This window comes from Anolis sagrei, chromosome 6, assembly GCF_037176765.1.
Source record: "Anolis sagrei isolate rAnoSag1 chromosome 6, rAnoSag1.mat, whole genome shotgun sequence".
NCBI lineage: Eukaryota > Metazoa > Chordata > Lepidosauria > Squamata > Dactyloidae > Anolis > Anolis sagrei.
Genome location: NC_090026.1, coordinates 24,146,378 through 24,290,556, shown reverse-complemented (window position 1 = coordinate 24,290,556; position 144,179 = coordinate 24,146,378). Strand labels below are relative to the sequence as shown.

General features: G+C 40.9%; 7 protein-coding genes across 7 annotated transcripts in view; 1 reads left to right on the top strand and 6 right to left on the bottom strand.

Annotated features, from left to right (window-relative positions):
- The window catches only part of LOC132779511 (vomeronasal type-2 receptor 26-like), an 8,892-nt gene extending 1,172 nt beyond the window's left edge, over positions 1-7,720 (bottom strand). The window contains exons 1-3 of the mRNA XM_060783196.2: positions 6,941-7,720; positions 2,866-3,093; positions 2,079-2,205 (exon numbers count right to left, since the gene is read on the bottom strand). Coding sequence (XP_060639179.2) covers positions 2,079-2,205; positions 2,866-3,093; positions 6,941-7,720 — 1,135 coding nt within the window. The remainder of the gene's footprint in view (positions 1-2,078; positions 2,206-2,865; positions 3,094-6,940) is intronic.
- A 10,604-nt stretch (positions 7,721-18,324) lies between these two features.
- LOC132779510 (vomeronasal type-2 receptor 26-like) lies at positions 18,325-26,322 on the bottom strand. The gene is made up of 4 exons (XM_060783195.2): positions 26,059-26,322; positions 22,323-22,550; positions 20,468-20,594; positions 18,325-19,226 (listed from the first exon to the last, which is right to left on the bottom strand). The coding sequence occupies exons 1-4, from the start codon at positions 26,320-26,322 to the stop codon at positions 18,325-18,327; spliced, it is 1,521 nt and encodes a 506-aa protein (XP_060639178.2).
- Positions 26,323-30,492: 4,170 nt separating this feature from the next.
- LOC132779509 (vomeronasal type-2 receptor 26-like) lies at positions 30,493-36,448 on the bottom strand. Its single transcript, XM_067470505.1, has 4 exons — positions 35,618-36,448; positions 33,868-34,095; positions 32,259-32,385; positions 30,493-31,394 (listed from the first exon to the last, which is right to left on the bottom strand). Exons 1-4 carry the CDS (start codon positions 36,446-36,448, stop codon positions 30,493-30,495), a joined length of 2,088 nt encoding a protein of 695 aa, XP_067326606.1.
- A 7,991-nt stretch (positions 36,449-44,439) lies between these two features.
- On the top strand, positions 44,440-69,631 carry RNF112 (ring finger protein 112). The gene is made up of 14 exons (XM_060780585.2): positions 44,440-44,595; positions 53,229-53,303; positions 54,228-54,549; positions 55,056-55,271; positions 55,764-55,901; positions 57,391-57,495; positions 57,616-57,666; positions 58,072-58,128; positions 58,765-58,851; positions 60,171-60,297; positions 63,131-63,261; positions 65,990-66,043; positions 66,952-67,026; positions 68,119-69,631. Exons 2-14 carry the CDS (start codon positions 53,281-53,283, stop codon positions 68,662-68,664), a joined length of 1,932 nt encoding a protein of 643 aa, XP_060636568.2. The 5' UTR covers positions 44,440-44,595; positions 53,229-53,280; the 3' UTR covers positions 68,665-69,631.
- A 1,487-nt stretch (positions 69,632-71,118) lies between these two features.
- On the bottom strand, positions 71,119-82,761 carry MFAP4 (microfibril associated protein 4). Its single transcript, XM_060780595.2, has 6 exons — positions 82,509-82,761; positions 79,428-79,521; positions 78,364-78,524; positions 76,203-76,299; positions 74,886-75,068; positions 71,119-73,626 (listed from the first exon to the last, which is right to left on the bottom strand). Exons 1-6 carry the CDS (start codon positions 82,512-82,514, stop codon positions 73,379-73,381), a joined length of 789 nt encoding a protein of 262 aa, XP_060636578.2. The 5' UTR covers positions 82,515-82,761; the 3' UTR covers positions 71,119-73,378.
- Positions 82,762-93,084: 10,323 nt separating this feature from the next.
- Positions 93,085-115,292, bottom strand: LOC132778000 (serine protease 27-like). Its single transcript, XM_060780587.2, has 6 exons — positions 114,934-115,292; positions 99,426-99,452; positions 98,308-98,473; positions 96,336-96,607; positions 96,002-96,171; positions 93,085-93,730 (listed from the first exon to the last, which is right to left on the bottom strand). The coding sequence occupies exons 1-6, from the start codon at positions 115,016-115,018 to the stop codon at positions 93,419-93,421; spliced, it is 1,032 nt and encodes a 343-aa protein (XP_060636570.2). The 5' UTR covers positions 115,019-115,292; the 3' UTR covers positions 93,085-93,418.
- Positions 115,293-138,841: 23,549 nt separating this feature from the next.
- The window catches only part of LOC132777998 (serine protease 27-like), a 20,023-nt gene continuing 14,685 nt past the window's right edge, over positions 138,842-144,179 (bottom strand). Inside the window, exons 4-7 of the mRNA XM_060780586.2 lie at positions 143,164-143,326; positions 142,794-143,065; positions 140,625-140,794; positions 138,842-139,725 (exon numbers count right to left, since the gene is read on the bottom strand). Of these exons, the coding sequence (XP_060636569.2) occupies positions 139,423-139,725; positions 140,625-140,794; positions 142,794-143,065; positions 143,164-143,326 (908 nt within the window). The 3' untranslated portion in view covers positions 138,842-139,422. The remainder of the gene's footprint in view (positions 139,726-140,624; positions 140,795-142,793; positions 143,066-143,163; positions 143,327-144,179) is intronic.

The window sequence follows — 144,179 nt, the reverse complement described above, 5'->3', positions numbered from 1 at the left end:
AGACAAAATCCAAAGTCCACTAAAAAGGCTATATCTTTGATGGTTAACAAAGTATTTTGTCATCAGATATTACCAACTGCTGACTTCCCATTCTCATAGAATAGTCTTTGAAATCATTTCAAGAACTGTTGAACTGCACAATTACAAATATCTCTTTCAAGTGGAAAGTCAGCTGAAATGATAACGCTCCACTATATTTGTCTAGTGCCTCATCACTGTGAACTTGTGAAGAAGCATTCATGTTGCATATAAACATAAATTAGTAACAAAACCTTGTAATATTTAGATCCTAGGCTAAATGATCATTTTGGGAGGATAGTTTTTGAATGACTAGATTAAGTTTATCACCTTTCCCATGTTTACTTCATAGGAAAGGTGATAAACGAAGCCATTTAAAAACTACCCTTCCGCAAATTGTTCCAAAATGGATTTCTTATGTCCAGTCTGTTCAAGTCAAATTATTGTGATTGTTTTGGGAAAATATTTGCCAATAATATTTTTAAAGGAATCGTGCAAAAAGGGTCAGTTTTGCATTAAATATTCATCCAACAGTATCATTGTGATTAATAAAAAAAAGTTATGAAAGTGATCTGTCGTGCCCCATGAAGACCCTCACTGCTTATCCCTAGTTAAGCCCTCTTTAGTTAGAGGGATTAATATTTTATGTCCAGTTTCTGGGGGGGTCAGTCTAGACAGCCACTTTGCACTTGAAGTATTCATTGCCCTGCTCCTTTAAGAATTGCCTCAGGGTGGAGCCTCATGCAAGGCACTGCTGGTTCTTGGAAGACAGCCTTTTTCGTGACTGGAAAGTGAAGAAAGAGGAAGGCTGGAAGATCTAAAAAATAGCAGATCCAGTTGGAGCTGTATTCAAGTCCAGTCAGAGTTAAATATGGAGACCATCTTACAGACAGTTGAACACCATTCAAGAAAGAGACAATAAGAAGAAATAAAGATTCAAGAGCTTCAGTTCAGCCAGAACTGTGTCTATCTCTCAAAGACTTTACCTCTCCTCATAAAGACTTTGTAGTGAGACGCAGAAGAAGAGAAAGTCTAATATTCTTGTCAGTTAATAAATTCTTGTTTGATTAAACTATATAGTTTCCAATCTGTTCCCTGCACAGCCAGTTCACCTTCCAAGTAATTAAGATAGTGTGGGGACAGAACATTTCCTGTCCTGGTGCTAAACACCTTTTCTTTGAAATTGTATTGCTAACTGACATCAAGTCAACTTTGTCTTATGTTAACTCTTCAAATGAGAGGCCACCAAATCACCCCATAATCAGTACTGCTTAGGTTGGGACTGTGATTTCTAGGGAATTGTGTATTTTCATGATCTTGCCAATGTACAGCAATTTCAATTTAGCTGTCTTAGTTTCTAGGGAGGGTTGGATTTGATTTGCTCTAGGGTCAATTTTTGTTTGGCAGTCCGGAATATTCATAGAAGCCATTTCTAACACACTCAAAATGTATTGATGTTCTTCCTATCAGTTTTCCTCTCTTTTAGCTTTCACAACCATAGATAGAAATGAGACAGACAATGGCATAGGTAGTCCTAACTGCATTCAATGATATATCATTACACCTCAAGATCTTTTCTAGTTCTTTCACAGCTGCTATTCCAAGTTTTCATCTGATTCTTGAATGTGGTCTCCATTCAGATTAATAACCTACCAATAATAATAACAGTGGTAGTGATAAAATAATAATAATAAGCAGTATGAAATAACATTGTAGTAAACAGTATTAGTCCAGAGAGTCATACATATTCACCTCTAGATTTTGTAGACATACCTAAACATATATTTCACCTAATTCTCATGTCCCCAACAGACTATGAAGAAGGAATCAAATCAAGACATGGCTTTTCCTTCCGAATGGAAAGTGACTATCTTTAGCAAGTGGGGTGGAGAGAAGCAAAGTTGCAAAATTACACAAAATTTGTTTAGAATGGCAAAAAGTGGCTTTTAGTCAATTTTAATTTACATTTCAGGTTCTCTGAACTAATAATAAAATGTTTTTCATTAATATGTGAATAGCACTAGTAACTGTAGGTTTCTCTTAACACTCTTGTTTCTTACCCTTCTCGCTGGAAATCTTTCCCTCTGGACATGGCATGCAATCATAGCAACAGAATTGTTCTCCCTCTTTTATTTTCTTGCTATATCCAGGATAGCAATTGCCATTACACTGAGAAAGGGGTTGAACCTGGTAAAAAATATTAAAAATGCATTGACAATGTGACATTATCGAACTATGAATGCTGTTGCTGAGGGAAAGGAGAAATCAGGGTGTTGGGGTGGGTGGGTTGCACTTTTTGAGGTTCACTGGAAGAAATAAATCCAATTTTGGAATTCACACATTTGGGGAGCATACACAGTCTTTCTGAGAGGACAAGGTGAAGAAATTTCCCTTCATTTTTAACAATGCAAAAACACACACAAACAAAATTGCATAACATGCAAACTGGGATATGAGATTTGTGAAGCTGGAACGTGGCAACCGTGCCTCTATATGTATTGAATAAGAACTTTAAATATAACAGATACCATGCTTTTTTTATTAATATCAGATTTAGCCTGATTGGAGCAGGTTGAATAATCAAAAATCTCAAGTGTAGTTTTCAATACTAAATAAAATACTTTTTCAAAATCTATTCAAAATGCCGTCTTCTATGTTTACAGATATTATAACTAACAGCAAAGAAAAAGGGAAGGTACTTCATTTGTGTAATCAAATTACACATGGTCTAGTTTCTAATAATAATCAATAGTTTATATCAGATTCAAATGATGCATGACATGTCAAGACTGCCATTGCTACATCAACACTGAGACACTCCCTGGATTATTATAAATCATAGAGTACCTGGTTAAACCAGTTGTGCCAAATTATGGCAGTACTATTTATAGCAAAGACTTGATCTGGAGGAGCTTCAGGGTCCATCTTCCCAATTTTCACCCTATGAAAGGATTGGTTGGAAGAAATGATCCAGTTGATAACATCAAACACAGATATTAATATCCCATTGTGGTCAAAGAAAATTTTGTCCCCGACACTGTTGTTAAATGAGACACTCTTCAGAAACTGATGGAGCTAGAAAAAAAAGGGGAATAGCAAGAATTTAGAAAAAAATTGATACAAATGGACTGAAATATTCAACTGGACATGCATTAATTAACTAAGTAATGCTTTACATCTATATATTAAAAAAGTATCTTCTTCCAGCTTTTCAGTATATTTTGTTCTTGTTTATTCATTCAGTTACTTCTGATTCTTCATGATCTCATGGACCATGCCAGAGCTCCCTGTGGGCCGTCACCACCCCCAGCTCCTTCAAGGTCAAGCCAGTCACTTCAAGGATACCATCCATCCATCTTGCCCTTGGTTGGCCCCTTTTTCCTTCCATTTTCCCCAGCATCAGGCATGTAGCCGGGGGGGGGGGGGGGGGACTTGAGGGGCTTCAGCCCCCCCCCCAAAAAAAATTCTCATGGTAGTCCGCAAGAAGACCTTACTGATACACCATTTAAACTGTTATGTTTATTCATATCATGACCTGATCACCATGCTCAATATATCCCATATGCATTGGGGTAACGATACAAAAGGTTTGCTAGGGTAGACCCTCTCACTCAGACTCACCCCCCCCCCCCCCCGAATCAAACTCAGCTCCCCTCAAATCAAAATCCTGGCTACGGGCCTGCCCAGCACCCAGCATCATTATCTTCTCCAAGCTTTCCTGTCTTCTCATTATGTGGCCAAAGTAATTCATCTTTGCTTCTAATATCCTTCCCTCCGGTAAGCAATTAGGCATTATTTCCTGAAGTATAGATTGCTTTGATCTTCTTGTGGTCCAAGGCACTCTCAGAATTTTCCTCCAACACATGTCAAAAGCGTCTATCTTCCTTCGCTCAGCCTTCCTTATGGTCCAGCTCTCGCATCCATAGGTTACTACAGGAATACCATTGCTTTGACTATGCGGATCTTTGTTGCCAATGTGATGTCTCTACTCTTAACTATTTTATCAAGGTTATTCAGTATATGCTCTCAGTTAATGTTAAACTAAGTTTCTTGGACTATATAAATAAACCAAATTTTAAAAATATTGAACTATTTTATTTTTATGCCACCATTTCTCTTGACATGGGACCCAAGAAGCATTTATTAGAATGAAAGAGGAAGTTTACTATACAAATAAAACAAAATAAACTTTATATATACCCTGCTACCATCTCCCTGAAAGGGCTCGGGGTGGCTCACAAAAGCACCCCAGAGTGCTGCATATAAAATAAACAACATATAAAACATAACAACAATACCAACATAAAATTATGACAGCAACCACAATGAACACACATAAGATAAGAATAAAAGTGTTAAAATTTATAAAACACAGTAATACCTGTAGATAAAACTGGCTGTCATCAATTAATGAATTAGAGTGCCAGAATGAATCCTTAGTCCTCACATGGATCATTTCTATCTACTCAAGATCAAAGACCTGTTTAAAAAGCCATGTTTTTAGGTTAGACCAGGGATCCTCAAACTAAGGCCCGAGGGCCGGATACAGCCTTCTAAGGCAGGGGTCCCCAAACTAAGGCTCAGGGGCAAGATACAGCCCTCCAAGGTCATTTACCCGGCCCTCGTTCAGGGTCAACCTAAGTCTGAAACAACTTGAAAGCACACAATAACAACAACAACAACTCTATCTCATCAGCCAAAAGCTGGCCCACACTTCCCACTGAAATATTAAGTTTATATTTGTTAAAATTGTTCTTTATTTTATTTATGGTATTGTTTTTAAGTGGGTTTTTTTGTACTACAAATAAGATATGTGCAGTGTGCATAGGAATTCAAATTATTTTTTCAAATTATAATCCGGTCCTCCTGTGGGGATGTGACCTAGTCCTCTGTTTATTTATTTATTTCGAGGTTTTATATACCGACCCTCTCACCTTCAAAGAGGGATTCAGACTGGTTCACAACATGTGTTAACATACAAAGAATATACAATAACAACACAATGCCACTTCATAACATGATTAAAATATCAGCACTATACACATGTTTAAAACGTTTGAAGACCCCTGGTTTAGATCAAAAGGCTTGGAGAATCGGGGCTAATCTAATCTTTCTAGGGAGGCCATTCCAGAGCTGGGGAGCCACCACTGAGAAGGCCCTCTCTCACTTCCCACCAACCATGATTGAAATGGTGATATGACCGAGAGAAGGGCCTCCCTGGCAGATCTCAGAGCCTGCGCTGGTTCTTAGAATGAGGTGTGGTCTCAAAGATAGGTTGGACCCGAAGTGTATAGGGCTTTATAGGTAATCTTCTGCACTTTGAATTGGGCCTGGAAACTTGTCGGAAGTCAGTGGAGCTGCTTTAACAGGGGTGTGGTATGTTCCGTATAGCTACGTAGCCCCAGTTGGTAATCTGGCTGCCAACCAACTGTACTAACTGCAGTTTTTGAGCCATCTTCAGAAGCAGCCCCATGTAGACTGCGTTACAGTAGTCTATTTTGGGTGTAACTAAGGCATGGACCACCACCTTAATTACACTGAGAAATGTTTCTGCTATCTTTTTATTTCCACCAGAATTTGAGAGCCGGTGTAGCATAGCTTTTGAGTGTTGCCTTAGGATTCTGGAAGACCAGGGTTCAAATTTCTGCTCCCAGACATAAATCTATCTTGGACAAGTTATAACTTTCCAGCCCCAGAGGAAGGCAATGATAAGCTTCTGTGGGTAAAATAAATCTTGCAGTAAGTAAGAGTTCACTTGAAGCCACATAACAAAATCACCTAAGGAAACACATCAGTGCAGGCAGTCCCCAAGTTACATGCCTACGACTTGCATATGATGGATAGTTAAAAATGAAGGTGAGACAACAGGAAGTGAGGGCAATCTACCCCTAGGAAGGGAAATTCAATGGCTATGTCTTTGTGTGATATGTGATGTTATTTTATGTGATGTATTTAATAATGTTTAATGTTTTATCAGGGATCAATTTTGATGTTTTATATTGTTTTTTTATCGATGGCATCGAATTGTTGCCAACATCGTGAACTGCCCTGAGTCCCCTTTGGGGTTGAGAAGGGCAGTATATAAATACTGTAAATAATGAATAATAAGAAATAAGATATTCACTCCTTGAAGAGTTATCATGGGGAAAAGGTGTTTCTACAGAAGCTTTGTCACCAACCCTTGTTTCTACTACAAGGCATTTTTTTCAAAATCCAATGATCACAGGGACAGATTGAGGTGAAATCTTCTCAGTAGGAGCACAGATAGCAAAACAAATGTCACAGGAGTGTTAATCCTTCCTTATGTTGGCCAAAATGTGTCCAGAGGAGGGTGAATAAAATGATCAAGGGTCTGGAGAACAAGCCCTATGAGGAGCAGCTTAAAGAGCTGGGCATGTTTAGCCTGCAGAAGAGAAGACAGAGAGGAAACACGACGAGAGCCATGTATAAATATGTGAGAGAAAGTCGTAGGGAGGCAGGAGCAAACTTGTTTTCTGCTACCCTGGAGACTAGGACGTAGAGCAATGGCTTCAAACTACAGGAAAGGAGATTCCTTGTGAACATTAGGAAGAACTTCCTAACTATGAGAACTGTTCAGCAGTGGAACTCTCTACCCCGAAGTGTGGTGGAAGCTCCTTTTATAGGCTTTGAATGCGATTGTCCTGCTTCTTGGCAGGAGGTTGGACTGGGTGGCCCACGAAGTCTCCTCTAACTCTATGATTCTATGAAAATTTGTGTGTGTATTTATTTGGTTGGAGTTACAGTTAAAAATGTACACGTTCTGACTTTCATATAAATTCAACTTAAGAATAAACCTACAGAACCTATCTTGTCTGTAAATTGAGGGCTTCCTGCATATGAGCAAAATTACAATTTTTTTTAAAAAAATTACCATTAGCACAGCATGTAATCTGCGCATTACCTGCCAAAATTTAAGAGATGTCAGTCTTCCTCCTCCCATCTTTGCTTTGTGCTTGGATCCAGAGGAAAACATGGCATTTAAAGCATGGGCCACTGCATAAACAGCATTATAGATGCTGTAGCTGTGGCCAGTCATGCTCATTTCAAAAAGAGATCCCGGAAGGCTGTCCACCTTCTCTTTCCCTGTGCAAATATCTTCATCCCCTTCATGCATAGCCTCGCTTGGAAATGTACAGCCGAAGGCATGCTCCCAGAAGTCCCTGATGTAACCATTTTCTTTATCATTGTGATATTTTGTGCTTTGAATAAACTGTTGAAATGCTGGTATATTGTTAGAATGAATTGTGACACTAATGGCACCATGGAACATATCTGCATCCCAAGTCCTTTGATAAGCTGTTGCCATGAGCTCCATCTGGGCTGTTATTATCCATACTTTGGCTTTTGATTTTATTCCGGAAATATATGCCAGCCATCTCAATGACACCATGGAATCCGATTCTCCATAAACCAGCATGGCATTGGCTTTGCTAGACATAATTTTATCATGTATTCTTACGCCCTGGGTCAGAACTTGATCAATAGCTGTCATAACATGCAATCTGGTTGCTTTCTCTACAAAATCAAAACAGACACCATTTTCATAAAATACTGGGAGTACATTTTTCACAAATCTTTCTCCATTGTCGTCATCCGTAGTCAGAACTCCAATCCATGTCCAACTGAAATGGAGAAGTAAAGAGAGAATCCCTGTATACTGAGCAGTTTCTCCAGGTACCATCTGATAGAAAGAAATCCCTGAGGTCTTCTCATCCATCACTGGAGCAGAGCCATATATAAGCTACAGAGAAATATGAAGACAAGCAGGGAAAGAGGATGATTAAATTACAATTGTTTCAGTACACACATAGTTAAACACAACATAGTACACAAAATTAATATTTTAATGCATTGTTGAATGTTTTTATGATGTTGGCATCGTATAGTGCGTCTGTGAGGCCACCTTGGGTCCCCTCTCGGGGGTGAGAAGGGCGGGGTATAAATATAGGAAATAAATAAATAAATAAATGAAATGAAACATTTTGTGACATAGAACTTCCAATATTTTTATGTCTCTGTTTTGATTTTGTAGTATGTAATAATAATAATGATAATAATAATCTTTATTTATATCCCACTGCCACCAGGGACTTGGGGTGGCTTACAAGGCACTCCAGGGTGCACATATTTATTATTTATTTATTTATTTATTTTTTGCATTTATTGACCGCCCCTCTCAGCCCGAGGGCGACTCGGGGCGGTGAACAACAAAAAAGGACAGTGTACAATAAATCAAGACAATACTAACCAGACAATACACACATAACATATACTTATACTAAAAATCCGCTTCGTCAAGTCCTGGGGTCATAGCCAAAATTCATAGTCCTAGTCCGTTCCAGTGTCGTTCCAGATACACTCAGTTGAAGGCCTGCTCGAAGAGCCATGTCTTCAGGCCCCTACGAAAGGCCATCAAGGAGGGCGCCTGTCTAACTTCAACAGGGAGGGTGTTCCACAGCCGGGGGGCCACCACCGAGAAGGCACGCTCTCTCGTCCCCGCCAGACGTGCCTGTGAGGCAGGCGGGACCGAGAGAAGGGCCCCCCCGGACGATCTCAAGGCCCTCGTGGGCTCATAGGCCAAGATGCGGTCTGCAAGGTATTTTGGGCCGGAACCGTTTAGGGCTTTGTAGGATAACACCAGCACCTTAAATTGGGCCCGGTAGCGAATCGGCAGCCAGTGGAGCTGGGACAGCAGGGGCGTTGTATGCTCTCTGCGTCCTGCTCCCGTTAACAACATGGCTGCCGCGCGTTGGACTAGCTGAAGCTTCCGGGCCGTCTTCAAGGGCAGCCCCACGTAGAGAGCGTTGCAGTAGTCGAGGCGGGATGTGACCAAAGCGTGGACCACCATGGCCAAGTCAGACTTCCCAAGATACGGGCGCAGCTGGCGCACGAGCCTAAGCTGTGCAAATGCTCCCCTGGTCACCGCTGAAACCTGAGGCTCCAGGCTCAGCGATGAGTCCAGGGTCACACCCAAGCTGCGAACCTGCGCCTTCAAGGGGAGTGCGACCCCGTCCAGCACAGGCTGTAACCCTATACCCTGTTCGGCCTTGCGACTGACCAGGAGTACCTCTGTCTTGTCTGGATTTAATTTCAGTTTGTTCGCCCTCATCCAGACCATTACAGCGGCCAGGCACCGGTTCAGGACTTCGACGGCCTCCTTAGTAGCAGGTGGGAAGGAGTGACAGAGTTGGACATCATCTGCGTACAGGTGACACCGCACCCCGAAACTCCGGATGATCTCACCCAGCGGCTTCATGTAGATGTTAAACAGCAAGGGGGACAAGATGGAACCCTGAGGAACGCCACAGATCAACGGCTGTGGCGCTGAACAGGAGTCCCCCAGCAACACCTTCTGAGTACGACCCTCCAGAAATGACTGGAGCCACTGCAAAGCAGTGCCCCCGAGACCCATCTCTGCAAGGCGCCCCAGAAGAATACCGTGGTCGACGGTATCGAAGGCCGCTGAGAGGTCCAGAAGCACCAACAGGGACACACTCCCCCTGTCTAGCTCCCGGCGCAGATCATCCACTAAGGCGACCAAGACCGTCTCGGTACCATGTCCCGGTCTGAAACCAGACTGTGCCGGATCCAGATTATCCGTGTCTCTCAAGAATACCTGGAGTTGTGAGGCCACCACGCTTTCCATGACTTTGCCCAAGAAGGGAAGATTGGAAACAGGCCGAAAGTTGTCCAATTTAGTGGGGTCGAGTGATGGTTTCTTCAACAGCGGCTTTACAACAGCCTGTTTTAGGCTCGCTGGAATCTTGCCTTCCCGAAGGGAGGCATTAACCACCACCGTTACCCACTCGGCCAATCCCCCTCTGGCCTCCTTCAGAAGCCAGGATGGGCAGGGGTCTAGGATGGACGTGGTGGGTCTCATTCCTCCAAGTATCTTGTCCACATCCTCGGGTTTCACAAACTGAAAAGAATCCAACAAAATCGGACAAGCAGGTGCTTGTGTCACATCCACAGAGACTGCATCTAATGTGGCATCCAGCCCAGCGCGGATCAAAGCGACTTTGTCTGCAAAGAACCGAGCAAATGCTTCACAGCGCGCTGCCGAGTTGTCAGGGCTCCCACCTGAAGTAGGGGGAGTTAAAAGACCTCTGACAACCCGAAACAACTCCGCCGGACGGTTTTTTGCAGACGCAATAGTGGCCGCAAAGAAAGTTTTCTTTGCGGCTTTTATTGCCGCGGCATATGCCCTTAAAAAGGACACAAACCATGTTCGGTTTGACTCGCTTGGGTCTGAGCGCCACACGCTCTCTAGAACCCTCTTCTTTCGCTTCATCGCTGCCAGCTCCTCAGTAAACCAAGGGGCTGGTTTAGCTCGGTTACTCGAGAGGGGACGTTCCGGAGCGATCTTGTCAATAGCCCTGGTCATCTCCCCATTCCAGAGAGCGACCAAGGCCTCGACATGATCACCTACCGCGGTGGCGGGAAACTCCCCAAGAGCCGTCAGGAATCCACTCGGATCCATTAGCCTCCTGGGGCGGACCATCCTAATGGGTCCTCCACCCTTGCGGAGGTTAGGGGGCGCAGTGAGCCTAAATCTAATCAGGAAGTGGTCGGACCATGGCAACGGAGAGATGGACAACTCCTCCACACCGCCACCCTGCTCCCATCCCTGACAGAAAACCAAGTCCAATGTGTGTCCAGCACAGTGGGTGGGGCCAGTTATTCGTTGGGACAGCCCCATGGTTGCCATGGCGGACATGAAGTCCTGAGCCGCACCTGTGAGGGTTGTCTCGGCGTGGATGTTGAAGTCCCCCAGCACAAGAAGCCGTTGGGACTCCACCGCCAGGCTCGAGACCACCCCCGCTAGCTCAGGTAGGGAGACTGTAGTGCAGCGAGGTGGACGGTACACTAGCAGAATCCCTATTCTGTCCCGGTCACCCACCCTCAGGTGGACGCATTCAAAATTTGTGGTCTGCGGGATGGGGCTCCTGGTTAGATGGATGGAATCTCTATAGACCACTGCGACACCGCCTCCCCGTCCTCCGGCTCTTGGTTGGTGTTGCACGGAGAAACCTGGAGGACAGAGCTGGGAGAGGTTTACGCCCCCCGCTTCATCCAACCAGGTCTCCGTGATGCACGCCAGATCTGCCCGCTCCTCCAGGATTAAGTCCTGGATCCAAGATGTCTTACCGTTGACAGATCTGGCGTTCAACAACACCACCTTCAAGCCAGAGGGCCCGCTCACCTGGTTACACCAATTTACCTTCGGAGACCGATTGGGGATAGTTAATTTAGATAAACGGTCCGAATTGAGCCGAATTCGAGGTCTCCTTCTCCCGCATCTCCTCCTTCCCACCACGACCTCTATGGGGGCCCCTCGGCTAGTGGAACACCTCCCCCCCTCCATGCCGCAGTTCTGAACCATGTGATCCCTTTCTCCTACAATTGTTGTTAAGCTTATAGGTTCTTGCCAGCATCCCCTCTCCCCCTCCTCCCCCCTCCCCACCGCATCTTCAATCATAGGCTCCAGAGCACCACCCCTTCTGCCCCCCCCGCTACAAAGCAGCGACAGGAACAATACACAAATGGGGGCAGGGGACCACATGGGTAGCAGCAATACAGATGGTCACTGATGTTCCAACTACTACAATAGGGCAGTTCATAAAGTGCTTAGGATTGGGAGCAATTCATCAGTAATCGTAATGATCGTAATTGGTTAGCAGCAGCACACATTCATAAAGGCACATTAACAAAGTGCAAGGTCTAAAGGCACATTAATAAAGTGCAGATCTCAATAAAGTGCTAGGCCTAAAGGCACATAAATAAAGTGCAGATCTCAATAAAGTGCTAGGCCTAAAGTGCTCTACTAATGATAATAAAGTGCGGCACAGAGGGACGGGGAAGGGGCGTAAGTGCTGGTGCGATCCGGCAGTCGATGGCAGGCGCCTAAGTGCTCTATCCTATTACCGATGGCAGATGACAGCAATGACTACCAGGAAAGGACTAGTTGATGTTATACAACTCCCTATTAAGGGTGATAGTGGTGGTAAATTAATTGAATTGCTATGACCCCAGAGTATCTAGACGGATTGTAAGCCAGCGGATGGGCTTCCGGAGCTGGTGACTCGGAGGTGGGGCAGCACAGATAGACAGTCAACACTCTTGCTCAGCGAAAAAGCTGGTCTACCTATAGGTGGTTCTACACAATGGACAGGCCCCTGTAGGAGTCACGATGAGGCCAGTCAACAATGGGCCGAGAGTCACGATGAGGCCAGTCAACATTGGGCCAGGCACCTCACGTTGGTCTCTACCGGGGTGGTTCCCCAGGGTCCCGGTCTCTGTATCTCCGTGCCTGCAGAATGGAAGACTCGCCTGAAGCTGGCAGGGAGAGGGCAGGAGGAGGGCAGGGGCGGGTCCGCCTGAAGATGGGGAGCAGAGGCGGACTCGCTCGAAGGTGGAAACTCTCCGTGCCTGCAGAATGGAGGACTCGCCTGACTCGCCTGAATTTGGCAGGGAGGGAGAGGGAGAGGGCAGGAGGCGGGCAGGGGCGGGTCAGTAGCGGCTGTGGAGGCCAGGTAAAAAAGGCACAAAAGTATAAAACAAGTCACATAAAATTATAACAATCACCACCAACTCATGTAGCATAAAATCCAAATAATACAATTTTAAAACAACCGTAGATAAAACTAACTGCCGTCAGTTCACAAGGTGCCAAGTGACAACTTCATATGGGCCCATTCAGCCTACTCAAGGCCAATGGCCTGTCTGAACATCTGTGTTTTCTGGTTGGAAAGGAAGGATTGAGGGGTGGGGGCTAATCTAATCTCTTTTGGAAGAGTATTCCAGAGTTGGGTGACCACCACAGAGAAGGCCCTCTCTCTCATCGCACCAACCGCACTTGAGATGGTGGTGGGACCAAGAGAAGGGCCTCCCCTACCGATCTCAAAGCCCATACTGGTTCATAGAAAGAGATGCAGTCTCGAAGACAGGTTGGACCCGAAGCATAGAAAGCAATATTATTCCACATTCATTTACAGAGAACTAATCCTGCATTCAATTACATTGATAAAATGAATATTATTATATATTTATGGGAATGTTGAATATGTCATTTGAAATCTTGATGCTAATGGTTTCATGTATTTTATTCTTTATTTAGTTTATAACCCAGTTTTCTTTTTGCACAGGGCTTGTCATTCTCTTCCCTCCCTCTTCATTAAGAGACTGATTCTTTTGAATTAGGTCCTACTAAAGGTCCTTATAGAAAATATGAGATCCAGATCTATTCATATCTACTGTAGCTTGAGTTCTCAATTGAGATTGTCATAGTGCTACTTTTTCTTTTCCCCTCTTTAGATTTCATTGGATTATATGGGTCTTAATACTGTATAGTGGTCCATTAGCAGGTTGCAGAGTTTTCAGCACCATTTCCCACTGATGCTTATTTCTCCCTTTCAGGTACAAATTATTTTGAATCTGAAATATTTTGCTAATAAATCAGAATTAAAATTTACTTGTATTACAACTCTGCTTATGTAGTCAGTATGCATACAGCAGTACAAAATCACATTTGGAAGGCAAAGGAAAAGGACAAGACAGAGGCATATTTACATTGTTTACACATACATCCTACCTGAGGGACCTTGTAGATATCCAAGATAGTTGCCACATGAAGTGAGGTTCGGGAGTCCAGTCCCCCAATTACTGCTACTAAGCTGTTATCTAGTTTACATTTGTAATTGGGGACACATATTCCAGACAGAGATATAAACATGATTGCACTATAGAAGGCCCACTTTATGTTGAAATAGCTGTCATAAATGTGGAAGCCCAGAGTGACATTGGGTAGGATCTGAAGGTTCTCATTTATCTCCTTTATTGCAAATTCCAAAGCCAGAATATGTTGGTAATTCTTTGGTACCATACTAGAAGAGAAGTAAAATGAGAATAATCATGGAATGGCCCATACTCTTTATCATTTAATTTAGAATGAGTGACTTTCATCTCCTATGACCTCTTCACACTAGACCAAATCCCAACCCTACTTTAATAGCTGGATGCTACTCTGAATAATCGAACCTCAGAAAGTTGAATTAATATAAATTGATATGAAAGAAAGAAAAGTAAAAAAGGTAAAAGTTTCCCATTGACATCAAGTCTAGTCATGTCCGACTCTGTGGGTGGGGAGGGGTGCTCATCTCCATTTCTAAGCTGAAGAGTCGGTGTTGTCCATTGACACTTCCAAGATCATGTAGCCAGCATGACTGCATGGAGCATCATTACCTTCCTAATGATCTACTCACATATGCATGTTTTCAAGTTGCTGAGTTGGCAGAAGCTGGGGGCTAACAATGGGTGCTCATCCTACTCCCTGGATTCAAACCGCCGACTTTTCAGTCAACAAGTTCAGCAGCTATGCGACCGGAGGATCCAAAGAAAGTTAGAATGGTGTAAAAAGCAGAAGGAGAACTTTAAAAATATTAAATACACCCATTGTTAGCAATCCCTTTGATTTTGTTTCCTTTTCACAACTTTGCTGAGTCTGCCATAGCCAGATTTGATTATGGAGATGTCAAAACCAAGAAAAGGTACAAAATGGTAAACTGTCAGATCCTGATAATAAAACATAACTGGGAGGAAGGTGTCAATTTAATAATGCTGGGGAAGGAGCTGAAATATGAATGTTGGCATTAATGGCAGTGAGCATTAGGTGTGAAATCAAAAGAAAATTATTTTAGGATCTTACAATGTGTGTTTTTTATACTTCCACAATGTTATTCATTATATTTTCTCTGACTTAAAATTATCATTGATTTATTTTTTAAAAAATATACATAGTTTATCTATATAAATAAAAATGTAATGTTCATTTGTGGGATTAACAGAACTCAAAAACCACTGGACGAATTGACACCAAATTTGGACACAATACACCTATCAGGCCAATGAGTGACCACCACTCATAAACACTGAAAAACACAGCAGAAGTGTGGCCAAAAAAGCCAAAAAAAAACCAAAAAAATGCATTAAAGCGCATGCGCAAAACCACATATATACACAAACACACATATATACACAAGTATATATACACACATATACACACACAAAACACATATACACAGACTGGGCCATAGCAACACATGGCAGGGGACAGCTAATAACTTACAAATTATCATTGATAGTAAATTACAGCTACAAGAATATGGTTGAAGTTTAGTGAAAATTAGATTCCTGCTGATACTAAAATATATGCTTGTTGCAGCTCACATTATAATAGCTGGAAGATTCCAGAGGCATCACCAGTTGTAGAATGGGAACAAAAGTGATAGACATATAGGTTACTGCACAAAATATCCAATCATGTGGCATTGTGGAATAGCCAGATCTTGAGAAATAAAGCAGTCTGTAACCAATTTTAGTCCCAATTAGACTAACATTAAATTGGTAAATCAAAATTGACAATATGTTCCATTCATCTAATGCTGTGATTCTCAACCTGTGGGTCCCCAGGTGTTTTGGCATACAACTCCTAGAAATCCCAGCCAGTTTACTAGCTTTAGGATTTCTGGGAGGTGAAGGCCAAAACATCTGGGGACCCACAGTTTGAGAACCACTGATCTCATGAATCTATTCTAGTTAGAATTAGGTCTCCCACAGATTCCTAACTGGAGCACATATGAAGGTTCATGGAGATGCAGGCACAAATACATCACTTTTTTTTAGAAAAATACACATACACATCAACATATACAGTTGCCATAGAAAAGGGTGAAGAAACAGAAAATTAACATCTTACATATTCTCTTCAATCAATGATTGCGGCCTTTCTGTGTAGGTGATTTCATTGGAAACAATTATAGCCTGTGATGCAACAAAACCGAGAAGGAGCTTGCCTGGGTGAAGATACTTATGAGGTGGAGGGTAAGGATAACGAATCACGCACTGAATTTTCTGTGCCTTACTCTTTAAGTGAGGAAGTACGGCAGGTATCAAAATAATTAATATCACCATTCTTAGAAATCTTTCCTCGATGGACATTTCATCAATGATATTTTCCTCTATAACATCTCAGTTAGGATTTCCAAATTTCAGCTTTAACTGAAATGACTGCTCAGACAATGTTTTTATCCTGAAGGATGGAATAGCTGTATTATAGATACAGTCTTCTTTGTTTCTAGTACTCAGATTTGGTAAAATATGGTAATATGGTATATTTATAAATGCACCACTGATTTGAGCATTATTGTTTCTTTCTTAGTCCATATGAAGCAGATTTAATTACAGGTCTCTTGACAATTCAATTTGAAAGTCAACACTAATTCTAAGTCAGGGATCCCAGGGGAGTTGGAACAAAAATGTGTTTGTCATATTTGAAAAAAAAAAAGTTGAATGATATGGGTGCTCTGGGAATTGCAAAAAAAAAGTGTGTTTTTCAGGTACGAAGACAAGATTATCTTCCATTCCAGCTGTGTTCCAGTATATGGGAAAAGAACTTCAATTCAACACAAACATTTTTTTCTAATTGTACTGTAATAGAGAGTAACATTAGATATATTTGTGGATGAAATGAAATACCAAAAATGATTCAAAGTCCAATACTTTTGTCCCAAGAAAATGGGGAAATAATGATGTTACTTCATAAGATACTGTGTAGTATGAGAAGATATTGCCTGTAGTATGGGAAGATATTGTGTGATAAGATATTGTGTATAGTATGAGAAAGAAAAATAAACATTGATATTGTTGCATGCATGCCTTCTTGGCTGGCACCCTGTTCGTGACACATGAATTTCTAAGTCCAACACAATCTCTAAGCCTTTTCTCTCTGTGTGATTATGTATTCATTGCAAAGGCTGCCAGTCTGCTATCGAGCACAATTCCAAGTGCTGGCTTTAGCCTATAAAGCCCTAAGTGGTTCCAGCACAGCTTACCAGTCTGAACATATCTCCCTTGCTTTGTCTACATGAGCAATAAGCACATGCTCTTTTTTTCATCATGCCGGCCGCATGACCTTGGAGGTGTCTACAGACAACGCTGGCTCTTCGGCTTAGAAATGGAGATGAGCACCACACCCCAGAGTCAGACATGACTGGCCTTAATGTCAGGGGACTACCTTTACCTTTTTTTTGCCTTCTTTTCATTATCACTTTTCAAATATACTTTCTGATTTTGTCAATTTTCTTTGTAAAATACGAATTGCCTAAATAGTGTTTAGTACTGGTTTTAATCTATAAAGCTCTAAATGGTTCCAGCCCAGCTTACCTGTTTGAATATATCTCCCTCTATGATCCACCTCAGAGGTTAAGATTGTCGGGGAGGCCCTGCTCTCGGTCTGACCTCCCTTGCAAATGCTGTTGATGGGAACAAGAGACAGGGTCTTCTCTGTGGTGACCCCTCATCTACGAAACTCCCTCTTCAGCCCCCTCCCTCCTGACCTTCAGGAAAAAAAAACTAAAAATGTGGCTTTGGGACCAAGCCTTTAGTCAGTAACTTTTGAGCAGTGCAATAAGTGATTACGAAATAATATAAGGATGAAGGGTATGGCCTTGGATTATGATTTGGATTGCATGACTATAATGAAGGTTTTAATGTTGATGTTTTCATAGTTGGATTTTAATATATTTGTTCACTCTAATTGTTTTAAATGTGTGGCATCTAATTGTTGCCTTTGTAAGGCCGCTCTGAGTCTTCTTTGGGGTGAGAGGACGGGGTACTAATGTGATAAATAAATAAATAAATAAATAAAATGTTCTTTTTCATCCCCTGGCAAGGGAACACGTTTTTATGCAGAAAGACAAATGGTCCCGCCCCCCGCTCCCCACTGCCATGGGGATAACACTTCCCAAAGTAACAGCAACATGGAAAGCTTCCCACGTTGCATAGGGAACAATGGAGGGAAGCCGAATGGCAGACGTTTCCCCCTATGGGATGGAGTATGTGGGAAGCCACAATGCGTGGTGAATCCCATAGGTAATGTGATGAGAGCCACCATGATAGAATCATGAAATTGGTTTATCAAGTGTGGAGACAAATTTGGGTACTGTTCCAAATGAAGCAACTGAAACCAAATAATGTTGCTTTATTTCTGCTACATAATAATAATAAATCTTACCCACCTCGAGGCCGTTCACAGCAACAATTCTTTAATAGCTACATAGTTATTTTATGTGCATTATTTCTGATTTTATACAATGTTTATATCAGGCAACATTGCAAATCGCTTTTAAGAACCACATAGTGGTTCTCACATAAGGAAAAAGTTGTTGAAATTATTCATTGCTACTTTTATGAAGAAGTTACATCGCCAGACACAGATACAAAAATCCATCAACATGTTCTCTTTATTAGTTGTGTCCTGTTGTTCACATCAGGTCTTAACAAAATAATATAACATTTAGGAGAAAAAATGCAACCCAGAAGTCCGGCGCTTGAGGCTAACAGGGAAAACATCTCTATAGCTACCATATATTTTCCTTTCACACTCAGATGGATTGGAACAAAGGATACCCAAACACTACAAAAAATAAACATGCTGAAAGTTATAAACTTGGCTTCATTGAAACTTCCAGGTAGCTTCCTAGCAAGGAAAGCTACAGTGAAACAAATGGTGGCCAGAAAGCCCAGGTAGCCTAAAACACAATAAAACAAAAGTATAGATCCCTCATTGCATTCTAATATGATTTCTTCAGTTATGGAATGTGTGTCAACATCTGGAAATGGAGAAAAGCTTGCCATCCACACAGTACAAATGATTGCTTGGATAACGGAACCAACAAAAACAATAGTTTTGGGCAATCTCTTCCCCACCCACTTCTTCATCCGAGAGCCTGGCTTTACGGCCATGAAAGCCAGCACCACTGTGATAGTTTTTGCCAGCACACAAGAAATAGCCACTGAGAAGATAATGCCAAAAGCAGTTTGACGAAGGAGACAAGTCACCTTTTGAGGCCTGCCAATGAATAACAGTGTGCAAAGAAAGCAGAGTAGCAATGAGATGAGGAGACTGTATGAAAGATCCCGGTTGTTGGCTATGACAATAGGAGTATTGTGATGCTTCAGAAAAATCCCTAGCACACAACCTGTAATCAAAGTAAAGAAAAGGGCAAAACATGCTAAACAGAGTCCCAATGGTTCTTCAAAGGACAAGACATTTATAGATTTCGGTATGCATAAATCACGTTTTTTATTTGGAAACTTTTCATCTGTGCATTTATAACAATCATTCATGTCTGAAAAAGAAGAAAAGGTGTTTCAATCTATGCCTACATACTGTAAACCTGATCAATGTACTATAGCTTTGTAGGGGGAATCTCATATCCCAGATGATGATCTCACCATTGACCAGGCTGACTACGGCTTAGATCCTACTAGTACAGGTATGGGCAAACTAAGGCCTCGGGGCTGGATGTGGCCCCTTCAGCTCTTTTCTCAGGATCTCCTTTCTCTCACCATCCTATTTTTCCTTCTTTCTCTCTTTCCTTCCTCTTTCCCTCCCTCTTTCTCCTTCTCTTCCACCCTTTTGTCCTTCCTTCCTTCTCTCTTTCCTTCCTCCTTCCTTCCCTCCTTCTCCCTCCTTGCTTCCTTCCCTTCCATCTTTTCAGCCTTCCTTCCTTCCCCTTTTTTACTCTTTCTCCTACCTTCCTTTTTATCTTTCCTCCCTCCCTCTTTCTCCCTCCCTCCACTCCCTTCCACTCTTTTGTCCTTCTATCCCCTCCATTTTGCATCGCCTTCCTTATCTCTTTCATTCCTCCTTAACCTCCCTTCCCTCCCTCCCTCTTTCTCCTTCCTTCCTTCCTTCCTTCCTTCCTTCCTTGCTTCCCTTTTGGCTTTCCTTTCCCCTCCCTCCCTTCCCTTTTGTCTTTCCTCCCTTCCCTCTTTTCCCTCTCCTTCCCTCTTTCCATCTTTCTCTTTCCATTCTTCCCTTCCTCCCTTTCATCCTTCCTTCTTTTTTTCTTTTCTTCCTCCTTCTCTTCCTTCCTTCCATCACTGGGCAGCCAGTCCTCCTTGCAGAGAATGTTAGCATGCAGCCCCCAAGTTAGAAAGTTTGTCCATGCCTGTGCTAGTAGGTCCCAATTATAACAGATTAACTGAATTAATTGTTGAATGGTGGGTCAATAGGTTGTTATATTCCACTGATTCATTTTGTCTACTTTAGTTGAAACGTTCAGTGACATTTAAGCCTAGAGTTGATAAAATATTGGGATTCAACCCATTTCTGAAGGACCCCCTGTTTCCCACCTTTTTATATGTCAGAATGAATGTTATGATTCAAAATAGGAGTTTTGTACAGTTCTATTCTTACAAAATATGACAGCAGTGGATAATGGAGGTTTCTTTAAATGTCTTGGGTGGTTTCAACCTTTGCTCCTGAAGTCAGAACATCTGATCTTGGAGCACCAAACTCACAAGCCTCATTCTTTTGGATTTCAAGTGATCTGTTTGATCAATATGGACATATTTAATTTTTTACCTGACTGATTTGACATCTTCCCTTCTGGACATGAGATGCAATCATAGCAGCAAAATGGTTTGCCTTCACTTTTTTTCTTACTAGAGCCAGGATGACAGCTCTGAGTACATAGAGAAGATGGCCGAGTCTACACCATAAAGGAAAGAGAAGGATTTTAATTGTGTGAACAGTTTCTTTTGAACCTTAGAGATTCTGGAGCAATTTGAAAGTTAACATCAGAGAAACTGATTTTTCATGGAATTTTCTTATTCCAATAAACAAATACTAGATATGGTGGGCCAATGTTGAAATTTTGAACTGAAAGCATCTTTCAAAAAGTGGACATGATCGTTGAAATTGTAATAGTGCCTTATTCAAGCACATGGTTTTCCTACAGTAAAAGATTGACGTTTTAGTGCAATGAGGACAATCTACACTCAATTGAAGTTGTAGAAGTGAGGTTGTGCATTTACTGCTGTTAGACATGCATTTGCAATTTGGGTTCTGCATGGTTGCTATTCAAAAGCATAGCACAAACAATGTGTAATGTATCATGTTTCACAGTTGATGGTGGTTGGTGGTGTCAGGCCAAGCAGTTGATGATGGAAGGGGTTAATGTAAGTCTTAGTTCTAAAGGGCAGGGTAATCTGGAAGTAAGAATTTACAAGCAAAAGCAATTAAGGGTGGAGGCATACAAGAGATACGATGCAGCTGGGTTTAACTGAATTTAAGAGCTAGCTTGGAAACTGATCTTTGGGAGAAAAGTATTTGTCCTATTTTGGTGGTAGATGCTGCTGGTTTTCCTTCAGATTTGTGGATTTTTGGTATCCTGACCTGTCTCCTCAATTCTAGGAATCTTGAATCTCTGGACTGGATGTTGACTATGGCATAGACTCTTGATACTTGGATTTTACTCATTGAACTCTTGGTGTTTGACCACTGGACTGGACCCTTTGATTACGATGTTCTCTTGAACCTGCATCAGCATTTGATATCAGTTTTTGTTTTATATTCTGTGGCTGAGTACTATCTTTATATTTTACATTTGGACTATGAACACAGCCAGAAAGTAAATAGATTTACACAAGCGGGCAGGCCCATAGCCAGGATTTTGATTTCGGGGGGGGGGGGGGGGGGGGGCTGAATCTCAGTGAGAGAGGATCTATCCTAGCAAACCTTTTGTATTGTTATCCCAATGCATATGGGATATATAGAGCATGGTGATCAGATTATGATATGAATAAACATAACTGTTTCAAAAATGTACCAGTAAGGCCTTCTTGCTGACCACCCTGAGAATTTCGAGGGGGGGGGGGCTGAAGCCCTTCAAGGCCCCCCCCCCCCAAGCTACATGCCTGCAAGTGGAGTGTTTGTTTTGGTTCACTTCTGCCTGTGTACATACTTTTCTCCCAATCATCATTCTCCAAGCTAGTGCCTTAAATCCAGTTAAACCCAGCTACATCCTTTCTCTTGCATGCCTCCACCCTTAATTGCTTTTGCCTGTGAATTCTTACTTTAGAAATTTTGCCCTTTAGAACTAAGACTTACATGAATCCCTTCCATCACCAACCGCTAGGCCTGACACTATCAACAACCATCAACTGCAGAAAATGATTCATGACACAATGCATGACTCCACTATATACAGAGTAAAGAGTATGCAACTCAGTGCAGGATCATTATCAATATATTTTGTTAAGCAGTCATACTGAAGTAGAAACAATATAATTAAGACATTTCAATCATAATTCAGCTGTAATGTGACTGCAGGAGAGCCACAGTGTCATAAGCCCTTCCAAAGATGCTCTTATCCTTCCCAAATTACACTTTATTAGCCTTGTGTGATAAAATGCATAGTCTCCCAACTGAACTCTACCTGATTAAACCAGCTATGCCAAGTTATCATGTTCTCATTTATGGTGAAGACTTGGTCTGAATCAGCTCTGGGATCCACCCTTCCTACTTTCACTTTATGAAATGATTGGTTGGAAGAAATGATCCAGTTGATAACATCAAATCCAGCTATTAACTTCCTGCTGTGATCAAAGGAAATTTGGTCTCCAGAACTGTTGTTAAATGAGACACACTTCAGAAAATGGTGGAGCTAGATGGGGAGAAATGTGGGAGCACGTGGGGAGGGGGTGAGAGAGAGATTGGAAAAACATTTTAAATCTATAGCAATCTTTTTAAACTCTCGAGTGGAGATCCAAGTCTCATTCACTCATTCAAAACTCTAGTTGAATCAACATATTAGGAGGTGGGTGCCCCAAAACAAGAATGACAAAATTGGAGCTCTTTCCTTACATATAGATACTCTTCAGTTAGTAATTTTTAAAACATTATTTTAACTATTTATGTAGATGGTTGGTATACAGGATTTCTAAAAGCTGACTTGAATCTTGACTGAAAACTCTGATTTTGCCAGAATTTGAATAGAAGCTTTAAGAAGTATGTCTGGTTTCCTCTCCTCCCACAAGTTTGGAAAAATTAGAGTTATTAACAATTTCCCCATCTATATTCCATATTTCTAGAAACAGTTTATTAAACTCGGAAGATGGTTTAGTATGCATTCTGCCCTACTAAAAGTACAAGCTATTTATAATTTTAATTAAAATGTGAGTTTGCACCTATTTTATTCATATATCTTATGTATCAAGTTCTGTTTCATAGATCTTGTGAAGGTTATATAAAAGAAAACAGGCTCTACTAAGTTGTGTTGAACACATACCCATTTGCATTCAATGTCTTCTGAAGATTATGTGGAAGAGATAAGAAGAAATGGGCCTGAATGCAAATTGCAAGCAAGAGAAAATGCAAGAGGGGACTTCTCATCATCATTCTCCAGGCCCGTAGCTAGGATTTTGATTTGGGGGGGGGGGGGGGCTGAGTTTGTTTCGGGGGGGGGGGGTAAGTCTAAGTGAAAGAGGGTCTACCCTAGCAAACCTTTTGTATCGTTACCCCAATACCCCCATGCATATGGAATATATTGAGTATGGTGATCAGATCATGATATGAATAAACATAACAGTTTAAATAGTGCACCAGTGAGGCCTTTTCGTGAACCACCATGAGAATTTCGGGGGGGGGGGGGGCGGGCTCAAGCCCCCCCCCCCCCCCCCCCCGGCTACATGCCTGTCATTCTCCATTCCATCTCAAACTTCAGAATAAAACTGACACTACCCCAAATATATCTTGAAAATTAAGGACAATGTGGACATTTAGAGATAGTTAAATATAAAATTAGAGCCTACTTATATGATGATATATGAGAAAAGAAAGCCACTACCTTCCATTGCTGTTTATTTTTGAGTTGCAGTCCACCTCTGTCCACTTTGCTTTTGTATTTTAGCCTTGATGATAGCATAGTATGTAAGGCATGAGCCAGTGCATAGATGGAATTGTAGATGCTGTAGCTGTGTCCAGTCATGCTCATTTCAAAAACAGATCCAAGAACACTGTCCAGATTCTCCTCTCCTGAGCAAATAGTTCCAACTATCTCATCCTCAGATATATCTGGAAATGTGCAGCCAAAAACCTGTTGCCAGAAATCCCTGATAAAATCATCTGATTTTGCAATGAGGGGATTTCTATTCCCAGCAAATTGCTGAAATCCTGGTATATCACGAGTCTGGACTGTAAAAGATATACTTCCATGGAATATTTGTGCATCCCAAATCTTTTGAAAAACAAATGACATGAACTCTATTGGTGAAGATATTATGAAGACCTTACCATTTGATTCATCTATCTGTTCTCCTCCTGATACATATGGCAACCATCGCAATAACCCAAGGAAATAAGATTCTCCATATACCACCAAAACATTGACATTGCTTCTTGTGACTCTACTATGCGTTCTCGCCATGTGTTGTATTGAATCATATATGTCAGCAACAGACCTCATTATGGGCAGTTGTTCTATGAAAGCAAAACAGACACCACCCTTGGAAAATTTTGGAGACACAGTTTTCACAAATCTTTCTCCACTGTCATTATTCATGGTAATGATACCAATCCATGTCCACCCAAAATGCAAAAGCAACGAGAGAATCCCGTCATACTGAAGATGTACTGAAGGGACCATTTGATAGAAGGAATATCTTGAGGTTTTATCATTTGTTTCTGGGGCAAATCCGTATATGAGCTGAAGGTACAGATGAGGAGGGGGAGAGAGAAAGAATATATCCACATTAATATGTCACATTCATGTTTTCAAATTGTATCCCATGTTTGCAAGATTAAGAAATTAGTACTTATCTTAATTGCATATGTAGTCAAACACAATGTTTTTCAAAGTAAAGCATGTTTCCAGGTATACACAAGCAAAACAAGTATTGACTTCCTCTTTGTAAATAATGCATGAAACAAAAAAACAGTTTGCTAAGTAATTCTGGATAGATGATAAGAATAGAAATCTAATCCTTTCTAGATACTACAGAGATAAATCTTATTTACTACCTTATCGCCTAGAACAATAGTTTCCAACTTCTGGTCATCTAGGTGTTTTGAACTTCAACACCCTGACTTCCTGATAGTTGGGCAAGGTGGTGAAGGCTTCTGGGAGTTAAAGTCCAAAACATCTGGAGAACCACTGGTCAAGAATCTACGTCTTAAATAAAGAGACTGCAACCAAAAGTTTTTTTTTTCAGTTCAGTTTTTCATCTGATAACAAAGTTTTTCTTTCTTTCATACACATGTGCAAACATACAAAAGCATAATGATGACTGAATATATTCAGTAACCAGTCCAGGAAGGTGGCCCCAATATCATAGAATGGGGATTTTTCTCCAGGCTTTAGCCTGAATGTTAAAGATGATGTCCAAGGTGCTAAACCATATTTTCAAAACAGGGTCACCATCTCAAATGGTTTTGTTAAATGGGAAAAAAGATATCTCACTCTGTGGTATTGAATCTGGCAGTCCACTAATGGTAACTATGGAAAGTGTCTTTCTATGGGATAGGGGAAAAAAAGGTTTCCTCTTGACATTAAGTCTAGTCGTGTCTGACTCGGGGAGTTGATGCTAATCTCCATTTCTAAGCTAAAGAGCTGGCATTGTCTGTAGACACCTCCAAGGTCATGTAGCTGGCATGCCTGCATGAAGCGCCGTTACCTCCCCTCTGGAGCGCTATCTATTGATCTATTCACATTTGCATATTTTTGAACTGCTAGGTTGGCAGAAGCCAGGTCTAACAGAGGGAGCTCACCCCACTCCCCGGATTCAAACCACCAATCTTTTGGTCAGCAAGTTTAGCAGTTCAGCAGTTTAACATGCTGCACCACCAGGGGATAATAATAATTGTTGTTGTTATTATTGTTATTGTTATTGTTATTATTATCATTATCATTAGCTTGATAAAATATGCCTAAGAATGACCTAAACCTCAACAGGAGCACTTATGTTAGGGAATGAGAATGTTTACCACTTTTTGTTGTCCCTTTATCCCTTATGCCCATCTTGTGTGCAGTAATTTGGCTTTAATATTAATATTAAGTTCCTTTTACTTTATTTCATATATCAGTGACTTGAATGAACAAAATAAAAGTGAACATAATGTTCAAAATTTCTTCTCTTTCATTCATACTCAAATCTCTTTCTCTGACAAACGCACACCTGTGGAATCTTGTAAATATCCAAAACACTTGCCACTTGAAGTGAGATGTCAGAGTCTAGTCCCCCAACAACAGCTACCAGATTATTCTGCTGATGACATACATAGTTGGGGACAAAATGCTCCATGGTTGATGTTAGGCATATTGTTGAATGGTAAGTTCTCTGTGCATTGAAATAGCTGTCATAGATGTGGAAACCCAAGGTCTGGTTCGGTAAGAGCTGAGGGTTTTCATTTATTTCCTTCACTGCAAATGCCAAAGCCATAATGTGCTGGTAATTCTTAAGTACCACACTACAACAAAAAGAACTGTTATAATAATTTGTGCAAAGAAATTGATGAAAGTAACACAAAAGATAGCTGAGCCCTCAGTCTGGGCTCTTGGAGGACTTATGATGGTCAGCATAGATCAAAGCTAATAGCGCACTACAACCTTCTATATTAGAGGAGCATTTCATGTTTACTTACATAACTGCTACTATAGATAGGCTGCATTGTTGCTAGAATCTTGTGTCCAGATGTGTGCATATATCTAGGCTTCAGAAAGGTAAGAACTCCATTCACCTACCAGGATATTCTTCTAGAAAATCTTATACTGATTAACAGACCCATGCACAGGTAGACACTCCTGTAGGTAATATTATTTATTGAATATAGAATTGTCATTCTACTGCACACAGAGAGAAATACCTGAGAAATGGCAATAACTTTGAATAAAATAACTGAAAAACCTGTACAAGACAGCAATGAAGTTCATCCACTAAAGACCACAACGCAAACCTGGATGCAGTGAATAATTTCTCAGTCGTATGTGTTGTGTTTGCATGAATGCCCCCAAACAGCCCTTCTGGCTACCAGAAAAATGCTACACAGAAATATAAGGACCCTATTAATGGACTGAGGAAGAATTTATTTATTTTTTCATGTCAGAAGTGACTTGAGAAACTGCAAATCGCTTCTGATGTGAGAGAATTGCCTGTCTTCAAGGATGTGGCCAGGGGATGCCCAGATGTTTTATCATCCTGTGGGAGGCTTCTCTCACATCCCTGCATGAGAAGCTGGAGCTGATAGACAGGAGCTCACCCCATCTTGTGGATTCAAACCACCGACCTTTAGGTCAGCAGTTCAGCCAGCACAAGGGTTTAACCCATTGTGCCACTGCAATTGGGAAAAGAAGCTATTCTCAGACGATTCATAAAACAGACCATGGATCCAACAGTTCATATTGTACTTCACAGTTCAAATAGCTTCATTAAAAAATGAGTGTGAGGAGATCAATTTGAAATAACTACAGAACAATGTAGTATGACACAGACATTGACAGAGAAAATATTTAAAATCCTACATAAAAAAACTTCATAAAATAAAGATATTTTAAAAGCCTAAATATTTACATGTTTTTCTCCACTCCTTACTATGAAAAAGAGAGCCTTTAAAAGTCACGAATTCCCTAAATTTTGCCAACTTTCTTCTATAGCTCTAATTAATATAAATTTCTTCTGAGATGCAGCTTTGTTCCCTCTATGGATACATCAGATGCACATCCAGACAAATCACCATAACATCAAAAGCTCATCCTTACAGAATCTGGTCAAGCGAAGCTGGCAAAGGTTCTTCACTAAAGGCCATTGGATCAGAGACAATGAAAGCTTGAGAAGCAATGCCACCAGCAAGGAAGTCTCCTGACTGATGATACCTGTGAAGAGGAGCATGTACATAATGCATCCTGCATTTGACAGAACATCTGTTACCTAAAGCATTAGGAATAAGTACCAACAATATTGCCATGACAAAAAGGATCATTCTGAAAGCAACCCAAAATCTTCTCTGTATTTCAAGGTTCTCCTGTGCAAATCTACCTGCCTTTCAATAAAATAATTTTGATTTGCATTTTCTTGACTTACAACCCTTTTAACCCTGAAGTAAAAGATAGCACATTTGTGAAAGCTTCCATATTCTTCCTCCTCTATCTCTTAATACAGCTACTGTACCTGCATTTATAACATCCATCATATTATTTGCTAATATTTTTCCTAAAGGCTGGTGAATTCTATGGACATTTTTACAAAAACAAGAATGAGAACTAATTACAGTCCTCTTCTTAATTACTCTTGCAAATAAAAGCCCTGGAAATTCCCTACAGAATAGCTGTTTGTCACATGGAAAACATGGCTTGAACAAGGAGGAAACTTGGGCCTGAAACAATCTTAGCCAGAAAATAATAATAATAATATAAAGAAATGAATGCAGATCATCTTGTAACCATTGTTGTTATCTGCCTTCAAGTAATTTCCTTATGACCATGAAAGAGTGAACCCCTATTACAGGGTTTTATGTGGTTGAAATCATATAACTCAACCAATATCAGCCAGTGATTTCCATGTCCAAGTGAAGAATTGAACCCCAATTTCCAAATTCATAGTCCAAACCCAAACCACTAAACTAGTGGTTCCCAACCTTTTTTGATCAGGAACCACTTGACCAAGGACCACTTTGACCAAGGATCACTCTCCAATATCAGTACCAAAAGGGTTATGAACCAGTTTTTGGTCAACTTTAGATTCAGTTTGGTTATTTGGGGTGCTGATTCAGAAAATTGCATTGGATAGACCTCATCAGTTCTAGTTTCTGATACAGAACATATGCCATCCAGTACTCGCCATCTACTTGGCCACAGAAAACCATATTTAATAAGCCTTGGCACTATAAGAGGGTTTCACAAGACCAGTCACTCTCATTGCAACAGTATAGTAATGGTGAGGCCGCAGACCATATTTTAGTTCTGGTGATCTATGGACCACAGGTTGGGAACCATTGCACTAAACTCTCTGGGATATTTTTTATGGGCTTTATGCAGACCTAGGAGAGGATTGTCTCTTGATATGAAAAAAAACTAGATAATCTTTGCTTTAGGAGATTGCAACTCTTATCATTCAATTCCCTGCACCATTATAATCTGCAGCTATTCATATCTTTGTACATGTGAGTGTATATATGTAACTTGGAAAAAAATCACTTTTCATATGTACAAAGAAAAGACTACCCAAATTTGCAAGGTATAACAATTACAACCAAATGTCTGACTTACACTGAACTTCTTGGGCAAGTTATGGATTCTGTGTGAGGAGCCTCTTATATCTCCACTGTACCCCTCAAGAAAATTAATTATGATCTATGGCTTCAAAAGATTCATTTTGCTGTGGAATCCATAAAAAACATCCACATTATCAAAAATGTATATGGGTTCAAAATTACTGATTTTCTCTTAATAATACAAGCTCACAGAATGAATTAAATGAGAGTTAGCTAATGGAAAATACCCGATATACTCGAGTATAAGCTGACCTGATTATAACCCGAGACACCTAATTTTACCACAAAAAAAAAAACTGGGAAAACTTATTGACTTGAGTATAAGCCAAGGCTGGGAAATGCAGAAGCTTCTGGTAAATTTCAAATTAAAAATAGATGCCAATAAAATTACATTAATTGAAGCATCAGTAGGTTAAAGGTTTTTGAATATTTACCTAAAACTGTAATTAAGATAAGACTGTCCAACTCTGATTAAATCATTCTTCTAACCTTCTTCAATGTAAATGTGCTTACGTATCCTGCCAATAATCATCACAGTTTATTTTAACTATACATTTAGGGGGGAATGTATAGTTCCCCCCTAAATGTATAAGGAAAAGTGGGAAAGAAAGACTGGTGCTGAGAGAGGAGGAGAGGAAAGTGCGTGCTGTAATGAGAGAGGATAAGAGGACGGTGTGCACTGCACCAAGAGAGGTGGAGAGGAAGGAGAGCTGGGTTGCTGTGCTGAGAGGTGAGGGTCCTGGCAGGAAGGCGTGGGGCTGAAAGCAGCAACCATTGAAGCAGGATGGGAGGATCATTGGTTTGTTCTTCAGATATTTTGGGCAACAACCATCACAATCCATGATCATGGTTCATCCTAATTGGGTTTGATGGGAAATGTAGGTCAGAACAACTCAAGAGCCAAAACTTCTTCAGGCCTGCAGCAGAGAACAACACAATGAGTTTAATGATAAGCTAAAATGACAAATCAAGTGCTGAAAGGGAAAAGGTTTTGTAACATGATTTCATATATCCAAGATGAATTCCAGCTTTGCAAATTCTTTTAATGTAATTTTTATTCAAGAAAAAACAAAATACACAAGTGATTTTTTTTAGATATATATAAGTAAAAAATGCACAACCACATACTATCTGCTGATATGGGGCTACAACTAAGTGAATATTAAAAATAATAAAACAGAAAGACAAGAAATATACATATAAAATAAAAATAAGCAATTATTTATTGCTCATTTGACAAAGCTCTATGCAAAGCAGCTTTGAAGAAGGGAAATAGAGAAATGTGTCTGAAAATGTATATATAGAGAGTGCATATGTAGAAATTATAGAAAATACATAGGCATTTAGGTTTTCCTTCTAATCAGTTGTTTTCTGTTGTTTAGTTGTGGCCTCAATATGATGATGTAACATTTGGGAGAAAAGATACAACCCAAAAGTCCAGCACTGGAGGCTAAAATAGAAAAGATCTCCACAGCTACCATGTATTTCCCTTTAGAGCTCATGTAAGTTGGAACAAAAGATAACCAAACACTGCAAAAGATCAGCATGCTGAAAGTGATGAATTTGGCTTCGTTGAAACTGTCAGGCAATTTCCTGGCAAAGAAAGCCACTGTGAAGCAGACAATGGCAAGGAAGCCCATATAGCCCAGAACACAGTAAAACATAGTTATGGACCCCTCGTTGCATTTCAGCACAATTTTTCCAGTTATTGAGTGCATGTCCGTATCTGGAAATGGAGGAGAGCTTACCAGCCAGGCAGTACAAATAGCTACCTGGATAAGAGAACAGGAAATAACAATGGAGTTACTTAGCCTTTTCCCCATCCACTTTCTTGTGCTGGATCCCGGCTTAGTTGCCATAAAGGCCAGAATCACAGTGATGGTTTTGGCCAGCACAGAAGAAATAGCTGTTGAGAAGATAATACCAAAAGCAGTTTGCTGGAGGAGACATGTCAGCTTCTGTGGTCTACCAATGAACAGAAATGCAGAAAGGAAGCAGAGAAGAAGGAAGATGAGGAGAGTGTAGGTGAGGGTCCTGTTATTGGCTTGGACAATGGGAGTCCTGTGGTTCTTCATAAATGTTCCTAGCACCAGTGCTGTGACCACAGAACAGAAAAGAGCCCAAATGGCTAAAGAGAGGCCTAATGGTTCTTCATAGGACAAGAAACTTATATCCTTGGGAATACACATGTCTTGTTTCTTCCTTGGATAGCTTTCATCTGTGCATTTATAACAGTCATTCATATCTGAAAAAGAAAAGATGCATCTTAAATCTTCAAACCATGCCATCTACTGCCATGTAACCATTAAATCACAAAATGCATTCAGTGCTCCTCCACTGAAATTTGATGTAGGACCATATTTTTCATCAACTTTAGATTTGGTTTGGTTATTTGGGGTGCTGATTCAGAAAATTGCATTGGATGGACCACATCAGTTATAGTTTTTGATACAGAACATATGGCATCCAGTAGTCACATCTGCTCGCCCACAGAAAACCATATTTAATAATCTAGAGTTGATGTGGTCTCTCCAATGCAATTTTCTGAATCAGCACCCCAAATAACCTCAGGAACGGGCCTAAAAACTAAGAGACCAAAGTGTCTCTGCTTTCAGGTGCCACATGGAAAGGCTCCACTCAGGGAGAGGGAAGAGGAGGAGAAGCAGCATACAGGGGGTTTGTTGTTACACTTTTCATGGGTAGTCAACCTCTCTTCTCCCAACATCCCTGCTGCTTTGGCACTATAAGAAGGTTTTGCGAGACCAGTTGTTCGAGTTACAACGGTAAGGCCATGGACCATATTTTAGTTTTTGGGGACCACTGGTGGTTCATGGACCACAGGTTTGGAACCATTTCTTTAGTGCAAAATTGGAGAAGAATTGTATGCCTAATATGAGAGGATTTGTTTGAAAGCATATTTTAAATATCTGTATTGTACAGCATCGATACACTTGAATAGCTGTTGGCAAAGCATGTGTGCCCAATTATTATGGAAAATTTTTCAGTTAAAACAATATATGTTCACTTTGAAAGTGCAGAATAAGTGTGGTAACCTTTCAACTATATGTCTGGCAATGTCTTTAAAGAAGGTATACCATCTATTGCCTACCTTTCAAGTCTGAAATCTTCCCTTCAGGACATGGGATGCAAGCATAGCAACAAAATGGCTCCCCTTCCTTCACTTTTTTGCGAGAACCAGGAAGGCAACTTTCCGAGCAGACAGAAATAGGCTGGGTCTAAACCATAAAAAAGAAAGGAACACTACTTTGGAATAAGGAGTGTGCTTTTTTGAGGAGGTTTTACCCATCTAGTCATGAAGTAGCCCTGAAAAAATAACAGTATTCCTTCTTGGTTCTATCATAAAAACATGGAAACTTTTTATTAAACTGAAAAAACTTTGTTTTTGCGGGACATCCTGCAGCACATATTCCTATAGTTTTTCAATGAATATCTCCTAGGATCTCAACCAATTCAATATAGTTTGTGGCAGTCACAAAAATGAAGTTTCCGGAGTATGACAACTACTTTCAAAGTAAGTACTACACAATTCAGCATGAAATAAAACTTTCAAACCAGGTACAGAAATGTTTTTCAAATTTTGTTACATAGTGTAAGTGTTGGAAAATGTGAGCTATACTAGTTCATCTCATGAGGAGAATAACCTACAACTTCATCACATGGATGGTTTTCTCCATCTCTGCACATTATTGGCATGTTGCCAGCACAGAGTCTGGCGGACCCCAGCAGATGATGCGGGGCCACTTCTGCCAGGGCTTCATTGGGCTCCATCCCAGCAGTGTACTGGCGGTGCAGAGATACTGAACCCTGAGGGGTTGGGTGCCTACCCGACGTCTCATAGAAGAAACTGTGGAAATCACAGGAGGAAGCCGGGAACAACACAGAAACATTGTGGGATGGTAGCCCACAACCAAATACAGTAATGGGATGAAGTGGTATGCTCTCCCATGGTTTTCCCTGCTGTCCCCCAGCTTCTCGGCCTCCATGTGATGAGGTCCTGAAACACAAACACAATGTATGCAATAGCCAGTCCCACACAGGATATAAGGGAGGACTGAAGTGGACTCATCTTGGTTAGGGTTGTTTTTTTAAAAATCTCATTTTATTGTACATACTTATTCACATATAGTCTAGAAATTTTAGCCAAAAAATAGACTCAAAAACCCTGGGTCAACTTATCCAAATGTCAGTGTAAATGCTGTAAGTAATGTACCTTAACTTTTACCAAAAAAAGAAAAAAAAAGAAAAAAAAGAAAAGAAAAAGGAAACCATCCCCTTCCTTGAGTAGAGAGGTGAAAGGTGAGAGCTTGATCTCTCTTTTTCTATTCTCTCAGCCATAATGCTTCTTCTGGTCTTTTTGAATACCTGGGCAAGAAAATGTGGTCAGTAGTGGCCAAGAGTGGCCACTTAAACATGGAAACCCATTGGATGATCTTAGGCAAGCCATGTTCTTAACTCCCCAGAAGAGGGCAAAGGGAAACATCACTTCTGAATAAATGTTGCTAAGAAAACCCATTGATAATTTCACCTTAGGTTCATCAAAAGTTGGAAGTGTATTGAAAGCGCACAACAACAAGAACTTTCCCATTTTATACATTACTAAAATTGTTGGCACAGTGATTTCCTTGCACATGGGAGTTCCACTATTTGACTTTTCTTAAGTTACATACAGACCTTATGGAGCCTGACTTGCATTATACCTGATTAAACCAATGTGGCCACATTATTGTATGCTCATCAACAAGGAATGATCCAGATGAAGAATCCTGGTGATCTATCCTTCCAACTTTCACTCTATGAAAAGATTGGTTAGGCAAAATAATCCAATTGACAATATCAAATCCAGCCAGTAGTTCTCCATTACGGTGAAAGGAAACCTTGTCACCAGCACTGTTGTTAAAGGAGACTCTTTTCAGATATTGATGAACCTAAAAGGAAAATGAAGCAATGTATGGCTCATACAGGTTGAGAGATACAGACCTCATTCCCCTACAGGTAGAAAAATGATAGATATTCATTTTTCTAATGCATAGCCATATCATAGATGCAATCACTTTTTTATAGTCTGAATTTCTAATTCAAAGCAAGTATTGGGTTTGTCAGTAGGTAATAATAATAATGATGATGATAATAACAATAACTTTATTTTTATACCCCCACCTCCATATCCCAAAAGGGACTCGGGGAGGCTTACATGAGGCCAAGTCCAGCAGAACAATTAAAGCATAACACATTAAAATGCATATCAACAAAATGATAACAAAAAACAGTATTACGAAATAAAACAACAACATTAAACATTATATAAAACTAACATCAAACCAACAACCAATAGTAAAGTTCAATGTCTCATCGTGGGTGGACTCATGCCACAACATTAGAGGATAGTGTTAATGAGTAAAGTGCAAATATCATATAGCAGCAATGAGAATAAGAAGGATTTGGATATAATAATCATAAAGTGCTTGAGGACAAGATTTTTGAGTCCTAACTGAGGCCACCTATCCAGGAAATTGCTTAGTCAAAAGCACAGCAAAACATCCACGTCTTTAAGCCCCTGTGTAAGGTGGACAGGAAGGATGCTAGCCTGATCTCCCTGGGGAGGGAATTCCAGGGCAAGGGGGGCACAACTGAGAAGGCCCCCTCTCTCATCCCCACCAGCCATGCCTGACATGGTGGTGGAAGTGAGAGAAGAGCCTCCCCAGAGGATCTTAAGGAGTATGTGGGTTCGTAGGGGAAGATGCGGTCGCGAAGATAGGCAGGTCCCAAACTATTTAGAGCACCTTGAATTAGGACCGGAAACTTATCGTCAGCCAGTGGAGCTGTTTAAACAGGGGAATTGACCACTCCATGTAGTTTGCTAATTAAAACAATTAGGTAAGGTAAAGGTTCTCCCCTGACATTAAGTCCAGATGTGTCCAACTCTGGAGGTTGATGCTCATCTCCATTTCTAAGCCGAAGAGCCGCGTTGTCCGTAGACAATTCCAACATCATGTGGCCAGCATGACTACATGGAGTGCAGTTACCTTCCTGTTGGAGTAGTATCTATTGATCTACTCACATTTGCATGTTTTTGAATTGCTAGGTTGGCAGAAGCTGGGGCTGACAGCGAAAGCTCACACTGCTCCCCGGATTCGAACCTGTGACCTTTCGGTCAACAAGTTTAGTAGCTCGGCCATTTAACCCACTGCGCCACCGGGGGCTCCGATTAAAACAATTACATAACACTAATTCCATTACTTTTGTATAGGGACAAAGCACAATGTTTTTTTTTAAAAAAAATAGCAAAGATAATTCGCATTAAAAATATTTTTCCAAGAGTAAGCTGTAACATGTTGAAGGAAAATTAAAGTAAAGAAAGTTGGAGAGAAATTTCCTTATATAGATTTGAACCTGTTGTTATATCTATATATACGATGACTTCTGAGAAGAGGATGTTTACCCCATTACCTGCCAAGGATGCTGATTCTCAAGCTTAAAATCCCTTCCATCTGCCATTGATTTGTGCTTGAACCTATAAGAGGACATGGCATGTAAAGCATAAGCCACAGCATAGACAGCATTGTAGACGCTGTAGCTATGTCCAGTCATACTTATTTCATACAAAACACCAGGAAGGCTATCTAGCTTTTCTTGTCCTGTGCAAGTATCTCCGGTCACCCCACCACAAACCCGATATGGAAAGACACATCCAAAGACCTGTTGCCAGAAGTCCACAATGAAACCATCTCTTTTTGTGTTGGAAGGGTTTCTCTTCTCCGCAAACAACTTGAATCCTGGCAAATCATTAGAGTGAATAGTGAAGGCCAGAGCACCATGAATTATGTCTGTAGTCCAGTTTTTTTGGTACACCATTGAATTGAGCTCCATCTGGGCTGGTATGATCCACAGTTTACCTTTCTTTGTCATGTGTTCGTGATCCGAGAGGTATGGAAACCATCTCAGGAAATCAATGACAAAAGTTTCCCCATAAATCACCACTACATTGGCCTTGCTCTCTATGATTTTATCATGTGTTTTGGCCCCGTTTTTTAAGCGATCACCCATCTCAGCCACAACTGTAAGTGTGTCAATCCTTTCTATGAATGCAAAACAAATACCTCCCCTAGAAAAAACTGGCAAGACAGTTTTCACAAATCTTTCTCCATATTCATCATTGGAAACAAGAACCCCGATCCATGTCCACTCAAAATGGAGAAGTAAAGACAGAATCCCTTGATATTGAAGGTTTTCCTGAGGTTTCACCTGATAGAATAAGAGGCCAGGAGTTTTATCATTCATGACCGGAGCAGAGCCATATGTAACCTAAAGAGTAGTTTCAGGTAGAAAGATATTAATCTTTGCAGCACTAGTAGTAATCCTAGTAATAAAGAGGGCATGGAAGGAAGATCATAAAATTGGCAATTCTATTCCTAACATATTTATTTAAAAAGACTTATTAGTGGGAAAGACTTGGTTGTTTTTTTATCACAGTTGCTAAGACACTGTGATGTAGAGTGGGGATTTGTCTACAGAGATTTTTCATTGACTCCCGAACATTATTGAAGGATCATGAAGAGATCAATTGACTAAACAAGCTCTGGATGTAGCCAACTTGGCCTCCTGAAAATATGTTTCACATTTCTCTAAAGCAGTGGTTCCCAACCTTTTTTGACCAGGGAGCATTTGACCAGGGATCATTTTGATCAGGGACTACTCTCCAACATTAGTACCAAAAGGGTTAGAAATCAGTTTTTGGTCAACTTTAAATTCAGTTTGGTTATTTGGGGTGCTTATTCAGAAAATTGCATTGGATAGATCACATCAGCTTTAGTTTTTGATACCGAACATATGCCATCCAGTAGTTGCCATCTGCTCGCCCACAGAAAATCATATTTAATAATCTGAAGCTGATGTGGTTGTAGTAATCTATTGTGGGTAGTCAGTCTCTCCCCCCCCCCCCCTTCACCAACATCCCCTTTTCCTTGGGTTTCACAAGGCCAGACACACTCATTACCACATGGTTTCGAGGCGACAGTGTAGTAATTGTGAAAATGCCACCCATATTTTTATTCTTGCAGACCACTGGTTGTCCCCAGACCACAGGTTGGGAACCATTGCTCTAAAGGCAATATTGATGCAGGCTTAGGGTTGATGCAGACTTGAAGTTGGAAGTATGGAGAGGCACCATCACTCTTTGGCAGAGAAGGATAAAAAACTTTGTGGATATCTACAACTCCTAGGATTCCATGCCATTAGCTGTATTATTCTAAAATGTAGGTGCATCCTTAGAAGCCATGACCAGAGCTTGTATTTTTCTTTTTTAAAATAAGAGTAATAATTATAATTAACCAATTAATTACTTATTAGAACAGAAATGAGAAAATGTATTGTTGAAAGCTTTCATGGCCAGAATCACTGGGTTGTTGTAGGTTTTTCAGGCTGTGTGGTCATGTTCTAGAAGCATTCTCTCCTGACATTTCATCTGCATCTATAGCAGACATCCTCAGAGGTTGTGAGGTTTCACAACCTCACAACTTCTGAGAATGCTTCTAAAACACAGCCACACAGCCCGAAAAACCTACAGCAACCCAGAAATGAGAAACATATTACTCAAAAGTGATAAATCAAGCATCATACTGTACACCAATATTTCCGTACTCTGAAAATAGAAATAGCAATAAAATATCTAGATTACATTTCGCATTCAAACAACCAAATAACATGATCTCATTTAGGGCCCTTCCACGCAGCCCTATATCCTAAAATATCAAGCCAGAAAATCCCACAATGTTTTGAACAGGAATATATGGCAGTATGGGCTCTGAGTACCCAGTTCAAAGCAGATATTTTGGGATTTTCTGCCTTGATATTCTGTGATATAGGCTGTGTGGAAGGGTCCTCAGAGTGAGGAAGCATTTTAAATATTTTCCTATTCCACTCTCAGAGGCATCCACGCAATTCAGCTTACCTGTGGAATCTTGTAGATATCCAAAAGACTTGCCACATGAAGAGAAGTCAGAGGTTCAATTCCACTAAGGATTGCAATCATATTTTGATGGACATCACTTCTGTAGTTGGGAATTAATCTCCCCAAGGTGTACATGAGTAGCATTGTAGCGTGGTATGTCTGCTGAGCATTGAAATAATTGTCATAGATGTGGAAACCGAGGGTGATATTGGGTAAGATCCCAGGGTTCTCATTGATCTCCTTTACTGCAAATGCCAAGGCCATAATATGCTGATAATATTTAGGCACAACTCTGAAAGAAATATGACACTCTCTATCAGAAGCCTTCTGGATATACTCATGGATAAATCAGCCTAACATGGAAGTTGAGGACAGGATTTGGGCCAAAATCTGCCAGAAGTAGCAGCCAATAATGAAAGAAGAGATCATAAAATTACAGTTTCCATAACTCTATAGAATTAGCAATGACAATTCAAGTTGTATTAAACTGCACCCCATTAAATTTTTATCTCAGCAATAATTCCTTTACTAAGTGGTTCAGCACTTTCTCCAAGATCTTTGAGAAGTTCATTTAAAAATCATGTCTATGCAAGCTTTCCCTCAGTATAGCATTCAAAACAGAGATTAAAATAAAATATCTGCAATTTAAAACAAAAGAAAGCTATTGTAACAGCTATCAAAAAGTGGTAATTTCCTACACCCTTCACGAAATAATACACATACTCCCTCCAGATTGGCACTTGACAATAATCGGACACAGATGGAAAAGGAACATTTACTGTCTTGCCTAAAACAAAGGTTTTTTAAAAAAAAAATCATAGTGTCTTACAGAAGCTCTTCGAACAATACTTGTGGAGGTTCTTCAATGAAGGCTACTGAATTGGAAATAACGAAGCTCAGGGAAACTATGGCACCAATGGTGAAGTCTCCTGGCTGATGATACTCCTGAAGTGGTGGGTGCGGATCTGTTACTGTGCATTTAGAGATGCCAGACTTGCATATCATAGGCGGAAGCAATATCAGAATCAAGATTATTGAACCCATAATCATCTTAAAATCTTCTTTCCCTTTCTATACATCCTCTCATTGCCTATATTGTTTATATCATACTTCACAGACTGTGTCATTTGTTTGGTCCAAGAGCAGTTCCAACGTCAGCAAAAAGAGTGGCAGAGCAGTTGAATTAATTATAGCAATTCAATAATTAAGGGGAGTAACTATCAATTTTGTGGCGGTTTCCATTGAGAGCTGCTGAAAAAATATGTTTATCACATCTGGCCAGAAATTTTCTTTTTAACACAGTTATATCGAAAGAAGCCTTTGGTTGTGGAATGACCCACTGCAGAAAAGGAAAATGGAAAATCCAAGACTTTTGTCCACAGTGTTCCATCATTAAGGCTTGACTTTTTAAAACTGTTGTCTAGACAGATTAGACATGAATCAGTAACAAGACTCACTGCATTTCCACATCTCCACAAAGCATAGAGAAGTACTGCCTGATTTATTTTCTTGTCCTCTCTCTTGAAAAATAAAGCTAAGGATCTGAAAGGTCAATCAGTTTCCCTCTCTTTTAAAAAGTCACTCCCATCTAAACCAGCCTATTTCAACAAGCATAGCTCTTCCTAGGACTGAATTGCACTTGTCTGTTGTACCGCTGTTAACTATTAACTCTTTCTGACAATGGAAAATGTAGCAACCATTATTCACCACCACAAACATGGTTGAACAACAGAAGGCCACAACCCTTCTGGTCACAACCTTTCCCCAACCACAGAGCCACATGTGCTGTTGAGTTGCAATCACTTGTTGCACAGCAATAGTGCAACAATTGATATCTCAGTGCAATAATGAACAATTACAGATGACAATTGCAATGTCTCCTGACTTATGCTCCTGGACTGTGTGATTTTAAATAACAATTTTAATTGATATATGTTTTAATGATGCAATTTTAATGTATATGTTGTTTTATGCTGATATGTATAATATGGTTGAGGTTCTTAATTTATAGTATATGTTATTGTCTAGAAATTATGTTTTGGTTTTCACATGTATGTATGGCATTGTTGTGGGTTAGACCTATGGCATAGTCAAAGCAATTTTATTCGCTGTAGTAACCTATGGATGTGAGAGCTGGACCATAAGGAAGGCTGAGCGAAGAAAGATAAACGCTTTTGAACTGTGGTGCTGGAGGAAACTTCTGAGAGTGCCTTGGACCATGAGAAGATCCAACCAGTCCATGCTTCAGGACTGTTCATTGGAGGGAAGGATATTAGAGGCAAAGATGAAGAGCTTTGACCACATAATGAGAAGACAGGAAAGCTCAGAAAAGACAATCATGCTGGGGAAAATGGAAGGAAAAAGGAAGAGAGGCCGACCAAGGGCAAGATGGATGCATGGTATCCTTGAAGTGACTGGCTTGACTCTGAAGGAGCTGGGGGTGGTGACGGCCAACAGTGAGCTCTAGCATGGGCTGGTCCATGAGGTACAGAGACTGAACAAATAAACAACAGACCTGTGGCACATGTGTCAATCTCAAGGCATGCAAGCTGAATTCAGCCTGCCATGTCATTGCATGTAGCCCTCCAGATGTTGGACTACAATTCCTGTATTCATCATTAGACATCATGACTAGAGCTGATAGGAACTGTTATACAGTAACATCTGGAAAGCTACCATTTGTTCTGTCTTGCCAGAATAGTGGGGTTTGAATTTAGCTACATGACTTGTGGATATGTCTATCAATGTCCTTTAACATTCCCCAATCATAGCCACACATACTGCTGAGTTGCGATTCCCATGATCCCCAATCTGCATGATGAATAAGCAAAAGTGATGCGAGTGGTGGTTCAATAACATATGGGAACAAAAGAGAATCAACCACTATGAGTTGCCATTCCCATGATTCCCGGTCTGCATTATGCATAATCAAAAGTGATGGGGTGGTGGTTCAATAATATCTGGAAACTAAAGAGAACCAACCACTATGGCCCTCTGTATCCACAGATTCTTTGTCTGTGGATTCAATGGTTCTTGAAACTTCTGAATCCTCCAGTGTGACTCGATGGTCAATTTCCTTCAATCATTCTGCAGGACCTAAAGATTACAATACTGAGTATCTATTTTTTTTAGGAATCTCTAGGTCTTCCATCGCGATTCTATAGCCAGCTTTCAGTAGAAGCTGACCATAGACTCATGTTGGAGGACACAGACATTTTAGAAAGGTATTTTCTCTGGTTAAAATAAATTGTGATTTTTCACTTTCATGGGGTTCCTGTGCCCCTAATCCCAGTGAATGTAGAGGGCTAGCTGTACATAAATGGAAGTTGTTGCTGTCTCCCTTCCAGAGACTGAGGCCAAGTACATTCCCCTGGTCTCAAAAGACCAATAGTCTAAATCTAAACTCATATGATTTAACTTAGTGTCCTGCAGTCAATAAACAGTGTATACACAGGAAAAACAACAGCAAAACAATTACTGGAAGTTCCTCCAGCTCTCTTCAGGCTTCTGCAAATTTGTTTTGCTTTTCATTTGGTACAATGGCCCAATTTATTCCAAGCTTAACTTGTTTTTGGATGAATCATGAGAATTTACCAGACCAAGTTAGTCTTAAAGGGGAAGCACCTAAGTTTGTTTGTTTTTTTTGTTTGTTTTTTTGTCATGTCAGGAGTGACTTGAGAAACTGCAAGTTGCTTCTGGTATAAGATAATTGTTCATCTGCAAGGATGTTGCCCAGGGGACGCTCCCTGGATGTTTTGATGTTTTATCATCCTTGTGCGAGGGTTCTCTCATGTCCCCACATAAGGAGCTGGAGCTGATAGAGGGAGCTCATCTGTGCTCTCCTCAGACTTGAACTTGCAACCTGTCGGCTCTCAGACCTTCCGGCACAGGGGTTTAACCCACTGCGCCCCTGGGGGCTCACAGCACCTAAGTAACATGAAGGAAATAAGGAATCACCCTCTCCAACCTGGTGCCTTTTGTGTAATTTGGGCTATTAAGTACCTTTGTTCCACTGCGGAAGCATTGGGAAGGTCACAGTCTCTCCATTCCTGTTGTAGGATTTTGTTGGCTATTTTATACCTTTTATTTTATTCTTTTGCATTTGTTAATTACTATTTCTCAGAGCTAATTTATAGCTAACATGGATTTCAACTATCCCTTTTCCAATTTTGAGATCATGTGAATTAATATGTGACTTTACCACACTGATTTTAGTGAGATCAGCATTCAAGTAACTAGACTGACTCCTTATCCAAATATCTGGAAACTGCAACCAAATAGTGTACTGTGAATTGTTTCTGTAGTCACTTGCCATTCCATGTAACTTCTGTCTGCAGGGTGGGACTGATATTTGTGTCTTATGCCTCAGCCAATGATTCATTAACAGTCATAATAGGCCTATTTTTAACCGCCCCCTTATTAGTGTTTATCTTCCCCTTTGTTTTCTAAATTACTTTTGCATATCTGGAAACTTTGGGGCTCCTCAAGACATGCAACTGCTTTCCGCTTGTCCACTAATAAGATAGCTTTGTCTACATCAATGTTTCTCAAACTGTGCTCCTCTAGGTGTTTTGGACTTCAGCTCCCAGAAATCCCAGCCAACTTACCAGCTGTTAGGAAATATGGAAGTTGAAGCCCAAAACATCTGGAGAAGCAGAGTTTGAGAAACTCTGGTCTACATAAAATTAAGCCCTTGAAAAATCAGTTGACTATTGGCATGACTGACTGACATTTGTGCTATTAGTAGGTATGATTCATTAAGTATATAGTCAATTCTTAAGTTATGGACAAGATATTTATTTATTTATTTCGCGCCCTTCTACCCCGCCCTTCTCAACCCCCGAGGGGGGACTCAGGGCAGCTTACAAAAAAAGCACAATTCGATGCCAACAAACCAATAATAAAATAAACATGTATCAACAGCTAGGTTACAGATAGGTTCCGTATGTCTGTTCTTAAGCTGAATTTGTATATAAGCTGGAACAGGGCCGGGTTTTAGCACAGCAGGTTAACCACCAGCTGCAGCAAATCTTGCCAATTGAAAGGTTGACTGTTCGAAGCCCGAGTCAGGGTGAGCTCCTGGCCTTTAGCCTAGCCTACCTAGCACTTCGAAAGCAAAATGTGAGTAGATAATGGCCACCAAACCCTTCCAGTATTTTCTGTTGGTCATGGGAGTTCTCTCTGTCAAGTTTGGTTCAATTGGTGGAGTTCAGAATGGTCTTTGATTGCAGGTGAACTATAAATCCCAGCAACTACAACTCCCAAATGCCAAGGTCTATTTTCCCCCAAACTCCACCAGTGTTCACATTTGGGCATATTTAATGTTCGTTTGGTCCACATCTATCCTTGTTTGAGTCCACAGTGCTCTCTGGATGTAGGTGAACTACAACACCCAAACTCAAGGTACATGCCCACTAAACTCTTCCAGTTTTTTCTGTTGGTCATGGGAGTTCTGTGTGCCAAGTTTGGCTCAATTTTATTGTTGGTGTAGTTCAGAATGCTCTTTGATTGTAGGTGAACTATAAAAATCCCAGCAACTACAACTCCCAAATGCCAAGGTCTATTTTCCCCCAAACTCCACCAGTGTTCACATTTGGGCATATTGAGTATTCGTGCCAAGTTTGGTCCAGATCCATCCTTGTTTGAGTCCACAGTGCTCTCTGGATGTAGGTGAACTACAACTCCCAAAATCAAGGTCAATGTCCACCAAACCCTTCCAGTATTTTCTGTTGGTCATGGGAGAACTGTGTGCCAAGTTTGGTTCAATCCCATTGTGGTGGAGTTCAGGATCCTCTTTGATTTTAGGTGAACTATAAATCCCAGCAAGTACAACTCCCAAATGTCAAGGTCTATTTTCCCCAAACTCTACCAGTGTTCACATTTGGGCATATTATTTCTGACAAGTTTGGTCCAGATCCATCCTTGTTTGAGTCCACAGTGCTCTCTGGGTGGAGGTGAACTACAACTCCCAAAATCAAGGTCAATGCCTACCAAACCATTCCAGTATTTTCTGTTAGTCATGGGAGTTCTGTGTGCCAAGTTTGGTTCAATTCTACCGTTGGTGGAGTTCAGAATGCTCTTTGATTGTAGAACTATAAATCCAAGCAACTACAAGTCCCAAATGACAAAATCAACGTCCCCTGTCCCAACCCCACCAGTATTCATTATGTGTGCCAAATTTGGTCCAGTGAATGAAAATGAGGAACATGAGGAACTGTATTAAGGGGTGGCAGCATTAGGAAGGTTGAGAACCACTGGTCTACTAGCTTGACCTCCTCCTCCTCCTCCTCCTCCTCTCTCTCTCCAGTGTCACCTTCCCAGCCTTCTCTACCGGCCAATGGGCTCCCTCCTTGCCCAGCCAGCACCAGAATGAGGAAGTCGCTGAGCATTTGGTCCCCTCGGAGCAAAATGTTTTTACTTTCGCTTCCTCTTCTTCCTTCTTCGCCTCCAGGAGCCGGAGAACCTGGTCTGAGAACAGGTAAGGGTCGGGGGAACTCATTTGGCTTCCTTCCCTTCCCTACCCTCCACCTGAAAGGCTGATCTGGGCGCTTCGCTTTCCGCCTGGGCTCTGTTGCTGAAAGCTGAATTGTACCTTCTCCTCCTCCTCTGCTTGGAACTTGGGACTCACACTAGAGAATGGATCCACTTTAATCCAGTTTCTACCTTCTGCAGAATTCTGGGCCTTGTAGTTTAGGGATGGGTCTTTAAACTGCTCAGCTAGACAGGTCCTGGCCCTCACTAAACTACAAACCCCAGAATCCATATTGTCTAGATCTAGGGAAGTAATGCCACCCCTCTATTCTGCTCTGGTTAGACCACACCTGGAATATTGTGTCCAATTCTGGGCACCACAATTCAAGAGAGATATTGACAAGCTGGAATGTGTCCAGAGGAGGGCGACTAAAATGATCAAGGGTCTGGAGAACAAGCCCTATGAGGAGCGGCTTAGGGAACTGGGCATGTTTAGCCTGAAGAAGAGAAGGCTGAGAGGAGATATGATAGCCATGTATAAATATGTGAGAGGAAGCCACAGGGAGGAAGGAGCAAGCTTGTTTACTGCTTCCCTGGAGACTAGGACGCGGAACAATGGCTTCAAACTGCAAGAGAGGAGATTCCATCTGAACACACGGAAGAACTTCCTGACTGTGAGAGCCGTTCAGCAGTGGAACTCTCTGCCCCGGAGTGTGGTGGAGGCTCCTTCTTTGGAAGCTTTTAAACAGAGGCTGGATGGCCATCTGTCAGGGGTGATTTGAATGCAACATTCCTGCTTCTTGGCAGGGGGTTGGACTGGATGGCCCATGAGGTCTCTTCCAACTCTTTGATTCTATGATTCTATGATTCTGTAGGAGGCAGGAACTGGATTTAAAGAGGATCCATGCTCTAGTGCAGTGTTTCTCAACCTGGGGGTCGGAACCCCTAAGCGGGTCGTGAAGGGGTGTCAGAGAGGTCGCCAAAGACCATCAGAAAACACAGTATTTTCTGGTGGTCATGGGGATTCCATGTGGGAAGTTTGAGCCAATTCTATCGTTGGTGGAGTTCAGTATGTTCTTTGATTGTAATGAACTATAAATCCCAGCAACTACAACTTCCAAAAGTTAAGGTCTATTTTCCCCAGGCGCCACCAGTGTCCACATTTGCGCATATTGAGTATTTGTGCCCAAGTTTGGTCCAGATCCACCATAGCATGAGTCCATAGTGCTCTCTGGATATAGATGAACTACAACTCCCAAAATCAAGGTCAATACCCACCAAACCCTTCCGGTGTTTTCTGTTGGTCATGGGAGTTCTGTGTGGCAAATTAGGTTCAAATCCATCGCTGGTAGAGTTCAAAATGCTCTTTGATTATAGGTGAACTATAAATCCCAGCAACTACAGCTCCCAAATTACAAAATCTATCCTCCCCCATCCCCACTAGCATTTACATGTGGGTGCATTGGATATTTGTGCCCAGTTTGGTCCAGTGAATGAAAATACATCTTGCAAATCTGATATTTACATTATGATTTATAACAGTAGTAGAATGACTGTTATGAAGTAGCAACAAAAACAATGTTATGGTTGGGGGTCACCAGAACATGAGGGACTGTATTAAGGGGTCACGGCATTAGGAAGGTCGAGAACCACAGGCTCCTTGTCTCAGAACTGGATTAGATTGGTTCTACCTCCTTGCATTCTTTCTTTTCTTGAGTAGACACCAGAACTTGGAGATAGTCAAACACTCATAGCCACAGGGGAATCAAAAAATCATAGAGTTGGAAGAGACCTCGTGTGCCACCCAAGAAGCAGGAAAATCACATTAAAAGCACCCCTGACAGATGGTCATCCAACTTCTGTTTCAAAGCCTCCAAATAAGGAGCCTCCACTACACTCCAGGGCAGAGAGTTCCACTGCTGAACAGCTCTCACAGTCAATAAGTTCTTCCTAGTGTTCAGGTGGAATCTCCTTTCCTGTAGTTTGAAGCCATTGCTCAGTAATAGTATGATACCTGGGTCCAGATGCTACGAGCGTTATACTGTTTGCGCTTTGCTCCTTCGGGAGCGCTGTTTGCGCAATGCAGAAGGGAACACAGATATTACAGAAGGAATGTAAGAGTTCTTTAATGGTAAAACCCTAAACCTTACTCTAATCTTAATCCTAACTCTAACCCCAAACCTTACCCTAAACCTTATCCTAACCCTCCCCTCCTTTCTATCCTTCCACCTCAGTGTGCCACTCTTCCCACTTTCACTCCACACCCTCTCTGGACCACGTGGTCCCTTCCCTTATTTACAGCCGCTGTTGCAGAATGTGAGTAACACTTGTAGCTTCCGGACCCAGCTATCATACTATCACCTATTGCTCCATTGCGTCCTAGTCTCTCCAAGGAAGCAGAAAATAATCTTGCTCCCTCCTCCCTATGACTTCTCCCTATGACTTCATATTTATACATGGTCCTCATCATGTATCCTCTTAGCCTTCTCTTCTGCAGGCTAAACATGCCCAGCTCTTTAAGCCACTCCTCATAGGGCTTGTTCTCCAGATCCTGTAGTTTGAAGCCATTGCTCCATTGTGTCCTAGTCTCCAGGGCAGTGGAAAGCAAGCTTGCTCCGTTCTCCCTATGACTTCATCTCACATCTGATCATGAGGTCAAGAGTATTTTGCTCCAAAACTCTATATTATTATTATTATTATTATTATTATTATTATTATTATTATTATTTATACCCCTCTGTATCTTCCCTGAAGGGGACTCAAAGTGGCTCAACATAAAAACATCAGCATAACAATGTAAAATATACAAATGTGAAAACATTAAAATGGGATGAAATATATACAGTATTTTTAAAAATCCCAGTTAAAAACCATTAAAACACCTAATAATAACACCTAATAAGCAAATGAAGTTTTAAGCTTTATTAAACATACTTTATTAAACATGCATATCTGTCCAGATCTGGCAGAGCTGTCCCTGGCCCCTTCTATGATGCCATGTTGTTTATTCGTTCGGTCCATGCCAGAGCTCCCTGTTGGCCATCGCCACCCCCAGCTTCTTCAAAGTCAAAATAGTCACTTTAAGAATAACATCCATCCACCTTGACCTTGGTCAGCCCCTTTTTCTTCCATTTTCGTCATCATCATTGCCTTCTCTAAGCTTTCCTGTCTTCTCATTATGTGGCCAAAATACTTCATCTTTTCTCTCCAGTGAGCAGCTGGGCTTTATTTCCTGGAGTATGGACTGGTTGGATCTTCTCATGGTCCAAGGCACTCTCAGAATTTTCCTCCAACACCACAGTTCAAAAGTGTCTCTCTTCCTTCGCTCAGCCTTCCTGATGGTCCAGCTCTCACATCCATAGGTTACTACAGGGAATACCATTGCTTTAACTATGCAGACCTTCGTTGCCAGTGTGTTGTCTGTACTCTGCCATATCCACATTATATCCTTTAACTGAATTATATGAGTCTACACTGTCATATAATCCAGTTCAAATTAGATAATCTGGATGTCATATCGCAGTGTAGAAGGAGTCCATGTCTACTCTGTTATCCCACTTATTTAGTTCTTTTTCCAGTGTCCCCGTTTCTGTTTCCTCTTCTAGCCCTGCAAACCGAGTTCAAAATGCAAAAGAGTTTTTCACTCCACTCTACAGGGGGGAGGAAGCAAGGAAATAACAAATTAGAGAGTTGTGTTAAGACTAACAAAATGGATTTCAACAAGAAATGTAAAGTACTACACTTGGGCAAAACAGCAACAACTCCAAAATGCAGAAATACAAGTTGGATGACAACTGGTTTGACAGCAATAGCTATAAAAGGGATCTTGCAGTTTTAAAAGGTAAAGGTTTCCCCTTGACATTCAGTCTAGTCATGCCCGACTCTGGGGGGTGGAGAGGGTTTCCCAACCTTCCTAATGCTGTGACATGTTGTGGTGACCCTCAACCATAAAATTATTTTCATTGCTACTTCAAAACTGTCATTTTGCTACTGCTATGAATTGTCATATAAATATCTGATATGCAGGATGTATTTTCATTCACTGGATCAAATTTGGAACAAATATCTGATATGCCCAAATTTGAATACTGGTGGGGTTGGGCTGGGATTGATATTGTCATTTGGGATTTGTAGTTGCTAGGATTTATAGTTCACCTAAAACTAAAGAGCATTCTGAACTCCACTAATGATGGAATTAAACCATACTTGGTGCACAGAACTCCCATGACCAGCAGAAGTTACTGGAAGGGTTTGGTGGGCATTGACCTTGAGTTTTGGAATTGTAGTTCACCTAAATCCAGAGAGCACTGTGGACTCAAACAATGATGGATCTGGACCAAACTTGGCACGAATACCCAATATGCTCAAATGTGAACACTGGTGGAGTTTGGGGAAAATAGACCTTGACATCTGAGAGTTGTAGTTGCTGTGATTTATAGTTCACCTACAATTAAAAAGCATTCTGAACCCTACCAGCGATAGAATTCGGCTAAACTTCCCACACAGAACCCTCATGACCAAAAGAAAATACTGTGTTTTCTGATGGTCTTTGGTGATCCCTCTGACACCCCCTTGTGAACCCCCCCCCCCCAGCGTTGAGAAACACTGCCATAAACTGAACATGGATCAGCAGTGTGATACATTAGCTAAAAATCCAATGTGATTCTAGGCAGTAGCAATAGAAGCATTGCATCTAGATCAAGGGAAGTAATAGCACCAGTCTATTCTGCCATGGTCAGACCTCTCCTGGGAATACTGGTTCCAGCTCTGGACACCACAATTCAAGAAGGATATTAATGAAATAGAATGTGTCCAGAGAAGGGCAACCAAAATGGACAAAGGTCTGGAAGCTAAAGCCTTTGAAAAACACTGAGTTGTTGTAGATTTTTCAGGCTGAATGGCCATATTCTAGAAGCATTATCTCCTGAGGTTTCACCTGCATCTCCTGACATTTCACCTGCATCAGAGGTTGTGAGGTTTGTTGGAATAAGAAAAATTGGGTTTATATATCTGTGGAAGGTCCAGGGTTGGAGGAAAAACTCTTGTTTGTTGGAACTAGGTGTGAATCTTTCAATTGGCCACCTTGCTTAGCATTTGATGGCCAGACAGTTTTTAAGATGTAGCTTGTTATCGCCTGGGAAAATCTTTTGTTGGGAGGTGATTAGGTGTTCCTAATTGTTTCTTGTCTGGAGTTCCCCTGTGTTTGAGTTTTTTATTTACTGTTATAATTTTAGAGTTTTTTAGTACTGGTAGCCAGCCAAGAGTTCTTTCTCCCTCCCTGGACCTTCCACAGATATATAAACACAATGTTCCTAGTTTCCAACAAACCTCACAACCTCTGAGGATGCCTGCCACAAATGCAGGCAAAACGTCAGAAGATAATGCTTCTAGAACATGGCCAAACCTACAACAACCCAATGATTCCGGCCATGAAAACCTTCGACAATACCTGTGAAAACAGTTTAGGGAGCTGGGTATGTTATTTAGCCTGAATAAAAGAAGGTTAAAAATTGGTTTAAATATTTTAAAGGACCCCCATTTCTGTCTTCTCAATTCAGATGTGTATTTACCTTCGAAGTCTGCATGTCTCCTCATCCTAGCTCAGTCTTGCACTTGGCAAAAGCCAGCCCTGCCATTAGGTAAAAGGAAGGTGATGTCCTTATTCAGCGGATACCAAATGTAGGGAGTGAAGGGGAGACATTCTGAGGTCAGAGCCGTTCATGCTACATAGAATACTTGTGCCCAGAACAAGTGGCACACACTGTCCTAATGCCAATGCTGGATCAATTGCCAGTCAGTTTAGCTTGTAAACGTAGAAGTGGGACGGGGGGGAGGGGGTGGGGGGGGTGGGGAGGGAATATTGTTCTCCTTACTTTAAGAAGCAAATGCTCCTGACTTGAGCCTGTAACGGGCAGCAGCGCAGTAGAAAAGTATACCAGTGCTATCACTGACATAGAAATTCCTCATCTTTTTTTAATTCAAAGGATCCTGTGACTGTCCTGGCAGGTCAAGGACTTTGCAAACAGACTATTTGCCTGTGTTGCTTGGTTGATTTATTGATCTTCCCATTCTGTTATCAAAAAGACTGCATTTCTCTTTTATTTGGATGACCAGTGACCTGAACTTTTGGGTGGATGCATGGGTGTGCTTCACCTTGCCATGGCAGAATAAGTCAGGCAGGCACGCACACACATACACACACCCTTGCATGGCCACAGTTTGTTGGCATTCCTGTACTGAATGCAGAGTCAGCTATTTGTTATTTTCCTGAACATTTGGGCTAAAATAAAGAAACACGTCCTTTCTTCCTCTTGTTCATTGGTGCTGTCAACATACAAGGGAGAAATAAGAATATTATTTCTTTTCTTTCTTTTTTTTAACTTAGAGCTACAGATAGCTTTCAAAATGTTTGTGCTTTGTTTCAGGCCTCATCTACACTGCCATATAAAATCCAGATTATCTGCTTTGAGCCGGATTATATGGCAGTGTAGACTCATACAATCCAGTTCAAAAATGATTTGGATTATCCAATTTGAGAATCTGGATTATGTGGCAGTGTAGAAAGGGTTTATGTGTTTCTTTAGGCACCAATGAGATAGCTGTGGAAATCCTGCAGCAAGGAGGACATGAAAACAACAGCTTCTGCCAGGGCCAGCTTTACTAGTCCTGACAGAATGAAGCAGTTACTCTAGGCCAGGGGTCCTCAAACTTTTCAAACAGTCCCTCAAACTGTTAGAGGGCCGGATTATAATTTGAAAAATGCATTAATGAATTCCTATGCACATTGCACATATCTTATTTATAGTACAAAAAACATTTAAAAACAATATAATGATTAAAACGATGAACAATTTTAACAAATATAAACTAATTAGTATGTCAATGGGAAGTGTGGGCTTGCTTTTGGCTGATGAGATAGGGTTGCTGTTGTTGTGTGCTTTCAAGTCATTTCAGACTTAATGAGGGCCGTATCTGGCCCTCAGGCCTTAATTTGAGGACCCCTGTTCTAGACAGTCATTTCTGAGTTGTTATGAAAAGTAAGAAAATTGATCATTATTCAATTTGTTATTATATGCTCTGCTCAACTTACTGGATGGAAGTGTTGCAGCGGCAGGCGCCCCCCTGCCCACCATGGCATCTTTGGGGGGCTTCTCCTTCCCAGAATCCCCCTGCATGGTGGGAAGGTTTCTGTCACTCGCTACTGGCCAATCAGTAGCGAGCTCCGGCCCGCCCTAACTCGGAGGCACCCTATTTAAAGCTGCCAAAGACCGTTCACCAGTAGCATTCCTTCTAATGTCCCATCCCACTTACCCTCAGCATGGGCTCTACTGTTTGAAAGTGCTTTGTTCCTTTGTCACAACTTGAAGGCATGTAGTGTGGGCCTTCGATCTGGCTTGCTTAGTTGTCCTCCCCACCCATTGGAAGGGGAGAGCATCTGGTGGTTTCCAGGGTGTGTGGTGGTAATGGTGTCCCATTATTGTGCTAGTCAGTATCAGCAGCAGACCCTATCATGGTTAAGTGGTATAAGTCTACATCGGCCTGCCTGATCCCTGATCCAGGACCCATGTGTGGCGGCCAACCCTGTTTCTCAGCTGTAATCAATAAATAAGTTGTGGCCTTTTGTTATCCCAACACTGTGTGTGTGTTGTCTTTTGGTCACTGAGGGAAGTATTAGTTGCCAATACCCACGCAATGGGTTTCTATAGCATTGATTCAATGGCACTGGTAGTTAAAGTGATGCCAAATACAGTGTGGATGCACCCCAACTCTGTATTTGTTTTGGTATCTAGTTCTTAGGGGGCAATGGGAATTTAGGGGGAAGGTTTAGGGACCTTTTTGTCCAAATATTTTGGGCTTCATTTCCCAGAATGAGACAATTATAAGGAGTTGTGATAAAAGACATCTGGAGAAATAAAGTTAGTAAGTTCTGACATGGGAGGAAATGGTGAGGATTACCCCAACCACTCCTAATGCATTCACAAGCACTCTAATCTCCAGGCATCACTTTTCCCATACTGGTAACCTCTGAACATGTCTTCTGATTTTTCCTTAACTACAGGGTAATGTAAAATAAATAAAATAAATCACTCCAGGTTATTTTGGAAGCAAGCTTTTTAAACACGAACACATTCAGAACCCATTTGATTTCCTACTAGTCTACCTCTCATACCGAGAATTCAGCCCTACCCTCTGTGACCTTTGGTTATCTAAGGCCAAAACAAAAAGTGAAATAGAAAGATAAGAAGTTGAGTCAGGCAGTTAGTCCACAACCACAAAATGGGAGGAGCAGTTTGTGCTGTGGAGTGATTTGTGGTGTGGTTTTGTAGAGCTGAGTCCTACTCACATTTTGAATTCTAAGCTAGTGAGCAGAGAGAGAAAGAAAAGAGAAAGAAAGAAAAAACAATGTATTACAGAATAATTCTGAAAATTTAACAGTAACCATAGGGTAGCCATTAGATTCGTCACCCCAAAAATTCCAATTTCTTTTGCTTCCCAAATATAACAGAAACCACCTTTCTATTTTTAGGACAATTTCTCACTTTTCTCCACCTCTTTACCATCACTCCTTGTATCACACAGGATATTGAGAAAGGATGGGGGAAACAAAGCTCAATTCGCAATGGTATTTTTGTCTTCTAGGAGGTGCTAAATTTGTCTTGTCAGAGGCCATCAGCATCAGGCTTGACACAGGATGGGAAGCAAAAATACTAAACCGTAAGTTAACCAATTGATTTTAGATTATAAAAGAGACGAATCTTACAGCAGAGTAACCAGATTTGACCAAAAAGCAAACCCTTGTCGTATTCTGATGTCAGTTGGCCACAGGCATTCTGGTTTTCATCTGTGAGATGTTAAGAGGGTATGTGAAGTGATGAGTATTAGAACAATTGATTGGGAGGTCTGAGTTTAGTGGTTGGGTTGATATAATTGCACTGTAAATCCCATCAGGCCTAACAAGAGTTAAGGATTGTAGAACAACAACCTCTGGAGAGCCACAAGGATATCATCCATGTCGTTGTGACTTCTTCTCTTCTTCCCCCATGTAAGCCACTCTGGGGAGATGGTGGCGGGGTAGAAATAAAGTTTATTATTATTATTATTATTATTATTATTATTATTTTCCTGTCATAGAGTGAGAAAGTAAATGGAGGTTAGGATCCAAAAGAGTAATTCAGTTGTAGTAGTAATTTTATTGATTAGCCCTTAGGCTAATATCACAGCATCAAACAAAACAACAAGGCTTGATAAGACTTGATTGCACTCTATGCAGTAAGTTAAAATAAGACACTTAAAACAATACAGTAAATAAATATGATAAGATATGATAAAACTGATGAAACTGAGTATATACATCATATTTCCTTATCACCCCTACAATTCAATTGGAATTGCAACTGAATAAACCTCTTGCATACAGTTGGATTGTAATTTGAATTGTGATCTATAGCCACATATGAAATTCTCTGTTGCTTTGCCTATTTCAGAGATGTTGAATGGTGGGTCCTTTGGATGGTGGTGGGCTCCAGCTCCCATCACCTGAATCATTGCTTGGGGTTTCTGAAGTCGATGGGGAATAGAATCCATCAACATCTGGAGGCTTTCCTTTTTCTAACTTGGTTTTCTCTGTATTCTTTGCAGACCAGACACACCAGTCATCCCTGCAAAGACATCTTCAGGAAGTATGATCCAGAAATTGAAGGATGATATCATGTGTTCCATCTGTATGGAAACCTTTGAAGACCCTGTCTCCATTGACTGCGGACACAATTTCTGCAGAGGATGTTTGTCTGCCTACTGGAGTGGATATTCTTGCCACGGATACCCTTGTCCCGAATGTCGTTATCCCTGCAGTCCTGAGAGAATAAAATCTGACATACGGATGAAGAGCTTGGTGGAAAAAATTGGACAGATACCTTTACTGAAGCTGGTTGACAAAGAATCAGGGAGAGCAGATGTGGCGGTACAGAACCCACCACACGCAGTGTCCAAATGGGAGAGCAATAGAATCTTTTAATGCACTGCTTGGAAACACATTGTATTGGATCCACGCATGGCCATACTTTTGCTGTTTAATTATAACTAGGTCTGCCTAAATAAACAACCAGCAGTTATTTTGTTTACTTCTTCTCTGTGTTGACTATCCTCAGATTTAAAACTTACAAAACTGGCTCAGACTTTATAAACATTAACATTTTGCACTACGACTACCAGATTCCCTTAGCCATGCACCTGTAATCCAAAAAAAGCATTTTTTTAGGATTGACTGACTCTATCTTAGACAGTGGTTCTCAACCTGTGGGTCCCCAGGTGTTTTGGCCTACAGCTCCTAGAAATCCCAACCAGTTTACCAGCTGTTAGGATTTCTGGGAGTTCAAGGCCAAAACATCTGGGGACCCAAAGGTTGAGAACCATTTACCTAGGTGGTATAGGACTGGTTCTAATCAAACAGAGTTCTTTCTTTTCCAGGAGGTTCCAACAACTCCATTCCAGTTGAGGCAACCAGTGCAGCTTGTGGGTTTGGATGAGAATGGAGACATTTGCCTGGATGAAGAGGCCTTGAGCCATTGCTTGGAGCAGGAGCAGGTGAAGGATGCTCATGTTTGCCTGGTTTCCATCCTGGGAGAGCAGCGCCGTGGCAAATCCTTCCTGCTGAATTTTCTCCTCAGACGCTTCCAAAACCTGGTGGGTATCATAACATAAATGTGTAGTTCATTAGAGTTTGCCTTCATTAACTGAACACTATTGGATTTACATTTGAAAAGAGGCCAGACTCTAAACTGTGTGCCTACCAGATGGGCCTATGCATACTTGGTCGTAGTTTGAAAGATGTATCTTTGTAAGGATGGGTAAGAATCTGAGAGGCAGAATAGATGATCTGGGCAGGAAACAAATATGGGAAATGCAAGTCTCTGAAATGATAATGATAGAGTTTAAACTTCTAAGGAATTCTCCAAGGTGCTGAGTTTATGAGAATTTCACATCTTTTGTTGGCACTAATTACTACACCCACAACTTACTCGGCTGCAAAGTATAGCAAAACTGGAATTAACTTCTGTAAACAGAAATAATTTTTCCTTATGGTTATCATGCCTTGTCCAAACATCTCCCCTATCCTGGCCTGTAAAGTTGTTCTTGCTTTCACACTGGGTCTTTGTCCTCTACACTTGTTGGCAGGTGACTGAAGATGATTCATGGATGGGTCAAGAAAATGAGCCACTAACTGGATTTGATTGGCGCCCTGGAGCTGCCAGCACAACTAAAGGGGTGTGGATATGGAATCAGCCATTTTGGGTGCCCAGCGAACATGGAAAGGTAACGACTTTGGAACTGAGGTGCTCACCTTATTTGGAAGTGGGAAGAAGGTAGCTTAGATTCACTGATAGATCTCACTGAAGTAAATCAGCAAGAATTTCTGGTGGCCAGTGCTGACTGACTGGAACAATAAAATGGCTCACCTTCCTCATAATATTGATCAAAACTGCAGGAGATCAAGACATGGTTGTTGTTAACTGCCATCAAGTTGACTTTGACTTGAGGGTAACTAATCAAACCCAATAAATGACAAATCTCCAAGAGATGCTAATATTAAGAGCCCTGCTCTGGTTTTTGTAAATTCAGGGCTGTGGCTTCATAGATTGTAATCAATCCACTTATAATGTGGTCTTCCTCTTTCTCTACCTTCCTTCAACTTCCCACCTTTTACCATGGTATATCAAGCTTTATTGCACTTTAGTTTAAACTTCTAAGGAATTCTCCAAAGTGCTGAACTTTATTTGGATCTATTTCACTGCAGCACTGACATGGAAGCTGCCAACAAGCTCCATTCTCTTCAAGGACTCATAACGGATGTTTGATCTCCAAATTCTTTAATTCAGCATTGATATCATTTGCAGCTGGTTTTAGTCAGCAAATCTTGAGATTTTTATTAAACCCTTTTCGGGTCCAACCTATATTTGAGACTGCATCTCTTCTATGAACCGGCACATGCACTAAGGGAGGCTCTCCTTTCAGTCTGATCTCCATCTCAAGTGCGGTTGGTGGGGACGAGAGAGAGGACCTTCTCAGTGGTGGCCCCCTGACTTTAAAATGTCCTCCTGAGAGATTAGGCTAGCCCCCACTCTACAAGCCTTCCTTATACAACTGAAGAGATAGCTGTTTCAACAAGCCTTTGACCATGTTTAGAATCTCTTAATGAACATATTTGAGGAACTAGAGACTTTATGATTGCAGTTGTTTTATACCTGCAGTTATTGCTGCATTTTATTGATCTTAACCAGGGGGGTTGTGATGTTTAGGTTGATTCTTATTGCTTTTGTGGTATTATTTATTATTTTTTTATTTATTTATTAACTTTATTTGTACCCTGCTACCATCTCCGCAAGGGACTCGGTGCGGCTTACATGAGGCCGAGCCCAAACACAACAACAAAAGCAATAAAACATCAATACAAGCAATTAAAAACATAGACAATAAAATACACAACATTATCAAAAAAAAGCAAAAAAAGTATTGTCTTTGCACTTTTTGCATTTTGCTTGTTTGCACCTTGAATGCTTTGTGAGCCTCCCCAAGTCCCTCCCCGATGGTGGGAGGGGGGGGGGTTATAAAATAATAATAATAATAATAATTATTATTATTATTATTATTATTATTATTATTATTCACTGAAACCAGGCAAGTTTTCCCTAGCCAGAAATAGATGAATTGTACCCTCTTTGCCAAAGACATCCTTTTGTCTGTTAGACAATTTTGGAATTCATGACATTTCTCCTTCTCCATCCACTCCTCAACTCCCTCCAAGGTAGCTGTGTTCTTGATAGACACTGAGGGTTCCATGGATTTGGAGAGAAGCAAGGAAGCTGGTGTCAAGCTCTCAGCTTTCTCCATGCTGCTCAGCTCATACCAGGTGGGTTCTTGACAAACTCCATTTGGCTTTATTCTTCTTTATACTACATCGAAACACACACTACGCCTCTATATATTTTACTTCTAATACCTTTCTTGTCTGTTCTGTATTATTTCCTAGATATTGAATTTGGTCACCATGATGAAGGATACAGACTTGGAATACCTGGACGTAAGTTGTTACGGTTAGGACAAGAGTGCTGAACACTTGGGGCTCTAAAGTTTTTGGATTTTGAGTCTCATAATCCCAAAATTGGAATTTAGCTCCTGTAATTGAGGGCGCTTAGTTGGGCAGATTGGAGTTGAAGTCCTAAATATTTGCCTCCTGACTTTTCTCCTGTGTATTTGAGGTAGAAGAAATTGCTCTCTTCAATATTTTTCCTCACAACAACTTTGTGAGGATGGTTTGACTGAGAGAGAGTTTGTGAGTGGACCATACAATAGCAAGTATCATAAGATAAAAGTGTCACTGTGTCTGAATGGGGAGAAGTTTTCAAGGATCAGACCAAGGTTTAGGCTCAGTGAAACAATTCCCCTCACTTCCCAGACTTACTTTCCACCTCTTTTGCCCACCCAGATGTTCGTGTATGTAGCCAAGGAAGTGGGACGTACTTTCAAGTTAAACCCTACTCAGGTAACAAGCGACAACTGTTCGGCTTCCTTCTCTTTCCAGTCACGTTACGTTCTGCTTTTCTCCTCCCACGATCACCATCCTCTTCAGGCCTTCCGTCTTGCCAAGCCATCAAAAAGCCCTTTTGTTTCCTGAACCCCAGTCTCTGCTCTCTGGCTGACTTCTCCAGCTCTTTACTCCTCTGCCTGGCACCCACATTGCTCTTTCTTCATTCTCCTTCCATCTCTTTCCTTCTCTTGCACAGATGTCAATAAAGTTACTCTACACCCTCTGTTTGTTCTTGCATTATTGATCTCTCTACATGCATCTTTAATTGCTAGGAAAGGATTATAAGCCCTGGATGCTCCATTTTATGAGAAAAGCAAGGGGAGAGTGCCAAAGTGGTTGTGTGCTGCACTCACAGGTTATCTAGCCTGTCTGGGAAATTGAACTCTGAAAGAGAGCCAAATATTACCTAGTTCCACTAAGCAAGCAAAATAGCTGTTGGCTGTACATGTCCAGCTTTTTATGTTGTCAGGTATAATTGGCAATTATGTAAATGGGCCCTAAGACCAAAGAGGCATATGGAGAATCAGGGCAAAACGAAAACAACTTACAGTTTCTTGGAATCCTGCAGAGTGTCTTGTCTCCTTGTTGCAGCAACTCGATGTCCTGGTGCGTGATTGGTTCTTTCCACCCAAATATGGACTGCAAGAGGGCCATAAATACCTTCAAGAGGTCAGAGAGGTAAGATACATAACTGGAACATTGGTCAGAATCCTATTGCAGATGTGTATCTTTGAAATCAGGCTTACAATTGCAGGAATTAGAACTGGCCAGTTCCAGTAAAGGGCTATTTTTACACTACTATGTAGATGAGTTGTCAAAATATCCAACGTAAAGATGAAATGAAATACTGTGGGAGCAACGTGCTAGATTGTCTGAACATTGAGAGACTAGAAGAACAATGGTTCTAATGTTTGCTTACCCTCCAACTATCATCAGTCCTGACAGTCCTAATGAATTCTCTGTAATCTAAATAGTCCAGTTTCTCTCCCTCCTTCTAATGTTACCCTTTTGTCCACAGCTTACTTCAGTTGTTTCAGACTTACTTCAAGGTGCCCAAGTAGTTTGAACTGAATTGACTCAGCAGACAGAAGAGAAAAGGACAAGGCATAGGCAAGCCCAGGCCTGCGGGCTGGACAAGTCCTCTTGTTCTCTTCCCTCTGGCTCTCGTCTGCCTTGGACCTCCTCTCAGTATGCAGATGCAGCAGCCCAACCTGTAACCAGACTGAGAGGAGGGCCAAGGGCTGCTTTCTTTCATACAAGGGTTGAATAAAAAGTAATGCTTCCACCTTCATAACCTCAACAGATGGCAATACTGGTATGCAGCAGGTACTGGCTTGTTCAGTAGATTCTCCTCTACAGTTCCATTTTGGCGGGGAGCCTTAGCATTGAACTTGTATTGTTAAAGTGCGAAGTATGGAACCCTGCGCAGACGGTCATTCAATACAACTTAAGCAATGTGCAATCATTGAATTCTTGACAGCAGAAGGTGTCACCCCAAAGGAGATTAATCAGAGAATGCAAGCTGTTTATGGTGATTGTGTTGATATGAGTACTGTGCATTGTTGGGCGAGTACGTTTAAAGATATTGGGGTGACACCTTCTGCTGTCAAGAATTCAATGACTGCATGTTGCTTAAGTAGCATTGACCAACCGTATGCACAGGGTTCCATACTTTGCACTTTAACAACACAACCGTTCAATGCTAAGGCTTCCTACCAAAATGGAACTGTAGAGGAGAGTCTACTGAACAAGCCAGTACCTGCCGCATACCAGTACTGCCATCTGTTGAGGAGTTACGAAAGTGGAGGCATTACTTTTCATTCAACCCTTGTATCTTGTGTGTCTTTCCTCATTCATATCTTCTGTCATCTTGCCCAGACAGCAATGTTCATTACTTAGTCACATGTGCCCTGTTTTTCATCTGAGAAATGTTGAGTATGTAGTGGTTCTAAAATGGCTGGATCTAATTCTTTCTCTTTATACCCCTTGAACAACAGAAGCTGCAATGTCAGCTAGGCAAGCACCCACATGCCTTGGAGGCCCTTGTGAATGTCGGTACACGCTGTTACCTGATGCCCTTCCCAGGCAAAAAATCAGTGACAGGATCTGGGGGCACTCTTGCAGGTTAGAACCGTTCCATAATTCCTTCTCAATGCCCCTCTCCCTTGTGTGGATATATAGGGTGGTATGCCTTTGAATCAACTGTAATCTATGGCAACCTTATGAATTAGGTTATTGTAGGTTTTTCGGGCTGTATGGCCATGTTCTAGAAGCATTATCTCCTGACATTTCACCTGCATCTGTGGCAAGCATCTTCACATCTTCTGAGGATGCTTGCCATAGATGCAGGTGAAATGTCAGGAGAGAATGCTTCTAGAACATGGCCATATAGCCTGAAAAACCTACAACAACCCAGTGATTTCGACAATACTTAACCTTATGAATTCTTCAGGTTTTCTTGAGCAAGGGGTATTGGTTGTGCCTATTGCAACTGATATTCATTGTCTGTCTCCTTTCTAAGTACTAGCCAGGGCTCTACTTATCTTCCAAGATTAGACAGGAGCTTGTGCTTTTAGGATATGTAGTTCTTGCACATTATTTCTTATGTGGGAGACCACCAATGAATACTGGGTGCCAGGTTAAACTTTTCATAGGACAGACCTGGCAAAACCACTTCTGAGTATTAATTGCCTAAGAAAACCCTATGAAATGTATGGCATTACCACAGTTTCAACAAGTGACTCCAAGGGACATATATAAACACATATTATTTAGGCATGGGCAATCCATGGTTCTAAATGCTTCTAAAGTACTTACAAAACTAGGGGTGCTGGTGCTTTGCTTCTACAGTGTTGCTAAAGTTGTGGTGGTGAAAATTTCTGAACTCTAATAAAACTTTAATATTTAATATTTGCTATTTATAACAAAATTTTGAAAATTATTATGGTGTCCCTACTTTGCGGATTTTCACTTATTGCGGGTGGTCCTGGAACAGAATCCCCGCTATAAGTGAGGGAACACTGTACTTTAAAACCATTTAGAACAGTGTTTCTCAACCTGTGGGTCCCCTGGTGTTTTGGCCTACAACTCCCAGAAATCCCAGCCAGTTTACCAGCTGTTAGGATTTCTGAAGGCCAAAGCATCTGGGGATCCACAAGTTGAGAACCACTGATTTAGAACCATGGATTGCCCATGCCTATATGCATCTACAGAGGCTTTTGCTTCATTCTTCCACTAGATGGAGCTTTGGTTCCATAAAAGTCATGGAAGGCTTTATCTTAATTATTTCTTAAGTGCAGGTTTCAAAAATGCCTAGAGTTGGATTAATCCATTTGAATTGAGACCATACCTCCTAGAGCTTTTTACCCTTTGGGGGTCTAGGGTATGGAGTTCCCACTTCAAGAAATATTAAGACATTCATCTTTTCTTCTGGGTCAGGTGTTCTGCCTTGTTAAGAAGAAAATGTAGTGGGCTTTGAGTCAGTTGTTAATATACTCACATTACAAGTACATATGTGCAGAAAACGCTGATATAAAAATGGGTCTATACTACACGCCAGTGGTTATGAAGCTAAGAGAGCAGTAGTTTAATTTGGTAGTTTAATCTGCTTTCATAGAATCAAAGAATCAAAGAGTTGGAAGAGACCTCATGGGCCATCCAGTCCAACCCCCTGCCAAGAAGCAGGAATATTGCATTCAAATCACCCCTGACAGATGGCCATCCAGCCTCTGTTTAAAAGCTTCCAAAGAAGGAGCCTTCACCACGCTCCGGGGTTCCACTGCTGAACGGCTCTCGTAGTCAGGAAGTTCTTCCTTATGTTCAGATGAAATCTCCTGTCTTGTAGTTTGAAGCTATTGTTCCGTGTCATAGTCTCCAAGGAAGCAGAAAACAAGCTTGCTCCCTCCTCCCTGTGGCTTCCTCTCACATATTTATACATGGCTGTCATATCTCCTCTCAGCCTCCCTTCTTCAGGCTAAACATGCCCAGCTGCTTAAGCCGCTCCTCTATGATCTCACCCCCCCCCCCCCCCCGGAATGTATCAGGTTAAAAAAAAACCTGATTTAGTCATTAATTGGTTAACCAGTTTTTTTCTAACCTGACACATTGGGGGGAGGGGGGGTCAAAAGCATTAAAATAAAATAAAATTTACTGGGTCGCAATGAGAAAGCACCCCCCCCCCCCCCCCGGGTCATTTTTACACATCAGGAGGGCTGTCAAAAGTGTTTATTTTATTTTAATGCTTTTTGGAGTGAGGCAGGGGGTTTAGTGTCCCCATGCCATCCTGAAAGTTTTTGGGATGGTATGTGGACACCCACTGGGAAAGTTCAAGTTTTGGGGAAGGTGTGGTGACTTAAACCCACTTCAGAGTGGGTTTCTTTAACCCACTCCAAAGCAGATTTAAGTCTAGCCTGGAAGTGCCCTAACAATCCGGGGCACAGTCAGAGCACACAAGACATGTTACAGATTTCACATGTTTCTTTTAAATACCCATGCTGACTACTTTATTGTAAAGCTGGTGTGGGAGTCCCATGTTGATCAGAGGTTCTGCAGAGGACATGTTTAACTCACTTCCCTAAGCTTTTCCTAGACTTATTGCCCCTCCCTTGAGTATGTTACTAGCTGCAGATGTAATGCAGATGTAAGCATTTTTCAACTAGCACAAAGAGAGTGATTAAGATCTAGAAATGAATTTAAGGAGACCAGCCAAGCATAGAGGAAAACATTACCAGTCTATTTGTATTTCGATAATTAATTCTTTTCCAATTTGCAACATTATTTTTTAATCTGTTTCTCTTAACGAAATGAGCGATTTTCAGACCTCTGTAAAGAGGACCCCCATCACTCAGATTAGTTGCATTATTGCCAGTGGCCATCAAGGGGAGCAGCTGTACAGGTGATGTTACCTACAGTATACCATTCCTTTGCCTCAACTTTTTGACTATCATATTTTTTCCAGACATGGATGATGATTTTAGGGAATGCCTAAAGGATTATGGGAATGATGTAGCCAGATCAGCAGGAATGCATGTCAAGAGAAACGAAGAAGGGACAGCCCTCACAGGTGCAGAGCTTGCATCCAAGATTAAGGTGAGAGGTCCAGAATGAAAGCAGTGACTCAAGGGGAAAAGCCTGGATGTTAACACTTGTTGAATTTCTATCTGTGTTAGTGCTCCTTCAAAACAAAGAGATGACAGAGAAAGAGAAAAGCAGTGGAATTATAAGACATGTTTTGGCAAATACACAGAAAAGTTTGGAAAAACAGGTTGCTGGTTGTCTTCTGCGCATGATCTGGTCGGCTCCTGTGTCTTTGGCAGTTTCGGTCCCATTAAACAGTCAGGTGAGGCTTTGTGGACCTTGATCTGCCAGATTGGAACAACCATCTTCTGAAGGCACACACCTATAGGGTCTTCTTGATAAACTGGCAGCTCTTTCTAGTTCAATTTTGCCAGATTGTATGCAGAGCAAAGGAAGTCCAGTGGAAAGATTTGTTGTTTTGTGTGTTTTTTGATTATTCAAAAAAGGGTAGTCTAGAGAAGGGCTACTACACAAACTAAAGCAGCCTCACTCTGTGCACAAAGTAGTGGTAAGATGTTGTGTGCTGTGAATTGTACAGTTTGCAGTGTACCCACTAATTCAGATCCTTTTCACATTATAGTCCGTCCTCCACATTTGTAGGTTTATAATTTTCGCAGATTTATTTCATATGGTATCTCTAGAAATTTGTGGGTCCTCCAGTGCAACTCTATGGTCAAATATTTGCATGAAGTTGGCCATAGAGTTATGATGGAAGACTAGAGAGAATACCTCTCTGTAAATCCCAGGTCCTCCATCACAATTATATGGTCAACTTTCAGCTGAAGGACCTACAACTTCCATAAAAGAGTGGCATCTTTTATCTGCAGTTTCCTCACTTTTGCAAGGATTCCATGCTCTAGTCTGTAAAATCCTGCCATTTGTACAGTCATCTCTCCACACTTTGGACTTTTGTGAATTTGATTATTCATGGATTTAATTTAAAATGTTCTTCCTTGGAATCTCTAGATCCTCCAGTGCAACTCTATGCTCAGCTTCCTCCAACCATGCTGGAGGACCTAGAGATTTCTAGAGAGGACACATCTTTAGAAATCTTTTGATCCTTCAAAGAAATTCTGTGGCCAATTGACCATGGAATCATGTTAGAAGACCTAGAAAGGCATTTTCTCATGCAAAAAAAAAAGAAACAAATTCTATGTTCACAGTTTTTGAATTTCACAGTGGTCATATACTCCCAGTCCCAGTGAATGTGAAGGGTTGACTGCAGTTTCATGAAATCTTCAGAATGCTCTTTCCAAGGACTGCTGTGCTATAGGATTCCATAGGATGTAGCCACAGCAGTGAACATGGTTGTTGAACAGATGTATAGCATGTAAAAGACCTCTTGCCTGATTTGATGGGTTCAGCCCTGTTACCAGTGGTGAAACAACTGCAGATCGTACTAGGTCACCTTCGGTAATAATACGCATGGCTTGTACAAAAACTTGTTGATTTCCATCTGAAAAGTTGGACCTGCCAGATATTTGCTGGGTGGCTGCAAAAATTTGGGAAACCAGCAGATTATTTGCATCTACTCTCTTCATGTTCAGGCTGAACATGGCCTGGTTGTTCCACATACCTCTTCTGCCAACTAGAATTTGGGAACAATGAACCCTTCCCTCCTTTGTTGGGTTGTGAAGAGGAGGAATAGCATGTTGAGCCTTGTCAAGACCTGGCACACCAACGCAGCTCAGTGGTGTCATTGACTTCTTTCATCATGTCAAGTGCTATGATGAATCTGACAAGGCCTAGCTTACCTCCTTGACTGGAGATCTGCTGCCTAATTCAGATTATTTATGGGACTTGGCAACAATCCCTTACACCTATTTCATTCCTGCTGCATTTGTAGCCCTTGCTTCTTCGATGTGCATGTCCATATGCATATTTATGTGAGTGTGGTGCTTCCCAGATGTTTTATGGTGCTGGTTAATTGGTTGTTGAGTTTCAACTTTTCAGAACTCTTAGGAGGCATTGTTAGGATTAGAAATAAGGATATAGAGGTGTGTTCTTTAAAAACTGAATCAATTGCTTGTGAATACTGAATATTGTGGAATTAACTGTAGCCGCTGTGTGTCTATGTCTATGGGTACTGTGGATGTATAGTCAATAGTACTGTGTAGTTCTGACTGAGCTTGTTTCTGAGTACAGTATGCCCTCTACATTTGCAGATTTGACTTATGTGGATTTGATTATTTGCAGGTTTTATTATTATGTTCTCTAGGGACTTAATCACAAGGAGCTGGAGAAAACAAGAGAAAGTGGGGGAAAGGGTGGACTTTCATAGGGCTCTGTCTTTAAAGAAGATGAAGAATTTACTCACTCCCATCACACTAAGATTGCCTCCTCCAGTTTTTAACTCAATCATCCACTTAATTTCCATCACACTCAATCATCCATTTAATTCCCATCACCTATAGTTGAAGCTTTTGTCATGTGAAGGGCACTATGGGTTGCCATTTCTTAAAAGGGTAGAAATACTCATTTTACTGTGTGTGATGAAGTCATAGGAATCTTTAAGCATTTTAGTTCAACTCTGTGGTCAGTGTCCAATGGAAGTTGACCATAAAGCCATGTTGGAGGACGTAGAGATTCCTAAAAGCGCATTCTCTCAGTTTAATTTTTTTTAAAGCCTTGGCTTTCCCACTTTGTAGAGATCTTGCACTTTGTAGAGGGCTAGCTGTGTTTTTGTGGGAGCAGACTATTCATTCCCATCATCAGATGTCTCTTGTGTTTCACCTTTCAGAAGTTTGCATCTGTCATGAAGCAGCACCAGTTTGGCTTCACCTCAGCTACACAGGTAACTATCCCTGTCCTCCTCTTCACTTTTCACAGGGCACCTGATTATCTCAAATACTTCTTTTTATGGAACCCATCATCACTTGTGATGAATTCGCTTCTCTCTTTGTTACCTAGTAACCTAGTTGAAATCAAGCAGATCTTGGTCTAGATGGGAAACCCTTCTACCTTGAATTCTGTCTTGGAAAGAAAGTGAGATCGAAACATATCACCCATAAAAGGTTAAATTTGTGGATGTGGATTGAGTGTACAATGGAGGATTGAGTGTACAATGCAGGAGAGTACAAGCTTCTGTTAATGCAGAAGAGTCAGTGGATCTGGGTCCATCATACACAGCATGGTGTTGTTTCTTGAGCAGCCTAGGGAGCTAGGTATATTTAGCCTGGAGAAGATAAGATTAAGAGGTGACATAATAGTCATGTTTCAATATTTGAAAGGATATCATATTGAAGATGGAGCAAGCTTGTTTGCTACTTCTCCAGAGGCTAGAACACAGAGTAATGAATTCAAATTACAGGAAATTTCACCTAAACTTTGGGAAGAACTTTCTGATGGTAAGAACTTTTTGACAGAGGAATATTCTGCCTTGGTGTGTGGTGAAATCTCCTTCTTTGAGGTTTTTAAACAGAGGCTAGAGGGCCATCTGTCAGAAGTCATTTAATTTTGTATTTCTGAATTACAGAATAGGATTGAACTGGGTGGCTCTTGGAGTTTCTTCCAACTCTGTGGGTTTTTTCCCCTAAAGGGTTAACATGGTACAGGGCTGCTTTACATATCAACTCACAGCAACTATCATCCCCCCCCCCCCTTTTCTAACATCCTTTGTCATGAGAATTGAGGTCCCTTAGGAGCAATGATTATCCCTCATGGACATAGTACCCTTTTCACTTTTCTTCTCTTGCTCTACAGATGGCCATCATTATACACAATCTAGTCACCCTGGAGGCCTTGCGGGAGGAATTTGCAGAGTTCACCAGAAAGCAGGTACAAGCAGAAAGAAGGACCAGATTCAGGGATTCAAATGAAAACCTTGGCAAACAATAGCTGAAGAATTTTGGAGGAAGAAAATAGTTGACATATCTAGATTATTGAGGTAGAGCATATTCCGAAGTTAGACACATGTTGGTTGGGGTTTGGGGACCTGCCTGGCTTTTAGCTCTAAAATTTTCAATGTAATTAAGTCAGACTTCCCTAACCAGGTTAGGGAAGTCTGGGTGAATCACATTGGTTAATCATACAACCAACATCCCTACTAGCATGCTTATTTCAGCTGACAGGATGGTAGAACATGTAGGATTACATCCCAGATCAAGAGATGTTTAAGTTACGCAAATGCAAAACTACAGTGCACCTCACTTCTAACACACCTTTTAAGATGCTCCCCCCTCATCAATATGACCATTTACTGACCAGTAGAGAACCAAAAGACAGAACAGCATTCAGTTATCTTCCTATAGCTAACTCCCCAGAACTTTCCTGGGATCCTCTGTTCCTTGTCTTAGGTGTAGGAACATAGATGGACACTGCTCTGCTGCCATCCTATGTTGTGGTGCTGCAGTACCTTAAATGGTGTGTAATGGGTGAGTTTGTCTGTTCAACAGATTTGAGGAATTATAACTTCTGTAGTGAACCAAAATGATTTACACAGGGTTAACTTGGTCTTAAACCACTGAAAGTCACTAATAAGATGTCAGTAATACCTTGACATACCTGCAGGATACCAGTTTGCAAAAGATTAACTCAAATATACTGGGAATTAACTTTTGAGGGTGAAATCTAGAATGAAGAAAAGTGGGGGTGAAGTTAGGTTACACTGTATTGTGGTACAACCATAGTGTGGGAAAGAGATTCTCTGGAATGGTAGCAGTCTGGCACAGGTCTCTAGAAGGTCAAATGAAATGCTATGAAGCAGAATATTACAGCATTTATCTGAACTTCATTCAGAGGTGAAAACTTGGCCAGGAGTTGCTTTTGACTGAGAGGGGGTGCTATCACAATGCACTGTATATCAGTAACGTCCATGTCCCCTGACTCCCACCACCACCCAGTTTTGTAAACATTCCATATTCATTTCAGGATCAGAGCTCAGCCACCATGGTTACAACCCTACGTGTTACTCCAAAATCAATGGTTCAGCGTCTTCGAAGCAAGCAACAGCAGCTGGTCCAACGCTGTGAAATTTCACTGCAGGGAGATGAACCCGGTCGAACAGATTCCGTATTGCAGTTTGAATCTCACTTGCAGGCTGATGCTAAAGTTTTCCAGGAACGCTACAGCCGTCGTTACAAATCCTATGCCCTCAAAGCTGGTTTGGCCCTTGGAGTGGGTGCTATTGGATTTGCTGGTGGGGCCATTGGGGCTGGTGTGGCAGGAGCCATCCTGGCTGCAGAAGCCATTGTAGTGGGCACTGGTACAGCTGCAACAGTTGCCATCGGGACTGCGGCTGGGGCAGGCACCTTAGGCCTTATTGGAGGAGGTGTGGGAGCAAGTGTAGGCAACAGAATAGGGGTGCGTAGGGTCCAGGAAGCTGAGGATCTGAATGAAAATGATCCCACGGTTGAAGAACCAGAAGATAACCTGTCAGATGAGACATTCCTTATTGACCAACGGGACACACATTAGAATTGACAGAGGCAGATGTGTGGCTTAGATTTCCTCTGAAGACAGTTGGAAGGTGGTAGGATAACACCATCTGATGTCAATGGGTGATGGACAAAGTCTGATACTATCGATCTCCCCTTTCCCCAAATGATTGGGTATGGGATAGAAATATTACATGCATTCCATAATTCATATGAAATGTGAATTCACTGATGATGAGTGAAGGAATATCAAGGTGGCCTTTTGATGCTAGAACTATATGTTGCCTCTAAAGGTAAATAAGGGAATCTCACTTCCTTTTGTGTCACTTTTAGTGTTCTCCTTCTCCAGGACCAGGTAGCCTGGAATGCCACCTGTCCTTTCTCAGGTCCCAAGTCTTTCTTGCCCACATTTCCCACCCAGAATGATAAGCAGAGTGCAAGGTTGTATTCAGAAGCTTCCTGCTCTGTTTGCGTATTAGCAGTGGTTCTCAACCTGTGGTCCTAACAGAAGTCCTAACAGCTGGTAAACTGGCTGGGATTCCTGGGAGTTGTAGACCAAAACCCCTGAGGACCCACAGGTTGATAACCACTGGCTTATAGTATTGATTGGAAGTTTGGAAAAGACCTGATGCCACTTGTTTCATTGTGAAGTAGACAATTGTAGACCCACGTGAGGCAATGCTTTATGAGCTCTGCAACCCACTCAAGCTTAGTAAGAGTACTGCACTAGTTGATATCTTATTTCATCCCCTGCCAAAAAGGGTAGAAATAAGGAGGATTTTCTTTGTCTCAGGGAATTCAGCTGCACATTTCTCCTTTTAAAGCACAGATCAATAAGTTACCACCAGTCGTTATATTAATTGATTCAGGACTCTTGTAAATTTAGCCCTTCAGATGTACAGTGTTGAACAAATGAGGGATGCAAATTCTATTGGGCGATAGCAAAGACTGCTGGAAACTTGGCATTGCCTCATGGGAATAAAGCCTCTTCTCAAAAACTCAGGAAAGCTTTTCTTAGTGACCTCATTTGATGTACCTAGATACATAACAGGATGCAACGTATTCTAGGATAATACAGGCAGTCCCCAAGTTACAAGCAACATAGGTTTGTTCTTAAGGTGAATTTCTTAAGTTGGAACAGGTACATTTTTAAGTGTAATTCTCACACACATACACACACACACACATATATATACAAGCACTGGTTAGTACAAAGAAGGTTTAACACCTTGGTGATGTTTATGTTGCTGTCTATGTCCCTGTTCAGAAATTTTCCCCTCACTTTCTGTCTCTGTGATAACTGGGTTTTAAAAAAAAATTGATTGATTTTGTCATTTGGAAGTTGTAGTTGCTGGTTCACCCACAGTCAAAGAGCATTCTGAACTCCATCAACGATGAAATTGGATCAAACTTGGCACACAGAACTCACATAACCAACAGAAAATACTGAAAGGGTTTGGTGGGCATTGGAGTTGTAGTTCACCTATATCCAGAGAGCACTGTGGACTCAAACAATTATGGATCTGGACCAAACTTGGCATGAATTCTCAATATGCCCAAATGTGAACACAGGTGGAGTTGGGGGGGGGGGGGGGGAAATAGACCTTTACATTTGGGAATTGTAGTTGCTGGAATTTATCGTTCACCTACAATCAAAGAGCATTCTGAACCTCACCAGTGATAGAATTGGGCCAAACTACCCACACAGAACCCCCATGACCAACAAAAACTACTGTTTTCTGACGATTTTTGGTGACCCTTCTGGCACCCCATTGCAAGCCCCCCCCCCCCCCCCCCCCCCGGATCTCAACACCCAGGTTGATATTTCTCACTTCCTGTTGTCTCACCCCATTCTTAACTATGTGTTGTTTGTCTGAAATATGTCTGAGATCCCTGCAATATACCCAAGTGCCTTGACTTTTGCAGCTTTTTATGACTTCTATCTGCCTTCCCGGTGTTGCTTGGGCCACCTTTCAGGAAATACAAATATTTATTTCATCTTTCAGTTGGGATTTCTTTTTTGTCTTTGCCTCAAGCTGTGTTCACTGTGGTAGGTCTCCACATGAAGGCTTCCAACACCACGCTACCTTCCAAGATCTAAACCCCTTTTATGAGAACATTTAAAAAATCCATATTTTTGGGATCTTAGCCATTCCAGCACTGTATCCTCAGGTGACTTATAGGCGTAATTTCAGTGGAGAAAACCCAGATGTGAAGAAAGTGTAGTCAAAACAAGCCTCTTGGCAGAACACAAGAATGCTGAATAACAACTGGGAAACGGAGGGGGGGGGGGGTTACATTCAGTGTACACTTCTATTTCTTTTAGTTTTCCTTTGCACTTTGTACAGTTGTGTTGAACAGCCACATGGTACAGCACAAAGCAAGCTAAAGTCCAAAAGCACCAGTAAAAGGGATAAGACTGTAGTAAGTGGGGATGGTTTTCAGATTTAAACTCCATTCCGTTACTATAATATTGAGCTCAAAGAATCCCAACTTCAGATAATGGATGTTTATTTCAATGTAGAAACCAAAGATTACACATAGGAGGACTCATAACTTCATTCACTATATGAACCATAATCACTCTTAACATACCCTCAGTCTTGGGCTCAAACACACTGGAAATATTCTGTTTCTAACCCAAGTAAATCTGGCCATTTTCATTGCAGATTTAAGCTAGTGGGAGAATAGCACATCTGTTCATTCTGTCCAAGTCACTCAGGAAACAGTAGTTTTTAGCAATTATTTAAAATCCTTTATGAGGGGAGTTAATCCAAGCTATTGGATGCTTGAGTGGTTTATTGTCCAGATATTGGGAAAGTTGTTATGGGAAACACCTCCCAGACTTCTATAGCTAGCGGCCATATTTACTGGCAGATTCAGGAAGCTGTAGTCCAGAATGTTATACAAGGTGTATTTCTGGTCTGATTCTGAAGTTTATCTCTTTTGCACTCCTATCCCTAATACCAACAAGATCCTTGAGGCACCCCTCTTCCATCACAACCACCATCACCACTGCTGACATTTCCATTTCCTACTCCCCCACCCCCCAAACAAATTGTTTTACCTGGCTGCATACATCACCAGCCTTATCCTATACAATGCTGTGATCACAGAGTCAACTGAAACAAAGGACTGTTTGGGCATCATATATCCACAACGCCTAACTTTTTCTTCCAGCAGATTATGCAGTGAAAATCCCACCCACTCATAAGAAGAGGGAAATGCACCTTCATATGGAATGCCTTTAAAGCTGGAAAAGAGGCACCTGGGGCCTAAATACTCACAAGGCACTAAATCCCATCTGACTCTGGAAGCTAAGAAGGGACAGTTCTGGTTACTGCTTGGATAGGAGACCTCCAACAAGTGTGAAATTCATAGGGTCACCACAAGTCAACAAGTGAATTCAAGGCATGTGGACACAAGAAACCACCAGCCTGTCAGAAAGGAGGAGAAGACTAGGGCTCTATCTACACTGTCATATAATGCAGTTTGAAACTGCATTATATGGCAGTGTAAATGGGGCCTATGATACCAGTTCACTCTCTTGAGATCTCAGGCTATTGGCAACTGACCCCTCACCCCACTCACCCCATGATGCTGAATCCTGAGGCTGCAACCTAGGGATAGGTATCTTTTTCTCAATTGAGGGCTAAAATCCCTTTGCAGGGGTGGCCATATGTATGAGGAGACAGGAATCAGCCTTCATCATCCTTTCCCTCCTCATTGCATACCTCACTGTACATTGTAAGTAATATTATGTTCTTACTATCACGATTTTCAGCTGATTTGGAGCAGAAAGGGGCATTCAGGAGTGGTTATAGGTTCTGGGGGTAGGCTACATTTGCAAGTAGCTTCCTTACACTTGGGGTGGGAAATTATCTGAGAATTGGTTTACTTTTAAATTCATTACCTGAGACTTAGCCCTGAAAATGTAAAGTTGGAAGTTACACACAGCCTGTGGGTCTCACTTTCCCCTGCTTCTTGGCAAGGGGTTGGACTGGATGGCCCACGAGGTCTCTTTCAACTCTATGATTCTATGTCTAGCCTCTAGGATAGATGGGCAAAATTGGGGGGCCTCAAGATATTCTTGGATCATAACTCATCATTGGTCATGCTAGCTTTGTTGTGTGCCTTCAAGTTGTTTCCAATTTATGGTACCCCTAAGATGAACCTATCATGGGTTTTTCTTGGCAAGGTGTGTTCAGAGGCCATGAGTGACTTGAAGGTCACCCAATAGGCTTCCATGTTCAAGCAAGGAGTCAAACTTGGGTCTCCAGACACATTATCTTTCTCTTTACATTGAAGTTAACAAACGTCATCTCTCCAGATGTTGGATTGCAGTTTATTGGTTTGCACTTAAGATGATGGGTGTTTCAATCCAACAACATCTGGAGAGCTGTACTTTGTTTATCCACATCCTAGGGGAATACTCTACAAATAGCTGCTTGCCACCAATAGCTAAATGAAATCTCTTTCTGCCACATACCCCTTTTATGTTTCCTCCCTGCTGGTGTACTCAGCTGACTTCCATGAAGATTAAGTTTTTCTTTCCAGAGGATAGCACTGATCACTGGTAGATGGTCTGTTGTAGATCTTGATGTATATTTGGGAGAGTTAAACAACTGGAACTTAATTTAAATGCCATACTTTTGATTTTTTTAAAAAAATGTTACCAATTTACCCATCTTAGATCATCTTCCCAGTTACTGCTGACATGAGGAATGGGAAGAGACTGCACATCATTTTGGTTCTCAAACGCGACGTATCTTCATCTCACTTCTCTTGAGAGAGTAGTAGAACCCCTTCCATTGGAACCAGTTAATGCCGTTAGCATAGGAGAGATGAACCCCACCAAGGTAGAAGCCATTAAGATTGGAAAAATGGCAGCTTTTGAACCACCAAGCACCTGAAGAGAGTGCTGCGCAGTTCTGCAGGTAAAGGTCTTGGTCACGGTCAAAGGTGGAGAACTTCTGGCCGTTGTGATAGGACAGTGAGTCTCCTAGTGAAAGTGCAAACAATGACAGACATAAGAGTTTTATAAAGGCTTCTGGAACAAAATTTTCCCAACATAGGAAAGAGCAAAAATTAGGAGGAAGAAAAAACTATTAGGAAGAAAACTAGGAGGTATGTGGCCAAACATTGGAGTGTCATTAAGAAGGCAAACATTTTCAGGACAGGCTGCAGAATTTTGCTTTTGCAAGTGCCCCTAGTGGGAAAAACTCCACCCTTTTGTCTCCTCTCCCCTCCCCACCTCAGTTAATTCAATTCAAACTATTTTTTCACTTTACCAACCAAGGAAGAAGAGGAGGAAGAGTAGGAATTAAATAGTGGAACATTTTAAGAGCAAGGAAAAAGTGGGATGCCAAAGGGTTATTTGAGACTATCCCTGGCAAACTGGGACAATTGGAAGATATGTGCTTTCTTAAGAATAAACCTCATTAATATTCCATTTGACTGCTAGCTTGAAATTGACATGCTGTGGAAATGTCAATAGCTCTTGTGGCATCCTGACTTTTGCACACAAAAAATCCAGATGCCTGTTATATGTGCCTTATTGAATAAGGTGACATCCTATCCAATAGGAGCCCATGGTGGTGCAATGGGTTAAACCCTTTTGCCAGCAGAACTGATGACTGACAGGTCAGCAGTTTGAACCCAGGGAGAATGAATTGAGCTCCCTCTGTCAGCTCCAGCTCTCCATGTGGGGACATGAGAGAAGCCTCCCACAAGAAGGATAGTAAAGTATCAAACATCCGGACATCCCTTGGGCAACATCCTTGCAGACGGCCAATGCTCTCACATCAGAAGCAACTTGCAGTTTCTCAAAAAAATGCCAATAATAGCTATGTCCAGAAGCTGGGGGGTGGTGGCTAGAATTAAGTCCAAACTAGAAGGATGTGTGGTCTACTTGGTAAAGGGACCAAACATTATCCCTTAATTGGGGATTTTGCAGAAATTCCAATAATTTCTGCCAACATACCCCAAATATATTTATTTTGGGGATAAAAATGAATTTTATTGGTGGGTTGTTATAGGTTTTTCGGGCTGTATGGCCATGTTCTAGAAGCATTTGATTTTTTATTGAATTTTATTGGCTTTGTCAATTTTGGTGAAAGTAAATATTTTCCCTTTTCCAGACTCCTTAGGAAAAGAAACATGTTGCTTCAAGAACTTGCATATTTGAAAGCTTAGGGGAATTTGGAAGAAATAAATTGGGTATAATGGAATAATAGGCACTCAGAATCTCAGCTTTCTCACCTGCCCCTCCATCAGTGAAACCAGATATGTGCAATGTGTAACCATCTTCTTCTGCACTGATCGCATTTGGTGAGATGGAGAAGTCAGTGTATTTGGCAAAAGCTGTGTTGTTCTCAAAATCTTCCAGATCCACACGTAGTTCATACTTCTGCTTGAGGGTCAGATGGTGGATGTTCTGCAATCCTAGGTCACAGGATGGAAAGGAACTATTCACGAGGTACTCAAATTCTACAGAAAAATCCCATTCTCTCAATCGCTTTAGGAGCTATGGTTTTGTCTGGCCCAACATCTGTTGACAGGGAAATGCTGGCCAGACAAAGAAACAAGAGGGATCTTGATTGTTTCATTTGGCCCCAAATCACAGTAAACACAACACACTTGAAAAATTCTAGGCCTAGGGACTTGTTTTAACAACTTAAGGTAGAAACCCAAACATCTGAGTGTTCCAGAATGTTCTGGGAGAGAAAGAAGTCTGGGTCAAGAGCCGAGGGGAATGGGATTAGAGAGTGGGCCAAGAAAAGAAGAAACAAGGTCCTTGAGTGCATAACGGCCAATATCCTGTGTTGCAGAACACAGAGGAAATGTTCCACAGGTGGAACTATAATGTGTATCTCCTCTCAACGTCCCACCCACCCCATGGGCTCATAACAATTTAGCTGGAAATCAGAGAAGCACTTGGCTACATCCTTATCCATTAAGGTCTTCTGGGGTCCTCTCAAACCATTGATAGATGATGTAATTATTTTGCATCTGGCTATAAAGGCTTGCTAGTCTGTGGCCAACCACTGAATGGCTACAAAATAAGACTATCATAGCAAAACATTCAGTCTTGGGATGGTTATTGGTAGAGAAGGAGGGAGAGAAAACCAACCGCTGCAACACCCCCCAAAAGACAGTCTTAGGTTAGCCTTAACCTTGCATATGCAACTGAGAGAATAAGAAGCAATATTCAGCTTGCTGAGAAAAGGAGATGATGAGCATTACTTCCCAGTATCCCAGTATCCGGGAACCTTGTTGTATTCCAAAGATTTTTTATCACATCTTGAATTCACATGGCACAATATTGAATTGTTGAAGTTTGTTCACATGACCTTTGGAAGACTCAACTAATTGTTTTGGAAAATATGAATATTATGTTTGTTACACCATTGTAAACAGTACTTATGTGTTTGGTTCTCATGCTTGTGTATTATACGAATTAGTTTGATACCTCATTATTCCAATTGGTATTTTTGCTGAAGTTTACAGCAATAGGACATTTATGTATTGACATTGTAATTACTGATATCTGTGTAGTTAGAGTCCATTGCTATTTACCCAGCCAATATTCTCCATCTGCTCTGCCAAAGCCCAATTTGTAGTCACTCCAGCCCCGAAAGAAACTGACCGAACCATTGAAACGCTTCTGGAAAACCTGGAGGACACAGCAGAAAAAATGAGTGAGTAGAAAGAGTGAGGTGAGCTGTGTACTTGTCTTCTACATATGAATATTCCCAGGCATTGTTTCTTTCATCATTCTGAAAACCACGAATTCCCAAAACGGCAATGAAGTTACATGGTGGAAGACTATACATTCAGATGAATTCTAAAACCCATTCTCTTCCCATTTACTCCCTACTATCCTCTTTATATGTAACAGTTTGTTCCTTTATAGCTTATCATTCCTCACTGTAACAGATGTTGCAAATTGTCTTTAAAAGCAAACAAAATAATTTAATGTGAAAATAAAGTAAGGAAACTTAATAAGCTAACATGACACCAAGCAAGAAAGGAATGACTGGATGATACAATGGACTTGATGAAGTAAGAGCAACAGTGTGCCTTAAATAGCTTTCTAGGAGTATTGCTGTATACATTGCACAAAAGGTTATTTCTGTTGCATAGTCTTAGAAGCAAGAGGCATTGAATGAACCGTTCTGGTGTGGATCTCAAGGATTGGAAGAATTCATATGAATGAAGGTGGTCATCCAGATGCCCTGTTTAAAGCTTTCTAGAGCAAAACCAACACTTGAAATCATATGGAAACAAAATCTAACATGGAAACAAGATCCCCTACCCCACCCCATGCCAATGAAATATACTCTAAACCCAAGTTCCAGTTGGGGTGTGTGTGGGTGTGTGTGTGTGTGTGTGTGTCAGGAGCGACTTGAGAAACTTCAAGTCGCTTCTGGTGTGAGAGAATTGGCCCTCTGCAAGGATGTTGCCCAGAGGACACCTGGGTGTTTTACCATCCTGTGGAAGGCTTCTCTCATGTCCCTGCATCAGAAGCTAGAGCTGACAGACAGGAACTCACCCCACTCCCCAGTTTTGAACCACCGGCCTTTCAGTCAGCAGTCCTGCCGGCACAAGGGTTTAACCCATTGCGCCACCAAGTTCTAGTAAGCAATCTAGTAAGCAATCTGCTCATGATCTATATGGCTCACGTTCATGCTATTTGAAGGACTATATTCTCTCATATGAACCAGTGTGTTTTGAGATCTGCTGGGGGAGCCCTTCTCTCTGTCCCATCAAATACAACTGGTGAGGACATGGGCAAGGGCCTTCTCCATGGTGTCCCAAGGTCTGGAACTGTCTTCCCAGAGAGGTTAGACCAGGGGTCCTCAAACTAAGGCCCGGGGGCCGGATATGGCCCTCCAAGGTCATTTACCCGGCCCTCGCTGAAGGTCAACTTAAGTCTGAAACGACTTGAAAGTACACAACAACAACAACAACAACAACAATCCTATCTCATCAGCCAAAAGCAGGCCCACTCTTCCCATTGAAATACTAATAAGTTTATATGTTCTTCATTTTAATTATTGTATTGTTTTATGTGTTTTTTGCACTACAAATAAGACATGTGCAGTGCGCATAGGAATTCATTCATGTGTTTTTCAAATTATAATCCGGCCCTTCAACAGTTTGAGGGACTGTGACCTGGCCCTCTGTTTAAAAAGTTCGTGGACCCCTGGGTTAGACTGAGACATTATTTGTGTCTTTCTGGAGGTAGATTAAGACCTTGCAATTCCACCAGGCCTTGGGAAATGTTTTTAAAAGCTTAAGGAACTGGGTATGTTTAGCCTGGAGAAAAGAAGATCAATATTAATGAGAGAACAGAGATAGAGGGCACAGAATTCAGACTACCCATTAGAATCCAGACTGTCCCTCCATCTTGGGCCCATCTGAACATTTGGTCCAGTTCCATAATGGGAACTACAGGAATTCCTGTCTGATCTATCTATTATAATAGATTGATCATAATATTGCGGTATAATGGTATAGTGCAATATAGTAATATATAATACTAATATTGTGCTATGCTAATGAGATAATATATTGTATGTACATATAACTTGTAAGCTGCTCTGAGTCCCCTTCGGAGTGAGAGGGCGGGGTATAAATATAGTAAATAAATAAATAAACAAGCAAACTCTGGATGCTAGTACAGCAATAAGATGGGCTTTACTCCACATAACAAACTGCCCCTTGCCCACATTACCGTCCATTTTCCATCGTCAGTTGTCATATCACAATACACAGGCACTGGGATATTGGGGCCTGCAGGGTAAATGAGGTACACGCCATCTGTTTCTGAACCTTGGTCATAAATATCTTCGCAGTCTAGTGGGACAGAATCTTCTCCACAGTGTTGCTGCTGAGCTACCACAGCAAAAGAGAGAAACGATAGATGTTAAAAATCCACTAGTGTTCAATGTTAGAAATCACAGTTTCACCTAATAGCTGAACTGTACTGCACATTGCAGGATTGCCGAGATATTTTTCCTGTTTGTTTTAAACAGATAATTTATTAAAATTATCTGTGTGTGACATTTCAAGCATGCATCACACAGAATCCTTAAATATAGACATTTTAACTGTGCTCTATATTCTTGGATTGATCGACATTTTTTAATAGAAAGTCTGCCATTGTCTATAATCTTGAGCACATCCATACTATAGAGTTATGGCACTGTGATGACTCCATCTTTGGGAACATTTGGATTTGTAGATCTATATGGTGCTGCTAGAGAGTTTTACTTCAGGTAGTGCACTCAAGAATTCCAAGCACCTCATCAAACTTCAAATTCCAGGAGCTCACAGGATGGATGCATGAGAGATCTGGACCTCATCACATTAGGGCAAATTTGGCAGCATGCGCTGATTTGCCTTTCCTTTTATGACGGAGCCTGATGGATCCCATCCCACAATGCTCTGCAACTTCTGGTGGGGATCCACTGTAAAAAGGAAGGTGAAGCAGCGCATGCAGTAGTGGTAGCTAGCTTCCCATGTTGCCTTGGATCAGTGGGGAGACGCTTCCTCCATAGAATGGGGACTCAGGTGAGTCGGACAATGGAGACTCAAGTGAGTTGGACAAATTCCCCATGCCCCTGGCTGGGCACCATCAAAATTGCCATGATCTGTGGTGATTCTGGTGGCTTGTTTGATGAGGTATAAAGTGGAATCTAATTGCTATCACTGTGCAATGTGAGTGCACTCCTGAAGTTCCTGGGGATGTGATACCACAGATGGCGAGTTCCAGGTGACAGAATTGATAGCACTTACCTTGGTCATTGATGGCTTGCCCTTGTGAAGTGGGTGTCTGGACAAGAAGAAGCAGGAGAAGTGAGGCTAGCTGGAACAGATAGCTCTGAGGGAACTACAAAGAAAGAGAATGGCCTGTCAAAACACTGCACACATGCACACATGCTCTTTGAAGTGTACAGAACTCAAAAGCAGCCAAGTCCAGACCTACCATTAGACCAGGCATAGGCAAACTTTGGACCTCCAGTTGTTTTGGACTTCAACTCCCACAATTCCTAACAGCCGATAAGCTGACTGGGATTTCTGGGAGTTGGAGTCCAAAACATCCAGAGAGCTGAAGTTTGCCCATGCCCACATTAAGCAAAATGAGGCAATAGGGACTGGGGGGCAAGAGGGGCAACCGCATGAGAATTCCGCTGTAGCCCTTTAACTTTTTCCCCTTGAAATAAAGTCTTTCCAGCACCCCAAAACTACTCTACTGCTCTTAGGTATGGTGGAGGATGCTATCTTATTGCTAGTGTTGAAACAAGTTATTACTCATTGTTATTGGGTCAGTTTTGTTCTTTGCCTTTCCCTGGCTCCTCTTCCCAGCAAGATTGGCCACAAAGGTGATGATGTGGTTTATGTGTTAGACTAGAATCCCTACTTGTCAATGCAAAGCCACCTTGGGAAGTCACACTCTCTCAGCCTTCAAGGAAGGCAAAGGTACCACCTCAATATAACCCTGTGAAAACAACTTGAAGGCAGATAATAACAGAGGAAGAAAGGAAAGCCATTACAAAGTGACCAAAGGAAGTAATTCAAAGGTTAGTCTGCTTACTACCTTATCTGAATTCACACCTTTGAGGCAACTTTGGCCACAACAAATATTTATTACTACAATCATACCCAAGAAGGCATTTTAGATTGGTGGCTGGGATAGAAAATTGAAGTCAATGTCTATTTTCTCACAAGTTCCCATTCAGAATGGTTATCAATTGCCAAATCTGAATTATGAAGACCGTTTTCTCTTGCATGTCTCTGTATGTCTGTGTGTACATCTGTATCTTCAGATCACCTATTGGGTTATAGTGACCCCATGAATTTCAGAAGGCCTTCTAAACTAAGGAATACTCAGAAATGATTTTCCCAATTCCTTCTTCTGAAATATAACCTACCGCACCTGGTATTCATTGACAATCTCCCAACAAAATAGTAACTTGCTTAGCTTAGCACTTTGAATCTCCTTTGTGGAGAGAAAAAAATGAGGTATAAATAAACAGAAAAACAACAACAACAACAACAACAACAACAACTTTCAAAATCTGGTGGCTTTAGGGTATTTAGCTCATCTTTCCATTGCTCCATAAAATAATGACTATAGCTCAGTGGAATTGTACCTTTGCTGCATACAGAAACCCTCCAATATTTTACAGGTGACAACCTGGATACATGTGTCCAAGCAATTCAGTCCAGTTCAGTTATTAATGAAGCTGGAAAAAGTGCAGTACTTGATTTTTCCCTGAGCCTGTGGAAAGGACAAAATACACGGCATGCCTCCTACCCTGCAACATTGTATTGTGGCAGATCTCATTTGAAACAAATAATAGTAATAAGGACATTGTCCACTATTGCCAATTTTCTCATGGGGGAGCATTTGAAAATCATCCGGGGATTGACAGATTTCCCTGGAACACAGTTCAAACCTCTACCATTTCCTTAGGTGGTAACCAACCACTGCATATTCCATTGCTTTATTTGGACTTGAAACCTAATGTTGGCCTGCAGTCTGACATCGAACAAGAGCTCACCACAAAGAAATTTTAACAGCCATGCCAGTCATTCCTGTAAGAACAGGCCCGTCTCCCTTCGGACAGAAACCCAAAAATGGATGTGCAAGAGTGCTTTTCCATATGCTCTGCATTAAAATCGCTCAGCCTTAATTTTCATCTGGCTTGTTTTAAAGTGGTCTTTTGTTGTTGTAAGGAACTCCAAATCCCTCAAGTAGAAAAGAGAAGTGAGATGTTCTCTTTTGAGTTATCTTTATCTTTATATTACTGGTCGAGCGTTCAATGAAACACAGATGTCTTCTTATTTTTCTAAAACACCACCACCCTGAGTTCAGTAAATGCTGTAGGGCAGGTATTAGCAACTGTCGGCCCTCCAGGTGTTTTGGACTTCTACTCCCACAATTCCCAACAGCCAGTACCTGCCCCTATAGCAGGTATGGGCAAACTTCAGCCCTCCAGGTGTTTTGACTTCAACTCCCACAATTCCCAACAGCCAGTATCTGTCCCTATAGCAGATATGGGCAAACTTCAGCCCTCCAGGTGTTTTGGACTTCAACTCCCACAATTCCTAACATCAGTACCTGTCCCTATAGTAGGCTGTTAGGAATTGTGGAAGTTGAAGTCCAAAACACCTGGAGGACCGAAGTTTGCCCATACCTTACCTGCTATAGGGACACAGATATGTCCTTCAAGTCATCTGTTGACTTACTTAAGACAATGGTAATAGTGAACCCTCTGAATAAATTTTACCAAGAAAACCATGTGATAGAGTCACAATGTGATAGAGTCACATCAACTCTGACATGGAGACATATAACAACAAAAAATATATAGGATTTGTAAATGGTGTATTGTCATATCACCATGTACTCCCCCATGTGATCGTCCTCACCTGTATCTGGTTAATGCAAGGCATGGGGCACTAGATTCCCTATGCCCCCGAACAAAGCGGAGTGATGCTGTGACAAAGTCCCAGATGAGGACAAGACTCCAGAGCAATAGCTCTTTTCATCTCTCATTCCATGTCCTAGTAACTGTTTTTTAAAAAACATCCTCCCTCTAACTTCTGAGATGGTATTCATCCATTATGACTAAGTTCTAAGTTCTCTTCCACTATATATATAAAAAATAAGCACAGCAAGTCCATTTTCAAAACCCATTGAAACATCACCACATCCCGTGGCAGTAAATGCCATAGATTATCATCCATGTCATTTTTACCGGAAAACTCAATGAATTTTAGGACAGAGAGATAGTGGCAAGGTTGAACAGATAGTATCATTTCCAAAGTATGCATTCACTGATCACCCTCACCTATATATGACAACCTTACCTTCATGTTGCCCTATGCTTTCTCCTTTGCAGATCTGGTTCCTCCAATTTATAAGTCCGGACAGATTTTGCTGGAGTATATTTTTCTCCCACCTCACCCTCCTTCTCCCTCACTGTGCTTGGCCTACAGCAGCTGCAGGTTGCGTCTATTTAGTCCTCCCACTCCCACCTCCTATCCACCAACACCCCCAAGGCCAGGAATCAGAAACTATTTGTAAAGCCTGTTTTGATAGCCGAGAACAATGCAGCCATGGGATAGGAAGGGGATGGAAATTGTGTGTATAGTTTTGTTTTTTTCAAACACCAGTGAGACAGGAAATGAAAGTTGGGGAGAGGAGAGGGAAGTTCTGAATGAGCCAAAAACTTAGATGGTTTCCAGGTCTCTTGGCAGGATCATGTTATTGTTCACCCTTGCAAAAACATGCAAGACATTCTCCCTCCCTCCCCAACTTTCATTTCTCACTCCCTTCATCTCCTTTTTCTGGGAGTGTGTTTCAAAATCTGGATGACCAAAAAATGTAAATTAGGATACCCAGGCTCCACATAGAATATGGTGAACAATGTCAGCTTTTATGGCCATACACACACAGAGAGAGAGAGAGTCATATAATTCAACTGTTTTGATTTGGCAAGGACAGTCTCTGTCAATCCCACTTTTTCAACTCTTTTATAATGTCTCTGTTTCTCTCTCTTCTTCCCAACTTTTCTCTTTGGCTTCAACTTAGTACAATTGCTTCAGGCTGAATTCAGATTGTACTCATATCAGTGTGGGGATAAGAGAGCAAGGATCATACAAATAAAATAGAGATACAAATTCTAAAATCAAAAGGTGCTACACATCAGAATGACCAGTGAAAATATTGAGTGCTGCAGCAGCTGCCAGGTAAAAGCAAAATGCTACATATTTGTTGGACCATGCAAGGAATCAGTGAGTGTGTGTGTGTTTGTGTATGTCAACTTTAAAATGATGTGTGCCGTCACACCCAGACCCTATAAAAATAAAACTAAGATGTGCTTCTCTCTTTGTCTGGGGGGACCGCGGGGATCTTTCTTTAGAAGCTTGAGATTCCCAGAAACTGAGGCTACTACAGGTTTTGAACACTAAAACAGAATATTTATTTCTCAAAGTCCTTGCAGACTTGGCACAGCTGGTCAAAGTTACAAACAAAACAGTCAATTGGTGAAACCATAGAGTTGATGTTTCTTTCTTTTTTCTTCAGTTACTGAGGTAACTCTTCCACAAAAGGTAGAAAATATCCTGGGATCCTTTCACCCTAACCCTGAGCTGCTATGGTTAGAAAAACAGGTTTTTCCCTATCTATAACTCAAGGTTAGCTTTAGAGATGAAGTACTGCTCAATAATATTCAATAACTTTTCTATATCTCAATTGCTATCTATAACTCAATTGCTATCTATAACTCAATTGCTATGTATCTCAATTAGCTTCTTTATCTATATAACTCAATAACTCAGTCAACTCAATCATACTTACAATGATTTTTTCAGAGCTCTGTGACTGGCACATCTGAAGCTTTCTTTCTCTACTGAAGGAGGCAGGGGAGATTCCAAAATGGAGATTTCATCCCCTGGAAAAAGGGCAGTCTCCTAACCCAAATAGATACTTTTCTAAACCAATAACTGCAGAGTGCCTGCAGTTTGGCTTTCAGACTCTGATACTGTTTAACTTCCAGTGTGCTGCTGGGTCTGTAGCAGCCCTGGGGAAATGCAAAAGAACACTATCCCATGCAACTAAAAGGTAAGGCAAACTATGCTCCTGGAAGATGGAACATGATGCATGAAGCTGATTGGTCAGGCAATGCCTTGGGGTGATTGCTGAGCCTGGGACTTTTAGATACTGTTACATTTTTGTTCAGGCTTGAGCTATGCAAGTACAGACAAAGAAGAAGAGAGAAGCAGTGAGAGACGGAGTTTAGAGTGTGCTCTTGCTTCACAAGCTGCTGAAGGGGTTTATCCACATGGAGAAAGAAAGACCATTTTAAATGTAACTGATTGCATGATTGTAAATATGTTGTTCTGATTCACGAAGTGTAAACTAAGTACTTGTTCTTTATTGTTCATCTGCATGGCATATTTTCTTTCTCTGGCAAGGCAATGTGTGGGCTGATCCAATGTGAACTACACATGGTTTATTTTACATTATGCCACAATCTTCTCCTAGCTTGCCTGTTCTTTCTTATCATTAACTTTAATCTTCTTGACCACACTATGTTGTTATTTGGCTACATGCATCCTGACTTTCATCTTTGAAATGTTGGACATTATCTATTTCTATCTCTCCCCTCTTTCTCTCTCAGGCTGGATCTATGCTGCCCTATAACCCATAATCTGATCCCAGATTATCTACTTTATCTACTTTGAACTGGATTATATGAGTCTACACTACCAGATAATCTGGGATAAGCAGATAATCTTGGATCAGATACTGGAATATAGGACAATGTAGATCCAGTGTCACTCTGACACACACATTCAGATCAGCTCTCTGTCCTCGGACTCCCTGCACCTGCATCTATGGCAGGCATCCTCAGAGGTTATGAGGTCAGTTGGAAACTAGGCATGTGGAGTTTATATATCTGTGGAATGTCCAGGTACCATAGATTGTTGTACATGGAAATAATGATAATAACAAGAAATTCTTGATAGGATTCACAGTTTGTCTGGTAATGCTGATTGTGATGACAACTACTGTACAGTATATAATAAATGTTCATTTTTTTGTTCAGCAATAATAAATGTAATTTCTTCATGGAAAAATAAGACATCCCCTGAAAATATGACTTAGAGCATCTTTGGGAGCAAAAAATAATATAAGGTACTGTCTTATTTGGGGGAAACGGGGTACCTCTCTATCTACTTATCTATCTATCTATTTTCCACAACCAAAACTTCTGAGCATTTCCAGTTTCTTTGTTTTTGCTGTTTCTGGCATTCTGTGCAGTCTCCTGCCAGGGGCAGAAAATTGGCCTGCAAACCTGACGGAGTTGCCCATCTCTGCTGAACACGGGGCCAGCTTTCATTACCACAGGACTTTCTGGCTCTGACACTATATGTAACTTTCCTCCCCTGCTTTCAGCTATGCAGTCTCCACTACACAGACACAGCCAGCATTCATAATCAGTGATTTGCTGGTTCACCCAAGGTCACTGAAGCCTGGATTCCTACCAGCAGGCCTTGTGCCTTTCTGTTCTACTCCAGTATCCTTTTTTGGTCCCTGTATCAGAGCCAAAGGAATCCAGCTGCCTTCATCCCCTCCATTTTTGCTCAGATGCTGCTGTCTGCAATCAGTACACCAAAGGCTACACTACATAGCTTGCAGAAGGTCCGAGGAATCTGGCATCTCTTCTCAGTTTCCATTTGGCTCCAAACATGAACAAGAGAGAGCTGAAAAGAGGAATAAATGAGGTCTGGAGAACACTAGAATTCTCAAGGTTCCAGGAACATTACACCTTTTCTCTTAGTGGGAGAGCTGCTATAATGTTTTCTGAAATGGCAATACGTTGTTTACAATTAGTGTTCACAAGGCATTCTATTTTCACCCTGAGCCAGATATTAGAAATCACACCACTGAGTGTGGGTGAAGTAATCCTGCAGCCATCAACATGTTCTTGTGCTGCAGCTATCAGCGGTATATACGTATTATTAGCTATGTTGTCTAGGGGGAGCCAGTGTTGTATAGTGGATTGAACATTGTGCTATGAACTGTTAATTTTTTTTAGAACTTGAGAAACTGCAAGTCACTTCTGGTGTGTAAGGATGTTGCCCAGGGGGTGCCTGGATGCTTTACCATCCTTGTGGGAGGCTTCTCTCATGTCCCCAAATGGGGAGCTGGAGCTGACAGAGGGAGCTCATCCATGCTCTCCCCAGATTCGAACCTCCAACCTGTCAGTCTTCAGTCCTGCCGGCACAAGGGTTTAACTCATTGCACCACCGTAGGCTCGTGACTGTCACATGAGTCAGGTAAACTGTCATTGGCCTGGCCCATCATCTTTGGTGGTAGTTCCTTTCAAGTGACATAGAGTGCATCCCACTATCAGTTTATCTACCGTTATTATTCTCCCATCCCTAGCTATTAACCAGTAATACATGTCAATAGCTTCCAATCCTGAAACATTCATATCACCTGCTTTGGTGAAATAGGTCCACTTCTGTTATCCACATGCTAGCAGTAACATGACATCAATGACTATGGGTTCTTCTACCCAGCCCTATATCCCAGGATATCAAGGCAAGAAAAGCCACAATATCTGCTTTGAACTGGGTTATCTGAGTCCACGCTGCCATATATTCCAGTTCAAAGCAGATATTATGGGATTTCCTGCCTTGATATTCTGGGATATAGGGCTGTGTGGAAAGGCCCTATGATTCCCCTTCTCCCCCTTGTTTTCCCCAAATTAAGGAGCCACTATTGTGTAGGAAGGCACAGGGTGTGTGGAGGCAAGATCATGGAATGCTGAATCAGTGCAATTACGCTAGTAAAGAAAGGCGCAACATCAAAGGTATTCAACTCAGTAGGTATCTGTCATCAATGATAAAATGACTGCAGCAGAATAGCAGAATAGCTGTATGGCCATGTTCCAAAAGCATTCTCTCCAGGCCCGTAGCCAGGATTTCATATTTCATTTCGGGGGGGGGGGGTGAATTTTTTTTCGGGGGGGGGGGTTCGGTGGGACTGAGTTTTGGGGGGGGGGCTGAGTCTGAGCGAAAGAGGGTCTAGCCTAGCAAACCTTTTGTATCATTATCCCAATACCCCCATGCATATGGGATATATTGAGATCAGATCATGATATGAATAAACATAACAGTTTAAATAATGCACCAGTAAGGCCTTTTCACGAACCAGCATGAGAATTTGGGGGGGGGGGGGGGGCTGAAGCCCCTCAAGCCCCCCCCCCCCCCAGCTACATGCCTGATTCTCTCCCAACGTTTTGCCCACAACTATGGCAGCCATCCTCAGAGGTTGTGAGGTCTGTTGGAAACTAAGCAAGTTCAAAGCAGATATTGTGGGATTTTCTGCCTTGATATTCTAGGGGCCTTTCCACACAGCCCTATATCCCAGAATATCAAGGCAGAAAATTTCACAATATCTGCTGTGAACTGGGTTATCTGAGTCTACACTCAGATTATGTGGGATTTTCTGCCTTGATATTCTGGGATATAGGGTTGTGTGGAAGGGCCCTTAGTCTTAGTGGAAAGCAAAGTCCAAAAAAGCCTAATGATTACTTCATCTTAGGGAGCCCCCAGTGGTGCAGTGGGTGTGCCAGCAGGATTGAAGACCGACAGGTTGCAGGTTCGAATCTGGGAAGAGCATGGATGAGCTCCCTCTATCAGCTCCAGCTCCTCATGTGGGGACATGAGAGAAGTCTCCCACAAGGATGATAAAACATCAAAAACATCCAGGCATCTCCTGGGCAACGTCCTTGCAGACAGCCAATTCTCTCACACCAGAAGTGAATTGTGGTTTCTCAAGTCCCTCCTGACACGACCAAAAAAAAAAAAAATCTTAGGGTTGCCATGAAAGGACACAACAACATATGCTGGCTAGGGCTCAAGAGAAATGCAGTTTAGCCTTAATCATTTTGAAGGTCAGACGAAACAGGTATTTTGTGTTAGCAAGTGGAAGGGGGCTTCCAAAATGAAATGAAGCCCTGAAATAGGTAGCTGGTTTATTTGTCTTAAAAGTCATACAGTACCTAAGAGTAAAGATATAATACAATTCTTATGAAAATGAATACATTGAACTCGATTTCTATAAAATACATATATCAATCACAAGCCATTTTCTTTATCCTGTTGGGAAAAAAGGTATACCAACATTTCTCAACCTGGGGGGGGGGGGGGCGGTTTCAGAGGGGTCACCAAAGTCAGAGGGGTCACCAAAGGGGTTTCAGAGGGGTCACCAAAGGAAGACATATATTTCTGGTAGTCTTAGGAAGCCCTTTGTCAGAGAAGGCTGAAGATCTCTCTGCCTGTCCTCTTCCTTTTTGGAAACAGATGGCAAATCCTGCCATCAAAAGCCCTCCTCTGCTGTGATTGACTGGCCTCTCAGCCAAGGGGAGGACTGTTCCTGACTCCAAGCAGGGAGGAGAGAGCAGGCATGCTTGGTGCATGGCAGCGTGGTGCACATGTGCAGACAAGGGAGAGCGTGTGAGGCTGGAGGGAGGCTCACGCCAACAAGTCCCTTTAAGACTTGGGGGTTCTGTATGGGAAGTTTGGCCCAATTCAATTGTTGATGGGGTTCAGAATGCTCTTTGATTGTAGGTGAATAATAAATCCCAGCAACTACAACTCTCAAATGCCAAGGTCCATTATCCCCAAACTCCACCAGTGTTCATATTTGGGCATATTGAGTATTAGTGAGTATTAGTTTGGTTCAGATCCATCCTTGTTTGAGTCCACAGTGCTCTCTGTATGTAAGTGAATTACAACTTCAGAACTCAAGGTCAATGCCCACCATGGGGGCTCTGTGTGGGGAGTTTGGCCCAATTCCATCGTTAGTGGAGTTCAAAATGTTCTTTGATTGTAGGTGAACTATAAATCCCAGTAACAACTCCCAAATGACAAAATCAATCTCAATCCCCAACCTGGCCAGTATTCAGTATGTGTGCCAAATTTGGTCCAGTGAATGAAAATACATTCTGCATATCAGATATTTAAATTACGATTCATAACAGTAGCAACGAAAACAATTTTATGTATAGTTGGGAGTCACCACAGCCTGAGGAACTGTATTAAGGGATCGCAGCATTAGGAAGGTTGAGAAACACTGGCCTCTACATTCCTCATATACACAATTATACAATTATGTTTGTCAGAATGGGACCAATAATGGGTTAATGCATGTCGACATATGTGTCTAATGCCTACTGATATGTGACTTGAGGAAGCAAAGGAATATATCGCCACAGAGTTGCCTGCAGCTTTGTATGTGTAGGGCTATAATTCTTCAGCAAGTGCATTCTTGTAAGAACAAATGATTTCATTAACTTTGCTATTATTTTCTACCAGCCACAAGAAAGTCCTCAAAACCTGTGCCATTCTGAGCACTATTTGCACAGGCTTTTCACAGAAAATGCCACGTCCTGAGCAAACAAACATACAAGAATGTGCATTATTTATACTGAGAAGGTGGGTTCTCCAGAAATCTCCCCATCAAGAGTTTGCCAACACTTAGAAAACCCATTGTTGTCTATTATTCAGTTTTTATATCTTTTTTAATAATTATGCATGTGAAAATCAATTTTCTATTTTCAGAGGACAATCATCCTCTTGAATGCAGCCTCGATTTGAAGGGCAGTGAATGGACAATCTCTGTGGTCTCAGGCAGAGGTCTCAGTGCTTGGAAAGATTAGCTTTTGGGTTGGCTGTGGGTTGCTAATTTGAAAAAGTCACTTTTCCAAGCTCAGCTTTTCCCCATCACTTGGTACCCAAGTGTCTTCTCAATTGATATGTCAGAGTTTGAAGTTGGGCCCATCTACAATGCTGCTCATATTACCATTGCTTTCAAAAATTAAGATGTCATAAACTGAACTTGGAATTTTCTGCATGCAGACAATTGGTTCTCCCACTGAGCCATTGCCTCCCTCTTGTTCCCTGGCAAAAGCACATGCAGTTGCTTTGTTCTCTCCAGAATCTAATTCATTGTTGGCTGTCAACCAAAAACTACACTAGCTGGTTTTGCAAGCCTTGCTTTCCATATCATGAATTGGAATTGAGCAAACGTGCTTAGCTTTTGCAAAGCTTGATGAGATCTTAATTGGCAATAAAGTTGTTTAGAAAGCCTTCAACAAAGATATAAACATGAGATGAAACCAAGCGGAACATCAACAGACCTGGAGGAGGTAGATTAGATGCAAAAGAGTTAGGGAGGTAGATGACCTTAACAGCTATAGAGAACTGTGAGGAACAACCAAAAGGCTCCTCCCTTGTATGTTCATTGGTTTCATTACACATGTTTATCTTCCTTAACCTGCAATAACACCAATGCAGAGAACATGAGTGTCTATCTATTTGAGAATGTATACCAGGCATGGGCAAACTTCGGCCCTCCGGATGTTTTGGACTTCAACTCCCTCAATTCCTAAGAGCCTACCATACTATGAACTCAGAGCGCACCATGAATGCAAACAATGATGGGTCTGGACCAAACTTGCCATGCATACCTGATATGCCCAAATTTGAATACTGGTGGGGGGGTTTTGTGGGGGGGGGGATTGGCCTGGACATTTTGGAGTTATAGATACAGCAGAGTTTCACTTATTCAACCTTCACTCATCCAACATTTTGTATTAGCCAACGCAGTCTGCCTCCTGCCCGGAATAATGCCCAGGGTGAGAGGAAGAAAGAACTCTTGTCTGTTTTGGTGCTAAATTCATAAATACATTAATTACTACATAAAGTTACTGTGTATTGAACTGCTTTTCTGTTATTTATTTATTTATTTATTTATTTATTTATTTGTCGTGTCAGAGCAACCAGTCCATTATATTACATTTCTAACAGAACAAAGCAAACAAACAGACAAAATACAAAACTTGTGAGTTTGGTAGTTGGTTAAATGTCCTTTGACCAGTATCTGGCCACTTGGAGTGCTTCTGGTGTTGCTGCAAGAAGGTCCTCCATTGTGCATGTGGCAGGGCTCAGGTTGCATTACAGCAGGTGGTCAGTGGTTTGCTCTTCTCCGCACTCGCATGTCGAGGATTCCACTTTGTGGCCCCATTTCTTAAGGTTGGCTCTGCATCTCGTGGTGCCAGAGTGCAGTCTGTTCAGTGCCTTCCAGGTCGCCCAGTCCTCTGTGTGCCCAGGAGGGAGTCTCTCATTTGGTATCAGCCATTGGTTGAGGTTCTGGGTTTGAGCCTGCCACTTTTGCATTCTCGCTTGCTGAGGTATTCCAGTGAGTGTCTCTGTAGATCTTAGAAAACTATTTCTAGATTTAACTCATTGACATGCTGGCTCATACCCAAACAGGGGATGAGCTGGAGATGTCTCTGCCTTGGTCCTTTCACTATTGGCTGCTACTTCTCGGTGGATGTCAGGTGGTGCAATACCGGCTAAGCAGTGTAATTTCTCCAGTGGTGTAGGGAGCAGACACCCCGTGATAATGCGGCATGTCTCATTAAGAGCCACATCCACTGCTTTTCTGTTGATTTGTTGTAAAACATAATGTTTTGATGCTTAATTTGTAAAATCACAATGTTTAATAGGCTCTTCCTTAATCCCTTCTTATTATCCATTTTTCGCTTATCCAACGTTCTGCCAGCCCATTTATGTTGGATAAGCAAGACTCTACTGTACTGGGATTTACACTTCACCTGCAATCAATGAGTACTCTGAACTCCATCAAAGATGGAATTGGACAAAACTTGGCACACAGAGTCCCCATAACTGTGAACCCAAACACCAATGGAACTGGACCAAATTAGGCACACATACCTGATATGTAGTTATGACATCATAAGTTATTAATGAAGAAGAACACATCTGATTCTTTCATTTTGAAAATGCTGCACTTTGACTCATCACACCACTGAAGGCTGGCTAATCCCATTCCATTTGAATGCCTCCCTACATGCTTTGTAAAGGTTTTCTAATATTGCACAGCCTGGAAGTCTCAAACTGCTATTCTCATGAGATTTTAGCTGATGAAATGCACACTGATTTTATGACGACACATAACAACAGTGCCTCAGAACTGTATTAAATCAAAATACACAATTAGAATCCCATATACAATTACTCCTTTTCTGCAGTGTTTTGCAGATAGATTCAAACACATTACTGATGGAATGAGACAAATGTCATGTTATAGAACACGTTCGGAATCACGTTCAGAGTCTCAAGAACGGAATATATCTCAATGTGATAAGGTTCTTAGCTGAATGCAAGCTACTTTTTACACTTTGAGCTCAGTGTACAGCCACTGAAGTAAGCTGAGGATAAAGGGGAGAGTGGGAGGAAGAGAAAGAAGCTGGGCATGTCTAAAGTAAGATAACAGTGAATTAAATGGATTTGTCCCTGACAAAGCAGGATGATTAAAGGATATGAGGAAATCAGCACAGTGACAAGAACCACAACCATGTAGATGCTCTTTCGTAGCTGCCTATTTGTTTCCTAAATAAAATATTAAGGAAAGAGAAAAGAAAATGTTTTAATTAAAAGAAACTGTAAATGCAAGCTTTTAAGAGCTCCAGTTTAAGAAAAACCATGCCTTTTATGAACCCACATTTAAGAGGATACCTGGACATTTGTGACTTTTCTAAATTCTCTGCAAGTTGCTGATACTATGGCTTTTTGGGCTTTCCCCCATTCCTTCAGATATATACATATAAAAATATTTTGCTCATTTTTGAAATCTCTCACTTAAAATTAATCAAACATTTTAAACAGAGGATGGATGGCCATCTGTTGGGGGGGGGGGAGATGCTTCGAATGTGATTTTCCTGCTTCTCGACAGGGGATTGGACTGGATGGCCCACAAGATATCTTCCAACTCTATGATTCAGATATATTCAGTGGAATCATGTTTGAAAACCTTACACTTGTGTAACATATACTGCACAGTATCAGTGTACATTCTGAACTGGTAAAAAAAAATGGTCGGCATTCCATCCCCTCATTTCTCTCCCATTTCAAATCATTTTCTACATTTGCAGAATGTATGTTGTAATGAGTTGGCTTGTCTTCCATGCCAGTTCTTGAAATGTCTCTCTTACAACAGGAAAAAAACTATTTGGTTTATATTTTCCAACAATAAATATAAGGATCCTTTTGCCCCAGAAGAGGAGATGATGAAAACCAGGGTGTTTCGTACAGCTGGTGTCAAAGAAGGCTTGTGATGCCTTTCTCTTCCACATTATGGTTGTTACAAAAAAGGTTTCCCCGTTGTGCCTTGGTTACATGAGAATCAATAGACAAATTGAGAATATCAAAAGACTGACAGTGAGCGGAGAGGCGTAGCCCGGCAAGTGGACTCCAGGATGCTTTTGGGCTCTGTTTTCTTTTTGCCAGTCACGTGGTGTGGGGTCACTTGGTTCTTTGACAAATTGAAGTTCTGGGATATAGCTGTGGATCCAGTTCTCATAGTATGTAAGCCGGCTGTATACTCCAGGACGGTTCTTGATAGCGCATCCTTCACCCCAGCTGACGATGCCAGCCAAGACCCATGACTGGCCAATCAGACATACCATGGGACCTCCAGAATCACCCTGCAAACCAAGAAGGCAAACAATGTGTGATGGGAAAAGACATGTGTTAATTGACCTTATAAATGGCCAATACAACTGGCCTGGGATTGGGATTATAATGTCCACTTCATTATTATTATTATTATTTATTACTTGCACTTATTTACCGCCACTCTCAGCCCAGGGGGCGACTCGTGGCGGTGAACAACAACATAGAAAAGACAATTTACAGTAATCAGAACAATACATAACATGCTACTACTACTTGACATATACTTATACTAAAAATCCGCTTCGTCATATCATGGGTCATAGTCAGTCTCATAGTCGTGGTCCATTCCGGTCATCATTGCCAAGATATAGCACTCAGTTAAAGGCCAACTCGAAGAGCCATGTTTTCAGGCTCTTACGAAAGGCCATAAGGGAGGGCGCCTGTCTAACTTCAGCAGGGAGGGCGTTCCACAGCCGGGGGGCCACCACCGAGAAGGCCCGCTCTCTCGTCCCCGCCAGGCGTGCCTGTGAGGCAGACGGGATCGAGAGAAGGGCCTCCCCGGATGATCTCAAGGTCCTCGTGGGCTCGTAGGCCAAGATGCGGTCTGCAAGGTATTTTGGGCCGGAACCGTTTAGGGCTTTGTAGGATAGTACCAGCACCTTAAATTGGGCCCGGTAGCAAATCGGCAGCCAGTGGAGCTGGGACAGCAGGGGCGTTGTGTGCTCCCTACGCCCTGCTCCTGTTAACAACATGGCTGCCGCGCGCTGGACTAGCTGGAGCTTCCGGGCCGTTTTCAAGGGCAGCCCCACATAGAGAGCGTTGCAGTAGTCGAGGCATGAGTTTGAAACTCTGAGAAAACCTGGTTCACACCTTGAGTTGACTTAGACCCAGCATTGCTCCTCAAAGACCATGTGGCCATTGTGGTAAGCAGTGTCTTTGCTCAGTTTTAGCTAGTAAACTAGCTGCATTGCTTGTTGGGGAAAATTTATACTAATTCATGCCTTAATTGTCTCCCAGCTAGACTACTATAATGTACACTTCATGTATTCTCCCTTGAAGAATATTCAGAAATTGTGGTAGACCAAAATACAGAGGTGAGACTCAGATAAAATGGAAATGCAGCATTGTACACTCATTTATTGGAAAACCTCCCAACTTGATTTAAAAAACAAGCACAGCAATCATGTTACCATATTACAGGCACTTCCAGACAGTGCCAAAATGCAGGATTAAAATGCAGGATAAACAAACCTGGGACCTCAGAGCAGGTCCCCAAACAGACCTGCCAGTCCTGGGCTTTCTTCCTCTGCTGTCCTCACAGCCCTTCTGTGTCTTGGGATAAAATGGAGAGCAGACGTGGGACATTTATCAGAAGTTTTTTTTTAATCACTTGATTATGCCCTGATTCTTATATGTGCAAGTGCAAATATCCTAACAAAAATATGGAGAGATTCAGTGCATAATGGCAGGATTTTTTTAATGCCACTGGATTTCCCTCTTTCCTCAATTGTTTATTTAATATTATAAAGTTTAAAATAAACACTTTCAGAGACTTCTAATGGTTCTCCGCTTCTTCTCTTGAAACCAGATAGAAATCAGCTGTGTCTCCGTGGGAGCCCAAACAGTTGATCAGTTGTTTCTGGCTTTTTAAAACTGGAACAGGTGGAATAAAGAGGGAGATCCCAAATTTTACATGACTGCAGGGCCACACGGTCATGGGAAAATCCACTTTTTTCACCCAGAACCAGAATAAAAGAGGACCTTTTTGAATTGGGTTTTCCCTCCATTGCTGCGATTGAGTACTCATTTAGCACAAATGTCATCTGGTCTGGTCACCTCCCTTTTTACCCGTTCTCTCCTGAATTATAGGTACTGTGTGGAAGCACCCTACAATGCCTTTTCCAATGCTGAAGGATTAACTTTTTATGAACCAGAGAAGAGGGTGTCTCTATCACAGTAATCTTCCCCAACTTGGTGCCTTTTCCAACATGCTGAACTAAAATTCTCAGCATCCATGGCCAACATGGCCAATGGGATTTGGAAGCCACAGATCTGGAGTAATGCAAGTTGGAGTGAATATGTGGAAATTGGTACAACATTGGGGAGAAGCTTCATGCATATTCAAAGGTAGAATTGAGACATCAGATGATATTCTTGGTCCAGATAGATTTTCTTTTTTATTTTAACCAATATTTGTGGCTGGTTTTCTGAGGCAACCCTTGTTCCAACTTCATCAAGGAGGTCTCTCAACTAACCATTTAAGTAGAGATTGATATGTTATGCATAACAAGAACTCTTACCTTGCAGGCATCTCTCCTGCCCTCTGGGTAGCCAGCACAGATCATATCATCCTGGATTATCCTTGGGTTCAGGCCATCACCCATATTTTTGCGATAGAGCGCAGAACACCTCTTTGAGTCTATGATGGGCACCTTCACCTTCTGGAGGGTTTGTGGGGAGGGAAGGTTGACTGCAATGACAACATTGCACATAACTGAAACTCTTCTTTCTAGAATCCAACCACTGAGGCTCCCTTCCACTTGCTGTGTGTCATGCCTCCCCCTCACACATAGGTCCTTTCCCTTGCATTTGTCCCCACCACTGTTATTTTTCCTCTTTTTCTTACATGCATACCTGAATGACGCAAGTTGCCCCAGCCAGTGACCCAACACACTTTGCCTGGAGGGAATTTCAATGAGGCATCAGGTAGACAGATGGGGAGGATCAAGTAGGAATACTGAACCTTCCTGGAAAGCTGCACAAGAGCAATGTCGCCACTGGTGGTATGGCCAGCATACATGGGGTGGACGATGACCTGCTGCACTCCAAGGCAACATGCCTCTGGGCCAGGATTGGACAACTGAGTGACTCCCAGCAGGACTTGGTACTGGGAGAGATCCCTGAATCTGAAAACATGACAGAAAGAGTGGGGCAGGGAAGAGGAGCCATATCATATGAGCTTCAAGCATCTGAATCTCTATCTATGTTGGACACTGGTCTTGGAAACTGCCTGGGGGAGGAAATCCCCTAGGTAGAGATGGGAGGAAATCAATATAGAAAGATGGACAGTTGCTTTATATCAAATTATGAATATTTATTAGTTTATCCCAGTGCAAGGTTGGCTTTATCTTCAGACAAGATAAGGAGGCTGCAGGTTTTAGGCTGCAGGACAGATTTGAGGGTAGGGAGTACTGTAGGAGAAATTGCTTTCCTTTTGCTACCTATGGCAGTTTGCTACCCTTGGTACAGTGGAGGTCAGGCATGTAGCCGGGGGGGGGGGGGGGGCTTCATGGTGGTTTGCGAAAAGGCCTTACTGGTGCATCACTTAAACTGTTATGTTTATTCATATCATGATCTGATCACCATACTCAATATATCCCATATGCATGGGGGTATTGGGGTAATGATACAAAAGGTTTGCTAGGGTAGACCCTCTTTCACTCAGACTCAGCCCCCCCCCCCCGAAACTCAGCCCCCCCCCTGAAACCCCCCCTGAAAAAAAATCACACACACCCCAAACGAAATCCTGGCTACAGGCCTGGTGGAGGTAGTCTTATTACATGTATATTTGCACTTTAGAAGTAATGCAATTTGACACCACTTTAACTGCCACAGTTCCATAGTTATAGAATCCTGAGAATTGTAATTTCACACGGTCTTTAGCCTTTTCTGTCAAAGAGTGCTGGTGCCTCACTAGCCTACAATGCCCAGGGTTCCATACAGTGAGCTATGTCCATTAAGATGGTGTCAAACTGCATTTAAGGTAGTGTCAAATTGCATTATTTCTACAATGTAGTCGCATCCTAAAAACTTGGAAGCCTTAGCATGTAAACATGGTGTGGGAAAGGAGTACCATTTTGACCTCCACCTCATTCAGGTAAAGCCTACAGTCTCTCTTCACTTTTGATACTTCACTTTTGAAGTCTGTCTTCATTTGATAATTTGCAAATGTTGCTTCAAGTCTGTTTCTGTCATTATTTTCTAGTTAAGGATAACATTTGCAAGATCCGTTCCTGGTCAATAAATAGGTGAGCACAGATGAATATCTGTGCAGAGTCTAATGGACTGTGTGTATACCTGGAGAAAGGACAGTATATTTTTGTGCATGGTTAATTTGTTAATGTTTGTAAGCCGCCCTGGGAGTATTGCCAAGGGGTGGTGACAACTAAGGAATAAATGAATACTCACAGCGATTGTGACCAGATCGACTCATGCCAATTACTAGATGTTTCTGACTAGATAAGTCAGTGGTTCTCAAGCTGTGGGTCCCCAGATGTTTTGGCCTTCAGCTCCCAGAAATCCTAACAGCTTGTAAGCTGACTGGGATTTCTGGGAGTTGTAGGCCAAAACATTCGGGGACCCACTGGTTGAGAACTACTGCAATAAGTTGTAGTTGCAAATCAGACACTAGTTTTATGAAAGGGGAATCATATGTATTTATTTCTTGTTATGTTTTTAAAACAAGGCAAATATAGAGCTGATGAATGGTAGGCACCAAAGATATTATTTCCCCAAGATGTCCAACCAGATGATAAGGTGAGGAAGATAGTGATACCTGAATAATAGTATAGCAGCCCAGAGTTCCCATTCCAACTTCTATACTCACTGATAAAAACAGTGGGCTGCAGTTATCACCCAGTCTTCTGAAATGAGAGAGCCTCCACAGACATGTCTTTGGTTGAGCTGCAAACTGATCTGCCAGGGAAACTCGCCTGGCACAGCATCCTTTCCCTTCACAATCCGGTTCAGGCTGACAGGGGGCTGACCACAGGCTGTAACAATAAGCTGAAGTTCATTCAGACTGATTTATGAGGAGCAGGATGCGACACATTGAAGCCCACCTGAATATTAGAAAAAACTTCCTAATTTTCAACAGTAGAATATACTGCCTTAAAGTGGACTCTCTTTCCCTGGAGATTTTTAAACAGAGGCTGGATGGCCATCTGTCAGGAGTAAAAATTCCTGGGTAGAAATGAAGACAGAGCCTTACGTTCTCAGACAAATACCCTGGATTTGGGGTAGAAAGAGGATTCACCCTTTGACACAGAACAATGCATTGAACTAGCGCAAAAACTGCATGAGAGGAGAAGTAAAGAAAGAGGAGAGATCTCTAATGTGACTAGGGATTTGATCACATTGAGGCAGGAAAGTGTCTGGCAGAGAAGAGCTCAGTCTTACTTCATTTTGTAATGAAACAGATGTTTTCCCTACCTTCATCACACTGTTACATTTCTCAGTTTTCTTTCCAGATTCTTTCACTGCAGTTGCTTTCACACTCTAGAGATTTGGCCCCACCCATCATCCCTCTCCCCGCTCATTGTTGGAAAAAAACCCCCTGTCTTTGAAAAAAAAAGTGAGATTCCTGATGAGATCTGAGAAGTTGTGAGCATGCTCGGTCTGTCCAAACACTACATTCAGCCAAAGGAAGGAACCTGAGAGCAAAGACTGCCATCACATTACAGATTTGGCAAAACATCTGGATCATTTCAAATAATCCACTTCAACACTACCTCCAGAAATGTTGGAAAAGAATGCTGGCCTCCAGGCTTAAAATATGCAAAGAATGCTGTACCCTATGCTTGAAAGAAAACTAATGTGCTGAACACAGTGAGTTACCATATTTAAACTGCAGGACTCAGTGGAATTTAACTAATGTGATGAAGTGGTATTTGTTCTCATTCCTACTAGAGAGATGGTTTTGCTTTCTGGGAAAAGTACACTCACCTCTGTTTGCCTGGATCTCCTGTATTCCTGCAACACAAAATAAAGAAAAGGAGATGCTTGTGATAAAACTGAGGCTGTCGTACTTTGGGCATATTGTGAAAGCTCACTTGAAAATACAACTATGCTCAGTGATATTGAAGGCAGTGGCAAAAAAAACAAAAAAAGAATACCACATTACAAATGGATTGAGTCAGTGAGGGAAATCCATTAACCTATATCTGCAAGACTTGGGCAAGGTTGTAAATAACAGGAACTTTTGAGAATCTCATTATGGCACACTATAAGTTGAAGTCAACTTGATGGTAGATAATAACAACACCCAGAAACCCAATGAATTTCACCAGACTTCTCCCCGCTTCTCTCCACTGCCAGAAGGGAATTCCACGAAGCCCATCACATGATGCAGTGCTACTTCTGTCGGGACTCCATGGCACTCTGGTAGGGCAGAGGAGAGAAAAAGAGCCCACCCAACTCTTCATAGAAAAAGGCAAAGAGAAAGTGGGGAAAGATGGAGAAACACCATGGGAGCCTGTAGTGGGGCAATGGGTTAAAGCCTTGTGCCGGCAGGACTTTCATGACCGTATCTCCTTCCATGAACCGGCCCGATCTCTTCGATCTTCGGAGGGGCTCTCCTTTCGCCCCTGCCGCTATCCCAGGCTCGCCTTGTGGGAACAAGGGAGAGAGTCTTCTCCACTGTGGCCCCCCAACTTTGGAACTCATTGCCCGGCAAGCCCCCTCCTTAGAAACCTTTAAGAAGGACCTTAAAACCTGGCTCTTTCACTGCGCCTTCGGAGAGTAACCGCACAACTAGATATTGCTGCTCCCCCTCGATGTTTATTCCTACAGTACACTTCCCACGCTTGTATGAAGGCCTGTTTCTACACCCCCATTTTTATGTGCTCTCCCTTACAAATAAGTTGCTCCATTCCTATCTCACCCTGAGCTTTTAGTATTTTATCCTGTACATGTGGCCTGCTTATTTTCACTGGGATTGTGAAGGACTTTTACTATATTGTATATTGTTTACTGTATTCTTATGTTTTATGTATTTTATTGTGTTGTTGTTTTATGTCTTGGTTTTATTTTATTTTATTGTAATGTGTTGTTGGGCTTGACCTCATGTGAGCCGCCCCGAGTCCCCGTTGGGGAGATGGTGGTGGGGTATAAATAAAGATTATTATTATTATTATTATTATTATTATTATTATTATTTGTTACTTTGAAGGTTGGGTTGCTGACCTGAAGGTAGCCAGTTCAACTCCGGGGAGAGCACAGATGAGCTTCCTCTGTCAGCTCCAGCTCTCTATGTGGGGACATGAGAGAAGCCTCCCACAAGAATGGTAAAAAAAACAAACACCTGGGCGTCCCCTGGGCAACGTCCTTGCAGACGGCCAATTCTCTCCCACCAGAAACATCTTGAAGTTTTTCAAATAGTTCCTGATATGAAAAAAAACCATGGGAAGAAAGATTACTGGAGGAAGCAGCTTAACGAGTTTATTCGGTGCTTAGACCACAGGTCTTTCACATATAAGGCAAACAAATAAATACATGAAAATCAGATTATTAAATACAATATAAAATACACCATTAAAATCCTATAAATTAAAATGCTACATATATCAATTATGAGATGCATGCTTAAAATACTACATACTGCATGGACTAGCACCTGTGTAATTAAAAACCAGGTGAAACCAAATAAATACAGCATTATTAAAACTTTAGCAGGGAACACCTTAAATATAAGCAGCCAGTATTAGTTAAAAGCATCCCCAGCACAGTTGACTGCGAGATCAGAAATTAGTCTTGCCCGGATTTTCTGGGGCTGCCAGAGCTTAACAGTTTCCTCCACTGTTCCACACTTTCTCCCACTGTCCCCTGCTTTACCCCTGCCTGTCTGATAAGGTCAGAAGTTAAATGTTCTAAACAAACATTCTCTCAATATTCATTATTCCAGACATTTTGTCACTCCAAATAAAGGAGCAGCCAATACATATGGCCATTCCAGATGGTTCAAATTTGAAACAGATTGCCATTTTCTATTTTAAAATTAATTTGATAGAAATGTGAGCCATGCAAACATCAACAAAAAGAAATTCAACTTGATGCAATATAAGAAGCTTAGTCATCTGAAGTTCAGAGCTGTGTGCTTTTGGGACAGATGATTTGATGAACCCCGTTTCCATTCTTAATTAAAACTGTCATCTCTGTTGTGTCTCTTGCTTTGCTTTTAATTGAGAGTAGAGATAACAATTAAAATATTAAGGTCAAAGAATCAGAATGGTTATATTGTATATGGTTGTCTGAGAAGGAGCAGCTAAGCTATACTCAAGCCATACCTATCTCTTCTTCCAAACATCCCACATAAATCCACTGCCTTTCTGTCGCCAGTCACAGCAGGGAAACAATAGCCTGGTGTTTGCCATAATTCCTCACTGTCTGGATCAAATACCTCTCCTTCTTCACCCTGATCAGAACAGCGTGTCCTTCTAATACTGTGACATTAACATTTCAGTTCCAGACAAAGCCCGGTGCTGCAAAGACAATCTTGCTCTTAAAAACTAATTTAGCAAAGCCATAATTTACTTTTCCCCACCTACCTGACAACACCCAGAAACTCAATTATAACATCATCAAAATCAACTAAAGAAACTATTACGGCGCCTCTTTCACCAGTATTAATGACACTTCCTTGCTGGCATTTCTCTGGTGTAGACATGTTAAGATGATATCACTTGTTTGTTCAAATATTTTAAAAAGTTAAAAAGAAAAACAACAAACTCTCAGAGCCACACATTCTCCTTTAGGCTTTGAGTTCCTCTGAAAACAGAAGGTGACAGGACCTCTTAACCGACTAAATTCAGGGTGGCATTTATCCTACTTGGTTCTCCATGTCTTTAGGCAGGGACTGGAAAATGTTGTTGCTAAATATGGAAATATGAACTATACAATTCCTAGAAATCCCTCATCAGTTTAGGTTGAAGTTCTGGAATCCTCTGGAATACTTGCTGGAGATTTATAGTCCAAACAGATTTTTTTCTACTGTAGATCTGTTGGAGATCTTGTTGAGTAAAGATTTCTTATGGGGCATTAAAAATAAGTAAAAAAAATGATGCCATCATGCTGACACAACATATCACAAGGGACGGACATTATCTCTTACCACCAAAGATAGAGTGTCACTAAACATGGCAGCTAGAGTTTAACCTAATGATGAGAAAAATCCTGGACTGACAAGAAATTTCATAGGGCCGTTCCACACAGCCCTGTATCCCAGACTATCAAGGCAGAAAACCCCACAATATCTGCTTTGAACTGAGTTATCTGGGTCCACACTCAGTTAATGTGCCTTGAAAGTCTGGGATATAGGGCTGTCTGGAAGAACACCAAATGAATGAAGGATTATTCTGCACAAAATTCACAAAATTCTGTCACTTGTATAAAAACAGTGATTTTTATACAAGGGACAGAATTTTCTGCACAGAATATTCTTTTTTGCACAACAAATGCTATTGCCAACATAAACATTGCTATTCTTTGTGCTAAACACGCATGACCAAATTTGGCCAGGAAATCTTTGAGCGCTGCTATTCCCAGTGCAATTCCACAGCACTGAACCATGGCAGATAAAGAGGTGTCAAACCGCATTTATTCTACAGTGTACATGCACCATTAGTGAAGAATTGGACCTCTAGTAGCCATATGCTTTGTTTAGAACTATGATTCCTGTCTTCAGGAATTCCTTTCTACAACTATGGATCAGCTGTGAGTATGTCAACCATAGCATCAATTGACCTTTCAAAAAATCTAAAAGGTATATTGAAAGGATAATTTCAAAGGATACAACAGCCAGGCATTGTGTCCATCATTGTCGATCTTCTCACAAAGAAAAAGGAATCCATAGATTTGTACTGAAGTCAAACATTCAAAAGGTCATTCATCCTAAACTATTTTTGAAAAGCCATTAAGTCAACTGGTCTTCCCAGCAAGGTTGGACAGTGAATTTCACAGGTTGATTAGGCTTTGTGAGGCAAAATTATATTGTCAAAGCAAGATCCTTGTGGCACCAGAAAGACTAGCAGGTTTTATTTGGTTTCAGCTTTTCTAGACTGCAGTCCAGATCATAAGCTGCATGCACATTCCCCATGTACTTACCTCAAGTCTTGCCAACATGATATTTAGATCAGCATTATTACTACTGCCTTAATTCTTCCTCCCACAACACTCTAATGCTGTGTAGATCTTTTGCCCATGTCCTGGCATAGTTATGTGTCAAACACAGAATGCCAACTCTTTTGGAAAGGTGTCTCCAGTACAATGCACAACTATACAATTCAGTAGTGGAATATGTGCTGCTAATGCAGCATGCAGACAACCAGTGAAAACAAGGGAAAATGAACAAGGCTCAGATATTTCAATTTCATAGATATTTCTATTTTCTTTCATATGACTATATAATGGTATGTAATATTTCAATCCCTCTGCCACTTCTTAGCTACTCCCCTTTTTTGAAAGTCAGGGATGCATATACCACAGTTTGTCTTTCACCCTTGAATCTATCTTCGATCCTTCAAATGTTTGAACTTCAACTCCTAGAAACCTCCACCAACCCAGTCAAAGATGGTGGATTCTGGAAGCTGAAATCTAAAACATTTGGAGGAACAAAGTTTGAGACCCATGAACTAAACGGATGCAGTAGAGAACACCATCCAATCACCAATGTAGCAATATTCCTGTGCCAGCCCAGTATACTTCCACATACAAAATGGAGGAGGGTATTTCATCTGCACATTTTAAGAATGCTTACATTCCTTTTTGAATGCATTAGTATATTTAACGTGGGAAAATTTGGGGAGAATATGAGAGATAGTAATGTATTTTATGAGGAGAGTAATCTGTACAGTAGTCTTGCTTATCCAACCTTCGCTCATCCAACGTTCTGTATTATCCAAACACAGTGTGCCTCCCACCCAAATCCACAGCTGTTTTAATACATTCTGATGTTTTGGTGCTAAATTCATAAATACAGTAAATACTACATAATGTTACCATGTACTGAACTGCTTTTTCTGTTGATTTGTGGTAAAACATGATGTTTTGGTGCTTCATTTGTAAGAACATAATATAATTTGACGTTTAATAGGCTTTTGTTTCATCCCTCCTTATTATCCAACATTTTCACTTATCCAACGTTCTGCCGGCCCATTTATGTTGGATAAGCGAATTATTATACTATGTTCTGTGCAGTGTTCATGTAACTCTGAGAATAATTTAATAAAGTTTTCACTTATTCACATAGATATGCTAGTGGTTTCCCCCCATTTTATTATAAGGGATTTGCAGCTGCCGAGCCCCTGGGGGCGCAGTGGGTTAAACCACTGAATTGCTGAACTTGTTGACCAAAACGTCGCAGGTTCAAATACAGGGAACAGCATGAGTTCCTGCTGTCTCCTCTACATCTGATGTGCATTTTCCTCTTTAAATAGAGGAAACCCCCAGATCCTAGGCCTGTGCGGTTTCGTTCGTTAATTCGTTATTTCGTTATTAATTCGTTATTTTTACCACATCCGACGCGATTTCAAAACACATTTTTAAACCCGGAAGGTTTAACACTTCCTGACACTTCCTGCAACACAGCTGGGAGGAGGAGGAGGAGGGCACAGGAGCCGGAGCCGATTGGATGGCACGCGCGGCTCCGGCTCCTGCGCCCTCCTCCTCCTCCTCCTCCTCCCAGCTGTGTTGCAGGAAGTGCCAGGAGGAGGAGGAGGAGGGCGCAGGAGCCGGAGCCGCGCGCGCCATCCAATCGGCTCCGGCTCCTGCGCCCTCCTCCTCCTCCTCCTGGCACTTCCTGCAACACAGCTGGGAGGAGGAGGAGGAGGAGGAGGGCGCAGGAGCCGGAGCCGATTGGATGACCATGTTCCAGAAGCATTCTCTCCTGACATTTTGCCCACATCTATGGCAGGCATCCTCAGAGGTCTGTTGGAAACTACTAGGCAAATGGAGTTAGTTTATCTATGGAATGTCCAGGGTGGGAGAAATGAAAGCCATTCAATGCTAGTAATCAAGGTGACCATTACTGCAACATTCACACTTACAAAATGTTTTGTAAATATTTACGAAATTTCGTAAATAACAAAACATTTTTTTGGAAAGTTTTGTAAATATTTGAAATATCGAAACAAAAAAACACCCCAATTACAAATCAATTTTAGAAACAAATTTTTTCTTGATCAAACAGGCCTACCAGATCCTGTTCATACTCGCAATTAGAATCAAACTTAGATGCAGAGTATCTTGTGAGTATACACCTATTTGGTGAAATATATTGGTAAAACATTTATTTTGATATATGTAACGTTTAAATGTTAATAGCCACAATTTGTTCCTTTTACCTAGATCCCATTGCAAAAAAACTTAAGTATCTCTTATGAGAACATATGTAAAAGACTGAACTTTGTAAGTATTTCTAAATGCATTTTATTTCATTATGTTCAACCTATACAATTGTAAAATGTATTTATGTATGTAAAATTACAGACCACCCGAAGAAGGCCTAAAGCAAAGGCCGAAACCGGTCGTGGGAGGCTGATTCATGAACATACAACGACATCACTAAAAGACTATACAGAACTTATTTCATATTGCTTAATTTTGTGACTACTGTGAATTGAACAGTCTAAGTTTCACAGTTTACCTATTTGTTGGACTTATTCATTATGTTATCTTTATAAGTGGATTATTGGTGTTTAACTTGTTTACTAAGGAACCCATTCATATTGTATTGTTCCTGCTGTTAGCCCCAGCTTCTGCCAACATAGCAGTTGAAAACATGCAAATATGAGTTGATCAATAGGTACCGCTCCAGCGGGAAGGTAACAGTGCTCCATGCAGTCATGCTGGCCACATGACCTTGGAGGTATCTATGGATAATGCTGGCTCTTTGCTTAGAAATGGAGATGAGCACCAACTGCCAGAGTCGGACACGACTGGACTTAATGTCAGGGGAAAATCTTTACCTTTACTTAACCTTGCAGCTGCTAATGGATTGTAATATGTATTGAGGAAAAAATAAATAGAAACTAAATACTAGTTTTTCAATTCTTCCTTTTTCTTGTTGTTTCTATTTTCCTTCCCTCTTCTTTGGTGTTCTTATTCACATTCTCTCTGGGGATGGCTGGAATTGTAGTCCAACACATCTGCAGGACACCAGGTTGGAGCGCTGTTAGACAAACACTATATTACCTAACATCTGGTTTGTAATTCCTTCTCTGTGGATTTCTTCATGGAGGTTTTCCAAACATGGATTGCTATGCTCGATTTCAAAAGAGATATTGTTCCATAGCCTGTCTGAAAACCCCTGTATTTGTCTGTACAATTTTTAATTCTATAAAGAGCAGCTTTACAAAGGCTTCAGCTGTGAGTACTAATTTATCAAGTGCAGCTCCTATTTGACAAATTAGTACACACAGCTGAAACCTACGAGGTTTGAAAAGTAATGCCTCCACCTTCGTAACTCCTCAACAGATGGCAGTATTGGTATGCGGCAGGTACTGGCTTGTTCAGTAGACTCTCCTCTACAGTTCCATTTTGCCGAAAAGCCTTAGCATTGAACAGTTGTGTTGTTAAAGTACAAAGTATGGAACCCTGTGCAGACGGTCGTTCAATACAACTTAAGCAACATGTAGTCATTTAATTCTTGACAGTAGAAGGTGTCACCCCAAAGGAGATTCATAAGAGAATGCAAGCTGTTTATGGTGATTGTGTTGATGTGAGTGCTGTGCATCGGTGGGTGAGTAAGTTTAAAGATATTGAGGTGGGAACATCTGACTTGCGTGACAAACAAAGAGTTGGATGTCCTGTGACAGCAACCACGAGTTTCACAAGCAAAAGGTTGACAGATTGATTCAGGATGATTGTCATATCACCTAGAGAGAAATTTCAAGCATAATCAGCATTTCACAAGAACGTATAGGTCACATTATTGCTTTGATTGGCTATCAGAAGATCTGTGCACAATGGGTACCCAGGATGAGAGAACTGTGAGATGCTGGTGGCGGAAACAGAGTGTCAATTTCTTCCGTGATGGCTTCAGAAAACTTGTTCATCATTGACAGAAATGTATCCAATTGTCTGATGATTATGTGGAAAAGTGAATAGTGGTAGTTAAAGAGCATGTTCTAAGGATTATTTCTGCGTTTGATTAAAATATTCCCATCCAAACCCAAGTAACGAAGGCAGAGGCATTACTTTTCATTCAACCCTCGTATGTGAAGCTGCTCTGTACAGAACTACAAACTGCCACTAGATCATACCAGATGCTGTAGGCAATATTTCAGGGGAAGAAACTGGAAAAACCATTTCTGAGTATTCCTTGTCTAAGAAAACCCTTATGGAATGTATGGGAAGTTGGCAGGTGGCTTGAAGGTGTGTATAAACACACACAGGGTTCCTCATTAACTTTCCTCATTAATTTTCCATGGCAAATAGCCTTCTCTGGTTTTATTTTGGGGTTTTATGGTGGGCTTTTTTTTTTTTGAGGAATTTGTCTTGTCAAGATATTGTTGACACAAGCTGCCTGACATATTATTTTGCATGTTCTGCTCTTTCTCTGGAGATCTGTGAAAGTTAAACTTAGGTGCAGGGAAGGGTGCATCTTATTTCTAGAATTCATAGGTTTAATTTCACTTGTATGTCATGGTGAAGCTTTAGATAATATTACATCACAGATTTAATTGCCTGATGGGAAACAGTCACTGTCTAGATGGCAATGTGTATTACTCACATCTAAAATTGTTGTATGCCCCCCTTTCCCTCCTAGATGGTGATGAGTATATCTTGATTGACTTTGTCATCAACCAAAATGGAAACTGTGTTCAAGTAGTAAGAAAAAGACCAAGACCTGGAAGGAAATAAATTATACATCTATTATTGATACAATGGCATTTCCAATTTGAATGTTTACAGTGTTCATATTCCAATGGATATCAACCAAAATCTCTCAGTTTTGGACATATCAGTAAAATATTATTGTCATTGGGATAGGCCAGTGGTTCTCAACCTGTGGGTCCCTAGGTGTTTTTGCCTACAACTCCCAGAAATCCCAGCCAGTTTATCAACTGTTAGGATTTCTGGGAATTGAAGGCCAAAACATCTGGGGACCCACAGGTTGAGAACCACTGGGATAGGCAATAATGTTGGGGGAAGTTGAAGAGAATAAGCGTATCTTAGTACAGTTAGATTGACTCAGTAAAAGAATGCATGGCCTTGTTTGCAAGGCATGGTGAGGTCTATTAATAAATGCTCCTTTGGGGTTCTTTCTTTCAGTAAATAACAATAAATCAAAATAAACTTAACGGTGTATAACAGTGTTTTTTACATACTTCAAAATGTGATGAGGCAACCTGTTTGCACTTGGCTGTATTTGGCACCCCAAAATCCTTCTCAGATGGCATCAATAGCCTGTCAATTCACATATTCTTGTAACTGCTTACATATATTTCCAACTGGTGAGAACTACTTCTTAAACCCAAAGTATATTATTATCCCAAGGAACAAACATTCCCTTGATTTTTGAGTGAGTGGATTGCAAGTGACTGTAGCAGACATAATGCAGCATAAAGTATCCTGAATAAATTGCCTTATGCAACAGCATGAGCAGTAGAGGAGGGAATGTGTCCAGAGGAGAGCGACTAAAATGATAAAGGGTCTGGAGAACAAGCCCTATGAGGAGCAGCTTAAGGAACTGGGCATGTTTAGCCTGAAGAAGAGAAGGCTGAGAGGGGATATGATAGCCATGTATAAATATGTGAGAGGAAGCCACAGGGAGGAGGGAGCAAGCTTGTTTTCTGCTTCCCTGGACACTAGGACACAATGGAACAATGGCTTCAAACTACAAGAGAGTAGATTCCATCTGAACACGAGGAAGAACTTCCTGACTGTGAGAGCCGTTCAGCAGTGGAACTCTCTGCCCCGGAGTGTGGTGGAGGCTCCTTCTTTGGAAGCTTTTAAACAGAGGCTGGATGGCCATCTGTCAGGGGTGATTTGAATGCAATATTCCTGCTTCTTGGCAGGGGGTTGGACTGGATGGCCCATGAGGTCTCTTCCAACTCTTTGATTCTATGATTCTATGATTGGCAGTGATTCTTGAGCTCAGTAGTCAATCCACACAGGTACATGAGATAGGAAAATATATTGTGCCACTTCCAACAGCATGTGACAGGTGGGAAACTATGATTTTGAATGCTTCTTAAAAAGAAACAGAACATCAATGTGTAATGGGTGAATTAGAAGAGTTGTAATTTCTCCCTTTTCATGCATTTCTCTGCTTTGGTGCAAATATGGAAAGATCTAAATCTGGAATAAGCAGCACACGCAGCTTTCACCACACACTCCAATTTATGTTTTAGCAATACCTATCCTACATTTGTCTATGTGACCCATTTTCTTTTCTTGTGTGTGTGTGTGTGAGAGAGAGAGAGAGAGAGAGAGGTGTACAGTAGCCCTTCACATTTGGTGAGTTAGGGTCCCCATTAAAGTGGAAAAACTGTGACTAGAAAAACACCCTTTTAACCTGATAGAACACCTCTCTAGGAATTTCTAGAGCCCCTTCCACACAGCTGAATAAAATCCCACATTATCTGCTTTGAATTGGGATATATGGCAGTGTCGACTTTGGTAGATCAGTTCAAAGCAGATATTGTGGATTATTCTGCTTTAATAATCCAGTTTATATGATTGTGTGGAAGGGCTCTGGGTCTTCCAGTACACGTCTAGGGTCAGTATCCACTGGAGGATCTAGAGATTCCTTCAAGGAGACCATATTCATCAAATCCACAAAAGATTGAATTGAAGAGGGAATTTCAGAAGCTGTTGCTTGGTTAGGTAACAAGGAGCATCCATTGAAATTCCATCTTCTACACAATCATTGAATGCAAGGAAACATTTTCCAATTTTCAATCTGGCAACCATATATGGCTCTATGATATATGAAGCATCCTCTAGCACAGTGGTTCTCAACCTGTAGATCCCTAGATGTTTTAGCCTCCAACTCCCAAAAATCCTAACAGCTGGTAAACTGGCTGGGATTTCTGGGAGTTGGAGGCAAAAACACCTGGGGACCCACAGGTTGAGAACCACTGTGCACCATAGAAGCACCAGTTGCAACCAGATTGTAGCAGCAATTTAAAGTCTAGACGCAGCAATACAAATTTAGGTAGGTTGGGGTTGATGTGATTCCCTCATGTAGGAAATCTGCCAGCCCTTTGTTTATAAGCTTAAATGCTAAGTTCTTACCAGAACAACCAACCACGATGAAGATATAAGTGAGCTGAAAGCAAATAAAGCTAGTCAAGAGAACTGGAACCTTTACAAAACCACATGGAAGTAATCAGTAGAGATCAAAGGGTGAGGCAAGAAAAATAACTTGGAGGCAATTAGGGAAAAAAAACCAAAACCCACTGTAATAAGACATGAAGGCAGGGTGATTTAATGTCTGCGAGGAGAAGAAACAAGCAATGTTTCTGAAAATATGTCCTGAAGGAGTGTTAAAAAATGTCTGCCGAGAACATTTGCCAAGCTGAGGTAAAGTAAGGAAAGAGCTTGTAAAGAGAATATAGACTTGAAGGGATGATGAACGAACATACAGTCAAGGATATTTTAAAACAACCCGCGGAAGGGGGAAAAAGCATATGTGGAGGGGGAGTTATTCAAATGAAACCATAGTGGAAAGATATCCTCGGGTACAAAGGACCATTGGTGGAATATGGGGGGTCTGCTTATAAGGGAATTCTGGAGGGGAAATGGCAAAACTGGAGGAGAACCAAAATAATAAATATTTGGCACAGCTTTTCGCTCAGGCAGAAAGACAAACGACCTCTGTTGTGATTTTGGAATTGGAACCATCTGGTAGAATTTGTAGCGATGAGGTAATATGCAGTTTCAAGACACAGCTGGTTGAAATTTGTGAAGGATGTTCACGGAAATGTTTTAGAATGAGAAGTAAAGTTAAAGGGGGGAACCCCATGTTGGCATTCACACAGGTAGAAGGGTATTTAAAAACAGTCAGGAAATTAAAATATTGGAAGTGGGGATTTAATATTGTAGAACAGGCTTTGGACTGGGTTAGTATAGTTCCCCCCTCTTTAAAAAAAATCATTAGATTTTAAAAATAATACATTAATAGTAAATTTCAGACCTACTGCTCAACTTTCCAGTAATCTGATTTAATACCCAGACCATCTCTAACAATTCTGTGAAATTGCATTAATTTTAAATGCCACTTTTGAATTGCAGATTCCATACCCCGTGTGAATATGTTTCAATTGTCATTCTATTTTTATTCAGTCTGAGTTGCAATTTCTCTACCCTATGTGAATTAGTTTCAATTGTCATTCTATCTTTAGGTATTTAGGTAGTTAGATGTTTTAATTAATTCTTTTATTTTGTAATTTAATTTATATTGGCTTTTATGGTTGGTCAACTTTATGTGAAAGAGGCAAAACATAATGCAAACAAATGGTAAAATAAATAAAGAACTCATATCCAAAAATAATTACAAAAGCAAATACATTTTAAGTGTTGAAAAACTCTGCTGACTGCCTTTTAAGTTTGGGAACTGTTCTGCATAAAATTCACATGTAGTTGCTATGTTTGTAAATCTATTATTGTTGTTGTTTACACAATAAACATAATTTTCTTCATGGAAAATAACATCTAATTGCCGAAATGTTAATTCCTTCACATAAGATGTTGTTTAACTCAATAGTAAACAATTGCATATGGTTGATTTTGCACATGGTGGAAAACAACATTATCTGTGCAGAAATTGACATATTTGTATTGAAGCATCATTTTCCATTCAAAAAAGTTGTTTCTTGTATTGAAAATGTTGTTTTTGGTGTAAATCACTCATGTATGAATTTTGTGCAGAACAAGTCACAATTATAGCTTTTTTTTCCTATACAGAGAAAAACATTTTCTGTTGAGGAATCCATATTATTTCCTACACAGAAAATGCAGTTTCCTGTGTAAAACAACCATGGGCGAATTCTGTACAGAATAAGTCCAAAAATCTGAATAGCCTTGAAAAACTTCATAATTTTGAAAAACTTTCTTTCAGCAGGGGGAAAAAATCCTGGAATTACTCGTTCCTATTCTTGAGAAGAAATTTAGCAAAAAATCACATTCATATCATCAGAATGTTATACTTTTCACATGCAGGTTATTTGGATACTTCTAGTTTCAGAAAAGACTGCATTTTGGATCAAAATGAAAGATACATATGATTTGCTAGAGATATTTTATGCCTCCCACCCCCCAGTTCTGTTTTCCGTGCCATATTATGTGGGAAATCTGAGCTGTCATTTTAAATTCTGGTGAATTCCTTCTGTAGCATCCATTATGACATTCCATTGTTTTGCTCAACAAGTCAAGCTGAAATAGGGCAGGTGCTTTTACACTACAATACATGCATACTTCTTGAACAATGAAGTTGTTTAGGCTGCTTGACAGGAGTTAAATAACAGGTCTTATAAGTTATGGATGTGTGCCCCACTTCTATGTGGTGTTTTCAGAACTTAGCCAGAGTTTTATTTACCTAGGAAAAGGTTGGACATATGACTAATGTTGTTTGATAATAGTGGAGTTCACAGCATTTACAGCAGGGGTCCTCAAACTTTTTAAACAGAGAGCCAGGTCACAGTCCCTCAAACTGTTGGAGGGCCGGATTATAATTTGAAAAAAACTTGAATGAATTCCTATGCACACTGTACATATCTTATTTGTAGTGCAAAAAAACTACTTAAAAACAATACAGTAATTAAAATGAAGAACAATTTTAACAAATATAAACTTATTAGTATTTCAATGGGAAGTGTGGGCCTGCTTTTGGCTGATGAGATAGGATTGTTGTTGTTGTTGTTTGCTTTCAAGTCATTTCAGACTTAGGTTGACCCTGAGCAAGGGCCAGGTAAATGACCTTGGAGGGCCGTATCAGGGGTTTGAGGATTCCCTCTGATTTCTAGGGCAACCCACACTGCCATAGCATTTCATGCAGAAAACCCAACAATTTCCTGGCTTCTCTTCAACATGGTCAACCATCAGTCTTCACACTGTTCACTTCTATCAATTTGATAGTTCTATGACTGCAATGGTTCCAATTTAACAAAGCATGTGGCTTGAAGTTTTAATATGTTCTCAAAATTCACTGCTAGAGCTCTCTAGTCTCCTCCCTTGAGCTAGAATTCCCAAGAAAAGACACTTTGAAGTTTAAACTTAAATTAAACTACATTGGGCACTACACTACAGAGGGGTGAATTAGCAATGTCTAATAAACATTTTAGAGTATCTCTCAACAAAGTACAAATCCCATGGTTCTCAAGGTGGGAACTGAGGCAGTTAAACTGGGTAGTATAGATTCATTCCCAGTTCCATCATAGACTCATTTTCTTCCACACATAGACATACTTTTCTCATGAGGCAGAAGGAAGAGGAGCCATCTCTAGACATTGCCAATGTCTTGTGGGACATCTAACCTCACAAAGAAACAAAACAGCTTAATATTATATAATCAGTGGACAACCTCAGTCAAAGGCTCTGAGTGGTGAAGATCTTGGAAAGATCAGTGAGATAAAAAGAAGAAGAAGAAATGATGCAATAGATCTGATGAAAGTGTAAAATACATAATAATAGCAGCAAGCTTAACATAGAATTGATAAAACATTTCAAACTTCCATTGACTATTTTGCTAGACAAGAAATTATTTTTTCGTACTTCACTATGTTAAAGCTACCAAACACTTGGCTTTTCCTGTATTGCAAATCAACACCAGTTACTCTAAGGAGAGATCAAACAGTTTAAAGGTATAATACAATATACCAAGAGACATGCATCTTGATGCATTTCCATCAGTGGTTCTTAAAAAACAGCTTTTCCACTTTTGTTGGATGCAGGACAAAGGTTATTTCCAAATTTGAGGGAAGTGTTAGCAAAATTCAGTTTTATGTCCTACTTCTCCATAGATGGCCATGGACTGCACAACATCTGCCTACAATCAGGTCTGGGAATCAGAATCAGATGCATGCCAAATATACTGATAACATATGTGTTCTGCAAAATGTAATGTTTATAAAATGACCTAGCCAAATGCATATTTTCCTTCTTCTGTAAATATAAGACTGATGAATGAGAAGGAAACGCTAGAAAGAAATCTATTGAAAGGAGCTTAAAGAATAACAGATTAAAGACAGTCCTAGCCTTGGACTAGGGATTAAATAAACTAAGGCATGGACTGAAATAGATTTTTGTTTAGATTACCTGGAACTGAACATAGACTTGTAAATTCTTAACCAATAAACCTTACCACACATCATACCTTTTCTGTGCTTGAACTATCAGGAATATTGTTCATCTCAGTCTACGTACAATTCCGAAAACTTGCTGACTTTTTTTTTATTTACCATGACAGATTTAGTATTAAGAAAAAATAAACTAAAACAGCTGATTTTCTTACCCATCAATGCCAAGAGAAGCATGAGCAGGCGGGCTTTCCTGGTGGCCACCAGACCTTGTTGTTTGACTATTTGCCACTCCAACATGATGGTTTCTGCTTGTACCAGGAGAAACAATTTACCAAAGAGGAAGACTTTATAGTTTTCCAGAAATGGGACACGACCGTGATTGAAAGCTGTTGACAGATAACTAATGATCACGGATAGGAATCGTCTTACTTATATAGCTGTTTGTGGAGGGTGGGTTGGGTGCTGGTCTAGAATGTTGACCAACAAGTTCAGCAGATCTCTTCAGCATGTAACTTTTTCTTTCTAGCACCCATCTTGCTGTGGCCAATTGTCTGTGTTGCTAGGAAGATGTACATGCAAGCAAGAGACCACACCTGAATCTTTCATGCCCAGCCATCCTTCACCCTTATCCACCCTAAGCTCCATAGCAGCCTCCTTCTTTTGTCTTGCATTTTGGGAGTGGTGACACTCCAAATAAATTAGGCTGAAATTTGAGCTCCTGGAAACAATTCCTCATGAGCAGTGACACAATAAAATCATAGTACCTTAAACTTGGCAGCGCTACAGTGTTCCCAACAAAGGTATAGAAGGATGATGATGATGACAATGATGCCAGAAACGTGAATTGTGCTTCACCATATATCAGAAGCCTCCATGGGAGACACCAGAGAAGTATGATGGATATATAGGCTGGGTTAAACAGTTAAAAATACTTTAGTTAGTATGGAACATGAGAATAAAGGGGTTATGGCAAAAGCCTAACAGAAAACATTTATTTGGGGTAGGGGTATGAAAAATATCAGAGAGCTTGCATCATAAAGGGTTTTTAGAATCACAGAATCATGTTTTTAATGAAAATTAATAATAAAGATTATTTTAAACACAGAATCACAGAATCATGGGCCATCTAGTCCAACCCTCTGCCATGCAGGAAAAGTACGTGGAGGTGTTGCTTGAGATTTCAGCACAACAAGGATGACGGATCAGAAGATACAAAAGTGATGTGTGGAGGAATAGCAGGAGATGCCTGAATAGAACTAACCCAGATATCCTGAGCTTATAGAAGGAAGGGGGAAAGGAGCAACGTGGAGTTATTTCTGCTTCTCTTGTTCTTCTCATGTCACAACGCTGAGATTCAGATCATGAATTTATCTTCAGCTACTGGTGTCTTTAGATGTTTTGTCCTCTGGGATGAGATTTTGGAGAGGAGAATACTTATCTTCTCCCTTTCTGCTAGATTTCTCTTTTTCTCCAAAAGATACTACCTTCTGGGTCTAGCTCAGTCATAGGCAAACTTCAGCTCTCCAGGTGTTTTGGACTTCAACTCCCACAATTCCTAACAGTGAGTAAGCTGGCTGGGGTTTCTGGGACTTGAAGTCCAAAGCACCCAGAGAGCCGAAGTTTGCCCATGCCTCCTTATGGCCTGGGATACGCATCTAAAGTGACATTTCCTCCAAGAATGAATACAACTGGTTTATCAGTCAGTCCTCTATTTCATCAATCCCAGAATCTTAAGAATCTATTTCTCAGAGTCTTGGGTCTAAACCAAGTGATTGTATTCCCACACAGCTCAGGCACTCAAAAAGAATCTAGAATTGGTGCCCTTTCTATTGTAGGGGGTGGGAGGAGTTCAGGCATTAAAAGGGAGTAACCCTCCTATTGATTTTATGCCTAGTGCAACTTTGGAGTGTTGCTCTTCATTTCTTATATCAAGGTACTTACTTCCCACATAGAGTCTTTTCAAACGCAGGTTTGTTGAGATTTCCAGGAACTGGATGCCCATGTATGCATCACAGAAGGCACATATTTGCATAATAGTTGGAAATATTTTTTCTATAGACACAACGTTAAAAGTGATTAAAATAATTTCAAAATACACATGCAATTACTTCAGTTTAAAAGGAAATAGGATACATATAATTGAGAATATAGCAACCTAAATAAATTGCTATTAAGACATGAATTATGAATGGTTGATCCCTGGTGCTTATCTTGGTTGTGGCTTTCTTTTCTCCAAATTGGACCTCACCCTGGCATATATTTACCTACAAGCATAGTATTCACAGACATAAAGGTAAATATATCTATAAATGTTGAAGGCAGTGGATCCTTCACATTCATTCAGATGAGGCAACCTTGCATCGTATGGCCGCTATCCCATTGGAATAAGAAAAATCCAGCAGCAGTGAATTCCTTGGTGGATTTCACTTAATGCGGGGAAGTGATTCGTTACATTATTGCTGTTGTCCAAGTATTCAGAGGTGAAAGCCTTTACTGATCTACAGCAAATCTTTCACCCATTCTTATCTTGAGGTAATCACATTCTGGCATAGAGAGGAGAGCAGAGCATACCTTGCTTGCATGCAAAAGCAAAGCTATTAATGCGTGTTATGAAATCCAAGGCTGTGATCATTCTCTTTAATTTTTCCAAGTGTATCTTGATAGTTGTTTGCCACAAAAATTATTCACCAAAGGGTGTAACTTCACAGTCTTACTGTTGACAGCTGGTGAGTGCTTGAGACATAAAATTAACACAAGGTAATATGTATATCACTCCCTTTTTTTCATGCACTCCAATGATTTCAGTAACAAGGAATCTGAAGAAGCAGCTCAGGGGGCCATCTAGAATTTGCTTGTGAGGAGACATCAAATTTGCTGCCCTGCTATTTTGAGTGGAGGTGCTTTTTTCTATTTCCACATTGACATACTACACTAATATTTCATCTTTGAATGTGGCAGCAGCAACAACAGAGTCCTGCTTTTGAAGACATGGTTTCAATGTAGTTTGGAAGGTATTCAAATGGGTCAGGTCATGGTACCTTCTACTGATAAACTAAAGGACATTTTGACCCTCACTAGGTTCTTCTCTAGTAATGCATGAATCAATTTTAGTATCATTTCTTAGTTTACACTAGTTAGAACCTGGCCCTTTGCCCCCACCTATTACCCCGGTCGGTTCCCCCAGTAGGTTCAGGAAATGAGCAGCCATAGGCCCCACTGTTACTTTTGTTGGGTCCGGTTATTGCATTTTACCCATTCTCCTGACCCCCTATGTCTTACTTTGTACTAGCTCCGGCCATCTCAAATTTCCTAGGTTTTTCTGAAATTCCGGCCCTAACAACTAATCATGGCACAAAAGAATAAGGTGGGATTGGTTTTAATGTATATGTGTTATGTTGATAATTTTATGCCTATTTTTTGCTTACTTTGTATGTTTTTTGTATTTTTACTATTTGGAAACCACCCTGAGTCCCCTTAAGGGAGATAGAATGGTATATAAATCAAGTATTATTATTATTATTATTATTATTATTATTATTATTATTTACCCCACAGATTCTTATATCCAGTACCAACTCATTGGACAAATAAGGAACAACAGTGTCCCTTGAAAAAATTGAAGCACATACCCCCCACCCTCCCAGTCAATGAGCTGTCCATGCTTACAGCCATCCTCAATGCTTGCTTTGTGTGTGAGGAGACATTCAGTGTTAAATTAATTAACTTAAGCCACATCAATGACTTCACTGTAATTACACCAAGACTGCAATGGGCCCCATTTGCCACCTCCACAATTCACCAAGGGTTTGGTTTCTACTGTAGTTCACAACAGACAAAGTAAAGACATCCATTCTGTTCTTCCTAGTCCTCATCTCCTCTGTGACAACAGGCAACATTCCATCTTTTCACAACTCAGTGGCTCATTTGCTCAGAGACCAGGACAATAGAGGCCTTTTTGTTGAGATATGTCAGTACAACTTCCTAATTACCACAAAATCGTAATACAGTGATTACAAAAGGTTGCAACAAGTTTTCTCCCATTACAAAGAAAGAATTGCTTCTGAGAAACCTGAGATGGAGAGCCAAACTACACACAACATTAGCCATGTCTTAAGAACACAATCATCTACTTATACTAAATGTTGATTAATTATATACAGCCATTTCTCCACACTCTCTGGGATAGGAGTGATGGATCCCGTAAAAGAGGAGAAACAGTGAATTAAAAAAACCCTCCTTTAATGTGACAGAACATGTCTCTTGGAATATCTTGGTTCTCCAACGTGATTAGTTGGAGAACCATCAGAAGACAACCACAGAATCATATTGAAGGACCTATAAATGCCTTGGAAAGTGCTCTCTCTAGGAAGGTCCTTCAGCAGAATTCTATGGCAAATGCTAACCCTAGAATCAATCTGTAGATCCTAGAGATTCCTAGAAAAAAGACTAATTAAATCTGTGAATAATTAAATCTGCAAAAGTGACATCTTCAAACATGGGGAGCTGACTATAAAACAGATTATGTATTTTTGTGGTATATGATGTGGCCACGTTCAGTGGTTATCCCTTTTGAGTCAGATGTAGTGTAATGTATAAATACTGTATTAAAACATACAGCAAATATATATTGTAAAAAGCTAGAGAGAGAGAATTAGAAAAACGAGGCTTTAGCTTTGTTTCTACTAGGCAGGCTCCTGCTATTTATTATAGTAGAAATGTTTCCATATTGCAGCAAAGTGAATGTTTGGGAATCCACTTCTGCATCTTTAAACATCAAACTAATTTATATTTTTGAACTGTTAATAGCATATTGTAGGATGTTATGCTTCCCATTATATCTTCAACCAAAAGAACAGCGACTTCCTGACTCTTTTTAAGACACTTGAGTGGAATAGCTCTCTGGAAACACTGATATCATTCATGTAGTACATGCCACCTGGCATCTCCATTTGAAAAAATCAGATAGTAGGTTAATGGAAATGACTCTGACAGAGATACTGAAGAATTATTGTTGGGTGGAGTCGTTGCTACTGTTCTGGAATGACAAAAGTTTGATAAGGAATAATTTAAATCTTTATATTTGAAATACAATGGACACAGAAGAGCCATCAGTGATCTATAAAAAGAGAAAAGGGAGTGATCACTTCTTGCTGTAAAATTAGGTGGGTAATAAGCCATGCACCAATTCCCAGACTGAAGAGTTGGGGGCAAATTATTGTCTAAAAAAATAAACTGCATCCCTTTGCTCTAAGCCAGTGGTTCCGAACCTTTTTTTGACCAGAGACTACATGACCAGGAACCACTTGACCAAGGACCACTTTGACCAACATTAGTACCAACAGGGTTACAAATTAGTTTTTGGTCAACTTAAAATTTGGTTTGGTAATTTGGGGTGCTGATTCAGAAAACTGCATTAGATAATCCACATCAGCTCAAGTTTCTGATATAGAACATATGCTGTCCAGTAATCGGCATCTGCTCAGCCACTATATTTAATAATATACAGCTGATGTGGTCTATGCAATGCAATTTTCTAAATCAGCAGCCCAAATAATCCCAGGAACAGGCCTAAAAAGGAAGACACCAAGAAAAAATTATCAATTGATTTTGTTAACGCTTGTGTTTAAAAGTTGGGGGATGGGGCTGAGGTTGAAAAATACAAAAAGCAGAGTGTGAGACAAAGGCTGAAGAAGCCCAGGTGAGGGCAGTGCACTGGTGTCTCCTTCCTTCCTTCTCTCCCTCCTGTCTCTCTCACTCTCCTCCAACAGTGGCACTCAACTCCGGTGCCAATTTTCCCCGAATGTCTCGGGACCCTTATTTTTGGTCTCGCAGTCCACAGGTTGGGAACCACTACTCTAAGCAGAGCCATGGAAACTATGTGTCCCTTCTCCCCATCTGTTATTGATCACCATTTTCCATAACCTCTAAGCAGTCTGGGTTTTGGTGAGGTTTGATGGTATTCTTCATTCATCTAGAGGACCAAAGGTTCCCAAAGCTTTCAAATTACTTTGTCCTGTCTTGATAATTTTGGCATGGATAGTGGTTTTCAAAACCAAAGGTTCACTTACGATACATAGTAACCATACTACTATTCCATTTTAGCTGCCATTTCAATCCTATGGAACCTCGTGTCTGATAGCCTGGAAAGGCACTATAGTGATTTGACTGAGAATTCTACATTTCTTGTTGTTGCATGCTTTCCAATAATTTCTGATTTATGGCAACCCTAAGGCAAACCTATCACAGAATTTGCTTAGCAAGATTTGTTCTGATGCTTTTGTCATTTTCTGAGGCTGAGAGCATATTACTTGCCCTAGATCAGTGGTTCTCAACTTGTGGGTCCCCAGGTGTTTTGGCCTACAACTCGCAAAAATCCCAGCCAGTTTACCAATTGTTAGAATTTATGGGAGTTGAAGGCCAAAAGATCCGGGAACCCACAGATTGAGAGCCACTGCTCTAAATCATCCAGTGGGATTCCACAGCTAAGGGAGAGATCCAAACTCTGGTTTCCAGAGTCACAGTCCGATGCTCAAACCACTACATCACATAGGCTCTCGGAATGCTAAATACCCTTCCCTAAACACCCAAGGACTCCATAAGATAAAACTGTGGTAGTTAAAGTGGTATAATTCAATAGTGTTGATGAACTCTATCACACCCGCCCCTAGGATTGAAAGGCTCAGTATAAAGCATTTGTGTAACCTCCTAGGTTGGATTCATGACATTTCCATGGAGTGCTGTGAAAATCCACTGCCAAAATCCTGACAGCTGAAACTATGACAAGCAACACCTGCTAGAAATCCCTGTTCTACACAACCATTAAAAAGACTGCATTCCTGTCCTTTATTTCACCTGGCATCACTAGCTTAGGATTCATGTAGCCAAGAATGAGCTAGCTAGATCAGGAGTCAGAATCAGCCCAAAGCAGTTTCATAGGTACATCACATTCTTGACATTTAATCTTGGATATATTTTACTTGGAGTCAAGTGGGGTGTCCTAGGCCTTGCTTGAACCTAGTTCTTTTTGCTTTAAAAAAACCACTTCCTTCCAATTAAATCTCAGGTGGTAATGTCTTTGTATAGAGCACTTGTGGTATCTCATCATCTGGATTGGCAAATATGCCTCTGTTTGTCTCCAGGCCGTGGCAAAATATAGGCTGGCACAGTGTGCCTTGCAGTGGCATGGAAATGAACTGTGCATACATGCCAATTCACATAGTGTACCACTTGCTCACAAAACACCTTGCCAAGAAAGCCTGCGTGCTTATTAAGACATTTGTACTCATTGGGTTGGCATTTCTTCATCCCAATCAATGCCAGAAGCAATAAAGAAATAAAATAAATAAGAGCAAATTAAAATCTAATAAGAGAAATGATGCAACTGAAGACTGAGCAGGAGACTGAAATCATGTGTTGCTCTTTGTAAATTCAAATCTAGGCATCTCCTTACTTTGTCTCTTGCCAAACAGGCTATTGAAGGCACTAATTGGGTATTAATTTCAAAACAGCACAGAACTAAAGCTCAGGTACAAAACCCTATAAAGCAGTGATTTGCACTCTGGGTCTCATGGTACAATAATATGCTATAGAAACAAGGTGCTGTATCAGTCTACCCTGAGCAATGAAGCCTCATGAAATATTTATGGTCTTACTTCATTTATTTCTAAAATATAATGAGTTGACCTAGAAGTAATGGATCTCAAGGTGACATATAATAAAAGGACACAAATGTGACTGAGGCTCCTCTACACTGTCCTTTTATCCCAGGATCTGATCCCAGGTTATCTGATTAGAACTGGATTATATGAGTCTCCACTGCCATATAATCTGGGATAAGCAGATAATCTGGGATGTGTGACTTCTGGTGGAGCCCACTCCCCCCCCCCCAAAAAAAAACCCCAACAAGGGAGCCTACTTCTCTTCCAACAAGAGAGCCTGACCATGTTGTGCTGGCTCCAATGGGGACACCATAGGTCCTTTCCAGGAGGGTGACACTTCCCATGTGTGATGGAGAAAGCATTGGTGAGAGGGAGCTGCGCACAGGGTGACAGATTCACCCACTTCCCCCCCTCCCCCATCCAGAGGCGAAGCCAGGCAAGGTGACATGCTTTGTCTGGCTTTTGTGATGAAGGCCTATGCCTTATGATGATACTAAAGTGACCCTAACATGGGGATTTTTCAGCAAGATTTCTTTTTAGAGGGGGGTTGCCTTTGCCTTCCTCTGAGTCTTGAGAGAGTATGACTTGCCTAGAGTTGCCCAGTAGATTTCCATGGCCAAGTAGGATTCAAAGCCTAATCTCCAGAATTGTAGTCCAATACGCAAATCATTACATCACACTGGCCCTCTACTGTAGGATGCTTGCCATAGATGCAGGCGAAACGCCAGGAGAGAATGCTTCTAGAACATGGCCATATAGCCTGAAAAACCTGCAACAATCCAGTGATTCCAGCCATGAAAGCCTTCGACAATACATGACAAAATATCTTGACATGGTTTATGCCTGCTAGTGCTCTTCACTATCATTTTAAATTATAATTCATTAATGTGGATTTCAGCAGAAGGGGACTAGATGTCACAAAAGGAGATTAAAATAGAGACAGCATGTGCAACAAGAGTGAAATTTTGCAACTAGGGATTGACAAGTATATAGAAAAAGGACTAGAAGCTGAAACCCACAGCAACGAATGCACGGAACAGGTCTTTAAAATAGGCTTTACTACTAGAAGCCATATATTTCACGATGCATCTAAATTTCACAAGTTGAACATTGTTTTTAAAGTTCTTTATCTATCCCTAGGGTGGTGTTGCCATTAGGTAGAGTGAATGAATCATTTCAGGTAGCAGATGTTGTGAGCTGATAGTAGTTCGAGGAGAGAAGCGTAACTACACTTCCTTCTCCTTGACATATTCCATTGCACATACTCCTGTTCTGTTTATCAGAAAATTCACAAAATTGGGTGGGGGGGAAATACCGTTTTGCGATCTGTCAGCCAGAAACTCTGTTTTCACTCTGGGAAGATCTGACCAATTAGCAACAATGGGGGATCTAATGAGGCTCCTCTTTCTGTCATTTTTATGGCTATGAGGATTAAAATGGCCACAGTTGGAGGACACATTTACCACTATAAACCTCCCCCCTCCCACAAGTTTCAGAATGTTTCGGTCATCCATTGATTTTTAGGATTTTTTTTAATTTCTAAAAAAATAAAGGAGGAAGGCTACTGAACTAGTGCAGGAGTACACACACAAGCCAGAAGGTAGGCATGGAATAGCAGAGACTAAGGATCAAAGAGGTGAACTGGAAGAAGAAAGGGCTTTTTATTTTTTGGGAGGAGGAACTTAGGCTGCTCATGCAGGACAAAGTACAGAAGCCAGAAGGTAGGGCTGGGGAAATTCTCCCCTTGAGGACGCAAAGGAGTCGGGCTATTCCCTAAACTGATCTCACACTCAGTCAACTTAAAGCCAACCCCCCCCCCCCCTAAAAATATCTGGTTGACTTTTGTATAAAGTATGGGGGAAATGCCAAATAGTATATTTGGCCAATTGTACTCTACTTTTAAGAGTTATGGATTGGCTGCTGGGTCACCTGAATCCCCCAGATATAGTATCGAAAAATGATATTGTACGCACCTCTAATATCTAGTTGACTTTTGTATAAAGCACGGGAAGAACACCAAATAGTATATTTTGTCAATTGTAATCTACTTTTAAGAGTTACGAGGAAGAAGGAATCCCAGCAGTTGTTGTTTATTATATCTGCTAAATATTTTTCTTTTACAAAATTATTTACGGTACAAGGACTTTGTCCTGTTTTTCACCTGCCTATCATATTTTAATGTTTGCTTTTACCTTCCCTCATTTGATAGTAATGTGTATTACTTTGTATCTTTCAAAATTTTGTCATTCATCTATCCTTGCTGCCTTAAATCCTTGCTGTTATTGCCTAAAGGACACAGTCCTGGTTTTTTGCCTCCAAGCTCTACCATTATAACCATTGCAAAATTGTAGCACATACTACAGTTCATTAATTAAAGTTTGCCTTCCTTATTTAAAATTGCTGCCTGTATCTTACAGAGTGTTTAGTGGATTGCTGCCTGGGAAAACCATATCCTGTTGGAAATCACCCTGGGAAGGATGGACTGAACTATGTTTTGAGAAACTACCCCATCTACAGAAATGTTTCAGCATAAATGGATTTTTGCCGGTGATCCTCAAAGATAATAACCCACCCTGTTGCTGGATACCATCAAGATAATTTGTGCCAACACCTACCAAGTTATGGGCAACACTAGAGTGAAGGGCATCCAGGAGACGCCTGCAAGGAAATTAATTTCTGTTAAGTACACCTTCACGGGGTAAGGAAGAGAAAGAAGTAAAACTGGAAGGCTAATCAGCTATCTGAATGTCAAAGCCAATTGCTGCTTAAATGGCCCCATATGCCCTGAGGAAAAACAATGCAAACTGTACGTACCATTTCCGTCATGATGTTATTTAAGGCATTACAGTGGACCTTCAGTATCCGCAAGGGATTGGTTTCAGGAAGCTATGTGGATACTCAGGAAACATGCATGCTCAGGTCCCAATTAAAATGGCATAGACTCATCTACAGCAAGTTCTGCTATGACTTCTTATGGTGAGACTAACACTGCAAGTAGGTATCGTACCTTCCTATGGCCTTGTAATTTACAGCCCCATCCATTTAAGCTGTCATTGTTGTCAACCCCAGAAATAGACCAGGTGCTGACATCTTTAAACACAGCTTTCTCTGATAGTATCAGTCAAAACCTTGCAAGGTGTTATTGGAGGAAGATCTGCAATGTCAATGTGTTTCCAGAAATGATCAAGGATTATATTTTCTATGTTTCATTGACAATAGACTGTATTCCTCTCACTCTAGCTGATAAAAGAAACACACCCAATTGACACACCTACAAGAAGAAGAAAAAGAGTTGCACCTGATAACACACAGCTTCCATCCAACCAGTATCACAATACCCTGGGATCGTTGATATCAGCATGTCATCACTGAGGCCTTTAATTGAAGTGGGTGGACCACAAAAACCAGCAGTACGTAGGACAAGGAAAAAGTGAAACAGTCACGAATGTTCTCACACACATAATAATGGACAAGGTGGGTGGAGTGCAGTTGGCAGATCATTTTGCAGTTTTCAAGAGCAGGCAGGGTTCGTGCTTTTAATCATGTATTGAGTGATCTCTCGGTGATGAAATGGGGAATGGTATGATGGGAGTCTGACACATGAGCTTTTTTCTATTGAGAGAAGATACAGATCAATTGGTAGACATGATTAGCAGCATGTTAGAGCACAAGGCTTCTAGGATTATCGGTAGAACTAGCACAAGACATTCAAGTCAAGGTGGACAATACACAAAAGTAGAAAGTCTCACATGTAGTTATCCCATTATTGTTGTTAGGGTGTGAAGCTACACTTGATTCATGGCAAAGCTATAAATGTGACATATTCAAGGGACTCTTTGAACAGCCTTACAAACTCAAGACTTTGGATTCCTCAACTAATTCAACCCAGAAGTTTTTTTGCAAGTAATATTGTCTTTTCCACCAATGTTATCTCATGATAAGTCCAAAATATAATAGACATGGGATCTCATCACACTAGAGAATGGATCTACTTTAAATCTGCTTGCTGCCACCTGCAGAATTCTGGAGTTTTTAGTTTAGGGAAGAGCCTTTAACAGCCTCACTAAACTACAAACCTCAGAATTCTGCAGGAAGGAGAAACCAGATTGAAAGTGGATTCAATCTCTAGTGTGATGAAGTATTTAGCTAGTAATTTTTAATGTTTCTCTCCCTTCCAGACAGTAAAACTATAACAACCTAAATTACTAATAATTTGCTATCTTTCCATTTGATAAAAATCTGCTCCATGAATCAACAGCTTTATTCTATCTGATGTTAAGAAAGAAAGGGAGGGAGGAAAAGAAACCCTTTACCATTCCTCTTCTGTTGTAAAAGATGTACTGAAGGCAATTTGAGACACGTAAAAATTCTTCTCAACTATGACTATTTCAAGTTATTTTCATTTCCCTATAAACTGTGGTGCTAGAGGAAATTCTGAGAGTGCCTTGTACCACAAGAAGATCAGACCAGTCCATACTCCAGAAAATAAAGCCCGACTTCTCACTGGAGGGAAGGATATTAGAAACAAAGATGAAGTACTTTGGCCACATAATGAGACGACAGGAAAGCTTGGAGAAGGCGATGATGCTGGGGAAAATGGAAGGAAAAAGGAAGAGGGGCCGACCAAGCACAAGATGGATGGATGGTATTCTTGAAGTGACTGGATTGACTCTGTAGGAGCTGGGGGTGGCCACGGCTGACAGGGAGCTCTGACGTGGGCTGTTCCATGCGGTAACAAAGAGTCAGAAGCAACCGAACCAATAAACAACAATGAAGACCCTTTAGATTTGCTATAGTCTTGATCTTCCAGAATCTGCTGGAAGGGTGATTCAGATGCTGCAACTTCTTGCATTTTTCATATCCATTGCCCAAATATCTTGCAAACCAAAGCAAGGACAAAGTAGGACCACTAGGCTTGTCCCAGCAACAGGTATTAGAATAACTGAAAATATCACTGATTAACAGAGGAAGTTGGAATAAAGAATTAAACAAAGCTCTGCCTAGCTATCATTCTGCTTTCAGTTGCACTTATCTTTCACATCAACAATCATGAGGTGGGGACATTTGAAAAACGAATTGCCCTTTCAGTTGAGCAGGTTCTTTTTATTCTTAGGATTGACAGCAGAAAACGGTGTCAGTGTGAAACATCCCTTTTATATCCTTTTCCTGCAGAGAAGATGAGATAGGCTAGCCTTTGCCATGCTTGACAGGACAGTCTTTATTGGAGTTTCTGTGGGAGTGGATATGGCCTGAGGGACACCATCCCAAGGTGCCATGGAAAGGTCAAGGAGTAGGTGCAGAAGAAAATTAGGACAGCCAGAATCACTGCTTGGGCAGAGGAGGTGTTGGCAGTGGAAAGGAAGCTGTAGGAGGACCAAAGGAACTGATTGTGTGAGAGAGAAAGAATAACAATGGAATTGTGCATATATTTGTCTTGCATCTGCAAGAATTGATGCAGTTCGACACCACTTTAACTGCCATGGTTCAATGTTATGGAATCCTGAAGTTTGGTGAGGTATCAGCAGAGAAAGCTAAAGAACTTGCAGTGTATATGCAACTTGGGTCCCATCTTGAAGCAGGTATATGAGGCAAACAAGCAAGATTGTGTGATTGAAGAGAGGTGTGATATCTTGACTGTAGTGGAACCATGTAGTGGAACTTGCCATCAAGTTCTGATTGCAATACAGAATGGATGAAGAAGGGTAGAGTAAATCCATACTCAGCACTACTCAAACTCCCCCCCTCCCTCTCTCTCTCTCACTGATCACGTATTCTTTTTGCAATACTTATATTTTGTCTAAAAATGCCAATCTGAGAAAGTTCTTAGAAGAAAAGGAACCAAACACAATTTTCTGTCATGGTTGATTCAGAGGTCCAAAGTTCAAGAAGCCATTTCAGGTCATGGCAATGACCAATCTTTGTGTGCTGCAACACTGATGAATTATTGCAACATGCATTATTAGTTGTTTGCATTGATCCCATTGTAGACTCAGCACATAGCTTATCAAGATGGCCATGTGATCTGATAGCACTTAAAATCCCACAATGGCCTCACTCCCTTGTTATCTTAAAATTAATATGGTAACTCCTTTGATGTGGAGATACTGACTGGAATCTTGCTTGCCACTTAAAATTGTTGCCTTATGTTTATGTGTTTCTTAATGAAATTTCTAAGAAAAGTTCACAATCCCTTTTAAAGGACAATTGATAAAATCTGGAAATTAGAAGAAGAATCCAGGATTTATTTCATTTCACAAAATCCAGAAGATCCATCGACATTACCTTCTTGCTTATCCACACTATAATGTGAAGAAATGCAGGATCATGACCAGTACGTGGGGGTAGGATGGCTGGTTATGTTCTAAAATTGTTTGGGAAAGAGAAAAGACCTCTGCTTACACAAGTCCACTGTAAAAAGCAGACATCCCAGATGCTTTTTTACTCACCTTTGGTCTGGGAAATGGTAGCACACAGTGGGCAGTAACCATAGAAATAGGTGCCATAGAAATAGGTAAAGCATAGAAGCATCTGTGATGTCAACTTTTAGCAGAAACCTTATGCAGTGGAGACAACCTCCTTCTCTTCTCTTCGCTTTCTCCCATCAGCACTCCTTGAGGATACATTTAATGGGCTCTGGACGTGTGACTAGCCCCCTATTCACACTCTCTATGTACGTACATGCAAATATAGTTATTCCAAAATTGAAAAAACTCTTATCCTAGGTATGTTGGATAAGAGAGGCCCAACCTATATTGCACTAAATTTTTCAACAGAACGATGAGCTCTTCTATGAGACATGTCTTCAGCTTGTGGTTTCCTATTTAGTGAATCTCAGGAATGATGGAATCTATGCTATGATGTGATACCTTCTCCTTGGCCCCAGTATTAGAACTCTCTGGTATTCATATACTAGAAATGAAGCTAGTGTGATGTAATGGTTTGAGCATTTCACTCCAACTCTGGAGACAAGGGTCCTGCTCAGCCATGTAAATCCAAAGAGTGAGCTTGGGCACATCACATGCTACCAACTTCAGAATACCCTGCAATGGAGTTGCTATACAGCAGAAACGACTTGAAGGCACACAAGACTAGAACAATACAAGTTCTGTATACATTTTAAAGACCGGGATCATTAACCATCTTAATTATGCCACACTGAAGAGATGTTTGCTATCTCTTTTCCCAATAGAAGCAATAGGGCTACTGAACATTTCCTGATCCAACCTGTTCTACAATGTAGGTAGCATTTGTTATCCCTTTTATACCTATGTAGGCAAGAAAAGGGAAAATTAGTTACACTTTAATTAGGTTTCATGCTGTCTGGTTTCCTGATAGGAAAAGGTGGACTTCTTTTGTAAGTCGGAGTGCTGTTGCCAAAATGTTCAGTCATCAGTCATCCAGCATATTCCTTTTTTTAATTATTACCAGCTGGCAGATTGTACAGGATGACAAAGGCAAGGCCAAACAGACTGAGAGACTGCTTTTATCCTAGAGCTATAACTATACCAAACTTCATGGCTTCACATTGATGTGGCATTGGAGGCTGTGTGGTGGTGGTTGGAGTGTAGAGGGATAGGTGTGTTGTTTTGTGATGCGTGCTGAGGAAAGCATTTAATTTTGTTGTACAATGTATAATGACAATAAAATTATTCTATTCTATCATTTTTGCTTTGCATTAAGGGGGCAACCAAACTGAAGCTTCCTGCTCTGCCCACGGCAGGTTTCGCTCTTGAATGACACCCTGGAAGCCTGAAATGCTTCATTAATGCTGGGATGTTTTGTATCCGCTTTGTCATGCTGCAAGGTTGGACCTGGGAAGCATATAGCCTTTGATGTCCAAAGCAAGTCTGAGGAACATTTTGTTGGAATTCAGTTATGTTCTACATAAGAAAGTAACACTTTTGATGGAAAATGGATAGAGCAATAGGGTTTAGAAAGTTGGTGGGGAAGGCCATCCCTGACTCACCCTGTATCTCCATCTGTCCTGCCTTCACCTTTGATGTGTAGACTGATATTCTCAGGGCAACTTCAGTTTCTCAGGTTTCTAGCCCCCTTCCTGGAACTTTCAATTCTTTTGTCCTCAAAAGTCTGAACTTAGACTAGCTAGAGCATTGGTTCTTAACCTGTGGTGCGTGGATCACCAGTGGGCCACAAAGATGAAAATCTGGTCTGCAAGTCTCCTTCCTTTTTATTTATTTATTTATTTATTACCACGTCTTTCACACTGCCTGCCACTCTTTCCCTATTGCTGAACAGCCCGCCCCCTTGGATAGACCACATCAATTCTAATTATTAAATATGGTTTTCTATGGGTGACCAGATGGTGACTACTAGATGGCATAGGTTCTGTATCAGAAACTAGAGCTGATGTTGTCTATCCAATGCAATTTTCTGAATCAGCACCCCAAATAACCAAAACAAATCTAAAGTTGATCAAAAACTGATTCATAACCCTTTTTGGTACTAAGGGTGGAGAGTGGTCCGTGGTCAAAGTGGCCCCTGGTCAAAAAAAGGTTGGGAACCACTGAGCTAGAGGTAGGACCTCCATTGTTTCCTTTCCTATTAGTTATGTAATTCTTTTGAATAAAGCTTTTGTAACTTTAATTGTTGGCCTAGCTCCTTAAGTATGACATCTCATTGTTCCTCCTAATACACATTGCCCTCTCTGCTATACTCTCCTAACACATTTGGCTTTCTAGTTATTACTGTACTCCAACTCCTATAAATCTCATGCAACACAGCCACACAGAGAGATGTCATCATTAAATCACTTCTGGAAGGCCTAGACGAAGAAGATTATGCTCAGATTTTATGCCATTATACAATTTTTGTTTGATTATGTTGAGTTTAAATTTATTGATGTTAGGCTCTTACGTTGCTTTGATATGTGGGGTTCCTCCGGGATTATTATGTTGATATTTGTCTGTTTATGCAGGCATTGAATGTTTGTCGTTGTATGTTGGAATCCACCCTGAGCACCACCAACCACCCCACCCCCCCACCCCTGAAGATAGGGTGGAATATAAATAAAGCAATATTATTATTAAAAAGAAAAATGGTATTTAAATCATAGAATCATAGAATCAAAGAATTGGAAGAGACCTCATGGGCCATCCAGTCCAACCCCCTGCCAAGAAGCAGGAATATTGCATTCAAATCACCCCTGACAAATGGCCATCCAGCCTCTGCTTAAAAGCTTCCAAAGAAGGAGCCTCCACCACACTCCGGGGCAGAGAGTTCCACTGCTGAACGGCTCTCACAGTCAGGATAGTTGTTGCTTTGATCTAGGACAGCGATTCCCAAACTGGGAGCTATAAAAGGAACAGGCACCCACTGAAAAATTAACCAGCTATGCCAGATCATCCACTATTCTATAGATCTCAGAGGGCTGAGGCCCCTCTTACTAACTAGTCATGCTATCCAAAGTGTGATTTTGGTGCTGTTGGCAGAATAAGCACTGATTTCAGATACTATGATGAATAGAAATAGTGACACCATACGGGCCATGACACTATCCTGCTGTAGAAACGAGCATACATGGGCAGAACTGCCATTACAAAAGTCTATATTTGGGCACATTTTGGTCACAATGTATCCATTCTATGTATAGGTTTTCTAAAAATTCAGAGAACTGCAACAAAAAATTAGAATTGTAAAAATATGGCTATTCATGTTCTAGTGCAGAAATTACTTTGGTGTCATCACATTTTTCACTTTTTTTGAGCTGCTCCCTATTTTTTGTCTCTAACTTAAACAAAATAATAGAACATTTAGGAGAAATAAATTCAACTCAGCAATTCAATCCTGGTGGATAAGAAGCAATAGATCTTTAAAACTGTTTGGTGCTCAGATAGGATCAAACAAATGAAGTGAAAAATGTAAATGAGGTCCCTTTGACACTGGGGGTTTCATGGTGCTTCATAAATATCGCTAGCATCAGAGCTGCGATTAAAGAAAGGAAAAGAGTAAAACTGGCTACATTCATGCCCAAAGGTTCTTCAAAATTGAGAAATTTTAAGAATACAGAAATTTTGATTTTTTTTGCTTGGATAATCCTTCAATGAGCATTCCTCACAGTTATTCATATCTGAAAAAGAAAATGAGTGCTATTATTTTGGAGCATTAAAATATTTATGTTAACAATATCTCCCATCATAACAACTGGGAGGTTATGGGATTGGGTTTATCACAGAAGAAGGCAGATCAAAAATAGGATGCACATGATGTTGCACAATCAGGACCATCACCAAAGCTGATGGTACTGCTTTAATGATAGTTTGTTTCCTTCGTGTGTTGAAGTCCTTGAACTCTTTACTCTGCCATTGTGGTTCCACTGACCTCCAAAGACATTGACAAAAAGATGTTATCTAGGTGAACTGAAATAGCAGTAAAAGTGGGGGGAGGGGGTACATTTTTGTCTGCTAAGATTTTTCCAAACATATCAAATGCAACTACTGCAGGATGAATGTAGACTGAAAAATTATCTCGTTGGTACCAATGAAACCCACAATTCCTATGTTCAGGAAAGCAAGATGTTCTTCAGATTGGAACAGCAAACAAGAAAGCCCTGAAGCATATTTTGAAATCTGTCTCGCTGTGCTTTTCCAATTTTAGAGAACACAATGTCCAAATATTTCACAATGTCCAAGCATTTCTATTTAAAAGTAGAAGAACAATGGAAAGGGATAAAGAATTGAGTACAGTTAAAATTAAAGAATAGCACAACAAAAGAAAAAAATAGCTTACAAAATAATATTCTGTCTGCCAATCAAGAAATAAAAGTGTGTGTGGTGGGAGGGGGACTGGAACGATACAGAAAAATGTGTGTCTATAATACTATCCAAAGTATTATAATAGCCTGAAAAACCTACAACAACCATACAATACTGCTATCTGAAGACTCGAATGCAATATTAAAAGCAAATTTAACATGCTGTTCAGAATTTTATATCAACTACTTAGTTAAGTATTGCATTTGGAGGGGGTGGGAGCAGAAGAAGGCAAACGAAAATACCCACATAAGAATGTCCAAATAAAATTCATTTTAGTAATCAAAAAAAGTATTACATTTAGAGACATAATTATGTTAGTCTGATCAGCATCTTGGAGCACCTTTGAGTCTGAGAGTAAGAAGTTGACAGTATAATTTTTCAAAGACGCATGTCAACTTCATCAGATGCATTGAGTGGAGTGACTAGCCAATAAGTATTTATACCATTAAATGAGTAAACTATGTATGTGAACAGCAATAGAAATGTGAAACTTGTTGGTACAGTAATTCGGTGAAAAGTTTGGTTTTAATTATGGCCATTGTGGGACAAAGGTGGGAGGAACGATATTACGTAAAGCCAAGATGAGTAGGTAACCATATGAAAGATGGAGTGTGTTATTAGAATATAATATGATACTAGCTGGTTACAAGCAAGGGCATTTGATAAAATGGGCAAGAGAGCCCTCATGAGGCTAGGGAGTTAACTAGTGATGTGTGTTGTGCGGCAGGAAACCATTGTCTCTGTTAAATCTACTGCTGATAGACTGGAGTTTGCAGATTTGCTCCAGTTCTGCTGTTTCTCTTTCCAATCCTTCTTTATAACTTTTTATACAAGAACTAGTCGTTCCCTGCCATGCGTTGCTGTGGCCCAGTCTATGTGTTTTGTGTGTGTATATATGTGTATATGTGTGTGTATATATTTGCATATATGTGTATATATGTGGTTTTGTGCAGGAATTATAATGTATTTTTATTTTTTGGCTTTTAAAGTGTCTTCCACTGTGTTTTTCAGTGTTGTTATGAGTGATGGTCACTTGTTGGCCTGATAGGTATATTGTGTCCAAATTTGGTGTCAATTCACCCAATGATTTTTGAGTTATGTTAATCCCACAAACGAACATTACATTTTTATTTATATAGATTGCTGCTCTGAGGTCCAGGATGGTTGAAATGTTCTGCAGCTGGTTTTGTGTATTCCCAATCCTAATAGTCTGATTTAGGTCTGTTTATCCTCTGGCATAGAAACTGGCTTGTTTGCCCAATGTAGAGTGCTCAAGGGCATTGTTGACAGATGATGCATATATCACATTAGAGGACGAGCAAGTGAAAATAACTCTAATATTAAAGGTGATGTGATTAGGTTCTGTGATGACAGAACCTAATCTGTTTATATGAGTGCTGTGTAGTAAGTACTGTCTATACAATACTCAGAGTACTGAACTCAGAGTACTATCTACACTGAGTATTTGTGTAGACACAGTATTGGCAGCTGGGTTAGTGGCAAGATCTTATTCCTATCTCATCATCCGTGTTGTGCATCCTCCTGTAGGTAAGTAACTGAGATTAGGAGCCTATCTGTAGACAAGTAAAGGCCTGCCACCAAGGGCTTAGGAGAGGCTATTATTGACCAAAGTAGTTGGAGTTCATTAATTATTAATGTTCATGGTCTCAACAGAGTTCTATACATTATCATTAGTGGGATTCTGACATTTCATGTCTTTAGTTTGTTCTGTATTAGATCAATCATGATGGCAGGTCTTGCCTTATGCATTTGTTGTTGGGGTTTCATTTTTAGTTTGTTTTTGTTCTATATGGTGGGTACTTTCACCTGAAGAATGCTTGTTATGAATCCAGGATAGGGAATCTCTGACTTGTGGTTCTGAGCAGATGCAATCATATCAAAGGGCTTGGTTGTAAACTATGAATTTGGTAGTGTGTTCAGGATGGAAACTGGAGACATGTAAGTAAGTACATGTTGCAGCCAGTAGGTTTGCAATATAGCATGGTGCTTATATTGCAAGTAGTAGTATCCAGATGGCAAACTTATCTGTTAATAGTGCCAGTCTGAAATCGAGGAAGTTGTTGAAATTTTTGTTGAATGTCAACAGTCCTGAGGGAAACCTGTATGGTGGTGATAATAAAACGGATAATGATCTGGAAACTGATACTCGCACTGGCTTATATCAGTGTGGGACATATCAAGATATATCCAGAATTGGATATGAAAATATAATTGTATACAGGTGGTAAATTTTACCCCCTAGGTTTGGGGAGAGGGACTTTGAATCCAACAATGTCAAAGATTTATCCAGTCTTCTCATGCTGTGCTTTTGATCTGTTTCAATTTTTTTTCATATCTCAGCAGAAGATTTGAAGACATATTTGGAATCTCTCTCATTGAAGGCTCATCATTTTGCCTTTCTTCAGATGTCCAGCTAAACGTATGCCCTGTGAGATGTCTACCTAGAGACCATAAAATTGCATTAGAAGTCATTTTCTCATTCTATGAGATTTTCAGAAATGCAGTTCTGTGAGAAGATGCAAACAATTCTGCCCAGATTACAGTTCCGTGGAATGAATAGTCACTGAAGCTTTATAGTGTTCACAAACTTTGGTATGTAAAGTTGAAAAGAAGGGATTAAGGAACTGTAAATGCACTAAAAAAAACCTGTTTTAAATTTTGACACTCCAAAAGCCTTTTTCTTTTTATTAGTATGAAATATAAACATCTAAATTCTTGAATCTGAACATCCAAAACTTAAGTTAAGCCTTGCATATCTGATTTCATGCACACGTTACCAATAGGCTTTTGGAAAATGCAAGGATGCAAAAATTCAAATGTAAGTAAACATGTTGTCATTGCTGTGCAGTTTTGATGCATTTAGAAATACATTCAACATCAGAGGTAGTAGCAGGCATTCCACAGATATGTGAACATTTCAGTCTCTGTCCCATATCCATCAGTCATCTTCTCTTGATATAAACATGCTTTCTCAAAAACAGTTTTTAATAAGTTGGATAAAAGGATTGGATTCTAGAGTGTTTACTTATTTTCTAACACTATATCCCAGATCTTTATTTGATTCTCACTTTTGGGGAAGGGAGATAATGTCAACAAGAAAACCTGGATCTAGTGCAAATAAGATGTGTTTTGCACAAAAAATGGTTTTCTATGCAAAATATGTGCTTGAAATAAAACAGGTTGGGTTTTTTTGTTTTGTTTTGTTTTTTGCCCCAAATCCAAACAGTTTTGGAGCAATTTACAATTTTTTAGTGGAAAGTCTTGGGTGACAAGGGACCTTCTTACATCAAGAATATGAAAACCAATGGGTATTCTTTGCATCTCTTACTGCAAAAATGAACAGAAATTATGCTATTTCTTGAACCAAAGAATTACTTTTAGATGGGGAAACCACACTAATAGGGATTGGAAGTTCAATGACATCTGGGGAGCTGCTAGTTAATGTCCACCATGGTGAAGCATGTGTTCCTGCAATATAACTTTTTTTGCCTAATATTATGAATCCACTTTTTGGTTCTTTTGGGGTCCTGTTTGTAGCAATTTCTTGATGGTTCAATAGACAAAAGCTACCTTGGTGCACAGCAGGTTAAACCACTGCACTGCTGAACTTGCTGACCAAAAGGTTGGTGGTTCGAATCCAGGGAGTGGGGTGAGCTCCTACTGTTAGCTCTAGCTTCTGCCAACCTAGCAGTTCGAAAACATCCAAATGTGAGTAGATCAATACGTATCACTCCAGCAGAAAGGTAGCAGCACTCCACATGACCTTGGAGGCATCTATGGACAACTCCAGCTCTTCAACTTAGAAATGGGGAGACCTTCTCCTTTTTTACATTTATTTATGTTTATTACCTCCTGAATTGGCCACGACCCCCCCCCCCCCCCCCCGCCGCCACACACACACACAAAATGACAACAGTGAAATCTACATGTCATCATGAGGATCAGAAAACAGCTCACCAGCCCTCCAAGTGTGCCCATTTCAAGGAATGGGCACCTACTTTTACAGTTTTTTTTATTAAATTAAAAAGTAGTTTGTAATGTAAGTCAAATATGTGCTCAGGGAGAGAGAAACACATGTGGACATTTCATGAAGACCTATAAATCAAATAAATGGTGTGATTTCTCTTTCTTGGGCCTATCTTCTGCCATCAAAATAATTATATTCCAAGAGACCTGGTTTCTGAAAGAAAGACTATTCGATTATTATATTTTTATAATGACAGCTACCAAGCCCCCTACTTCAAAAGACTGTGCATGGAGAGATATGGCCTATGGTATAATAAGAGTTCTTGGGCTTTGTCCAGAAGAATGGTTTTCCAATTCACCTTGGCCTCCAACCATCAGTCTACCATTTAGCAGGTGTCATCTAATGCCTATCAATGTTCATATTCCCCACCTTACTATTCCACCAAAATGTGGCAGGTACTTGGTGACTCAACTGGGACATATTTGTCTGAGATTTCTATCATCTAGGATCATTTTGGATATAAATCAAAAATTGCCTGGGGATGACATAAATAATCTAGTAAGACTCAGACATGGCTTAGGCGGCCTGTGAATGAACAGGTTGAGCTTTTCTGACAATCTAATTAAGGATTATGCTATATGTGTGGTCCAAAGATGTGGTTCTTCTCCCCATCAGCAGGTTGTGGCACTTGTTGTTGTTGTTATTGTTGTCATGGGTAAATGCAAAACAGCTCCGCAGGCAGGACTTAAAGTTAGGAAGAGTTGCTCCTATTGCAAGTTTGCTTGAAATGAGCAGCTGATTTTCTACCTGTGGGGAGAAAACCTATGGATGGGGCTTACTTTTTTACCTTCACAGGTAGAAAGCAGAAAGAATTTGGGACTGAGGCATGTGGAAATGTATCCTAATCTAAAGGGGAAATGGCACTATATCCATATCAATATTGAAGCATTGCAAAATAGAAAGTACTAGATTCACTTCTCAGTTTGAAAGGCAAAAACCTCTACCAGAAGCCCAGAAGTCATGTTATTTGTCAAAATAGAAAATTGTGGGAAATAGTCCAACAAAGGATGCATCTATATATAGATTTAATGCAGTTTGACACCACTTCAACTACCAGGGTTCAAAAGCATGGACTCCTGGGATCAGTACTTTGCTGAGGCACCAAAAGATCTTGCAAAACTACCAATCCTTAGTGTTGATCTCTAATGGTTAAAGTGGTATCAAACTGCATTGATTTTACTGTTTGGATTCAAGCTCAATTTGCATTCTTTTGAAAATTATAATTAATAAAATGAGCATTGTACAGTATGTCTACCACATATCACACCACATATCATTTGATTTACAATTACAATTCTTGGTAGGTCCAACACTATAGCTCTTAGTACACTCGTAAATGGCAGCATCTTCTCAGATACCTTCCCAGGGATCACTCACAGTCTCAGCATGTATCTCAAGAATGTATGTTAAGAAACCACAGCCAAGATGCTGCAATGAAGAGGACAGCACACAGTCCCACAGTTGGAACTCTGCAACAGCTCTCCACTCACCATCCCCTGAACTCATTATGGTTTTGGTATTATAGGTCTCCTGAATGGTAATTCCCTAGTTGATAGGAAATGGTGAGAGTCAGAAAAGAGTCTGGCTATGGCCCATACCCAGATGCAAGTCACTGGCATCTTCCAACTCAAGATCATGTCTTAGCAAATGATTTCATTTGTCTCCATGTGTCTATAGGGCATGGCCACATGCTTCACCATTATCTCAGGCTCTCCATCAGTCAGGAGGAATACCATAGCAAAACTGTTAATCCTGGGGGATGGTGATGACTTTGCTTGTTGCAGAGAAAGGGAGAGGAGACAAACCTCTCAGTGTCCAGATGTACATAAGGGTAGGTGGACTTGCTTATGTCCACCTACCCTTATGTTGGCTCATATTTAAGAACATACAAGTGGAACCTGAAGTCCCAGTTGTCAATAGAAACAACAAGGGGAAAGTTACAGAAACAACAAGGGGAACATTACAGAAAACAGTAATGCATGGTGCAATGGGGACAAACAGGTATTTAGTTAACTGGCAAAAAAGAGTATTGTACCGAAATCTGCGTTGACCGGTTAGCACTAAACCATTGAATATTTCCAATTTGGGATGCTTCTCTTTGTGCTCATGATGTTAAGGAGGACAGCAATTATGACAAAATTAGGAGTTACTGAGAGATGGGAGGATGAAAAGAGGCATAATTTCATAACACTGTCCACCTGTGATGAGTTCATTCCACAAATTCTATGCCAGTGCCAAGACATTATTGAGAGTCCACACCAACATACTAAGCAGAGCTATGAGAAAGAAGCTTGGCTCCCTTCCATCAAATCCACTGGTGCCTTGGTTCTTGATTTTGTTGTTAGACTTCCTAGCACCAACAAACTGAAGATCAGGAATAATCCTTCCAATCCAGTCCTGGTATGAAGTCAAGCGAATGTACACACCAGGACGGTTCCTCTCGGCACAGCCTTCTCCCCAGCTCACAATACCAGCCAGGAGCCATTCCCGGTTGATCTTACACATGAGTGGGCCTCCAGAATCACCCTAGAAAATATAAAGTTAAATGGGGAAAAATATGAAACAGTCAGCATAATGAGAATAGTCTCCTAACCTCACAGTGATCCAAATGTCTTGTACTATAAAATGATTTGAAAGACAGTCTTGAGGAATTATGTTTGCTGGTCTAATCTGGTCTAATATTATCAAAATATATTTTCTCAAGAAAGGAAATGCATTAAATCTGTGTTTTGAGAAAAAAATGTATTTTAGAAATGCATATTTTGAGAAATAATATTGTTACATATTCTTTTAGTCAGTGGGCCCCTGGTATTACCCCTGGTGGATTCCAAACTCTATGGATGCTGAAGTCCCATTATATATAATAGCAATGGTATAGTGAAACTGTTCTCTTAAATATAGTGACAAATCAAGCTTGGCTTTTGGGAATATATATATATAGGTTAAAAAAATTACTTTGATAGTTACAATTCCCAGTTAATTGTCGAGGGCTTTCATGGCCTGAATCACTGGGTTGCTGTAAGTTTTTTAGGCTGTATGGCCATGTTCCAGAAGCATTCTCTCCTGCCAATAAACCCCATTTTCCTAGTTTCCAACAAACCTCACAACTTCCAAGAATGCCTGCCATAGATACAGGTGAAACGTCAGGAGAGGATGCTTCTGGAACATGGCCATACAGCCCAAAAAACTTACAGCAGCCCAGATTCCCAGTGAGTCTGACTAATTTTAATTCTAATTGTAACTTAATTAATTAGGGATATTGTGGGGGCACAGGGGGGGGTACATGTATTGCATGTAGGGCTGTCTTTGTTTTTTGAAATATTGTATATTTATCTAAGCAGATTGCAAGAGAACAGCTACAAATTACAACTGTAATTTGGTATCAGGATGCGAGATAATAAACCTTGTTGACAGCAGTCCCTCACCTTGCATGTATCTTTCATGCCCTCCGCATATCCAGCACACATCATGTCATTTTGGATTTGTTTCCGGGGCAGGCTCTGGCCCATATCAATATTGTAAAGTCTTCTACAGGTCTGGATGTCTATTATGGGCACCTGGAGTTTCTGGAGCTTCTTTGGAGAAGGTAGGTCCTCTGAAATGAAGAACAGAAGTTAGTGAGTGAAGAGCCAAAAACAGATATCAAAAGTAATCCCTCAACTATGTGGTAAGTTAGACACACATTATTATATTAGCTATTGAAAGGAGAAAAGTGTGTAAGATGAGGTGAGTAGGCATCCAGACCTCATCTAGTATTCTCTTAAATGTGTGTGATACGATCCTGACTCTCATGCATTACTACTGTTGTGTTTGTTATAAACACATTCTAAAGTACAGCAATATTCCATATTCAAATCATCAGGATGGACTGACAGACAATCACAGAACACCGAACTTGCAAATAGCAGTGCTGTTTTTAGCATGTTGTTGTTGTTAGCATTGAGGACAACTTTTTTTCTTTTATGGAAAATCTCCTGAAACCAGCAGTCAATGACTCATACCATTATCTATCCAGGACCCACTGCTTTGAATTACAGTGGAATAGATGACTTCCAAAACCCCTTTCAGTTCTTGAATCTACGATTCGGTTTCATTGCATTGTTTAATTATTATTTGTTTATTTATTTATGATATTTCTATCCCACCTTTCTCAAATCCGAAGGTGACTCAAGGCGGCTTACAACCAGGAAGCACTTTGATGTCTAACAATATACAACTAACAGAATTAAAAGTACATTCAATAAAACCTTTAAAAACACACAAAACCAATGCCTTCATTGTTAGTCTCATTGTCCAAAAATCGTTGTCTGAGCAGTTCCAATGTTTACTTTCATCTAATTCCGTGTTTGACTGTTGCATTAGATTTCAAAGTCTTGTTCAAATAGCCAAGTTTTCACTTTTTTCCGGAAGGTCAAGAGGGAGAGTGCTGATCTAATATCCCGGGGGAGAGCGTTCCACAACTGAGAAGCCACCACTGAGAAGGCCCTGCCTCTCATCCTCACCAGTCGCACCTGTGAAAAAGGCGGGATTGAGAGCAGGGCCTCCCTGGATGATCTTAAACTTTTAGATGGTTCATAGGGAGAGATACGTTCAGACAGGTAAGCTGGGCCAGAACTCTTTATAGCTTTATAGGCTAAAGCCAGCACTTTGAATTGTGCCCAGTAGCAAACTGGCAGCCAGTGCAGTTGGCATAACAATTCCCAACAAAGAAACAGAAATGGAAAGATGCAATAGGACTTCCTGGTGAAGTACAGGACAGGGATCCTATACCTTTAAAGCTCATGTGACTAGCAACACCTGCTGAAATTCCCTCTCTACACAACTCTTAAAGGTACAAAAGCCTTCTCCTGTATTTCACTTGTCAAACTAGGATGCAAATAAACTTAAAAACTTGTTTGTTTGTTTAGCACAAGTGGCTAATTATCTTTTCATCAAAAACAGGCAACAGTGACTGCATTGTCTGTAGCCCCAAACAGGCCCGTAGCCAGGATTTTGATTCGGGGGGACCTGAGTTTTTTTCAAAGGGGGGGGGTTCGGGGGGGGCTGAGTTTCAGGGGGGCTGAGTCTGAGTGAAAGAGGGTCTACCCTAGCAAACCTTTTGTATCATTACCCCAATACCCCATGCATATGGGATATATTGAGCATGGTGATCAGATCATGATATGAATAAACATAACAGTTTAAATAATGCACCAGTAAGGCCTTTTCGCGAACCACCATGAGAATTTCGGGGGGGGGGGGGGCTGAAGCCCCTCAAGCCCCCCCCTCCCCCCCCCCCCCCCCCCCCGGCTACATGACTGGTCTCAAACAATTCTTCCTTTGCAGACAAGCATACAGATGCAAAGTTGTCTGTTCTGCTCCACAGTCACACAAAGTGGAGGATTCTTTTAGGTAGTACCATTTTACCAGGTTGTCTTTTGATCTGCCAACTCCACTTCTGAGTCTGTTCAGAGACTTCCAAGTTGCCCATTCTTGGTTTGCCCCCAAGGCAGACCCTCGTGGGGGGCCATCCAATTGGGATGTTTTCTAAAAGGAGGAATATGTTTTATATATTTCCTAGGCAAGGAACTGTTACATCCTCTTCCAGTACTTACGTCCTTCACTGATGTCTCCCCATCCAGTGACCCAACACTTCATGCCAGGGGGGAACTCCACATTGGCTGTAGGCACACATATTGGAATGATGTAATTTGTGAATCTCACTGGATGAGCCAACCGTACTAAGGCAATGTCTCCACTTGTAGCCTCCCCTGCATATCGTGGGTTTCTGATGATATTTCCAACTCCTATGGATTGCTTGTGGGGTCGGGAATTTTCCAGGTTGTTGGCACCTAAGACCACAGTATATCGGTATGGATCATCATCTCTGCAAGAAGATGGATCAAAAATAGGTGTGAGGGAACATTTCTACAATGACTTAAAATTTACTTTGTTGGAAGTGTCTTGGATGTTAATTAAACTCACGGTTGGAAACAATGTGCTGCTGTCACCACCCACTCATGGGTGATGAGGGCCCCTCCACATATATGTTTGCCCATCTTCCTCACACTTGCCTGCCATGGCCACTCGCCTTCTACAGAGTCCTCACCCCCAACATTCCTATTCAGGGTAGCTGGTCGGCCACATACTGGAAAAGAAAGGAGTACAGAGGATTAAACTCAATACTGTTTGGCCTGTGGTACAAACTACAGGTCTCTCCATACCACACATACATACTTTATTTAGTTCACATTAAATTAAATGGGTTATTATCTACATTGGACTGCCTTTGAACAGCCCAGCCCAACTCAGTAACTACAGAGCAAGCATCTCAGGTGTTAATAAGAGCCACACGGCCCCTTCTACACTGTCATATAAACCAGATTATCAAAGCAAATAATCCACATTATCTGCTTTGAACTGGATTATATGAGTCTATGCTGCTATATAATCCAGTTCAAAGCAGATAATCTGAATTTTAGATGGCAGTGTAGAAGGGGCCTCACTGGGAGCATGTGGTTCATTTCTTAATCCCTGGTAGACTATGGTGACTTCAGTGCTATCAACGGAGTGCTGATTCCATCCTGGATTTTAATATGAATTTTGAAAGAGTTATATGCGGAACCTGCTTTGGGCTCAGAGACTAACATCTTGGATAACTTCTTAAAAGTTCAGATGAAAACCAGGAGGATATTGCACCATTCCCCATTGGCTAAATAAACTGTATTGGGTTCCATTTAATTTCTAGACCCAGTTCAAAGTGTAGATGACAGAGCAAACCTAAGTGGTGTTGCTGATAGGTTGGCATCATCCTCTGCCTATATGGAGGCGAGCAGGGTATATAGAGAAGACCATGTGGTCAGACAGATCTATGCAATCCCTGCCCATCATGATTTACTCTCTAATGCAGCCACCACAAATGATCAAACAAGCTCAGATTGTATATTTGTATACTGCCCAATAACAACAAAACTATTAAAATAATAACAATGCAAAGCATA

Bases quoted from the DNA above. Each gene is read 5' to 3' on its own strand.
- LOC132779510 (XM_060783195.2), bottom strand. From the start codon at position 26,322: ATGGCTTTGGCATTTGCAGTGAAGGAAATAAATGAAAACCCTCAGCTC. The intron at 22,551-26,058 runs GTGTGCGTTTGT...CTCCCCATCTAG, and splicing joins ATATTTACAAGATTCCACAG to CTCCACCATTTTCTGAAGTG. The intron at 19,227-20,467 runs GTAAAAAATTAA...CTTCTTTTTCAG, and splicing joins GAAGATGTCAAATCAGTCAG to ACATGAATGATTGTTATAAA.
- LOC132779509 (XM_067470505.1), bottom strand. From the start codon at position 36,448: ATGAATGATAAAACTCCTGGCCTCTTATTCTATCAGGTGAAACCTCAG. The intron at 32,386-33,867 runs GTATAATGCAAG...TTTATGGTTTAG, and splicing joins GGCCACATTGGTTTAATCAG to ACCCAGCCTATTTCTGTCTG. The intron at 31,395-32,258 runs GTAGGCAATAGA...TTTCTTTTTCAG, and splicing joins GAAGATTTCAGACTTGAAAG to ATATGAATGACTGTTATAAA.
- RNF112 (XM_060780585.2), top strand. From the start codon at position 53,281: ATGGGAAGCAAAAATACTAAACC. The intron at 55,902-57,390 runs GTAACGACTTTG...ACTCCCTCCAAG, and splicing joins TGCCCAGCGAACATGGAAAG to GTAGCTGTGTTCTTGATAGA. The intron at 66,044-66,951 runs GTAACTATCCCT...CTTGCTCTACAG, and splicing joins GCTTCACCTCAGCTACACAG to ATGGCCATCATTATACACAA.
- MFAP4 (XM_060780595.2), bottom strand. The intron at 78,525-79,427 runs GTAAGTGCTATC...TTGCTGTGGTAG, and splicing joins GCAAGCCATCAATGACCAAG to CTCAGCAGCAACACTGTGGA. The intron at 75,069-76,202 runs GTAAATAGCAAT...CCTGTGACCTAG, and splicing joins AGATGGAGAATATTGGCTGG to GATTGCAGAACATCCACCAT.
- LOC132778000 (XM_060780587.2), bottom strand. From the start codon at position 115,018: ATGTTGGAGTGGCAAATAGTCAAACAACAAGGTCTGGTGGCCACCAGG. The intron at 96,608-98,307 runs GTGAGTATAGAA...TCATGTTTTCAG, and splicing joins GCAGCCCACTGTTTTTATCA to ATTCAGGGATCTCTCCCAGT. The intron at 96,172-96,335 runs GTATGCATGTAA...TTGTCATTGCAG, and splicing joins GGGCAACTTGCGTCATTCAG to TCAACCTTCCCTCCCCACAA.